This window comes from Ammospiza nelsoni, chromosome 1 (genome assembly GCF_027579445.1).
Source record: "Ammospiza nelsoni isolate bAmmNel1 chromosome 1, bAmmNel1.pri, whole genome shotgun sequence".
Taxonomy (NCBI): Eukaryota; Metazoa; Chordata; class Aves; order Passeriformes; family Passerellidae; genus Ammospiza; species Ammospiza nelsoni.
The window spans coordinates 59,525,118-59,629,614 of NC_080633.1; the positions used below are offsets into that span (position 1 = coordinate 59,525,118).

At 40.5% G+C, this 104,497-nt stretch overlaps 2 protein-coding genes across 10 annotated transcripts; one reads left to right on the top strand and one right to left on the bottom strand.

The window, feature by feature from the left end:
• The first annotated feature begins 5,341 nt into the window (after positions 1-5,341).
• On the top strand, positions 5,342-56,392 carry RECK (reversion inducing cysteine rich protein with kazal motifs). Of its 8 annotated transcripts, none has more exons than XR_009418648.1 (21): positions 5,342-5,520; positions 7,729-7,787; positions 11,743-11,817; positions 14,478-14,514; positions 21,577-21,662; positions 23,316-23,363; positions 32,893-32,926; positions 33,762-33,959; positions 34,374-34,641; positions 36,070-36,249; positions 37,177-37,389; positions 38,146-38,282; positions 38,751-38,891; positions 43,613-43,801; positions 47,241-47,363; positions 47,813-47,984; positions 50,036-50,228; positions 51,315-51,585; positions 52,834-53,679; positions 54,052-54,207; positions 55,148-55,228. XR_009418648.1 is itself a non-coding variant. In XM_059474743.1 (21 exons), the coding sequence occupies exons 1-21, from the start codon at positions 5,442-5,444 to the stop codon at positions 55,364-55,366; spliced, it is 2,952 nt and encodes a 983-aa protein (XP_059330726.1). In that variant the 5' UTR covers positions 5,342-5,441; the 3' UTR covers positions 55,367-56,392. The 8 variants fall into 8 exon arrangements, 5 of the variants coding, with proteins under 5 accessions (XP_059330726.1, XP_059330734.1, XP_059330743.1 ...); XR_009418650.1 differs by having other exon boundaries at positions 52,834-53,352; positions 55,148-55,174; XM_059474743.1 differs by having other exon boundaries at positions 52,834-52,907; positions 55,148-56,392.
• A 12,240-nt stretch (positions 56,393-68,632) lies between these two features.
• ADNP2 (ADNP homeobox 2) lies at positions 68,633-88,664 on the bottom strand. 2 transcript variants are annotated; one of them, XM_059481577.1, is made up of 5 exons: positions 88,525-88,664; positions 82,922-83,075; positions 81,070-81,189; positions 77,293-77,382; positions 68,633-74,011 (listed from the first exon to the last, which is right to left on the bottom strand). In XM_059481577.1, the coding sequence occupies exons 3-5, from the start codon at positions 81,175-81,177 to the stop codon at positions 71,042-71,044; spliced, it is 3,168 nt and encodes a 1,055-aa protein (XP_059337560.1). In that variant the 5' UTR covers positions 81,178-81,189; positions 82,922-83,075; positions 88,525-88,664; the 3' UTR covers positions 68,633-71,041. The 2 variants fall into 2 exon arrangements, with proteins under 2 accessions (XP_059337560.1, XP_059337553.1); XM_059481570.1 differs by having other exon boundaries at positions 82,918-83,075.
• Between the last annotated feature and the right edge of the window lie 15,833 nt (positions 88,665-104,497).

A 104,497-nucleotide genomic window follows, 5' to 3' on the forward strand; every position in this document is an offset into this window, starting at 1 on the left:
AGGCTCTTTGGATTCTTTAAAATATTTCACTGTAGGTGCAGGTTATGATGTAATTTTGAACTCAATTCCATAGTACAGAAAAACATAAAAATAACCTTTGGAAAACATTCCAGAAGCAATTTGGTCCTTAAACACCATATGGAGAAGTAACTAATCCTATACACAACTAGATGATTCAGTGGGATAATCCACAAAAGAATTTCCAGATGGCATTCTCAGTGCTCTTCAACACATCCTTTTCTATCTCCAGCCCATGCTTATGAAATGCTGGCAGATGCATTGCTGCTACAGAAGCCTGAGTTGAAAAGCAAAATGAATATCCATTTTATCTGTATCCAAAGACACAGATGACACATGGATGTGTCATCACCAGCTAAATGCTGTTATTTGTCCCCTTGGATGGTGAGCCAAGGCCAGCAAGAAGATAGAATTTCAACTGGCATAAGAACAACCCATCTCTGCTATGGTACAGGTGTGCCAGGCTTGAGTTTAGATTCAAATTTAGATAATTAGGATGGCTGAAGGATTTGACTGGACTGAACATGATTCCATTTGAAACACTCTTTTCCCACATTTCAAAACTCCAGGATCTGCCAGTGTAATCTCCCTCATTTCCAACTTCTCAAACTGAAAATCAGCTTCTTTTTTTTTTTTCTCTCAATCTCTCAATGTTATTCTAGAAATAATTTTGAAATTACCTGTCCAATTAGAGGGTCTTTTACATGAAGGTACTCCAGACACTTTCTAGCAACCCTGGCCCTCATGCAGCGGTCTGGAAGGCAGCAAATTAATACAGATCCATTAATACATATTTCATTACAAAGAGTACACAGCACAGAGACTGCAGAGCATACAAAGCGGAGAGAGAGATAAAAGCATCTGACCAAATAGCAGACATGTATCTTAGTGATTTCTTTGGGCATTATTTTTAACATCACCTTCTTTAGCATGGAAGGACATAGTAATTACACTTCACTGATGAAGTTCTTCTCTGTCAAAGAGAATGAATGGTCTTGATGCTCCCACCAGTGCACAACCTGGTTTTAAATTATCCATTTCATAAGTTCTGTTACCAAGAAGTGTAGTTTACTTCACTCAGCATTCTCATTTGAAGAGAAGCAGGTAGGGCTCTAACCCGGTAACTGATTTCAGGTTAAAATTTAGACTGACAAGTAACTTTAGTTTCAGGTGGTTTGCTCTGCTGAGAAAAGTTATGCAACATGAAGCATAGCCAGGTTTCTTATAGTACCTTTATGCACATCAGAACTGTCTCTGAGCAAACGAGATCCATTTCAAATTCCTTTCTGAAACAATAGAATAGTTTCTCAACTTGCGCTCACTGATGATGACACAATCTTATTTACTTCTTTATTACCTTCACAGAAATTTGAATTAATTATATCTTCTTCAATTATTTAATCACTTTCAGTTGACTATCCCTCCAGACTTGATGTATGCAACATTAATTATTTGCCTATGGCAAGATTTTATGAACTCTAATATGCACCACATGTTCAGCTTGCTCAAAATTAATTGCAGACATTGTATTTGGCATTAATGTACATCTTTAACTGGTTTTAATTTCACATCTGTGTTGTTTTATATACAGCATTCTTTATCAGCATAAATTCACACTGCTTCTGATGTGTGTAATAGCAGCCATCAAACCCACCTTTTATATTAACATTTTCCCTATTAATATAAATCTAGTTTTCAAACATTAAAAAAAAAAGTAATTTGAAAATAATCTTCTTATTCATATTAGTTATTTGGAAAGTCAGGTGGAAAATGCTGGCTGAGATCTAACAGAGAAAATGTAAAATCGCTAAGCTTTGCCTGAACAAGAAGGTTTGCCTGTTTAAGAAAAAAATCTCTTCGAAAGAGGCTTTGTTGTGGAAATGCGTGCTTAGGCCGAAGAAACAGCCAGCAGCCTGACTTACTAGCTCGCAGCTTGTTCGGGACAGCCCAGGAGTGCTCCCACGTTCCTCTCGGCCTGCCCGGAGACACAGCCGAGGCCTCTGCAAAGCCCTGCCTTGGCCGCAGCCTGGCGGCGAAACCCAACCAGCCCCAGCACAGGAAAACGGTTCGACTCTCGCTAGGAAGCTGGCACTGCCTTATCATGCAGGTATCTAGCTGTTGATACACAGATTAGGCAAATTAATGCTAATTAGGGTAAGTTCGCCAGTGCTGTAAGCACCTTTCCAATTGCAAGGTGTAGACACGCTGAGAACTGCCGCAAAGCAACGCGGCACATCTCAAACGAGACACGAGGTGTGTTCAAACACAGCACACTCCCTTCGCTCCGCGAAGGGCTCTGCCCAAACACACGGACATTCGCCGCACGACAATTTGGATTTAAGAAAAATGTGGCATCATTTTACTTTCTGAGGGGATCCTGATCATGTCAGAGCTTTTTCAGTAGCATGTGGTTTGGGACCAGTAACTCAGACAGTGACTATCAGAATCTTCACCTATTGCTGAGGAAGACTTCAACATAAACTATGGAGCAACATTCAGTAATTTTTAGATAAGAAGGCAGGACCAAATGCTACTCAGCACAAAATATAATGAACTAATTTTTCAAGGTAATACTAAAAGTGTAGCTGACTGAGCAGACATTATTATATTCTAGGCAACTGGAAATACAGAATACAGAATAAAGTATTCCTTTTCCCTTAGCAGTTGACAGGAGCAGCAAAAAACAAGATAACACTTGAAAAACACTTGAAAAAATCTGGTGGTAAGATTTCTGTCTTACCACCAGACTTTAAAATTATGCTGTCAGCATACTTGTAGCAAACTGCTTTACACTGAGGCATTTAATTATTTCAAGCCCCAGAATGCCACTTCTCATTCTTAAATACTGGGTAGGACTCAATTCCAAAGGGATGCTGCTTTGAAAAGGCCAATGCACATGGTTTAAGTGAAAAACAGTACCCTGCAGATTCAGCATCCAAACTCTCACGGACAAAAGTCTTTGCTTTATAGAACAATTAGTTTAAACTTCATACCACCCTTCCAGAAAGCCAAATTTTAGAAGCTTATATTAATTCAAAGTTCAGTTTGCTGCTCCAAAGTGAAGGAAATACTTTCAGTGGTCTCAAATATTTAATCTGGAACTGAAGAGATGACTTGGAGTGACAATGAACGACCTTTGAATTGTCAGACCCACCCGCATCTTCTCCCTGCCTGTTTGCCTGGGGGACAAATTACTGCTGCTAATGCTTTGGCACATAATGGCACTCAGGATGCACAGCAGTTCGCCCTCATCCAGAATCAAGCCAGATTAAACCATTTAGCATTACTGGGAAGAACGCATCTAAACTGTTCAGGCCCCCGGTATTTTCAGAGACTCTAAACCAGCCCACAAATTCAACAGTCGTACTTATTTTCCTTTGGGATCTGCCGCCGCCTCGTGGGCTCGCCGTGAATTTTAAGTCCCAAGATAGAAAATCAGCAGAAGTTAACCTTGGATTGCTGGGGGAAAGCCCAGATATTTAATTGACATGTAACCTCACTTACATACCAGCATCATTTCTGTGCTGGCGTGAAAAGATTTTTGTGTAATCAGGTTATAGTTGAGACTTCACTTTCTTAAATTCAGAATTATAGCAATAAAAGACTTCAAATTAAAATACAACTGTTATTTTTTACAGCTTTGGCCAACAAAGAAGTAATACACTTTAATCACTCTATACTGGTGTAGAGAGAGAGGGAGAAAACTTTTTCAACTAATTAGAGTGTTCTCCTGTATTGCATTGGTTTGTTTTTTGGACCATTTATAACTTGATATTAGAAGTAAAGGGTTTCTACAGGTTGTCCAGGCTATATAAGATCATGGAGTCATTAATAGCTTGGCAGCTTGTCTTCAGAGAAGGAGGTCGCTGGGATATTAGATTGGAAAAAGGAAAAGCAGTTTGTAGGACACTGAATTCCATGGATTCTTAAAAATTTTCCTGTTTTACTATTGCCAGAAAATCTGATAGTGGGATGCTAAGGTGCTCATTCAAAAAGCCTGGAGTTGTCAGAAGCTGATCCATTCACCTTGGAATGACCAAGGTAAAGCAGTTGCATGAGCAGTAACTTTAATTCATTTTAACTTAATTGGATAGCTTACATTTCAATTCCCTTTAATTCTTATTTAAAAAAAAAAAAAAAGGTGGGGGGAGTAGCTCAATCTCTACATGGAAAATAAACTGCAGGGGTGGCCCTGCTGTACAGAGGCTTCTTCAGTTACAGACTCTTTAATTGTATGCCCTGTGGACTGAATCTGACACCGATGATGGATTAGCATCACGGGGTAGCCACGACAGCCTCCTCACCTCTGTCCTCCCAGCCCGAGGCCACCCCCCTTCACAGCCCGTGCTTGGGGCCGGTGAGACCACTTCTCCCTCACAGTCACTGGATACACAAAACAATTTCAAGCAGAAAATGTTGCCATAAAGTTGCTTTACCACCATAGAAAGCACAGAACGGTTTAGGTTGGAAAGGACCTTACAGACCGTGCTGTTCCGTACCCTCTGCCACAGGCAGGGACACCTTTCACTGGACCAGGTTGCTCGGAGTGCCATCCAACCCGGTCTCCAACACTGCCAGGGACGGGGCACCCGCAGCTCTTCTGGGCAACCTGTGCCGGTAAAGCACTACCCTCTGAGCAAAGAATTTCTGCCGAATATCTAATCTAAATATCTCCTCTTTCAGTTATAAATTATTCCGCTTTGTTCTGTCACTATTTGCCTGAATAAGAAGTCACTCTCCCTTCTCTTCATAAGCCTCCCTTAAGTACTGTAAGGCTGCAACCAATGCTTTAAAAGTTGTGTCTAGAATTACGCTAATAATTCAAGTACTATATAAAAATAGAAATAAACTAATTCAACCGAGTCTGTGCCCCCTTCTCCTCTCCTTAGTCCTCTTTTCAGACCGAGCCCGAGTCCTCCCTCCGGGCACGGCCCTGCCGCTCCATGGGTCGCGGGGAATGAAGGCTGTGGGATGCCTGTGGCTCTGGCAGCACAGAACGGGCGCCGGCGGTCAGCCCGGTGGCGGGCCGAGGAGGAGGGAGGAAGGGGAGGAGGGGGAGGGGGGGGAGGAGGGGGAGGGGGAGGAGGGGGAGGAGGGGGAGGAGGGGGAGGAGGAGGAGGAGGAGGAGGAGCAGGAGGAGGCGGAGGAGGCGGAGGAGGCGGAGGAGGAGGAGGCGGAGGCGGAGGAAGAGGCCCCAGCGCCGCCCCCGCGCTCGGCTCCCGCTGGAATGTCCGCGGCGGCCGGGCGGGGCGGGGCCTGGCGGGGCGGCTCAGCCAATGGGGGCTGGCGGGAGGGGGCGCTGCCGGCGGCAGATCCCGCCCGTCCCTCCGTCCACCCCTCCCTCTGTCTGTCTGTCTGTCTGTCCGTGCGGCGGCCGGGGGGCGCGGGGCGGGGTGGGGTCGGCGTGGGTTCGAGACCCGACCATGGCGGCGGCGGCCGCTCGGTGGCCCTGGGCCCTGCTGTGCCTGGCGGCGGCCCCGCTGCTGTGCCCCGCGGCGGCCGGTGAGTAGCGACCGCGAGAGAGGGAGTGGGGGAGGTGGCTCCGCCGGTCCCTCTCTACAACATGGCGCAGGGGCGGCGTCGCCCGCGGGGATGCGGCGCCGCGGGACTCTCCCGTCGGGCCGCTGTCGGGGCGGGATGCGGGAGACGGGCAAGTGGGGGGACGCCGCCCCGCACCTGCTTCGCGCCCGGGAAGCGGCAGCGGCGCCGTCGTGGTGCCGGTCTGGGCTGGTGCCTGCTCCGGCTCCCCGGGGAGTGAGCGCGCCTGCCGGAATCCCTGCGGCCGGGAGCGGAGCCAGGGAGGGGCACTTCCACAGCTGCACAGCGGCCGGATCTCCGGTATCCCGCCGGCAGCGTGACGGGCGCAGACCTCCTCGTCTGCCCGCGCGGGTTCCGTGCCTCGGGGCCGCGATGTGCGCCTTCGGTGTCACGCTGCCTGCGGGTGAATTCCCAGGACTGTGGCTTGAAATAGTCCAGATGGGTAAAACCTGACGCCTGGGTTTCCATATGCAGTGTCAGAACAGATTGTGTGTTCCAGGGCTCCCATTCCTTGTTTTCAGTAGAAGAGTAATATCGAACAAGGTCTCGAGTGTTTTAAAAAGTGTGTGCAAGACGTTTAATAAAGAGAAGGATAGCGGTAAAATAGCTCCCCACATTGCAGATGTCTTGGCAATGTGTGCTTGCAGCCCAGAATTCCAGTCATGTCCAGGTTTCCCAGAGGATGGATGCTCTGTTCCTGGATATGTTCCAACCAGGCTGTATGGGGCTCTAAGAAGTCTGGTCTAGTGGAAGGGCTTGGAGCTAGCTGATCTTTAAGGTCTCTTCCAACCCAAGCCATTCTAGAAATCTGTGTGTCTGTAACTTCCTGACAGGACCAAAAAAGAGCGGTGGAAAAAGAAGGCAGCTTAAGATGGATATTGGAAAACACCTTTTAATACATAAATGACATTGTTGTCATAGGAATGGAAACTACAAAACACCTAATACTTTAAAGCAGAAGACCGCAGTCACTAAGGCATTTATGGGCGTTTCATTGTTGGTCTGTAGTTTTGCTTTCCAGTGAGGCTTAGTTCTAGGAGGGAGACAGCAAAAATCTAGTGGAATGAAATAGGACGTACTCTGGCCCAGCTTTCCACTGATAAACCTACTAATATTGCAAGGAATTCATGCCCAAGTTCCTTCTTGATGGTTCAGTCAAAATCTATTTGGTAAAGTGTTGTGAAAAAGACTTTTTTTGTTGTTGTTGTTGTACCGGTGTGATAGATAGTTCAGATGCATCTCAGCAGAAGTCTGTAATCATTAAATAATCCTGTGTGTAAAGATGTGAGTGGAAGTAAAAGTTTTGAAGGACACCTCTGTCCTCTAAAACACTGGTCCAAAAACAGGAAAGTGAGGATGAAAATGGATATTAAGGCACTGTTTAATTCATTTTACGTTTGCTAAGCTTAACTATGAATGAACAAAATATTTGAATGGTAGGGGGTACAAAGCACAGCAGAGTATAATGCTAAAAATGCTGCTTTAATGTTTGGTCTTTCATGACTTCTCAGTGCTTCAGTTGTTTGTTGGGGTTTTTTTAAACTCTTAATGTGTTCATATCTGTGTTTGCTCTATGACTTCCATCCAGTCTTAATCATCCATCTAGTGAAACAATTTGCAGTTTTGTTCCAAGGTTTTTAGAACAGAATTCAATGAACAGCTATGTGAAAAGAGACCCCTGATCTGATTTCCTTCACCACCTGTTCCTGACTGATTCTTGCACTTTTCAGATTCTGTGAGATGATTCATTTTACAAAGGCACATATTCTCTGCAGAGATTTTTGATGGGTTTTTGTTTACTTTTTCATATTTATTCTTTTCTAAGTTTCCCCTGAGTTAATAAATTGAATTGTCTCATGAAGGAATTTGCCATGTGCCAGGCTAGTGCAAGTTAAGTAGCAGAAATATTACTAGAGGCAGAAAGGGAGTGAGATCTCATTTTGATGACAGTGAGTGTTCAGGGGTAACTGTGAAACTTCTTGTAAGGATCTTCATCATTTTCAGAACAAAACTTGTTCATTTTTTGCCTTTTGGGGAGGAACGTTTCCCATGGTCATCTGTGGGACAGGAAATTGTCCTGATAGAGCATCAAGTGTGTATTGTGTTCAGAAGTGATGGTTAAGTATTTCAAATCTTTTAAATATCTTTTTCCCTCTCGCTGCTCTTCCATAGGCTTGTCTTGTTGTTACCATGCGAAGGACAATTTAATGTGCCGTGATGTCTGTGAACAGGTAAGCTTGTTTTAAATTTAACTCCATCAGACTTGAAATTGTGCCTTTAGACAATGATGTAGCAACATTAAGTTTGTAAGGTAATGATCCTCTCTCTGGAGGCTATGTGTGAATTGTGAGATGTAATGGTATCAAAATGAGAACTTGGAAATTTTAGAGCCATAGTCCTCTTTCCTTTTGTAGTGAAAAATGGGTTCTGCTGAAGTTGAGGAGAAATAGGAATACCAACCTGAGGCCACAGTTTGGTCAAGAAGTGATAAGCACATTGGGAAATGAGAGGTCTGAAGGTATTTTACAGAATTTATGAATCTTATGTGTCTCCAAGTTATGGGGAGTTCAAACTGAAGAACAAGATGCTGGTATTATTCTTTCTTCCTTCAGGTTCTTGTTTGTCCACAAAGCATCTCGCTATGATATATGGCTTTGTGAATGTAGCAAAAATCTGCTCACTTACTTTGTTCTTAACACTTTGTTTCATAATGTTTGTTCTGAATTCAAGCCGGAAAAGTATTTTTCCTTAACTTATGTTTAGATTTGTACCTGTGGGTTGTAATTAATACAGCTTTGTGTGTGTGTAGTTACAGTCATTAATCTATGTGAGAATTGTACATCAGTAAAACTTACATCAACGTAGACACAGTTTTTATGTTAAAGTTGTGTTCTTAGATCATACCTGCCCTCTTTTCTTGTTTTCATTGCTTATTTTGGGGCTGTTTGAGTAATAAACCTGGTTATGATGAAATGTATATTTATCTCTGATTGTACTATCAAAACTTTCACTTTAAATTGCACTTTTTCCTCCCTGATATATCTAGAGAATAGAACCAAATCTTCTTTCAGCTTTCATATTGTTAGGCCAAACAAGGAAAAGTCTTACAGTGTCTTTGCATAAGATCGTCTCTCAATTTCTATAATAATTCTTGCAGCCCTTCCAGAATAATTTTATCACTTTTAATACAGGTAAGCAAAACTATACATGGCATTATAAAAAAAAAGTGTGACACTCAGTCTTAAAAATTGTGTTCTAACTTGGATATAAGAGAAAGAGATCCATTCCTGTATATTAAAAAAAAAAAAGGTGAATTTAGTAGCTGCATTGATATGGCATTTGGAATCATCTGCCCATTTCTTTCTTGTGTTTCATTGGTTTGAAGTTTCCAGCTTATCATGTGAATTCCTGTTGGCTCTTCATGAAAGGCCTCCAGCTTTTTACTGTCAAATTCCATCCCAATTCTGCTATACTGGTTCTAATTATTACATGGTTTTCTGTGGGTTTTGTAAGACACTCTGATCTGGCCTCATCTGGATCATCTCTCACCACTCAGATAATCAGCATATTCAGAATCTTAGTAGTGAGACGTCTGGAAAAAGTCTGAAGCAGGACTGGTGCCTCCCAAAGTATGCTCTAAGGATCTGGCTTAACTTCCTCACATCAGGCTAGTGGCATCATTTTCTGTGTGATCCTTTGATGCGGCGCAACTGAAGGAGCTGTCTGCTGTTATTTTACTGGTTCTCATCTTCTGTAACTTAACTATTTTGTGCAGCTGACAGGAGGAAGAAGTTTCATGCCTGTTTTTGGATATGCACTTGCAGATTAGATTTGGGGCCTTAGAGCAGATGAGGAGGAATGATTTGTCGAGGAGCCATCTTGGTTTAACCAGCAGATTGTAAACAATACCACCAGGAGAAACACTTCCTTCTGCAGGGCAAGGAGGTACTCACCTGCACTGGAGACTTTCTGGCTAAGGTGATTTGGTTTTCAGGGACTCAGATCTAGGATGTTGCAGGAATCACAAGGTTTTTTTGACCATCAGACTGTTACCCGTTGTCTGCAAATCTATATGGACACTGGCAATAGTATTGAGGGAGGCCTTGCCTGGGAGCCCAGGGACTGGGGTGGATCCAGGACACCCAGTGGAGTTGCCCTGGATCCTGCCATTTAAGGAAGGAGGCTTGATTAAGGGTAAGGAATTCTACTAACCAGTAAATTGGCTACTGTGAGACTTTTGAAAAAGAGAATGTGGATTACAGGTTTGTTTGTCAACTAACATGGTTCAAACACCTAATTATTTTGCATTACTTATAAGTATTACTCTAATCTTAGCTTTAGTATCATCTCCTTTTCATGATTATTTGATTCAGCATGTCAGATACCATAGCAAGGAATTAGTGGGCCCCTCTTTTTTCAATAGAATTTTTTTCCCTAATCTTATTTCTGCTAAGTTTCATTAGTGATAAGTTTCCTGGCAGCATTCATTGTGTACCATTCCAGAGGACTCTATCCATATCCTTCTCTAAGCATAAGGACTGTCTGTCACTGCTCCCAGGAAAACACCTTAATGTTCCAAGAATCTGATTCAGATAAACAGAGAAGTTATGAACAACCTTTGGTGCAGAAAAGATATGGTATAGAGAGTGTAGAAGCAGGGAGATGTTTTATAAGAAGAATTTATACCTTTTGCCAAGGCAAGTAAGGTTATATAGGAAAAGACAAAGCTCAGGTGGAATTGAGACTCATAGAGAAAGTCAAGGGCAACAAGACATTTTATGGCAGTAGTTAAAGGCTGAAGAAGGAAAAAAAATGTAAGGCTATTGCTGAAGGAGGCGTGTGATTTAATGTCAGTAAATCATTCCTGGCCAACCTGGTTTGGTAATAAGGCTGGATTTCTGAATGAGGGGAAAGGCATGGATGTCATTTGTGTTGTCTGTAGCAAATTTTTAAACATTAATTCCCTCAATGTTTTTGTATCCATTTTAGGATCATATGGGTTTGAGGAATGGACAATTAGATGAGTAAAAAACAGGTTGTAAAACGAGGCTCAGAGATAGAGGTTAGTGCGTCCTACTTTGCTTGTAGGCTAATAAGAAATGGAATACCAAAGAGGTCTGCCCTGGCACCTCTCCTGTTTAACATCTTTGTTAACAGCCTGGTCGAGGCGACTCTCATTGAGTTTTCAGGCCATGTGAAGCTCAAAGGAAGTGTTGATAATCTTAATGGTAGGACTGTCATCCTGAGGGACCTGAACAGATGGGAAGAATAAGCAGATGGACACCATGGTCTAGTCTTGTAGTTTACCCTTCATTGAGCACAAGTCTGAAATAAATGATGTTCTGAGATCCCTTCCAGCCTGAATTATTTTATTATTCTATGACCTCAGAAGAGTCAAAATACTAATGCAGTTATTTTTTGCTCTTGTTTCTGAAACAAATGCTGTTGTTCTCTTGATTTTCTTTCAGTAAGTTTATCATGTTAGAATAGAACAAATTTAGACTAGAACTGTATTGTACTTTTGCTTCTGAAATTCATCTGTTTCAGTTATGTCATTTCCAGTTTCATATCCCACATTAATAAGTCTGTTTCCATTCTTCTTGTTGACCAGTTTCTTGTTTTAATTTATAAATAAAACTTTATTAGGCTGCTAAAGGCATCCTCAGTCTAGCGAGCTTCTCGGGTTTCAGTTTACCTGTGGGTACTATGAATTCCCCTGTTAGTTTTGATTGTCTCTTTAACTAGTCTTGGTTTTGTTCTACCTTTTTCTACAGAAATTATGTTTCAGGGGGTTTTTGAAGTTTAATTGCTTGAGATCATGTAACATGTAGCAGAAGGTTAATTAAGAAAATAGAGTTGTATAGTATTTTGATACGTGCAGCAGAAATCCTCTCGTTAACATTGCCCTTCCACATTCAGTAGAAACTTTTTGATTGAAATATTTGTGGAGGAAATTCTCATTCTCTTCTAAATAGAAAAGATTGTATCTCTATAAAAAGTAAAACATATTTGGAAAACTAGAAATATATAAAAAGAAATCTTAAATTTGAATTCTGTTCATACTAACTGTTAGGCAAAGTTGTCAAAGAGTAGATATTAGACAAACTAAAAACAGTGAAATAAATTGAAAAAAGTATTTAATGTGCAGAACATTCACTGTTTTAAGGTGTGTTTTGTTTCTAACAGATTTTGTCTTCTAAGAGTGACTCCCGTTTGAAGCACTTACTGCAGCGAGCACCTGAGTATTGTCCAGAATCAATGGTAAGGCTTCTTAGAAAAGCTCTTCATATGAGATTTGAACCTCAAAGTAGGATTTTTTTCTGAAGCCATCATAAATTACTTTACTTGCAGTAAGGTAGCATGCATAAGCTATAAAATGCAATGAAAATCTTATCTGTGTTGTAAAAACTTGTGTGATTGTCACTTGGATGTTAATGGTAGTGACTTAAATTAGATCATATGTTCCAACATGCGTATGGCACAAAGCCATGAGGTCTTGGGCAGAGACAAGAAGGCCCTGATAGCTGCACCAAATTGTTAATGGCCTTACCTGAGAAACTGAATGTCTTGGTTTAGAGCAAATTTGGGAGAGAATCTCCAAAGGGGCTTCGGTAGGAAAGCAGATCTAATCGGCCCTTCTCTCTAACCGGTCTGGGAGAAAATACTTCTTTGGAGAAAAGTGGAAAAAACCTGTTTATTATACAACAAAACATAAGCAATACTAAACAATAAAACTCTTTGCTGCTCCAAAAACTTCATCCCCGGGTTGCAGCTCAGCTCACTCAGTCTCTGATCAGTCCCTCTGGTGCTGGGAATGTCTCAGGCCAGGCCCGGCCCGGGTGGGCCACAGGTGCAGCTGTCAGTGCTCTGGTGGGTGTTCGGTCCAGAGCAGGTTTCAAGAGGTCCAAAGAAAAGGGAAAAAACCACAGTCCAGGAAACTTCTTTGCTTCAGCTAGCTAAAACTAACAAAAAGCCAAGGAGAGCTCTGTCTTGCTGTCTGTCCATCCTCAGACAACACAGTCCAGGAGCAGGAATGTGGAGGAGTGAGAGCAGTATCTGGAAAAAATAAGCTGTGTGCTTCTCTCCCCCCTTCACTCTCTGCAACAAGTCTTAAAGGTGCAACAGTTATTATTCAGCATAACAGAACGAGGCAATTGGGGATAAAAGCATCGTATAGTCAACTCAGGACACTGAAGTAATGCTTTTATTGGATAAGTAAGATTACGGTTTCCTGAAAGTTTGTCGTGTCAGTAACGTTCTTTAGTTTAACTAAAAAAAGAGTGTAACCCACTTCCTCTTCTAAGGATGATCTAATCAGGGAATAGATAAGTGTGGTCATTCAGATTGTAAATTTTAGAGTCTTATCTCTTGGCATCCTTTTGCAGTCAGAAAAGCCTACTTTCTTCTGGTAATTTCCGTTACTTCTGAACAGTATCAATACTGTTTGCAGCAAACCTAAAACATGCTCAGCTCAAGTGAGCAATGAGTAAGAGTAGTAAATCTGGGAATAACATTTAATTAGCAACTTCACCAGATTGTGTTCGCTTATAGATCCTTTCCTTCTGTGTGTCAAAGTTCCTTCAGTTTTTTGTTTCTATGGGTCAATAGCTCTAAAGTCTCAGAAGGTTATAGACAGCTCCTAGTATGAGTAAAACCTGTCGTGAAAACCTGTTGAAGTGATGAGTACCATTTGGTTTGGTACTGGTTTTCTTTATCTTTCATTCCCTGATAAGACAAGTAGAATCTTATCTGTATAGTAGAGAAGTGCTTCTGATAAGACAGGATTGGAGATTATCTGAAAGGGGGAAAATGACTCAATGATTTTTATAGCTCCCAATTATCTTTATAAGTGACAAGTCAGTTGTCCAGTGTGGACCTTAAATTAATATCACTGAATGGGTAATATCTAGATAGATGAAATAGTTAACCATTTAACTCAATACTTTATTTGCTGCTCTCACATATCTCCTCTCTTGTTGGACAGGTGTTCTGGTGCCATTTCACTAATGAACAGATGGGTTTTGATTTAATCAGATGGTCAATATTGAGCACTGGTTACAGACATTGTGTTGTATGTGTTCCTTCAAGGAATGTGATATTGCCTGGTATTAATTTAAAAAGTAACTGTCAACACAAGAGAGTTTTTCTTTGAATCATAGATGCATTTAGGTTGGAAAAGATCCTAAAAGTCATTGAGTCCAACCATTAACCTCCTCATGAAATAAAGGAAGTCAACTGAATCAAAGGGATGGAACTTGCAGAAGTAGCAGCTCTTTACCATCTTCATTTGATCTTGCTTTGGCTCTTGTCTAGGTAGAAAACCTCTACAGATACAGAGGAGGACAGTCTTAAATCATTAAATACAGATCCATTGCAACTTTGGAAAGTCATCAGTTCCTGTGATGAGAAATAGATGGATAGATAGATAGATGCATGGATGGATGTGTCACTGTGTGACAATACAGTGTCAGTGTGATTGAAGCACATTTTAAAATTTGTTTTCTGTGTGATTGTGTGTTTAGGGTATTTTTAAGCTGGTGGAAAGGAATGCTAGGACAGTAAGCTTCTCCACAGGTCTTAGTCCTAGACAAATCTTGTTCTTTGTTTAAGTTGCAGTTTAGTTCTGTGAACATTGATGGAGAGAGTTGACTAGCTTGTGTATTTCAAATAACTACATTATGTGATGCACCTGCAAAAATGCTGCTTTTGATTCCATAGTCTGTGCATAGCAGCCCTCTCATGGACGGAAGTGGTACTCAGCTTCTATCAGAGCACTTCTTTAAAATATATTTAAATATAAGAATTCTTCCAATCAGATATTTAAAACCAGTGAAAAAATGCTGAAATTGCTGGTTTGAGTCTGCTATAAACTCTCTTATTCTCTAGACTTGCTTTTGCTTAATTGCATTTTTACTTTTCAGAGAGAAGTGTGGGGTTGTATAAATTCTTCTTTGCCAGGTAAGAAATACCTTTTGACTATTGAATCATGTTGCTTTTTCACCCTCTGTGTGTTTTGATATTGTGTCTGCCACCTGCACCTATTGATTTCATGATAATGTAACTTCCATTATGCATCTAAACTGTGTGTTGTTAAGTTTCCTCTAGTATATAATGAGTTACCTGTGCATTTTATTAATAGTTTTCTTCTCCTAGTTAAAAAATATTTAATATGTTTGTATAATTAAACATGTTCTTCTGTGATAAATCAGGGAAATATCCGCATTTCTTTTTTTTCAAGATTTTTTTGGTTTTTTGATTTTGTGACACCCTAACCTGATCTACAAAGCGGTTGATAATTATGACTTTACTCTAGGTGCAGCATAATTTGACCAAAAACTGAGTAACACAGGGAGATAGTAAGAATTTTGCAAGCAATTTAAGTGCAGGGGCTCAGATTATGAACCAAACTGCTTGGTACATAGGTGGATTTAGAAAGTGTGACAGGTTGAAGCTGGCCAAATATCAGTTCACCTATGAGAAATCATTTATTCATTTTCCTCTGCTGTAGTTAAGCAGAGGCAGGGAAGAAAACTCATGGAGTGAGATAAGGATTAGGAGAAAACACTTTAGGGGCAAAGCAGGCACAAAACTTTCAGAGGTATAAAGAAAAAGAAATTATTAACAGAATTAAAGAGGATAATGAGAACTAAAATAAACCTTTAGAACACCTCTCCTCCCCGCTCCAGCCTTTTTTTCTTCCCACTGACAGTGCAGGGAGACAAAATATGGAATTTTTAGTCAGTTTGCCACTTTTTAAGATCTTTCTTCAGTTCACTTAGTGAAAGGAGTCTCTTCTGCTGTGCCATGGGGTCTTTTCTATAGGACGCAGTTCTCTGTGAACTTTTCCAATGTGGTTTTAATTTTCATGGCTAATAGTCCGCCCAGAACCTGCTTGCAACATAAAGTCCCCCCCCACAGTTTGCAGTCTTCCCACAACTGCTTTTTGGGGCCCATTTAGTTTATGGAGTGCAGTTCTAAAGGATGAGCCATTCTAGAGTATAAAAGCAAGGTCGTCTTCCTCTATCCCTGGAGGCAAGGGCTCTCTCTCTCTCTCTCTCTCTCTGTTCAGGCCTCTCACCAGATCACAGCTTCTCAGCATCCACATGCTTCAGCTTGAGGGCCTTTTCCTCATGGGCTGAGAGTGGGTGCTGCATCCCCCCATGCATTTCATGAATCACAGGGAAACAGTTTCTAGTATTATAGTCCTCATCACAGCTGGCAGAAGAATCTCAGCTCAGACGCTCAGAGCACGATTCCTCCTCTCCCTTTCTTTGTAGTGACCTTACTGCCGCCATGTTGTTCTCCTCACCTTTCTTCTTCTTTTCTTTTTTCCTCACTCGGAGAGAGTTGGGGTTCATAGGTTTGTTTGTTCTCAAGTTCTATCAATTTGAAAAGATTCTGTAGAGTTCTGCAGCGCTGAAAAGTTGATATTGTCCAGGCTTTGCATCGGGGAATTGCTTGCTGTGCTCTCACTGTTGGTCACACATTCCAGGCCCCACAGGTGCTCGTGTCACCGGGATGCTCCTGTGTCACCAGGATGCCCCGGCAGGATCCCAGCAGCCAGAACGGGCCCAGCCTGGCCCTGCCAGGAAGGGGCTCAGCCACAGCACCCACCATCCCTCCAAGGGCAGAAAGAGAGCTTCCCATGGTTTCTTCTTCTTTCTTACATATGTTGTCATAGAGACATTACTGGCCTCTCTAACTGGCTTAGCAGTGTGCCAGTTCTCAGAGCCAGCCAGCCATTGGCTGTGCCTGGCATGGAGGAAGCTGCTAGCTGCTCCTCACAGACAATCACTTCCGTGGCTGACTCTTTCCCTCTTCACCAAAAGTCAATTAATGCTGATCCAGCATAGAAAGTTAAAGCATAAATCACAACATAGGGCTGTAATGTTTAAAGGAGAGATCAAAAATAGATGAAATCAGGCTTAACTAGTCCATTGTATCATGTGTAATTTCTAAAAGACTTTGAAATTACAAAATTAAAATGCTTTGAAATTAAAATGCTATATTTGGAAAAGGGAGAGTGTGTGAAGAGGAGGCTGTAACAGTTTTACAGCATCTGCTCAGACTCCCCCTCTCCCTCCTGTCCCCCCACCAGGCCTTGGAGGCAAGCTGTTGATTCCAGTGCTTGTAAACAAACTTTCTGTCTTATTGGTTAGAAACCTGTGTGCAGTTACCAGGCTTCTGTCCTGTTGGGAGTCACAGAGGCACAGCAGGAAAGCTCCCACAGCAGGTATGCTGTGAGGGACAGGTACAGGAAGATGAGAAGCAGGAGTTGCCCTTTAGGTGAGAGTGTTGACTGGATTGCATGGAGCTCTGCTGGAATGGCTGGTGAGCCAGCTGAGAACAGCCTGTGGGCACTGGAGTGCACTGTACAGAGAGCCTAACACAGGTGATGATGTGGGTATCTGCTGCACACTGCCTCATCAGGCTGAAGTGGCAAATGAGGCCTTCTTTGTGCAGCTGGAAGAAATCTTGTGTTCACATGCCTGGTGTTTATGGGCAGCTTTAATCACCAATACCTTTAGTATCACTTTGGTACCTTTAGAAGAGAAAACACATGAGGGCACAGGCAGTCTACTTGAAAGAATCCCATGGGCCGTGGAACTGGAGAAAAGGAGGGTCCAAGAGAGCTGCTTGACTTTCAAGGATCACCTTATCCAAGCTCCACTTAATGCATGGTGGGATTAGAAAAACGAAAGCCTATCAGGAGTTGATTGTGTTGAATAATGTGCTTGGCAGCCAGAAAGCTCCTTGAGCTATATCAGCAGAAAAGGAAGACTGAGGAAAATAAGAGCCTGCTGCTGAATGAGGCCAGAAACCTGGTGACAAATGACACTTGTGGTTTTCTTTGCCTCAGTCTTTACTGGTAAGATGAACCTGCAGGATTGCCAGGTCCCTGATCAGTCATAAAGTCCAGAGCAAGGAATACTTGTGTTTGATGGAGGAGGATAGAGTTGGGTATTGGGAGGAGATAATGCATACTTTGGAGAAGAAGGGAAGAAAGCAACTTCACTCCTGCCTTTAGAAAGGGCAGGGAGGACCTGAGGAACTCTAGGCTTGGACAGTTTTACCTCAAACCCGGGAAGATAACAGAGCAGATCTTCCTGCAAACAATTTCCAGACACATCGAGAACAAAGACGTGATACTCTATAGTCAGCATGGATATGTGAAGGGTAAACAGTGCTTAACCAACCTGATGACCCTCTATGATGAGATGACTGCCTTTTTAGATGAGGGGAAATCAGTGCATATTATCTATCTCAGCTTCAGTAAGGATTTTGTCACTATTTTTCATGACTTGCTTATAGTCAGACTGATGGAGTGTGTGTTGGATAATTGAGCAGTGGAGGTGAAGTGAAAACTGGCCAAATTGCTGTGTCAGAAGGTTTGATCAGTGTCACAGAGGGAAGCTGTAGGCCCGTATCCTGAAGGTTGATGCTGGGTCTAGTCCTCTTTAACATCTTCATTGATGATGAGGCAGAGTTCACTGTCAGTGTATTCGCCAGTGATGCAAAAGTGAAAGGAGAGGTTGCTAGACCAGATGGTTGTGCTGCCATTCACAGGGATGTTGATTAACCAAAGGTATAGGCAGACAGGAGCCTCATGAAATTACAGAAAAGGAAATGCAAAGTCCTGCACCTGGCAAAGGCCCCATGCTCCACAGCACACAGGAGGCCTGGCCAGCTGAAAAGCAGCTTGGTAGAAAGGTACCTGGGAATCCTGGTGACTAGCAAGTGGAACGTGATCCAGCAATGTGCCCTTGTAACAAAGAAGACCAACGGCAGCCAGACTGCATCAGTGTTGCCAGCAGATGAAGGGTGCTGATCCTTCTGCTCTACTCAGCATTGGTGAGACCATATCAAGGATACTGTGTCCAGTTCTGGGCATTTGGGACAAGGAAACGATGAACACACTAGAGCAAGTTCAGCAAAGGGCCACTGTAAAGTGACTGAGGAGCTGGAACGTATGAGGGCAGGCTGGGAGTTTGTGTTAGGCAAATACATGATGTGTTATGGCTCAGCAATCTATATGGTACAGATTAATAGGATGAATGATCATAACTGTGGGCTCCAGTCAAATGACCATGCACTGGAGGTATATTTTCATCTAGAAATGCACGTAACTACCTTGACAACAAAATTAATTTACGAGTTACTGCATTAAGATTGAAGTTCAGTGTTTCTTGAGAGTGTGACATCAGTTTATTCACAAGCTTGTCTGCTGGTTGGGTATAACCTGGAGAGAGAGCCACTTGCCAAGAAAACATTAACAACAGCTAAGAATTATTAGCCTTCTTAATTTGGTGTGTATTTGTAGCTCGTTTCATTCTTTTATCACCATTAAGTTTAGTTCCAGTATGTTTGAAACCACAGGCCCTGTATTGCAAAAACTGTGGATGCCTGATTACTTTCTGGTGACTGCTCCTTGGTGACACTGCTTCTGAAGCTGTCCAGCAGTATTTACCATGTGTTTCTCCTGGACACAGCTAGTTATTGCAGCAGAAATTTCTGGAAATCTTTTTTCATATTGCACATGATGTTTCTTTGATGTTTTTTTAGATTGCTTATGCCTTACATTATCAGTCCTACTAATAAACATTCTACCAAACATTACTGTTCTGATTGAAAGGAATCCCCACACAGGAATTTATGCAGAAATGACTGATGTGTTATTTTATGCCTAAAGCAGAGTACAGTGAGTGGTTGATTTGGCAATTTACTGTACATATGTAGTAAAACCTAAATTCCAGATTCTTGAACACTGATTGCAAGCTACTGATCTGTGCAGTACAGCGATCTCTTTGACACTGTCAAAAAGGTGCTTAACCTTGCAAAAATGAATTCTGCACCCCAATTGTGGCAGCGAAAGATGAGCTGTACTTGCAGTTGTTAGTGACCTTCACAGCTGCTTTGGACTGGTGTGAATTGGAAAGCTGAGGCAATGCTCTGAATAGATGTCAAGAGGATTTCGAGTCCTCTTGAGAAAAGACCTGTGGATCATTGGCCTGCAGAGGGTCTGAACCATTCAGATGGTCAAACTGACAGAATACAGGCTACAACCAGAAGCGGTAGTGCGCCTTTGCCCCTCTACTCCCTCCACTTGCTGAGCAATGCTGCTACCTTATTTGTGTCAGGCATTTAGCTTTTAATTTGTATTTTAGTAACTGTTATATGTATTTTAATTTCTACAAGGAATGTGTTAATTTTGCTTCGCACAGATTTTGCTCCTCCTTTATAAATTTGCCATTAGCACATTTTCTTAATTTACTCATTGGAATGTCATGAAAGACAGATGCTGGCAAGACTTTGTATGCCACCTGTGTTTGTAAAGATGATCAAGTGTGTTTAAAAGGCAGTTTTCTTCATTATAAGTATCAGTTGGCCATTGTTTTCCATTAATTGCAATTATTTTTTATTACTTTTTCCAACACATTTTTTCCAAGTGTTTTCATAGCATTTAAATTTTTTACACCTAGCTCTTTCACTTCCCCTTTTTAAAACTGGACATCCCATGTGGCTCTTCTAAATAGGCACTTCCACTGGGCTTAACAGCATTTTTTAAATTAGGTTGTTGATGCTTCTGCTTTTTGATTTCTACATAAAGAATATAATTTATGTCTGTAATAAAGTACTGCTTTATTTTTTAAATATTCGTAACAAAAATGAGTGGTTCATTTGAGTTAAATAATTCTACCTCCTGTCCTAAGATAAAGAATGTAACAAGTCCATCACAGCTGCTGGGCAGCTGCATACATGAAACCTTCCCTTTATTTCTTTAAGCTTACATGAGAAATAGATATAAAAATGCATTCTTTTGTGTTATTTCTGGTGTTTAGAAAACATTGGAAAATCTGTATTTATTATTAAATTAAGAGGATGAGACAACTTATGGCAACAATTTGCTTCTTACCATATTTCTATGTAACCTTGTGGTAAGAAATTATGATCATGCGAAGACTGAAATAAATGGATGAACCATGTTGCTGGGGAGATAAATGACAGAGGAAATGTTGTGGATTAGCCCCAGCAGGCTGCTCATTACCACCCCAGTGTTTGCTCATTCTCCCATCAGTGGGAGAGAGGGGAGAATCAGAGGGCAGCAGTGAGGAAACTGCCTTTATCCCATGGGTTGGGATAAAGGCAGTTTCCAATTTAAAAATGGAAGGAAAAACAAGAAAAGGAGGAAAAAACCCAAACCCAAGAAAAACAAGTGAAGCAAAAGAAAATAGTTGCTTACCACCAACCAACTGATACCCAGCCAGTCCCCAAGCAGGGGTGGCCCCTACCATCCTCAACCCCCAGCTTTTATGGCTAAGCATGGTGCCATGAGGCATAACAGTCCATAACTGTTAGCTGGAGTCAGCTGTCCTGGCAGTGTCCCCTCCCAACCCCTTGTGCACTGTCAGCTTATTTGTGAGTCCCTATGAAAAACAGAAAAGGCCAGGGTGCTGCCTGCATTTGCAGTAGCTAAAACATCCCGGTGTTATCAACGCTGTTTTAGTCAGAAGTGCAAAACATAGCCCCTTGCCAGCTCAGCTGAAGAGATTTAACTCCATCCAGACCAAAAACACCACAGGAAGTTTGGAGAAAGAACACGGAATGTTTTCTGCATTGGCGAAGTTGGTAGAGATGTGCTGTTGAAACAAACAGCAGGGTGTATCTGTAAGAGATGATGCTGTAATGAGATTTTTTTCCTGATATTTTTTGTTGGTTTATATTTCAGATTAGATAGGCTATCAAAATCTAACGTTTCCATTGAACGTATAATGCAGTTAACATAAAGCGTCTTTATCCTCAGTGTGTGGAAGTTACTTCATTAATTGCTGGTTTCAACATTTATGAAAACGCAGACTTGTGGTTTTTGCTCAAAGTTGGTTTGGAATTCCAATAAAATGTAATTTGTACATAGGCTTCTTGAATGAGAACATGATTATCAAATCTGAAAAGTAGAGGGAAGGAAAATGATGGCATAGTTTCTCTTTCTACTCTAATAAGTCTGCTATCTTATTTCCCAAGGAGTTTTGAAGAAGTCTGATGGGTGGGTTGGTTTAGGCTGCTGTGAGCTGGCTATTGCTGTGGAGTGTCGGCAAGCGTGTAAGCAGGTAAGGCTTTCACCCTACTGACTGAATCCAGGCTGGTTCTGCAGCTCTCTTTGCTTGTGCTAAGCTTAATCCTGACCTCTTGTCACAGTTTCTACACAAAAGTTGTTATTTTAAAATAACATTGACCAAAAGGCAGCACGTGGCTGCTCCTAAGCTCTTTTTTTTGGTAGTGTCATGTTTAGTGATACAACATTGTGGTTACAGCCCTAAACAGATTTTTGTGCCTCTTCAAAGAGGTTTTTGTTTATATGGAAGAAAAGGGGGCTTTTAGGTGTTAATAGAGCCAGTGCTTTTGTCAAATGACAGTTTTAAGCATCATTTGTAAATTTAGCAATGACCTCTTTATTAAAAATCTGTGAAGCATTTAGTGACTTTTTTCTCCTAAATATGTGTTTGTGGCTTTAAAAACATCTTCAAAATCTAGAAGCATATTTGTGTTTATCATCATCCTTGTAATTCATTTGTGGAGCACAGGTGTACTTAATATTCATATTTGTGAAGGTTGCCTGTGTAGTCTTAATCTTGACCAAGCAGCCTACGGCAAACTGTTGTCATAACAAAAAAATTCTACTTTCACCCAAAAGCACAGGGTTTAAACTATGTGGCAAGAGATGAGCAGTGAGTACAGAGTAGTGTGGGAAAAAGATGAGTGAGTAAACAAGCTGGATACTTTTGATGTTCAGAAAATAAGATGTGTGTTTATTCTCAAATGCATTTTTAAGCCATGTTTTCAAATATGTCCTAATGCTTAAGTGTCTCCAGACCTGATAAAGACATTTCTGTTTATTCCAGTCTTATTAAATTCTATTAATTTAATCTTATGATTGTTACATCATTTCTCATTATTCTCTAAATAAGATGTTGTACTGTTTGATTGCAGACTGTTGTTTCAGAATCTTAGCTGTATTTTGTACTTTGATTAAAACATTTCTGTTTTTTTTTTTAATTTATACTAAAATCTTTATACCTGCCAAATATTAGGAATAATGATAAATATTTGGATTTTAATTTTGATCCTTGAAACTTGAGGGGATTTTGGAGTCATTTTGAAGGTGTTGATATAATAGGTCCAAGGACAGACTTTACCCAAGTGTTTTAAATTACTGGAGTGGGAAGTAACATGTTAGTAGTTACCATAGTTTGGAATATCTGTCATATGAAAAGGGAGCACAAGATTTTGTATAGAACAAAGGGATCTGTAGTTTGCAGGGAGAATCTCTGCTACTCAGTTTGACAATAGGAACCATAGAAATGAACACACATGAGAGAGGAGAGTTGAAAGTGATACAGAAGTGATAAATCAGCAGGGAAAATGGGGAGATCTTTATGCTCAAGCACTTCCATTTCTTAAATGCTTCCTGTATTCTGCAATTTGGCAAACCTTTCACAAAACCTAAGTTGCTTTGTGTGCTTTCAACTAACTTGGTGCAGAAATATGAGGGTTTGGGTTTTCATTAAATGTCATATTAACAAGTCATGGTGTCTGCTTTTTTTCTTAAAGCTTTACATGGATTCTTTAGGTTCTTAAAGGAACATTTTAATAGATCATTAATCCATTGTTATTGCAGTTAATTTAAAAGTAGAACAGTCTTTATTTTGCAACATGATTTTATCATTTTCTACTACAAATGGAGAAATTTATCTGTCTTTCAGGCTTCTGCAAAAAATGATGTTTTAAAGGTCTGCAGGAAGGAATACGAGGTATGTTTTTATGTGTCTGAATATATCTGAAAAAACATCAACTTTTATATCAATCATTTTATAAGTCCTGTCAAAACATCTTGTAGAAGAGGGAAAGTTCAGTCTTTTTAGAGCTGTGTGTCTGAGTGTGCTCATTTTCATATGAACGTAAATTATCTCTCTACAGTTTTTATAAAAGTATAGTCACAATCTGTAAAAACGTTTTGGATTTTTTAGTCTTGCATATACCTTAATTTAAATGAAAAAGTCACAACTGTCAAATTGGATTCCCAATTCCCAATTCCCAACTTATAGGAGTTTTGATCCAAGTCAGCATTCGTTGTGATTATTCAATCTGTCAGAAACCTTTCAGCTTTGACAGTGAGAGTCCGCTTAAAAGTGACCTAATGAAATAAACTCAAGAAAGAACACCCTTAAATATCCTATCTGAATATAAATAATTTCAAGCATATAATTTTTTGTAACATCAGTGAAACCATTGATGCTTGCAGTTATTTTTACTGTTCTGCTCATAAAATTAATCATCAGGATATCTTCAGAAATCTGCCTTTACCTATGTTCTTTTTCACACACTGTGTGGAAATGCTATTCTGCAAGGACTGCTTTTCTTTTGATACTCATCTTAATTAAAAGCCAGATTCCTCCCACCCCCTTTTCATCTAATTTCTTCCTTCAGCCCTAAGTTAGGTAGTCTTGCATCAGTTCTGCTCATAATCAACAGTTTGGGATATCAAACAATATTCCATTCTTTTGATTTGGGCAGAAGTGGAGCTGTTTTCCTGTTTTTTTTCCAGCAAGTATTGAATTACTTTTTTGAAATTTATTTTCCTGTTTGTCTTTTACCTAAACAATCTACAGAGTATTTTCCTAGACTCTTTACTGTGGAAGTTAGTGTGGGTTGAAAGCTTGTTCTCTTAAAAATGTGTTTTCATTTTAAGTAGTTCTGTCTCCTTTCATGCTATGATATGCTATACTGTCAACATCTGCAAGCTTCTCCTCTATTATGCTGGTCTGTTTCCTTCTTTTTTTCTGGATTTCTGCATTGCTGTAGGAGGTTGGCCAGTATGGGTTGAAGGAGAACGAAAGAGGAAAGGTAAGAGAATAAAGAATGACTTTATGGTCATAGTCATCTTATTTACTTTTCCAGTTTTTATCTGGAATTTTGAAAACTGGGCTTCTCACTCTTAATCAGGAGTGATGTGATCTTGCTGTTATTGTACAGAAAACCTTAATGCTTGCTATCTGTGCAAGACTTAAAGAGAAGGAGAGGGAGAAAAATCATAGTAGAAGGTATCAGTCTTCTGATGAGGGAAGAAGGAAAGAACTTTTTTAACGAGGACTAGGTGTAGTAGATACAAATAGTGTCAGGGACAGAAATTAAGTATCTGATGTGCTAGATCTTCAGTTATGATAGAATTTTTCATATGTATACAGGCTTACAGGTGCTCATGGAAAATAATACTTAAAATATCCTTAGGAGGCTTATTGGTTGAATTAAATTCAAGAAAGTTATGTCTAAGATTGAAGATTCCAAATACAACTTTTGGAGGAACCTGCAGTTCCCCACACCCTGTCATTATTTCTCTTTAAAAAAAACCCCCAAAACTCTGTTCTTGCCGCTCTGGTGTGTGAGTCCTGCTCCCTCTGTAGTGTCTGAGTAGCTTCTGTGTCCTGTACTGTACTTTGCATTCTGTGGAGTTGGCTGGGGAAGCACTGAACTGGGGAAGGAATGGCTACTTCAATCTGAAAGAGGTGACATGAGGTCACAAATAGCATGTGAATCACATAAATACCATGTCATACATACAGTGCTTGGTTTTGCATTTAAGAATTCATACTTAGGTAAAAATGAGGATCCAATTAGAAAAGTAGTTTGCAGTATGGATCATAGCGCTTGGTAATCAGCTCTCAGGTCTGTTGCTGAGGCATGTAATAAAGTACATGATGTAAAAGTAAAAACTATATGAATGAAGGATGTAAAATATAATTCCCTATTTTGTAAACACTCTCATAGCTTACCAGTCTTCTTAACTTACTTAGCTTACCCACATAAGGATTTCCCAGAGAATTTTCACAAGCTGCTTAGAATAGTCTGAACTGTGCATAGTACACTTCTGTATTCTTTTGAGATTAGAGAGGCAGCTTTGTGACTTACCCTTCAGCCTCCCACTAAGTTAATGAGGGTCAAGAAGGAGGTAAATCTTCATGGGTAGGGCAGAGGGTTCAGAGCAGTGAAAAAAGCCAAACCATGCAGAAGGTGTCACCAAGTGGAGACTCAGGTCATGCAGTAGCAGAATCACTTCAGCACTGATGTGCCAGCTTTCACAAGATTAATCAAAGATGCTTTTTCTGCTGATCATATATTTCTGCATTACTTTTACTGTAAATATTTATGTTTATTTTAATATGGAGATTTTACACGTTTTAGAAAAGTATTTTGTTGGAATAAAGTCTTCATTTTTTATCAGTTCTTTGAAGATGGCATGTCCTGTAACAATTTTTATTTTCAAGTAGCACTACATACAGAAATGAATAAATTATGCACACCTTGCCCAGTATCTTTGAGTGTTACCAAAAGGTATTTTATTTGCCTTCTTCTGAAGGTTTTATTCTAATAGTAGTTTTTTCCATCTTCTGCTTCTCAGATACTCCTGTTGTCGTCTTCATTTTTCCTCTAGTTCTGTGCACTTCAGTTCTTTTATCTTTCACTACTTCTTCCAGCTTTCTGCTGTCCTGTTCATCTTCCTCTAAAAAGAAGGTAGGTAATAGTCAAAGGAAGAAGAAGAAAGAAGTGGAGATGGTATGAATTGTATGTAGGATTTTCTGATTTTTGAATTTTTAAAACTTTTGTGTAAAGTGAGGGTTCATTTTTTAAAAGACCACATGGAATACATGCTTGGAGGAGCAGCTTATAATAGTTCATTAATCTTAAAATAATCTGTAAAGGCTTTATTACTATGTTTAAGATTCCTTTTCTTTCTTCTGTGCATGGAAAGAGTAGCAACGAAGTTTCCATTAGATTACAGCTCTTGAGTCTGTGCACTGCATATTGTGAGATCACCTCTCTGAATATTAAGAACTCCAGTTTTTACTTCATGTGTTCCAAATAAGACATATAAACTTCTCTAGTTAGTGAGAGCTTTACTGCAGCTGAGCACTATTAGCGTCTCCCAAGCAGTTGAAATGCAACTGAAAATGTCACCACTTATTTAGCCTATGCTCTTAAAACTACTTTTGATGCACAGTGGTGAACACTTGGTGTTCCTGGGTGGTTTAAAGGTAGTTTTGCTATCACAGATTTGAACACTCTAGCCTAATCTCACTTTGCAGCTTTTAAACATAGCAACTTAAAATGCAGTGCCTGCAGCTTCAAGTGGTGTAATGGGGATTCTGGAAAGTATTCACTCTGCTATGGTATTGATTTGTTTTTTTCCTTCTAGGGTCTTATGATCCAGCTTTTTGTTGAGATTTTAGTGAATGCTGACTATTAATTACTTCTGCTGAAAAATGCAGTCATCAGTTTTTAGCTCTTATCTAATTGTTTGTGTGGATTACTCCGAGACAACAGATGATAACTCAAGGAACTGTTTAGGACATTGTTTAGCTAAAGGTTCCTAAACAGTTTTAATGAACTCTTAAGTCACAGGACTGTGTGTGGCCTCTGGAAGTACAGCTTAATGAATTCAGGATGGACTCTGACCGTACACTACACATCGTAGATGATGTTATTGTCATCTGCTGGTGCTTTTTGTCTCTATTCTCTGCTGTTCAAAGAAGGTTGATAGAACACTCAATGATCTTGCCAAAATTTGAGTTCCAGTAAATTTTATACTACCTCACTGTGCAAGTGTTTTCAATTCTTTACTGGTTTACATAATAGAGGAAAATCTTGACCTTACTTGTTATTACTGCAAGTTTTTAAAGTTTTTAACAGGTGTTCACCATCATTTGACACTTCAGCTGATTCTACTAAACCTTAGTATGTTGTAACCTTCTGACTTTTATCTTCTCTCAATAAATTGCAAGATTAAATGAAGTCAAGGAGCGATCAAGAGGGTTTTCTTTTCTCTGCTTAACTGCACAGAGTTAAGCATTTTACTATTGTATTTGTTAACTGTAGGTAATACTTATAAATTAAGATGGCCTTAATTAGGTAAGATCTAGATTCAAATATTTGTCATAGTTAGGTTGCCCAGGACAATAGTACTGAAGTTATTTTTCTGCCAAAGTTAGTAGAATATAGATCCCATGATAATTTTTAGAGAGGAAAGTACTTTTTTTGTGGGTTTTTTTGCAAAATACTCCGAATTTCTGTTGTGAAAACAACAGCTTCACTCTTGCTTTTCATTCAAGACACAAGAGGCAGCCATTTAGAAAGAATGTGCTTATAATGTGAAAGCATGCTTCACAATGCAGAGGACTTCTTCCTTCAGCAAAATGTTCTGCTCTGTTTGTGTTGGGGTGTGTGCATTTTGGGGTTTTGAGCCGTTACCTGCAGCTGATGAGCTCCAAAAAGAGCGAAACCAGTTAGGTCCTGCAGTACTGGCTAAAATCTTCCTTCAGGGGAAAGTCTGGTGGGGAAGACTGAAAAATGTTCGCTGCTGCATAAACCTCAACACCTTTTCCAATTTCCATATCACCAAAAAGAAATCTTTGAGAGCCTTTACTTGAAGGTGTGCGTGGTTGTGGTGCTGGTGTCTGCCTGCCACTTTTCACTCCTTCTGCTTGTAGTCTCACGGGCTTTAATCACCAGGCTTGGAAACACCTGGCTTTAAAAAAAAGAGAAGTCTGAAAGATGGGACTTGTGCACAAGTAAAACAAATCATTGTATTTGTGGTTTAGAAATTTTGATATTGCCATCTTTGTTTGCTTAATTTAGTATTCAACACAAGTTAAAAATTGAGTATCAGACTGTGTGTGTACACAGTATTGCCTTTGTACCATCATTTTCCCAAATCCTGATGACTTAGTCATTCCTTTAAAGAGAACATACTTTTCTCCTCCTTTGGTTTCTGTGTTGATTGGCTGGTTTGGTTTTGTTTCTCCTTACCTATATCTGTCTTTTACCTTTTGCTTTATTTTCTGTGTCTTTCTTCATTGCCAATTCACTCAGAGATTCCAAAGAAACCTTGAGTGGGCAGAAAAGCTGGTGATCTTAGATATGAGTGCTAATTAAGTAGAGATGGATATGAACCTTGTGTTCTGAAAAGAAGCTGCAGTTAGTAATTCAAATCAGACTGACTGTCTAATGCTCTTAACAACTTTATTTATGTACACATGATTAGACACTAATTTTGAAATTTTTTTAAAGATTATCTCATATCTATGTAGCTGTACCCCTCACATGTTTTGAGGGGTATATCGTACATATAAACTGAACATTACCCAGACCTACCCAAAAAACAAAGTCAGCACCCTTAACTAGCATTCTAGTGGTGGCTACAGACACAATTTTGTGAAATATGGTGAATTGCTGTCACAACTCAGTCCAGCTGAATTTCTTCCCCTGCCTTACTCAGCTGCCATTTTTCCACACATATTCCCTCCCCTTCCTTGCCTTACTCTGCGTCTGGCAGGTCCTTCTAAAAGATGATATCTAAAAAATGCTTCTTCTATTGTGTTCTAACATAGTATCATACCTGTTGATATCACTGACTTAAATCCCAGCGGATGAGAAAAATGAGTTTTCATAGGGATTAGTGAGAAAGATCAGGTCATCACAAGGTGGTGGTGTAAAGGCATACACAAGACTATACAGCTGGGAACAGGGACAAGGTGGAAAAGGGAAGCCAGACCACTTCCTCTTAGCAGAAATGTGAGGATTATTACAGTGATTCAGCAGTCTGTGGAAATGTATTTTCAAAATACAGAAAGTATTAGGTTAGGATTTCCTGCATGTATAAAATTGGTGAAATCATAAAATTTGTGAAATCACTGTGAGAAGATAATTTTGTCTCAATTTGAGGCCTTTAGAGGAGGAATATTAGTAAATATTGTAATCTTCTCAACATTCTCCTTTCTTTGTGTCCTCTGAGCAGGGCAAGTGACACTATTATTCATTAACTGCTTTAGAATCACTTTTTTGTATCATTCGACTTCTAAATAACATGACAATTTTTATCTGAGGTTATTGCAGCATTAGAGTATGATTCTAAGTTTGTTTGTGCTAACAGTATGATCAAGTACTCGCTATAATCATTGCAGACAGACTTTAGACTTTCCAGCCGCCTGTGCTGTCCCAGTGCCTTAAATAATAAAGTTACAGTGTTCATTCTGCCTGGCTGGTTTGTGTGCCACTATGGGAATCCATAAAATCAGAGGATTTTGGGAAAGCTGCAAAAGGCAGGCCTCAGAGACAGCAGAACTGTGATTACAGCTAAGCAGTAGCCATAAGATTTGTTAGCAGAAAAATTATATAAGAAGTAGAAAAGTAAAGACAAATAGAACAATGATCAGTCTATTAGCACTTGGATAGAATAACTCCCTAAGCTGCAGAAAAGTATATCTAGCAAGATATTAGGAAGTTCTAAGCTTCTAATGGAGCTCTGTGCATTGTGTTTTAAGGCTTACAAGCAGGTCTTTTATTTGAAATAAGCAAGCATTGTTTTAACCAAAGCTACGTGTGCTTATAGTCCTTGGACAGAACTACTGCCAATATGCTTTTGCTTTGTGTGATTGGTCAAAAAACTTTTAAAGTAAGTTGTAACATTAAGTTCTTTGTCTGCTGTCTGGGTTGTGAGCTGCTGGCATTTTCCCATTGTCATAACCATGTAATGAGACTGATGCTGGAAAATACAACAGCTCCAGATGTGTTCCTTAGCAGTCCCGTCCTGTTTGTGATTTGTACAGAGACCCCTGGCCAGTGATATGCCACCTTCCAGTGCTCCATGCAGGGTAGCTCTGGAGAAGTCAAATTTCAGCAGCTTCTGAGGAGAGTCAGTTTAGGGGCAGTGTTGTTGTATGTGGCAGGTCCCATGGAAACTGTGTGGCCACATCAAAAATGGGCTTTTCTGGTAGTCTTTGCTTGGCATCTACAGTGAAGGATGTATGGTGCTACAAAAATGGCATTACTGTTTAGGCAGCAGTATAAATCTGCTCTTTACAGATGTAGGATGGTGACCCCACCTCTGTGTTCTTTCTCCATTAATTCTCTTGTCCCTCATCTTTGTTGCACAGATGGATGTGTAACAGGATTTGGTTTGTCTGTAGGAAAGAAGGAAACATCTAAAGTTAATCAGATGAAAATGTGCTGCTGGGATGAAGAATGTTGCTGTAAATTCATTGGAATCTGAGAAAAACAATGCAGTATCCATGCTCTTGGGAGAAAAGATCTAAAATACTGTAGGGGATGTTTTTGGCATAGAAAAAAAATGTCTGAATTGCTACTTTATGAAATCTAGGGCTTTGTTTTATGTAAGGCAGATTTTTGAATTTTTGTGTGAGGTGTACCAATAGATCTGTGCTTTATTTATGATCACTAGAATTATAAATAGTTGCTGTTTTTGGATAAATGACTTACACTTTCAAGTTAGATATGTGTTTATTCTCTTAGGGCCTTTTGTTGCCACATCTGCCGTGGCTTACCTAAGGTTTAAATTAATTTCTGAGTGCTAAGAGAAGGAATTTGATACTGCTCATTACAGTATTGGGACTGTCCTGTTTAAGATCTTGTGTTCAGAAGAAAGCAAGTAGAAAATACGAATTAAAAACATATTCCTACACACTAAGCAATATCTAAGTCAAAAGGAAAAATAAAATAATTAAGATAATTCTCGACATGTTTGTATTTTCGTCTGTTTACAGCAGTACAGAACTGCACAAAAATAGCCCCAGGATTATTTGGATACCCACTTCTCTGCAATGCAATGAATAACTAGTAACTAAGATAGATGAAGAATGGTGAACTACTGGGCTTGAACTAGGTCTGCATTTTGAGCTCTCTTCCTTGTCCTAGAGGTAGCAGCAAATCTGGTGCTTTCCTGTTTTGAAGCAAGACTTTAATCCCACATGATTTGGGATCAGTCTGATGGTGTTTCTGTTTTCTTCTCTAGATACTCTCTTCTGTGTAAAAAACCAATTTGTTTAATTACAGGGATAGGGGAAATGAAGATCAGGAATTTTATTGAGATGGGGATTATATTTTGTCACTATATTGATCAAGTATTTGATCAGGTTTTATAATTGGTGTTCTGAAAATTGTAGAGGTTAGATATTTCTAAATTCAAATTTCTCTTTTCTCACAATCATATAATTTTAGTCTTTGATAACAAGTAACTGCATTTTGGAATTTCAACCTCATGACTTCATCTTTTCATAGAGTTCCAGACAGCTTATATGCAGTACCTAATTTTTTTAACGGGAAATGTGCTTATTCAGTGTGGGGAAGACTGGGGGTTTTTTGGTAAGAGTTCAGCAGTCATGAGAGAGGGGATTCTGCCCCTCTACTCTGCTCTGGTGAGACCCACCTGGAGTGCTGCATCCAAGGCTGTATCTTCAGCATGGGAAAGATGTGGACTTGTTGGAATTAGTCCAGAGGAGAGCCACAAAGAGAGATGGAGGATGTCTCCTATGAAGACACCCTGAGAGAGCTGGGGTTGTTCAGTCTGGAGAATAGAAGGATCCTGGGAGACCTTATAGCACTTCCTGGTGTCCAAAGCGGGCCTACAAGAAAGCTGGAAATAAACTTTTTGGCAGGGCTTGTTGTGATAGAGCAAGAGTTAATTACTGTAAACTAAAAGAGGGTAGTTTCAAACTAGATACAAAGAATAAGATGTTTTTTATGATGAGGGCAGTGAGGCAGTGGCACAGGTTGCCCAGAGAAGCTGTTGCTGCCCCATCCCTGGAATGCTCAAGGCCAGGTTGGATGGGGCTCTGAGCAGCCTGGTCTAGTGGAAAATGTCCCTGCCTGTGGCAGGGGGTTGTGACTAGATGAGCTTTAAGGTTCCTTCCAACCCAAACCATTCCATGAGTGATCTGCAGATTAGAGACCTCTGAAACAAAGCAGGATGTGTGTGTTTCCCTCCTTCTGACATTTGAGATGTACATCCCCCAGCTGTGCCTTTTGGCTGCAGTTCGAGAGAGTTGGTTGCATGCGGTAGCTTTTGAGGTACATTGTCATGGAGTTATTTTGTTGAGACTTACTATTTGCATGCATCCATCTGCGCAGAATTTTTTTTCTACATGGAATCTTTAAAATTACTGTCCTTAAAAAAAAAAAAACCCTACATTTTGGGACACTCTATTATACCAGTTTACTCTGTTTCTAAGTTAGTCCAGGAAAATGTTCCCATTTACTTGTTTGCTTGAATATTTCTCTGTTTTATTATGACTACACACAGAACTTTGGTGACCCTTGATCTCTTAATTTCCTGGTTTCACTATCCTGTTTGTATAGTGGTTTTGTTTTAATGTAATCTAATTGAAGCAAATAATACCAAAAGTTTATTAGCTCATTATAACAAATGATTGGATACTTAAATATTTATTTGAAGTTTTCTGGCTTGTAACACTGCTTTTGTTTTGATTTCAGAATGCTCTCTTTAGTTGTATTAACAGAAATGAAAGTAAGTATGTAATGAATAGTTTATTTTGTTTTTCTTTTGTATTATTAATTTTTTCTCTAAACTATAAGAGATTATGTAGGTGAACATTTACACAAACATGTGGATTTCAGACCGATATAAGCAAAAGCCACAAGTAAATTGTCTTACTCAAGTAATAAAGGGATTTGGCTATTTATATAATTAATATCCGTTTTTAATTTGAGTATCTGTATTTATCTTTTCTGTCATCTTTTTCTTCTGCTTGTTCATTTGATGTGTGCTAAGTAGCAAAATTAAATGCACAGTTGAAATATTGAAGAACCATGCATTTTGTTGCCTGATATCTGTTTATATAAAATGAAATTGGTGTCTCAGAATTAATTCCAGTAGAAGCTGTTGTCAAGAAATACTGTATGTATTTAACAAAATAGCAAAAATGGGTGAATCACCAGTACCATCTGTCTGGGTTTTTTGAATTATACTACTCTCATATTTGTTTGTTTATTAGTAGCATTTCTCTGATAATTCAAGTATTGGACATGTCTGGTTACCTAAAATAAGAACAAAACAGTTGAAAATGAGATTCAGCTGGCTTGCTCATGTCTTGAGCTTGAGTTCAAGGCAGCTTTAATACTGACTTTTTTCTCCTGCCAGACAAACAAATGTAGTTTGGCTAGTTACAGATATTTCCAGTCATTCTGTAGACAGAGATTTTTCAACAGAGCATAGATTTTGTTCTTTTTTTTTTTTTCCTTTCATTTCCTTGGGCATCCTTGTGTGTCAGACTTGCTCATCTCTTCATTTCCCTGCGTAGGAACCCATAGATTTTCTGTTGTTTGTCTGTTTGCCTCCCCAGTGGGGTCGGTCTGTTGCAGTTACGCAGGTCACCACACAAACTGCCGGGAATATTGCCAAGCAATTTTTCGGACAGACTCCTCTCCTGGTCCGTCCCAAATTAAAGCAGTTGAAAATTACTGTGCATCTATCAGCCCTCAGCTTATACACTGCGTGAATAACTACACACAGTCGTATCCAATGAGAAACCCTACAGACAGTGAGTACAAGGAAATCCTTCTTTACTGAAAGAGCGTTATAGAATATACTGAAAATGTACTTCTTGTACATTTTATATAAAATGCATTATTGTAGAAGTCTATTGTATCAATTGTATTACTATCATTGTATGAATTTATATGATGATAACTTTTGGGTTTAGGTGCAATCATTATATGAATTTATATTATGATAATTTTTGGTTAGGTGCATTAATGATTTTTATTTACTTTACATTTTTACATATTGGCTTTGTAGTTTTTTTCCAGAGTTGATTCTATTTAGGAGAAGCAATGTTATTTGAGATTATTTGGAGGAGGAGGAGGCACCTTACAGCACTTTTATTTCTCAGGGCTGTTACGTTGTCCATCTTTAATGTTGTTTTGTGCTTGACTGTCAACTATTTTGTTAACAGGTTTGTATTGCTGTGATAGAGCAGAAGACTATGCGTGTCAGACTGCTTGTAAAAGAATTCTAATGTCAATGAAAACAGAGCTTGAAATTGTTGATGGACTTATAGAAGGCTGTAAAACCATGCCTCTTCCTCAGGACCCACTTTGGCAATGTTTTCTTGAGAGTTCAAGATCTGTTCATCCTGGAGTCACTGTGCACCCCCCACCTTCAACTGGCCTCGATGGAGCTAAGCTCCATTGCTGTTCTAAAGCAAATTCTTCCACATGTAGGTCAGTATTTCTCTAACCTCGCTTCCAGTTAGGAGTTTGTCTTGTTTCTGGCCTTTGCCTGAATCTTGCTGTGTACATCAAGTAGGAAGTTCTGGAATTTTTAGAAAAAATGCAGGTTCAGGTTACCAGATAGTAATCTGTTGAGTAATGTATTCTGTCCAATACTTTGTATCTCAAAACATACTGTTTTATAAGAGGAATCAACCTTTTCTTACATATCATACTAACTTATTATAGCAGACCCAGTAAGTTAATGAAACTTTTACCATACTTGTGCTCATAAACATTGCAGCCTGTGGTTAAGAGGTCTTAATGAGATGCTAAAGAGAGACAAAAGGACAATCAGCTCCACAAACTCTCAAGTGCCTGCTTGCTTCATGTTAAAACCTTGGCAGTATTCTTTCTAGATGCTCTTCTAGTTTTTGTCTGTGAAAAATAACATAGGTAATTTAGTAATTAAATAAGGGAACTAACTATTCTGACATTTAGAAAACCAAAGGTTTTCAGCAAATTGTTGCATGCTTACAAATTATTGAGGCATTTTTAGTCTAGAGTGGTTTTCTCTCCACTTTAAAAATAGATGGTGATTGCATTTTAAATCCATCAGTGTGTCTGAATAAGTGGCAAACATTTTTGACCTGTTACTTCCTTTTATATCAAAGTTTCCAGTAACAACATCTCATGAATGCAGCAGGATCTTTAACTGATTTAGTAGTAGAGGCCTCGAGTTACATTATTTCTTAGAACATTGTAGTATAGGATAGTTAAGAAAGTATCTTTTAGTTCCTTGCTTTGACAATGAGTTCCAAAATGGATCCTTCTATCAAGTTTTCAATAGGCAGGAGATCTAATAATACAGTGAAGTTCCACATCTTGGGATGGAAACTTTTGTCGTTTCTAGGACATTGCCAGGAACAATGAGAGCTGGGTATTGCTGATACCAGGAAACATCTCAAACGAAAGCAGCAAACAGTATCCTTGTTTCAAACATCAGGGCAAAAGAAGGAATGTATTTTGCTTGACAGTCATTTCTGTAGGAGGAGAAAGTGTGATTTGAAGCTGAAGAATGGAATTAGAAGTTGTTTATTGTGATGTCAACTTGGATTTATTACCAAAGTAGAATCAGCAGGGTTAGTTTTCATCTCAAAGTTGTAAGTTCAGGTTTCCGTTTGTTACATTTTTATTGGATATTGCAGTTCTATATCCTGAAGTCTTTCAGTCTTAGTAGCTTAAAGATGTCCTGACATGCTTGAGCAGAATGGGTTATTGGCTTTGAGCACTACATTTGGGTGCCCTTGGAGTCTTTGTGGGCTCTAGCACAATCCTCTGCAGTGAGCGGAGGCAGTGATGAAGCAAAGAAGTGATGGGCTATATCTGAATGGATGTTCTTTTAATTTTATTTTCTTCATCTCTGTTTTTTGTTTTCAGAGAGCTCTGCACTAAACTTTATAGCACGAGCTGGGGCAATTCACAGAGCTGGCAAGAATTTGATCGCTTTTGTGAGTATAATGCAGTTGAAGTTTCCATGTTGACCTGTTTAGCAGATGTACGAGAACCTTGTCAGCTGGGCTGTAGAAATCTTACTTACTGCACTAATTTTAATAACAGGTAGGAGAGAGACACTGAATGTTTTATAAAGGAATTCCTATCTTTGATTTCAAAAATAAAATGAAATATTTTTAAGACTTATTTTGAGATTGTATGTAGCTTTCTTTCTGCAAGTATGGTTTTAGTTTATTTGAAAATAAATAGTTTTTCTTTAGAATGAACTTTTGGAAATGTATTTAGCAACTCATGTAACAAAACTTACAAGAATAAAAGTTAACCCATGAACTTGTAAAATGTCACAGTGTATTACCTCTATGTATTCCTCTGCCTTACTGCATAGACAAGTAAGTCATGGTCACTGGAATGTTGTGTATTATAAATAAGCTTAAAGTACTTGTTGAATTTACATGTTACTCATTTTCAAAATTCCTTCTTTGCAGAGATATTTCTGTGGGTTTGTAGTCTGTAGGAAAAAAATATTTAAAAGTGGTGTCTAAAGTAATTGCCAGGTTACAGTTAGAGTTTAAAAAAACCCCTAAATTTTCTTAGCTATTAGAGATCTCTGGCTTTTTTTTTTTTTTTTTAATAGTATGTAGTGGTGTGAGTGTTAATAGGAGAATCCTAAGCCTGGCTAAATATAAATCATAAATCAACTTGCATTAGTGAGTCACCAAGAAACATTTACAGACATATTTGGGCTAAGATATTTGCTCTTAGGTCAACTTCAGGTGAGAAATACTAAAGTGATATTTGATCTAAGAGATAGAGGTGAGAAAGAAGTTTCAGCCTTGAGTCTTAAGGACCTTGTCTTCCTTAAAGACAGATTTCAAATTTATTGTGATCTTGCTTAACTGTGGGAGAGATTAACTGCTTGTATACTACAAAAAGCAAGCCATATGAAGGATGTAGAGTTCTTATGGTGGAAAGGGAAAATGTGTGATACTTTTTTTCTTTTATATATGCTATATCTTACCTTCTCCTTTTAAGACCAACAGAACTATTTAGAAGCTGCAATACTCAGTCAGACCAGGGAGCCATGAATGACATGAAGCTATGGGAAAAAGGGAGTATTAAGATGCCTTTCATAAATATTCCTGTGCTTGATATTAAAAAATGCCAACCAGAAATGTGGAAGGCAATTGCCTGCTCCCTGCAGATTAAACCTTGTCACAGCAAATCTAGAGGAAGTATTATCTGCAAGTAAGTACCATGGGGAAAACAAAAGCCATTTTAGAGGTTTTACTAAGGACTTTAATGAAAACTAAAAAGCTGTAGGACTGTGTTTGCTGTGTTAGGAAAACATGGCAAGGTAAACATGGACGGAATATGAAATTACATGGTGGCCATTGCTTGAATCTCCATCACTGTAAATTAAGATATCTGCCTGTTAATGAGATGGATGTGTATGCTTGCATTGTGAAGTGAAAGAAAAAACAGATGTGTTGCAGTTGTTTTTGGCTTTCCGTGGGGTCTTAAACCTTTCCTCTTTTTTGGTTTTGGGATCTACTGATGACTTTCAGCTGACAGAAAGATCTGAAAAAAAAAAAGTGGATTTTTTTTGTTTTAATAAATTTTGAAAGTAGGTGATTGAGTAGAAAAAAGAGCAGTTAATAGTGCATGTAGTTAGGTAGAGTTCAACCCATATTAGAAATTGGTAAATAAAGGAAGTGCTTGGTCTTGGAAGATACATGCATATCATGCCATAGAAAATGAAGATCACCAAGCCCAAAGTCAAAAAGGAGTAGTACAAGCAGTAGTTTCTGTCTTTGTGTCACAGATTTGTTCCTTCCTCCTATGTAAAATGTAGCATATACATATATATGTAAACACTCTGCTGTGAGGCATATTGGGAAAGTTGTGTATTCAGGGAAGGTAATAACATAGAAATCTTTTTCATATAAGCCCTTTTTTCTTCAAGTAGTCTTCATGAAGTTCTGTCTGTTTATTTATCTGTAGATCAGATTGTGTGGAAATATTGAAGAAGTGTGGAGATCATAATAAATTCCCTGAAGGCCACTCAGCTGAGAGTATTTGTGAGCTCTTATCTCCCACCGACGACTTGGAGAACTGTATACCCTTGGATACTTACCTAAGTACTAACATACCTATGCAGCAAAGTTAGAAACCAGGATACTTTGACGGCTTGTCATTACTTTTCTTTTTTTAATAATCTTAATTATTTAAGAAAATTGTATTGAATTTGAGGCATTTTATTTAGTGTATTAGAGAAAATTCAAATTTTCAAATCACCATCGTTCACTGCTTCCAATCCTTCTTGTATTGGGCATATGTGACAAGAAAATTATTGGGCAGACAAGATAAAGGAAATATATTTTGCATGTGGAGGTTCATCTGGGTCATTATTTCCAGGAATGAGGATTAAACTATTAAAATAAGTTAACTATGTGGTCATATCATGCTTCTATATCTATAATTAAAGTTAAAAAAATTCACAGAATTGTCAAAAATATTATTTTACTGGATGTACGAAATGCCATGCTTTGCTGAAGAAACATAAACCTTATTTAAATCAGTGTAGATGATGTGTATTGTATTTTCAGGCCCAAGTTCTTTAGGTAACATTGTGGAAGATGTCACACATCCATGTAATCCAAATCCGTGTGCAGCTAATCAGCTGTGTGAAGTAAATAGAAAAGGATGTCAATCTGGAGAGCTGTGTCTTCCATATTTGTGTGTGCCAGGTAAGGTTTTTGAGGCTTCCCTTTACTGAATTTTGCAGGTAAAGGTGTCACTGAAATGTTGTTGAAGGTTTTGAAGTGCTCTGCTGTGCCATGGTTCAACCCAGCTGACACCTGAGTACCACACACCGCTCACTCACTCCCCCTCTGGCCTGGGCAGGAACAGTTTAGTCACTGAAATAGAGTTAATAATAGTAATTGTGATGGTGCTGATGATGAAAAGGGAGATAACAAAAAGAGAGGGATACAACCCACAGGAACCAAGAGGTGCACAGTGCCACAGCTCCCCTCCCACTGACCCAGCACCCAGCCCTTCCCACCAAAGACGTCTGGACATGCAGCCAGTGGCATTTCTGCTTCTGCTCCCTTCAGTGACACTTGTAATGTGGGTGCACCTCACCAGAACGACACTTACGGTTACTTGGAAACTGATGGTTTAGAACACTGGTGTTGTCTAACCTCAGCACCATGTGTAAATGTGAGCTGACTGGGGAGAGAGCCTCATGCAGGATAAGTTTCAAATTTTCATAACCCTAACTTTGAAATGACAGGGTTGGGTGGTGTCAGTAAGAAAGATCAAACCTACAAAAAGGAAGTGTGAGACTCTGCAATGTCCAACTTCTACAACCCCTTCATTGTCCTGCCCTAGGCACTGGTAGTACTTGCCACAGTTTTCCCCTTTCCTTTAAAGCAGCAGGTGTCAGTGACATGAGGGGTCAGCTGTGGTTCTTGAAGCAGAGCAGAAAGTGTGCCTTTGGTGACCACTAGAACATGTGTGTGACTGAGCAAGTGAGAGCAGCACTGATTTTTACACTGGATTGTGTGGAGCAGCCTCCTTTCTAGAGGAGGTGATGGAGACATTGCCATAGCTGTCTCACATCAGTTCCCTGAGCCTCTGTTCTTCCAGCAGTTCTATGGCTGATCAGCACTTTCCCCAGTGTTCCTAGTTAAAAAAGAAAGCTGGATTTTGCTTCACTCATATATCTGCTCTACTTGAGCTCTTTTAAAAGTGAGGATAGACTTCAGCTCATTATTTGTGTGAGCCTAGGGCCATTGTTTTGGTTGTGCTTCTATGACCCTTACAAATATTTTTGTTTTCCTGGAAAGCTGAGCCTTATTACTATAGAGGTTGTATTGTCTTCACTTGCTGCAAAAGTCATTCAAAGTCATCTGAAAACAAGCTCTGAATACAGAGCTTTCAAAGAGACAATTTGCTTCCACTGAAGGTTGGAAAGTGACTTTTATGTTTTAATTCAGTCTTTTTATTGGCTGAAAGTTTCAAGGGTTTTGTTGCAATTCACCCCTTGTAGGGTTATTTCAATCTATTTATTTTATTATTTGTCCAGGGTTGACGATATGATGCTTTTACCCCCAATCGTCTCGTTCTGTTATGCTGAATAATAAGTTTTGCACCTTTAAGACTTGTTGCAGAGAGTGAAGGAGGGAGAGAAGCGCACAGCTTATTTTTTCCAGACACTGCTCTCACTCCTCCACGTTCCTGCTCCTGGACTGTGTTGTCTGTGGATGGACAGACAGCAAGACAGAGCTCTTGGCTTTTTGTTAGTTTTAGGTAGCTGAGGCAAGGAAGTTTCCTGGACTGTGGTTTTTTCCATTTTCTTCGGACCTCTTGAAACCTGCTCTGGACCGAACACCCACCAGAGCACTGACAGCTGCACCTGTGGCCCACCCGGGCCAGGCCTGGCCTGAGACATTCCCAGCACCAGAGGGACTGATCAGAGACTGAGTGAGCTGAGCTGCAACCCGGGGACGGGGTTTTCTCAGTTTGTCATCTCTTTTGGAGCGGCAAGGGGTTTTATTGGTTAATATTGTTTAATAAACAGTTTTTTTCCTCTTTTCTCCAAGGAAATATTTTCTCCCGGACCAGCTGGGGGGAGGGGCCGATTGAATTTTGCTACTGGAGCCCCTTTGGGGATTCTCTCCCAAATTTGCTCTGAACCAGAACACATACATCTATTGGCACCCAACGTGGGGCTCGAGAAGGTGGAAAAAAGCTCTATTGATTGTGTGTTGGTTGTGCTCGCTCTCTAATGAGTTAAAGCAGTCAGTAGCCATGCTGCTTGAATTTGTAATGTGTCTTGGGGTGGAGGCCTTCATGTGATTCTGGTCTCTAGACCTTTTTGAGGTTTCAATACCTTTCTGGTCACTAGGATTATTGTCCATAACGTGTAATTTTTACGGTAGAGGGGCACAAATTGGAATAGGTGTTGTGCTGGCCTTGGTGATAATGATTTACAGGGCGTTTACAAAGATACTGGCGTCTGTTTACAATATTTATGATTTATGGTTCATTCGTCTACCCTGCATCCCAGTTCCAGTAGTATGTTTTGGGAATTTATTAGTGATTGCACCCAGTTTGTTAGAGGAGCCGGGAATAAGGCTTTCCAGCCTTTCCTTTCCTTCTTCTCCTTTGAATCTGTTATGTCACTTTTTGAGAATGTTCAGTTTCCCCTGAATGTTAGAGACCATCTTTCTGGTATTAAATCTGGTATTAAATCTTCCTCTATATGGTCTGCAGCTTTTCTAGCATGAGGGCTGAGATATCCAGAGGAGTTGGTGAGACCCCTGACCCAGAAGCAGATGCAGGCATGAAAAATCCTGAGTGGTGTGGAGAATGGGAAAATATAGGCCAAACCCTAAAGGAATTTTCTGATCCTGTAGAGTGGGATTTTCCACGGGAATAAATTCAGAACCCAGCTGAGGTGGGGAAATACCTAAAAGAGAAGTGCCATGACAATTCTAAGGAGAAAAGGCTAATTGCAATAAGCTGGGCCCTGGCCTATGCTTATCACATTCTGTTAGATACTGTAGTGCAGCAGACAGAGGCAGGGGGGCACGGAGATAAAGCAGCAGCTACCACAGCCACTCAGGCTGCAGCCAACACCACAGGCTCGAAGCCAGCAGCTAAACCAGATGATGAGCCTAAGCCACTGGCAGTTGCTGCAGGAAAAAAGCACACAAGCAAAACCAATCGGCCAGTGACTGACGATGATGATCCAGGGGAAGGACCCTCAACAGCAACTGATACAAAAGCCAAAGTTAACGCAACTGACACAGCATCAGAAGCCAATATTGAGTCCTATTCCCTGAAGGACCTTCGTGGCCTAAGGAAGGATGACACCCAACAACCTGATGAATCCATAATTAGTTGGCTGGTCCATCTCTGAGATGCTGCAGGTGAGGCTACAATTCTGGATGGCACTGAAGCCAGGCATGTGGGATCCCTGTCGCAGGATCCTGTCATTGACCAAGGAATGATGAGGGGAACTAACCCTCACAGCCTCTGGGTGCGGGTCCTAGGAAGTGTAGCACAAAGATACCTGTGTGCAGACGATCTCTATATGCAGCAAACCCAGTGGAAAACCATAGAACAAGGGATTCAACGCTTGAGGGAAATGGCAGTGGCAGAGATTGTCTTCTCAGATGATGTAAACACTGTAAATGCAGACTTGGTACCATGCACATCTGTGATGTGGAGAAAACTTGAAAGATGTATTTGTCCTGGTTTAGAGCAAATTTGGGAGAGAATCCCCAAAGGGGCTCCAGTAGGAAAGCAAATTCAATCGGCCCCTCCCCCCAACCGGTCCGGGAGAAAATACCTCCTTGGAGAAAAGTGGAAAAAAACTGTTTATTAAACTAGAAAACCTAAACAATATTAACCAATAAAACCCCTTGCTGCTCCAAAAGAGATGACAAACTGAGAAAACCCCGTCCCCGGGTTGCAGCTCAGCTCACTCAGTCTCTGATCAGTCCCTCTGGTGCTGGGAATGTCTCAGGCCAGGCCTGGCCCGGGTGGGCCACAGGTGCAGCTGTCAGTGCTCTGGTGGGTGTTCAGTCCAGAGCAGGTTTCAAGAGGTCCGAAGAAAATGGAAAAAACCACAGTCCAGGAAATTTCTTTGCCTCAGCTACCTAAAAACTAACTAAAGACCAAAAAGAGCTCTTGTTGACAGACAGCTCTGTCTTGCTGTCTGTCCATCCACAGACAACACAGTCCAGGAGCAGGAACGTGGAGGAGTGAGAGCAGTGTCTGGAAAAAATAAGCTGTGCGCTTCTCTCCCTCCTTCACTCTCTGCAACAAGTCTTAAAGGTGCAAAACTTATTATTCAGCATAACAGAACGAGATGATTGGGGGTAAAAGCATCATATAGTCAACCTAGGACATTATTTTTCCTTGCAATTTTTAATTTCTTTTTTGTTTTCCAGTCTTTCTTTTTAAAATCTACTTTTCCTGCTTTTTCTCCCTTTTTCCTCTCCTCACATGTCTTTTAAAAATCTTTCAGTGTTAACTTAAGAGCTACAAGTAGAGAAGAAAGGCACAATAAAATATGTCAGAGACGGCAACTGACTGGGCTTTGCTTGTGAGACCCTTTAATTCAAATTCTGTATTGGAGAGGGTGAAGCATGTGTAGTGTTTTTCACATAACATGTTTCATACTACTACAGAGCTGGAAAATTAAAATACATGAGAATTACTGTAATTTCATGTCTGTTTCTCAAAAGTAACATGGCACTTCACAACTTTGTCTCAAGCAGCTATCTTCTATTTTTGCTGCTTGTTGCCTTGAGGAAATGGGTGAATGTAAGGGCAAGAGTAAGGCTGCTCAAGAACACTATGTTTTTTGCAAGTCAGTGTAGTAATTAATTTCAATAATGGCACTTGCCCACATGTTTACCATTCATGAACTAAAATTTTTCCTTGCATGCAGGCTGCAAACTGGGAGAAGCCTCGGATTTTATTGTCCGCCAAGGTACGCTTATCCAAGTTCCATCCTCAGCTGGTGATGTTGGCTGCTACAAGATTTGTACCTGTGGACACAGTGGCTTGCTGGAGAACTGTATGGAAATGCGTTGTGTTGACCTCCAGAAATCATGCATTGTTGGAGGACAAAGAAAAAGTAAGTAACAGAGAGCAGTGATGCATCCTGCACCTGCTCCTTACCTAAGGAATTTTGAGCTACGTGAGAAGATACAGAGGATCTGAATTCAGAATTTATGAGAAAATACAGAAGCTGATGGTTGCATCCCTGTCTTTCATACTGGGTTAAGTCTTACATATGCTGGAGGGTTCCGTTGTTGAAATCAGTACTGAGCTGTGCCTGTCTCAATCACAGTCCTGTGTGAAGGGTGTTCTCAGTGCACCATTTCTTTTTAGCATGGGATGGTTTCCTTACTAGCTCCAAATGATTGGTAAGGGGTTGTTTTGGCTTTGTTGTGGGCTTTTTTCTTCCTTCCAGTGGCTGGTGGTATCTGGACCCGCAAATTCCCAAGGTTTGTGTTTCCACTCCAGTGGCTGGCACAAAGACCTCTTTCCCTACTTGCTGATTCATTCCCCTTAAGTTTTGTTAGTACTCATGCACATATTCAGAGTAGGAAGCACACATCTTAAAAGTGTAAAAATACAATTGGATAAAAATATAGGATAGGTTGTGGTGATCAAGTATAGGGTTCAGTGGGAAGGGCATACTGTCTAGATACCTGCCTACATTGAACCATTCCCTTTTCCCCTCTTCCCTTTGTTTTCCCATACATCTTCCTGCTTGATTCATCTTAATTAATCTCCTTCATCATCTTGATTCATTTCCTTTTTTTTGGCTCTTCCACTAAACAGCCTCTAATAAGATTTGCACAATCTCAATGTTAAATAAGAATTATAGTTTAAGATATCTATCTATGAGACTAATATATGCCAAAAAATAAACATGTAAGCAAATACATGATGATGATGAAGGTGTATTGAACACTGTGGTTTTTTAAAGTCTTCCTCACCATGGCAGCTCCCTATTTAGAGTTTAAATTGGCATGGGTAACAAGGATTTATTGGGTTCTACCTAATCTGACTGTCAAAGGAGTTCAAGGAGATGTGACAGGTGATGCTTCTTAGAAGATTATATTGATTTATTTTCAGATTTACTCTTCACTTGAGACCTTTAAATGGGTATTTTTGTCATGCAAACTGGCATTATAATCTTGGGAAAAGAAAACAAAGAACTTCTACTAAGGTAGGAGAAAACTTAAGAAAGGTCTTGCATATAAAGTGGAGTCTGTGCTGAGCTGTGACCTGTCTGAATTTGGTGTCTTTGAATCAGCAAGCAAGAGATATTCTGCTAGTGAACAGTTACATATCTCAGCACTGCACATTGTTTAGTGTCTGTAAATCAGCCCTTTAAAATACTGTCAAGACTGTTGTCCAAGCAGAGCTAAAGGAAAGTAAAAATATCTAATAAGTCCAAAATAACTGAGGTTTCTTTTTTACCGTTATATGAGTTATTTTCACACTAAGTAAAACTTAAGAAGCAAGGCACTTGCTGTAGTTTCATTTGTCACAAACATAATTGTCAGATTGGGAAGCAAACCTAAGTCATGAAAGAGCAGGAAATTGGGATATTATTTTCATCACTCAGGAAAGTCTGCCTGCAGTATTCCAGGGAATGGAATGGGGGATTTTGGAATCTCTTTTTTGTTGTTGTTTGTCCAAAGAAGATAAAAGGCAGCCAAACACACTTAAAACTTTTCTTTTGGGTTTTGGATTTTGGTTTTTTTTCAGAGTCAGTACTATTCGATCATGGAAGCAGAACAATGAAAACATCTTAACATTAAACATATATTTGATGGGCAGTTGTAGAAAATATCTTGTGAAAGTGGATACTTTTTAGATACGGTTCTTAACAAATGCAGTTTTTAAATGATGACTGTAACTTTTTATGGACCGTTCTATCCAACTTGCAGTTTTTCAGATTATTTGTGAAAATAATCACAAAGATGTTGGATGCTGTATTTGTATTTTATGGTTTCACAGTGTACAGATCTCACTTGTTCTGGGAACACAATATGTGTAGCTGTAGGTATTCAGTAAGTGCTGTCCATTTAAAAACAAACAAACTGCCACAACCCCAAAACTAAACAGCTTCCTCTTTTGCCATAGTGACTTATGAAGTGTTTGTGATGATTAAGACTCTAGCTATTATGTAATAAAAAATAAAAATTACTAGGTTCCAAATTTGCTAGATGATGCATTGAAAGCAAAGAATTAAATGTTTATGGTCACCATGTAAATATTTTGCAGTAACTACATTTCATTGGTTTATATGTCAGTCATAAAAAGCCAGGGTTTAGACATAACATCTGAACTGTGTTTTTTAAAACCATTCTCTATAAAGAAAACAACTCTGAATGTTTTGAGTGATGCTGGGGTTTTCTGTGTTGTGGGTTGACTCCAGCCAATGAAATGATTACTGATAAGGAGAGGTTGCTGTGTGCACTCTTTGACAGTGAAAGACAATAGCCCTGCACAGTTTTCAGGTGGATCCTAAGTACTGGATCTCTGGTACTCTGAAGAATCACCTGAGATCCTGTGTTTGGCATTACCTTCTAAGCTTTTCTTCCCTACTGGCAAATTCTCTGCTCCTTTGAGTAGTACTGTGATGTAGAGAGCTTTTTGTGCTACAGAGGCTTTCTCTCCCACCCCCTCTTGTTCTGCCCTCATTTGTCTCTGAGCACGTCTTCTGAATTGCTCCAGTGCTGAGGGGTTTCCTTGTGCCTGTGTAATACTTTCTTTAAAATTCTAATTCTCAATCTCAACCCTTTGAAAAGAGATGAGAGGGAATTACCTTATTCTGTAAGGTAATTACTATTATGTTTTCCTCAAGAGCTGTGTACTTTTTGGTAGTCTTTGATAACCAGCTTGGTTATGGATAGATCAGAGTCTGTCATCAACGTGAATTGATTTGATACAAAACACACATCACAGTGAAGGGCAGTCATATGGGCAGTTCAGAAAACCAAACTGGAGTTGCCAAATTGAAGAAAAATCCCCTAAGTTTGCAGTTTGATTCTTAGATTCAGGTGTTAAAATGTTACTGACTTATAAAATACATTCCAATTCAATGAAGGCTGGAATGAAGCATTAGCACTTTTACCTCATGACAAACACATACAAATTGCGCTTTATGTGTGAGACTGAAAGTTTAGGAGGTATATGTAAATTCAATTTAGAAGAATGTGTCTTTACAAAAGCTTTATCTTAAAGAAAACATGAAACTTGCTAGCCAGGATTTATTATTCTTAAAAAAAAAAACCAAACAGAAAACCTAATTTATACAGGCTTTGAAAGGACTAAGTCCTTGCTTCTGTGGTTAACTAATTAATCAAAACCACAACTTTTCCTGTATGTGAATAAAGCAAAACTTGAAATCTATTAAAAAAAAAGATTGAAATTTCAGTGGGAAAATATACTGAAAAGAGAAATTACAGAAGCAATTAATGAGAATGTAATGCATATGAATATGTAGTCTTTGGGTGTATTTGAATTAATTGTATGTATTTATTTATTTGAAGGCCATGGAACGTCCTTTAATATAGATTGCAATGTCTGTTCCTGTTTTGCTGGAAACTTGATTTGTTCCATACGTCAGTGTCTATCTGAGCACAGCTCAGAGGATGAACGTCGGAAGTTTACAGGTAACTTTCCAAACCGTGAAAATTCCAAGTTGAGTATTTTTAGGGCAGGAATTATGAACTAAATTCTTTCTGCAGTATTAATGGAGGGCACCCAATAATTTGTTATTACTATGGTTCTTTAACAATTTTTTTTTCTCATGTCCAACCTGCACTGCAGGAAGAAAAATCAATACTGAGAAATAAACCCTCAAGTAATACCTAAAAATAAGTAGAGACAGAGTGCACTAGGGATGAGAGGTAAGGAGTTTAGGGGAAAAATGGAGAAAGCTGAGTAGAGTGAGCAAAGGGGCAGGACACAAACTTCCCTTCTTGCTGCTTGTGATCCAGCATTGCTAAATTGCAGGTGGGAGAAAGGGGCTGAAGGCAGAGATGCCTCAGTGATTCCTTTTGTATCTTGTGTCATGGAAAATGAGTGTGCACCCAGTCCCTGTTCTGTGTTGCTCCTGCAGGTCTGCCCTGTAACTGTGTGGACCAGTTTGTCCCAGTCTGTGGCCAGAACGGGCGCACATATCCCAGCGCATGCATAGCTCGCTGCGTTGGGCTCCAGGACAACCAGTTTGAGTTTGGATCGTGTATTTCCAAGGATCCTTGCAACCCAAACCCTTGTAATAAAAATCAAAGGTAAAAGCAGAATATGTTTTTCAGTTTTTCTTTGGCTTCGTCCACTCATAAAGCAGATTTACGTGTTCTTTGAACGTGTTGTATATTGTAGCATTCTACTTTGGGCCTAGTCCAATAAAAATAACTGTTTGAAGTAGCTGCTTTTTATTTATCATAGTTAGTAATATTGGACTGTAATAACTTGCAGTGCTTGATTCCAGTTTTGTAGTGCTATGCCAATTAAATTCATTATGCAGATCTCGCTTCAGCAATAAAGGAGATTTCACATACATTTTCAAAAGTGGGAGAATCAGGTTTTGTCAAAATGGCAATAACTGCCATTTTACTTCTTTGTTTCACACCTTCTTTTACTAGTTTACAAAGAAGACCCAGATCTGAATTCAAGACTTGGAGTCACTCTTGCTTATTCAGTCAGTAATCTGTGCTTTTTGTCTCTAAAATAGGAAAATATCAATCACCCTTTTTTTCTTAAACTGAAATCTTGTGAAAACTATGTCTGTACAATCTCTGGTTTTTCAATATCAATAAAGGAAAATCTGCATAGACAAATATATTAAAACAAAAATATGCTTTGTACTAGTGTCAGGCAAAAAAAAAAAATTGACCTTTCTTACAGAGATCAAAGTCTGTGGCTCACAATATTGGTCTCTGTCTTCAATTTTCCCAGTGTTGTGCAATATTGCAGTCTCCTTTGAATTAGTGCTTTTTTCTTTTTTGAAAGAAAACCATCAAAATAAGTTGTGTAATATTGTGCTTTCATGAAAACTGATTGTAGCAATTTTAGGGTTTTTTCCTTTTTCTGCACTTAAAATGCCATGATGGAGAAAAACACTGAGAAAACGCTGTTGTTTTGTAGCTGTTACAGCCATAATGGCATGCAAAATTGGAATTTCAAAGCTGCATTGTGGATAAACATTTTTTACTTTTTATGTTTGAAATTTGTAGAGTACATAGAGGCTTTCCATTTTTTCAAAATACCATTATACTTAGAACCTCAAATTGTAGTTTCAGTAAAGGACTGTACACAATACATTTTTCTGGGTCAGTTTGATAATGTAGCTCAAACTGAACATGCTCATCTGAAGGTGCTCCTGATGCACTTGGAATGTGTTTAGAATCTTACACTCCACTTGTGAAGTGTTTAAATCTCAGAATTTCCAAGCATTCCCTAGTACCAAAGGCGTGTCTGTAATGCATGGGAGTGCAGCACTCAGAGAAATAAGGAGTTATTGTGCATTATTCAGTGGTGGCAGCACTGCTGTGATTTATGGAAGGTGGGAGTTGTCCAGAGAGCCATGAGAGCTTTCATCAGCCTGCTCAGCAGGCTGCATTGGCTGGCATTCCTCTAGCAGAGGGATGCCTTGCAGGGCCTATGCCAAATGCTTTGCAGCTAAGATCATGGAAGGTACATGTTTAATACAAAGGGGAAAGAAATTGTGCTGGTTTTCGGTCTTTACTTGTCTGTGAAGGCTGCAGAGGAATGGATGCCAAGAAGGTGTAAATAGGAGATTTTTCTGTTTGTTTGCAGTCATCCTCTAGGTGGGATGCTGTACAGTATCCCAAACCTCCAAAGCTAGAATCCAATTAGATAGTTGTAATTGAAACCATACAATCTTGTAGGTCTTGTTTTCACCCTTTTCTCAGAGAAGGGTGAGTCTAGACCTCTGCAACGCTGTTTCCATGTTTTCTGTAGCCTAGCTGTTCTTAAATATTCATTTACAAAATGAAGTAAGGGAGTAGGTAAGAAGTTTATCCACGCCTTTCTCAATAATGCATTGAAAAATGCCTGGTAAAAGATAAATGTTAGTGGAAACTGCAGTTGTGTTGACATACATTGAGTAAGCATGGTGTGAAACTTCCAGTTTTGTGATGAGACTTGGAAAGGGCTAATCAGAGCGTTCTACTGCTTGTATTTCCTGCAGCTCTGCTGAACCACGGGTAGTTCTAAAGCACTGGAGAAAATTTCACTGAAAATAGTTTCCCTCAATTTTTGAGAATTAAAAACAAAATAATCCCATGACATGACATCAAATTATTATGACTTTCTGCAGGTGCATACCAAAGAAACAAGTGTGCTTGACCAGTTTTGAGAAGTTTGAATGCAGCCAGCATGAATGTGTGCCAAGGCAGTTAAATTGTGACCAGACGCGGGATCCTGTTTGTGACACAGACAATGTGGAATACACTAACTTGTGTACTTTGTACCAAAAAGGAAAAACTTTGGCATACCGAGGACCTTGCCAGGTAGGAAGTGGTTCTGGCAATAAGTATCAAATCTTCTTTGTTCCTTGGTGTTCAACTTAACAATTTTTATTTTTATTTTTTTAAATATTGTTTGCTTGTTTGGGTCTTTTTTATGTATTGTTTTTGGGGTTTATAGCCAATAAAAAGTAGTAAAACTTATTTTTAACTAGTATAAAAATAATGTCACAGTCTTCAGAATTTTGTCAAGTGTTTCTCTGCTTTAGTTAACAGTTGTCTCAAAACCAATCAAAAGCTCTACTTATGCTTTCTTGGGGGTAATACTCTTGATATAAATATCTTCCTATATATATTGTTAAAGCTTGCACGCTAAGGTGTGTTTGCAGTAATCAGTGCAGTTCCTTGGTCACTTAAATGCTTCTTACCAATTTTAACTCGTTGAAATATAAAATAATGCCCAGTCATACAAAGTCTTTAGCTTTTTGTGTGATTGTGCCCCATGTTTACCAAGTTCTTTGCTCAGGATCTATTTACATACTAGGCAGTCTGTAATAATTTCCTAGTTAGTCTGCATTGGATTAGTCTTCATATTAATGCTTGAGAAGGATTAAAATTAGGTTTAGGTTTTGCATCCCACCGCTCTCTACAGTGGTGTTAGACAAGATGGTTCTGTCACCTTACAATAACATATACACAGATATAAGTAATATAGGTAAATAAGTGATATATAAAAATATACAAGAATGTGTTAGAAACACATGTGCATGCCCACTAAATTTTAAGCACACAAAGCCACACTAAGATGAATTAATAAATTACTAATGAGTTGTTTAATTATTAGTAGAATAATTTAAGTTATAGTGAAATTATAATTATTTGAATTTATTTCATAGGTTAATTTAAATATGGTCATTTTATTTAAATATTGCACAGAACAAATGTTTTTAGTTTCTAAATATGTTTTATTGTGCATTTCTCAGACTCTGTCACCTTCTTGAAGTACTTACCTTTTCATTTATGGCCCATTCATAAACTGGCAGGTTACTTCCTATGGATTTCCTACCTTTGCAAAGGTTTGACATTATTAGCAGTGAGTTCCTATTAACTTTGCCTTTCCCGGTGTTGAAGCGCCTCGGCAGTTGGTGCGGCGGGGCCGAGCTGTGGCTGCAGGCCTGCCGTGTGTTTCAGCCCTTCTGCAGGTCGCCGGAGCCCGTGTGCGGGCACAACGGGGACACGTACGGCAGCGTCTGCGCCGCCTTCGCCGACCGCGTGGCCGTGGACTACCCGGGGCACTGCCAGGCCGTGGGCGCGCTCTCCAACCGCGGCTCCCACTCGGAGTGCGCCTTCGTCAGCTGTCCCCAGCTCTCTGCCGCCGCCTGCAAACCCGTCCTGGCGCCAGGTGGGCCGCTCACCGCAGACAGGGCACAGTTCTCCAGGGCCATGCTTGGAATAAAACGGGCTTTGACGTGTTGTATGAACGTAAGCATAAAGCGATGGCTCTGCTTAGGGCTAGAACCAGCCAGTATCAGGACTCAGATAAGTAAACCTGAATTGGAAAGGCCTTGGCTTTAGGGGGATGCTCCTTCGGTCTCTTAGAGACTGGCAGCTGGGATGAGTGTGGGAGAAACGAATGAGTTCTGTGATATCCAGGGTAGGATGCTTCTAGGAATCTGGTGAGTAATTTTTTGGAAGTGGCAGCACAGATAGCACATTGGAATGCTGAGCTGTCATCAGCATCGGGTTCCCAGAAGGGCAAAGATGGTATTTAGTTAGTTAGGAGACAGAGTAAAATACCATATGTATTCACAGTACTGTGGAAGACAGCAGGAATAGGTTTGCAGTGTGCTGGTTTGAACCAATTTTTTATTGTTTCCACAAGTGCTTCCTTTATGAAGCAATAACTAATCACAGGTAATTCACAGAGCAAGAAAAGCTCTGTTCTTAAAATGAAAGTTTCATTTATTTTCCTCCTTTCTTGCCCCCTTTGAAAAAGGTCTTTGTGCTTTGTAGTCACATTTAGTACTGTAAATGTCACTCTGTGAATGTGAATTACATAGAAGTTGGTGAGTGGATTTAATATGCAGCCATGGATAGAGAGTTGAAATATTATTCCTTTGGTTTCTGACATGATGAGGAAAACCAGTAGGAGAAATATAACATCTGTTAGAAAAGCACTTTTCCTCCCTTGTTATCTAAAGGTTTTACTCTCCAACATGGTGTAAGTGCAGAAATTAATGCTTGCAATGTGCATAAAGCTTCTGTCATGTCCTAGCTATATCAGCTCTTGAAATCCTTCAATTCTGTAGGTGATATGCATGCATCCATACCAAATCTTACGGTACACACAGTGCCTCCAGTTTTTAGCTTACAATAATGAAGGATCTTAAAAGGAGTGAAAGTTCATCGTGTTGCTTCATGCTGATAGTAGTAAAAGTGTGTGGAAAGGGGACAGATTTTGCATTATAAATGTTTTCAGTATTAAAATAATATTAGAAATGTGCAATTCTGCTATCAAATTGAAACACTTACTTTGTTTTGGTAATTTTGCTATTTTCATGCTTCGTTAATATTCAAATTTTGACTCTTGCTTACTTAAAAGTGAAAAGACTACTTGTTTTTATTACTGAGATTTCTTTAATTCACATAGGAGCCTGCTGTCCACTATGTGCTGGAATGCTGAGAATCTTATATGACAAAGACAAGCTGGATAATTTTGCAAGGGTAAACAGTTCAATCATGCCTAATGTTAAATGGTATATGAAAAGTCAAGTTACAGTGCACTTCCTCCGGAAAGGTTAACATGTTATAAAAACCATTATTTTTTAGTTGTTATTTGTGATGGGGTTTTTTTCCTTGTACTGCTTATACTTTCCTTTATTTCTTTATCTGAGTCATAAATTGAATTACAATGCAAAGCAAAACAGAATTAGAGTAGACACAAACAAGCAGACTCAGGTTTGCAGTTTGTAATACTGCAGTTTGCAGTTTTTGACTTGTAATAATGCAGACAAATTATATGGAAACAGCATCTATGACTCTGCTGCTTTCCTGTCAGAGATTTTGTGTTTGTAGGTGCTGTGTATGTGTGTTGACCAATTTTGCTGAATAACCGTGTCTGTTGGGTCATGAAGCATCCTGGAGTGGTGTCCAGTTGTCATCTCTAATGGTACGAGGGACACAGTGGCTACTGCAGCTCCTCAGTTCATACATTACAGCATGTGACCGTGAATTTTTAGTTTCTGATAGAAGCCTTTTTTAGTTGAAGAAATGTATTGGTCTTACTCAAGTAGTTGGTGATAACTACACTCACCTACTAAGCACCCTAATACCTGGATTGTAATGTCTGCCTCTTTTAGTTCAGACAGCTGGTTCATGTGAGAAAAAACTGCTTCGAATACTACAGAGTTCTATAAATCTAGGGCTGCTCTGCCTCTTGTTTTCCAGTGTGGGAGCACAAACCACTGTAACAGATAACCAGTTACATTATTTTGAGGTATGTGATGCACAGACACACAAACCATGAAGATGGACAACACATATCAAAATCACACAATATAAGAAGTAAATCATTTCCCTCTTTCTTTCTTTCCTTCACTTTTTTCTTTTTTTGTTTTTATTTTTAATTCTTTTACATTTTTGGAGGGGTTGGTTTTCAGGTTTTTTTAGAATCAGTGAATCATTTCTTAGAATGATGTTTTAGAAGCATTGAATCCTTTAGGTCTTTTGCTAGCATTTAGAGTAGAGTTTGGAACGGAGTAGTTTAATGGCTGAAACACATTTTCTGGCATGACATAATGTTATAAAACTGAGGAGGAGAATTTTCCATAATATCACTTCATCCACAGAGTTCTTTGTTTTCCTCCAGGTAACAAATAAAAAGCCAATAACGGTACTTGACATACTTGAAAAAATCCGCCTGCATGTGTCAGTGCCACAGTGTGATGTGTTTGGATACTTAAGCATAGAATCTGAAATTGTGATTCTCATCATTCCTGTGGATCAGAACCCCAAACCATTGCAGGTAGATGATGTTGTTATTTTATTTACCCAGCAATTATTTCCTTCACTTTTGTACATGTAGGATGGTGCTTGTTTCTCAGGCAGATATGTTGTGTGTAATTTGATTGCTCATGCCCTGTTATGTCCAACTCAGCTCCAACTTCTGTCGCCTTCTCTAGCAGAAATAGCCCAAAATGTTTCCATGACTTAGGAAATAAAGTCTTGCCAGCCTGGTCAGTTCTCACTCCATCTGCAGCAGGTGCTGTCAGATGCCTGGGGGAAGGAGAACTCCAAAATCAGAGGCCACCACTGCTTACCTCATTGGTGGCACCCATTGCTGAGCTAGACGCTCCTCAACTTTCAAAGCTTTGGACCTCCAGATATTAAGTTTCTCAAGTTTAAACTTCACCAGAGGCAGCTTCCAATGCTTTTAAAGAGACTTATTAAACTAAATTCCTTTCTAGGGTGCAGTAGAAAATGAAGTGGAAAAAATTAATTTCCTAACAGAAATTCATTAATATCATCATGTCAGTGGGGGAGTGGAAACCTGTGGTTTCCCAGGTTCTGTTACTTCCATTCTTTTCTCCCTTTCCCATAAACGAAATCAGTTATCTCTCATTTGGAAGGAAAATCCCAGGAAGGAGAAAATCTGGGTTTTTCCACCATTGCAGACTTCAAGGACGTAAGTTGGTCAATAAGGAAGGAAGTCCTCAGTTTTAGAGGCACTTTCTTTAGTGATAATTCACTGTGGGCTTTTTTGCATCAACATTCAAAACATATCAACCCACACTAACTCGTATCTAGCTTCCTTCCTTTTCTACTGCTCAGGGCTTGATGAGACCTCTGATCTGTTTTCCAAGTACTCCCCAGAGTTATGTAAATCTTATGTGCTGATGGGAATATTTTTGCATAGGCATTTTACATGGTAAAAAGAGAAATAATAACTTTTTTTTCCCCTCTAGATTGAAGCCTGCAATAAAGAGGCAGAAAAGATCGAGTCTCTGATCAATTCGGACAGCCCAACATTAGCGTCACACGTGCCACTGTCAGCTCTAATTGCATCTCAAGTACAAGTTTCATTTAGCATTTCTTCTGCTTCTGCTCAAGTGGTGCCTGCTCTGCACTCCCTGTTCATAAGTCTTCTATTCACCTTGGCATCAGCACTGAGATACTGCTTGTAACTGCTTGGGAAATATGCACCAGCACTGGGACATTTGTATTGTGAAGGACTTTTGGAGTTGTTGATCACTGAACGAGAAAAGAAAAAACGTGCAAGATTTGATGGACTTAACATTTTTCAATGAAGGACTAAAAGTATTTGAATCATGTGAAAAGATTATTCTCTTACTCATAACTAGTCAGATGACTGTTTCAGCACAATTAGATTGTTTTCCATGGATCTTGGAAACAACATAAATATGCCCTGGAAGGTTCTGACATTATGGATTTATGATTTTGAGGAGAAGGGATATTATAGGGTTTTTTCAGCCATTAACTAAACAGTGTTTTGAGTTTACTGAAGAATGCTAACTTTATATTATTCAGATGCATATCAGTGACAAAGAAAGCATGCACCTATTTTAAACATCATTTTTGGAAGAAACAGATTGCTGCTACTTAATTACCCTACCAAAAATTTAAGAGTTTATTCTCATGTAAATATGCTTTCATATTTTATTATGAAGAAAGCTAACTAGGCCTGGGCCTATTTCAGTATACATCTTTCCTTGGACTAGTGAGGACTTGCAGGACTTTGGGCTCACTGCTTGTAAAATGACAATCAAGCTCTATGCTAGTACCTGACTTCAGTGAAGAGATGTGTTCTTTTTATAGTTTTGTACATTTCAGAATCTCATATTGGATGCAAAATATAAAGAATCCCAGTATCTATATTTAAGTGCCATTTAAAATATTGCAGTATTTGCATGTTATCTAATGAAATTTATACTTTAAATGTTTATACAAACAGTACGTTTTATTATTTACTGTATTTTATGCACCTGACTTTACATGAAGTATTTTATATCAGTATTATGATAGCCAAGTTTTGAAGTATATACAGAAAAACTTATTTTTGCCAAAATGCTGAACTTTGAAAGAAAGCACTGAAAACTTTTTTGAACATATATGTTGTAGCATGTTTGTAGCAATTATTTTCTGCTAAATCTTTTAAATGCAAAAGCATTAAAGCTTTTTATTTTAATAAACACTTGTGTCTTGTGTCCTTGTGTAGAATGCACGTAATTTTATGGATTCAGCAAGACTGCATAGATTTCCTTTTCTCTCTCAAAATAAGCACTTAAAACTAACTGCACTTACATACATGCATGACTCACACAGAAAATGTTCCCAAATAGATGTCAAGAGGGTCTCAAGGATGAACGTGTTCTTGCCAAATACCTTGAGGAAGACTCATGCAAATAATCATCCAAGTCTTGAAACAAAAAACTTGAGTATGTTGATAATCCATCTGTTTCTGAAATTTGTTATGTGTATTCCTTAGACTTGGACAGAGAAATAGAATGGATGCATTTTTGAAAAGCTTTTTGAACTGAAATGGCTCAGATGATAGCCCCAGAAACTTCAAACAATTCAGATTGTTTGTTTTTTTCCAAATCATTAGCAAATATCTCTTCAATATGTAGTTTCTTAGCTTGACTAGCATTTAGCTGAAGCAAATCTGATGCCTACTAAAAAGTAATTATAAATGTCTTAAGAGAAAAAATTATATATACACACATATACATGTGCATTTATATATATATGCATGCACCACACTGGAAAACTTAGTAAAGAGCTTTAAAAGCGCACTCTTGGTGGAATAGTATATACAGTAACTTTTATACACCTGTGAAGATTTTCTTTTATGAGAAATTATAACAAAAAAGTTGCCTTAATTGTGCGATGAATCTAGGAGAAGCAGAATTTAAGCCCAGAGATTGTGATTCTTTAATTTATGTCAGTGTCCATTGCTTGCTAGAAAAGAGTGAAGCTTTTGAGAAGTTAAATATGTACAGAACCAATGAGGTTTCACAGAATCCTAAATTCAGAAGCAGAAGTCCAGCATTCAGACTGTACAAGGTTTATCTTCTTTTTTCTGGATGAACAAAAGCACTTAAGTATTTCCTAGGTTTTCTCAAGACCTTTGACTACCTCAAAAGAATGAAGAAATTGTTTACTTGTGGGTTTTGAATTCAGTTGAAGTGGGATAAAAAATAGAAGAAACCAAGCCCAGTCTTAATTGCAACCCAGGAAATTTGAACCTGAGAAGGACAAATCTGGTGCAGGTTTCAGAGGAGTTTTCCATAAAGGTGCTAACAATCTTTGTCACCATCTGTGTGGAAATCTGGGTTCACTTAAAAGGAATGGAGACAGCACAAGGGCACTTCAAAGCAGCACAAGCCTGTTTGTTGCTTTTATAACAGAACCCAGATGAAACATTTACAAAACATTATTTGCTTCTCTGCTGAAAACCAGCAATGGCAATAACTGGCTCCAGAGAGATGTCACTGTCCTCTCTCAGTTTGCTTAGTTTGGTTCTTCCCAGCAGGGTGGTACAGAAGCGGAGATGCCAGAGGTGCCACTTCGTACAGCCCCAGGGACAAACACCACAGCAAGTAAAAGCAAGAGACTTCTGGCTGAGTTCTGAGTCCAGCAGGAGCTGGCATCTGAATTTTGGAGGTGAGGAACAGTCACTTCTGAGCAGGCACAAAATCACACCTGAAACTGCAGTGTCACTTTGTCACTCCACAGCCCTGCTCCTCTCCCTTGCTCTGCTTTTGTGGTGCTTTACCCACTGTCATCGCTTGGAGATTTGCACGTGTGTCTCTCAGTTCAAAGGCTGTTATTTATACATCTCTACTGAGTTCATGACACTTCTCCAGCTCTTCCTTTTACACATAACAAAGGACATTTCAAAACTTTTCCCCACCATCTCTAGTCCTAGGAAGCTCTGGGAGTGTTTACATGAGCAAATACAAATACATGAATGCTCTGTGAGACTGCAGCCTAAGTGTTTCATATTTGAAGTCTAGACTGTAAGGTAACCCTATAGTCAAGTGAATCCCAAAAAGTAACAGTTAGGGGGGAAAAAAGATGTCTCTGCCAGGGTTGTGCAAGACCTGACTGCAACCTTCTGCAAGTTCTTTGAAGTGGTGCTTGCCTACAGTGAGACAGTGGCTCCAGCTGTTCCCTGTGGAGCAGTAATGAAGGTGACAACTGCAGGTAACTCTGTCACCTCCTAAGAGTGGCTGCACCTACCACGGCTAAGGCACCCTGCCTCCCATAGAGGCACTCAGTCACTGCTTGTTCCGTGCTCTCTCCCAGTCTTCTCTGGGCTGCAGTCTTCTGCTGAGCCCACTGCGTAGGCCAAAGAGTATCTTAGTGCATAAACAAACAAAATCTCTGTGAGAAAAATGTTTCCAAGCCCTAGCAGGTTGGTTTGTCTCAAGTTATCACAACAACAGTCAAAAGGATATGCTGCTGTACATCAGCTTTTGTTAATTAACACCATGAAACTGCATGTTTCAGTTATATTTGAAGCTACAGTTGTATACAAATTCAATGCTACCAACATTTGCATTATGGTAGGCAAATTGTGTACAACCAATATTGAAAGCAAACTTGCTTACTCTGAAAACTGGGGAAACATCAATTAATTTAATTTCATTTCTTAATTTAATGGACTTTGTACATGCATTTCTTAATGGAAAAAAAATGGGAGCATTTCATCTCAATATAAGACTTTTTTTACAGTGATAATAACAAATCCCTGGAATAAACTCCCCAGGGACATGGTGGAGTCCCTTCAACTGGAAGTTTTCAAGATATAACTAGACATGGTACTAAATGAACCAAAATGTTTGACCAGATGATCTTCTAAGGCAACAGTAAAATATCTAAGTAAAAGTTCTTGTAAAAGGATTTTTTTTTTGCCTTTCAGTTCCTAGGACATAAAGGAAAATAAAAAATAAAGGACAGCCTTCCCTGAAGATGCAATAGTTCCTGAGATAGTGCAGTAATCCTACCATTACTTAGATAAAGAAAGGCTATTAACCTTAAATTTTTCATTATATTATCATATATATGAAAATAATTCTGATTATATGTGTATATATATAACATATCTGTGAACCTATAAGTGACTTTCAAACTTGTATTAACAGATTAGTAGTGTTAACAGAGTTAATTAGATCACAGTCCTTTCTTAAAACAGAATAAGTCTATTCTTCCCCCCAGAGTATTTTCTGATTTGCCTTCCTTAAAACTGGATTCTTCTTCATTTGGCCATGTCCAGTAAGGAGAGTAACCTGAGCCAAAGGGTGTTGATGGCTCTGTAATTCTGACACTCCTTCATAATTCCATAGCTTCTTGCTGTAAAGAGCCATCCCTGTGTTTTTGCAAATGCCTTCTCTGGTGCTTGGCAAGGTTTCTCACTTTGCTTCTTTGTGCTAAGTTCTCAGCATGAGCTGCAATATATACAAAGGTCTTCAATCTGTTTTATTCAGTTCTGACTCCTCCTCTAAGCCAGCATTCTTCTGCAGCACTGAAGAGTCCTAGGGGGTTAAATGATTCAATCAGTGGGTTATGATATACAGCAGAACAGAAGTTCTTACCAGTGCTAATGTGGCACTGGTTGTGGTTTCAAATTAAAGCCTGCTCTTCAGCTTGGTGTTCTGCAATTCTGCACTGTTTGCTGACTGTAGAAGTGGATGGGTTGTTACTGCTGTTTGCTGTATAAATTTACTTTTTAGCCACATTTTAAGCTGCAGCAGCAGGAGCAACATTCAGTAAATATAAATAAAGATATAGTCAGATGCACATATATGCTTGTATACACACCAATATACACATATATATGCATATTTATATCACAGTGCTCTGTATCAGGGTCCATGCCAGCCTCTTCAGGAAGAGCACATTTGGCCATTGCAGAGAATTTAGCAATTTATTTTGGTAAAGAACCAAAATATGAGAGGTTAATACTTTTAAGTTTGAATTTCAAGTACAAATGCAGGCTCACACTGACTTATTGCCTAATTTATACACGATGTTGTCTGGCTATAGGCACACAAAAAGGCTAAAAAGATAACTTTGGATGGTTTGATTCTCAGGTGCATTCAGCTGCAGCAGTTCATTTTCCTCTGAGTTCCATCTGGTGTTTTCACTCTGGTCCCTGCTGCTCAGAGCAGTAAGAGCAGCTTCCAAGAACCAGTGGAATTGCTGGCACCAGTCAGGAGCAGCCCCCGACCGCTGCATCACGTTCAGGGCCTCTGGCATAACAAAGTTTAAATATTTGCAGCCATTACTTCCATGCAGCAACTGAGCTGCTGTCAGCAAGGCTGTGGCTGTGTTGTCATTAGCAGGTTGTGCACCTTGCTTCTTTAACAGGCTTCAAGTGGCAATGGAAACTCTGGAGCAGCCTCTTGTGGCTGCAGTACTTTCTGAAGTGCTGCTCATATCCATAATGCAGGATTTACTGCCTGCCTGCAACACAGCTTTAAGGCCTCACTCAAGGCCCAGATGAGTCAAAGGAGATGTGAGAAATGCAAATACACATTTCTAAAGTAGAAAAAATTAAATCTATCTTATTTTCCCTTCTGGCTTTAGGCTTCAACAGGAGAAACTGTACAGGCAGAAAGAGTCAAGAGAACGAAACCATGTAACAGAATGCTTATCATAGATACTTATCATTGCAGAAAAGAGACGGAAACTATTATTTCCATCCATACGTGATGCAGTAAGAATGTGCCATCACAAACAACCTCAGCACAGACTTCCCCCCCTGCTCTGGGAGCTGGCCCAGCCGGGCAGTGCTGGTCAGTGTCCACAGCTTAGGAACAGAGCAAGCGTTGCTGTGGCCTGCGGAGGGGAGCTGAGTTACCCATGCCCCAGGTCAGTCAGTTGTGATGGTAAAGCAGCTAACACAGTCCAGATTATAACAACAGTGATACGTGGAACTGAGATGCATTTCATTATTCTGAGAAGGATTTTTTAGTCAAGTTTAAGCACACTCAAAAATATGCAAAGGCTTGATTACAATCCGGTAACAGCATCTGTTATGTTCATGTGGAGAAGTTTGTCTTGGCAACTGATTAAAAAACTCCAGAGGCAAACATGGGTGTGAGCAAGGGCCAGAGCCTCAGAAATACTCTTTGAACTTTTCACATCATTGCTGCTGCAATCAAGGGCATGTGCAGTACAGAAACACAGACTGTTAACCATTACTGTGGCCCTTCTTGCTCTGATGTGTGATGATCCATCACACCTGGGTGTTCATTTTGTTACGTGCTCAGAAGCAGCACAATGACACTCAACAAGTAAATAAATAGCAAATACACACAATTATAAGCACATCACTGTTAACATCACTGCACCACACTCTGCAATAAAAAAAATTTCAGTCCTTGTCCTCAGTCCCAAGTTTCCCAAACTGAGTAGTTCACCCGAGTTTCCTGTGTACAGCAGTGCTGTCCATCAGCCATGAACTGTTCCAGGTGAAGATAAATGCATTGGCATTGTGAATGTAGCAACTGTGCCATCCTATGACGCTCTGATTTTTAACAGCAGAGAAGCTTCCTACCAGAACACAGAAGGAACATTTATTCACAGTAAATGGGCGTGCAGCTGCTGCTGATCTTTAATACATTTTTACTGCCCCCTGCAGCAGACTTTTAACTACTTTGTTAGCGGCAGATGCCTTTCCCAAGGCCTCGTTCATTATCTTGAAGTGTTAGGAAAGGCAGCCCCTGCTGGCAGGATAAGAGGCAGTGGACACAAATGAGAAACCTCAAACTTCCCCTGAACATCACTTTTACTATGAGATTGGTTAAAACAGCATTGGGCACAGGTTGCCCAGAGAAGACAAAAGTATTTTCCACCCTTGAAGATAGTCAACACATGGGACACAGCCCTGGGCTCTAGGTGGCTCCGCTTCTTCCCACATCAGCAATGCTGCAATTCTGTAATAAAGCTCTGAGGAGCTGAAAAGCACCACCACACATGCTGTCTTGCTGGTCTCCTCACTTACCTTGCATTTTTAAAATGTGGTCATTTCCAGTGCTTGGATTTGAATTCCATGACATATTTTCTCTCTGCAAGTTAATTCTAGATCAACAGTTCCATTGCAGCATCACATAATAACAGAATGACAGAACACCAGGCTGGAATAAACCTCAGGCATCATCTGGTGCAATCTTACTTGGCAAAAGCACACTGTAATGATGGCCCAGTTCAGCTCAACCTTAAAAGTGTCCAGTATTGGGGATTGCACAACTTCCTTCCCTGGAGAAATTATTCAAATGCCTGTTTGTTCTCATTGGAAAAAAACCCCAAACTTCTTGCATCTACTCATAATAAATATGAAATAACTGTGAAATGTTTTCCTTTGCATCCAACCCACCTGCAGCCATCCCACAGCACTGGGCTACCCACCAGGCAGGTACTTGACACCCTTGAAAAAAACCAGCACTCACTGAGCAAGAGGGTTGAATTTGTCCAGTCCTTCCCAATCAGGATAAATGTGGTTACTAAACATCCAGCAGTCTCCTGGCTTGAATGATAGCTCTGTGCTTTGCTTGGCCAATCCAACCCACATTTAAGTGATAACAGTTCTGTTTCTGGAAAGAATCAAGTGAGTTGAAAATGCATTCCCTACATTACTACTTATTCTTGAAGAGTACATATCTTCTCTCATATATTACAGCTTTTTCTAGGTTGTGGAATGAAAGGTCTTGCCCAAAACATACAGGTTAACAGAAGACTCACAGCCATAACCCAAACGCTTCTTTGAATGTTTAACACTCAGGTTACTTGTCTGGAGTTTAGGACTAGTATTACAGTTTCAGATCTCTTTTTTGAAGTTTGCATTTAATTATGGCTCCAAAATGCAAATCTTTTAACACAGAAATCCTCTGCTCTTCAAAACATGTATGAATTTCACAGGTTCAAAATCACTGCTGTGATAGCTGCAGAAATGCACAAGATTTTTCATAGATTGTATTACTCTGATGATTTTTTTACAAGGCAGATCTAGTATGCACTAAGCAAGCTAGAAATGCCTCTGTGGGCAGGAAGTATATGAGGTGTTGGGCTCAGGTCTGTAATTGCTGACAGCAACACACCAAAGTTTCTGAGAAGGAATTCAACTTTCCTGAAATTCAATACAGAAAAAGCAAACTACAGAGTGGGAAACATTTGTTTTGACAGACTCAGGAGGACATCATGCTCTTGTGGTTTTAAAATAAACCTTCAACCCTAAGATTAAAAATCTAAACGCTGTGGTCAGGGTTGTGCTCCCCACAGAAATCCCGTAGGTGGCATCACAGCACACGGGGAATTACATTTCAACTGCTTTTGGTTCAGATGGAATGCAGCCACCTTGGGATTTTTATTTCTCAATTGTTTTTGTTTAAAGCTAACACTTTCCTGCAACTTCAGTTCTATTTTCTGTGCCACTTCCATCTCAAGAAGAGCCAATCTGCACAGGCTTAAGTCTCTCTTGCTTTATGTAAATTTATTACCTCCTGCAGATGCCTACCATAACCTACTCAGGGCTGCTCCAAGAATATAGTTCTCAGTTGAGAAGCACATCTGACATCAAGGACATGGATGTATTAAATTGTTGGCATGGAAATGAGTCAAATCCACAACCATAATTTTTGTCGCCAGCAATCCAAAGAGTTCATATAACTGGGTACTTCAGGGATTAATCAGACACAGGCACAAACCCAGACACACTCTCAAGGCTTCAGTGCTTGTTAACAAAGAAGTGAGTATTTTGAAGATTTTTTTTTTTAAACCCTGATAGTTCAAAGAACTCTCATGCAGACCTGAAATTATAATAAGTTACAGTAAATTCAGCATTATTGTCTTAATTCAGAAGAGGAGGGAAAAGCAAGTGATTGCATTAATATCTGAACAACAATCAGTAGACGTCAGCACCATTTTAAATCTGGCATTGGGGGCCACCACAAGGGGAGGACCGGGAAAACCAGTGAGGAGTCCAGGACAAGAACTGTATCCTGCCCCAGTTCACCACATGTCCACCCTGTCCCCAGCAATGACCGTCAGGGCACAGTGCCCCGCTCTCCAATGAGACCCACATTGGTTTGTCCATGTGTGACACCTGGGCACAACGTATATTAGCTCCTGTCAAAAAGGAAAAGGAGGTAAATTGAGGCAGGGGTGCCTCTGGGCTGAGCCTTGACTGGATGCCTGACACTGATGCTCTGCTTGTCCCTTGCAGCTGACTTACTATACAAAGCAGAATAAGAAAACAGCGTACTTTTATTTAGCAGTATGGATGAAAGGAGGAAAATCCAAACAAACAAACAAACAAACAAACAAACAAACAAAAATAAAGGAAAAACCAAGTAATTCCCTCTTGCAGGATTTATCACCCTTCTCAGGACTTCTCACCAACATAGTATTTCCAAGCACAACTTATCCCTCTGCCTTTGGCTGGGTCTGCTTATAGGGTTTGTGAATTCCTTTGTCTAAAGCGACCTGTTCAGATTTTTTGCCATCCTATATCCTTAAAAATTCACCCACAGAGAGGGAACAGGGAACTGGCCCCAACAGCTAAACATCTTCTAATAGTAATGTCACTGTATTTAAAGGTTGTAAGGCTTCAGATTTGCCAAAGAGTAATCCATGTTTCTCAGCAAGATACAAATACTCCAGCAAAAACACAAGCAGATCTAACAACGCTCAACCAGAGTAGTACAAAGCAAAAGTTTTATGCAAGTAACAAAACTGCCAGTTAATTTCTCCTCCACCTAATCCAAAAGTAGACAGAGAAGATACAAAAGTTGCAGATTTTTCAAGGTTTTTCAAGGTTTTTAAGGGTATTTCAAGGTTTTTGCCAAGATTTTTGGGTATTTCTATAGCAGTTGACCTCACTGCCCCAGAGGAACATGTGCCTCAGGCCAACAGAAACAGTAGGAAGCAGCCACTCAGAGAAAATACCTTTTTTTTTCCCTATTAATGTATCATTTTGCTAAGCTCTGTTTCCCCAAGTGCCTTGCATGATTAAGAGGTCTTTAATGCTGCTGTTGTTGTTCTGGTTCCCTCCTCCTGTCCAAAATGAAAGCATTCAGAATACTATGTGCATTTTTTTGAATATCTGTATTATTTTTAAAATATTATATTTTATAAATAGTTGACATTTTTCTTCTTAGTTGAACAATTTTTATTAGAAAGCCTCCAGTCCAAGCTTTCCAATTCATCTGTTAAAGAACAAAAACGGCGCCCGAAGAATCTAGTGGCAGAAGTGTCATTTGTGGGATGGACTTTGCTCTGTCCAAGCCTCCCAGGGCCTGCCAGCCCCAGCGCCTTTGGTGCAGCAGCACCAGTTTGGTCTCAGGCTCTTAAGGGCCCTGGAGGTTCCCCCATCCCCACTCCCACAGTACCCCAGCATCCAGGGACCCCAGGTCCGCTTCAAACTCCTCACTCGTGCAGGGATGTGGTCAAAGCTGTGTTCAGCAAAACCCAGGCTTTACAAAGAAACTGCAGATTGGGAGGGACGGCCACTGCACTCACAGGGAGGTGTTTTGGGAATTCACCTACAGCAGCCTTCCTTGGTGCAGTGTTTAACAGGGAGCTGCTGCCTCTCAGCTTCCAAATGCCATTCCACGCCCTGACCCAGCAGGAGTGCCACCCTTGACGGCTGGGCTTGCGGTGTGCGCCCAGGACACACATTTTTGCAGAACTTGGCAGGTTCCTACAGAGACTGCCCAGCCCTGGACTATGCCGGTGGGTGGCAGCCCCTTTGTACCTGAAGCAGCCATCTCACAAACCTCCCCTCAGCTGAAGTTCAACCCAAAAATGTCTTCCTGCCCCAATCACACTTGATCCTTCTCAATGTCACAGCCCTGCACCCAGCTGGCTCTGCAGGATTCCACACTGAACGTGGTCACACGTCACCCTCCCCCTGTGCCAAGGCTACCTCTGGCCTTGAGCAGCAGTGGGCTGGGTGGATCTATGCTGGCTGACCTTCATCCATGTGCTCTATAAATCATGATGCTGTTGCAGGAAGTCCCAGCACCCAAGTTCTTCACATACAATACTGGTTCTTCTCTGCACCAGCGCTGTCTAGCAGCTTTTCCTCCATTAACAAGTTGGGTTAATACTTGCACTTTTCACAGCATTAATAAAATAGTAAGATCAGTCCAGACAGCTACCTTAAAATGAACTCATACTCCAAAATGCAGAGGATCAACAAAATGATCTGAGGGATGCAGCACCTCTTCTACAAGGCAAGGGTGAGAGAATTGTTCAGATTATAAGTTCAAATTGACACCGACTCTGGTAATACAATTAATCAGATCCTTCTCCAGAAATGCCCAAGCCTGATGGTTTTCAATGACACACACACTATCAGCTGTCCCATCCTTGGCTTACTTGGTGCAGCTCAATCCACGCCCCACCTGCTAGTCTCAGCCTTCAAGGATGACAGGAACTGCTCTCACTCCCTCTTCATGGACAAGCAGATAAAATAAAATGATACCTGCAAAGATTCTTAAGACTTCTACTCCCCCTCATTCTATTACAAGCTGCTCTGAAACAGGCTGCCAGGTAACACCATGATGAACAGCAGTTGATGTGGACTTTAAAGGGTGGGCACACGGCCCACATGCTCCCGGTTATCTGCAGAACAACACGCTCCTCAAGCACACCACAGACACCCCCTTGCACTCAGTGCCTTAAAACAGGCAAGTGCAGAGCAAAAAGAACAATGTCACACGTGTTTTGAGATCTGGTACCCAAGTAAGAAAAGAAATGGTCACAGCTGCAGGCTGCTTGTCAGATCTGAAGAGCCAGAATGAGATACTGAATGAGAAAGCAGGCCCTAAAGTGAGGTGTTAAATGCAGCACCACAAAGTCTTCCTTCATCCATGAAAATTCAATTTGTCTTTTTCACATTGCAGAGGAGTTAAAGGTCTCCTGATTTTTAAAAAAAGCAATGAACATTTTCATTTTCTTAAGGTTTTGGGGTTGGGGGTGTTTCTTTTGGGTTGGGGGGTTCATAGTTTGGTTTTTATTTGGTTTTGGGGTGGTTTTTTTGGTCTTTTGCAGGGGGAGCATCCTCCTTGCTATTAGATTGCAACTTTCTTATTTCATGTATCTGTACTTTCCTTCTTAATATCAAGTATTTTCTCACAAAAAGGTGTCCACAATCAAGTTTTCAAGTTTGAGAAATATGTTTGAAAATGGCACAGCCAGCTGCAATAGAATTATAGCTTTATAGATAATTTTGTTGAGAATTGCAAACCCAAAAATTATATTCATCAGCTACCTGAATAAGCATCTGAGGTTTTCTGAATTTTAAACACTGAAGGGAAAAAGTGTGATGTGATTGTGAAGGTAGGTAACATTCCACAGAGGAATACAGTACTGAAAACCCACCACAAAGGTGTTTTGGTTATTGGTCCCTTCCAAAATGTCAGCTTACCAAACAGTATTCACTTAACTCCCAGCACATGAGCATATGCAGAAGAAACATGACTAATAATAATAATAATAGTCCTTCCTACTGCACATATTCAAGTAATAAGTTATCACACTACTTCACAAGCACAAAACTCAAGGCACCACAACAAACTATTATTGCTCAAACACGAACACCTCTCCAGACCAATGTATTTCAGAAGCAGGATAGATGTAGATCTGGGGCTTTTTCAGTCCCATAGGAAACAAGTACTTGCAACAATCATCCTACAAGCCAACCAGCATTCTGCCCAGAAGGCTTCTTCACAGTGGACCAGAGCTCCCTTCACATTTTTCAAGGACTTGTATTCATACAGCCTGCTGCAGAGGGCAGCTCCACTGTTTTCCCATTCCCATATCCCAGCAATATGAGGCTCTGTCCTTAGAGAAGTGCCAGAGAGGCAACTACCACACCAGCCATGTGGAGGCCAAGGCCAGGGCAGCAGCGTGTTTCCTGACTCTCTATCCCAACGACTTCACCAGAGAGAAGCCCACAGCAAAAAGCCTGATTTAGTTAAAGCCTGATTTTTAACTTGGCTGTTTTCAGGAAAACCAAGGAGCTTGGTTTTTCTTGGTTTTTCAAGCTCCTTGGTTTTCCTGAAAACCACAACCATACTGTGTTCTCAGTCACCACTTTCACATTTCAAAATTAATCTGGTTTTTATTTCTACAGTACCCACTTAAAAGAGCACAAGGATTTAGTGATAGCAAATTAGTACCAAGATTTAGGAGCATCAGTCTCTAGAAAAAAATGCAGCTACCAATATTTGAGATAATACACAATTACTATAATGCACTAAGATCTACCTGAAGCATCTAGATCCAAGTTCTACATCTTACTTTCCTCTTGTCTCTTTCAACAGCCATTTTGCACCAAAAAAATGTTCACATAAAGTTCTCTGAATGTATTAAAAGAGGGGAGAGGATGGATAGGCAATCATTTGCACACACACCTAAGAGAAAGTTAAAAATATGGTTTATTTGAAACAGTGAAACCAAAATCCAATAAATAAACCGTTTAATATCAACACTGGACACTATGTAGGAAAACTGGTAAGACTGGATTGGTCCCTTTTGCCCCAAGCATGGATGAACCATGAAATGACTTCCCAGCTCCCCACAGCCACGCTGCTCTCTCTACAATCTTTCCCCATTCATGGCAAGCCTTCCCCAGATGCACACTGCCAAATTCCCATCCTGGAGTCTCACCAGAAGCAGCAGAACCACCATAAAGATGACAGGGCTCACAGGGCAGAGGCTATAGGAGCGAGAGTAAGTGTCTACATTTCAGGACTTCCAGAGAGCATTCCTCTTCCTCACTCACAGCCCTCTGAACAGGTTTCATGAACTGTGTGCTATGGCCAAGTATATTTAATTTTTTAATTTTTAATGAGCTATTATGAGGCTATAAGAACACAGTTTCTTAATCATTTTTTGGGGTGGCGTGCAACTGATCCTATAAATATTATTTATGTTTGTTTAACACTGCTATTAAATCACTAGGTTTTTCCAAATAGCAGTAACTGTGTTACATACACATTAAAACTCTTTGATGCAATAAATATGAAAATATTATGATTTTATCCAAAATAGAACTCCAAACAGCTTATAAAGCCTCAGGCAGGAAGTCATGAAATTCTGCTAAACGTGTCATGCCCTTTCAGAGACAGCAATAATACATTTTGCATCTGCTTTAACAAGTTCCTACAGCACAGGGCAAAAGTCTACTGACTACCTTAAAAATAGAAATCGGCTTGGGCATATCACCCTTTCCTTCTAACACTGGCACAAGTGAACTTTGTTTTTTTTCTTCTGAGAAAGGAGGGTGGGGAGAGGGGGGTGAAGAGGAGGAAATAAAACCAATGCGTCTTACAGGTTATTTATTATGAAACTGGCTGTTGGTACTGGAGGCACTCTTAGACAAGCCAGATGAAAACAAGCATAACCAGAAAGGACAGCACTCAAGGCCTCGATGTGGCCACCAGTTTGTGCTTCAACTCAAGTGAACCTTCCCAACAGCTCTTCTGTAATCTGCAACAGAGATGTCAGTCCATACTGCAGGTAAGTCTCTTTGGGTTTATACCACTGTGATGCTCTCTACAGGCCAACAAGAACCAGTTACTACACGAATATCATGGGCTCGAGTACTCAACAATTTAAAGTCTTGATGCTACCAATTCATCCAGCTTCAGTTTGTACCATTTCTGACCCAAGGGACTTCAAGTCAGGGATCTAATTTGCAGGGGAGTAGGCTCTGCTCAGTTACTACTGCATAAAACAGCAGTTTAAAAGGTCAGATTTTTCACCATATTTGGGTGATATTTGGATAGGGCTTCTACACTTAAGTGACATGCACAGGAGGCCATATACTCTGTGTATCAAAGTAATTTGACACTCTCCAAAGCAGCTCTGTTTTTTGAAAAAGAAAATAAAATAAATACTGCTTTGAACAACAGGTAAACAACCAGGCTTCAACACCAAATAAAAAGGATAAACAAACACCTCTGGTTAGCAAGATCTACTTAACAGATAACACAATCATTTCAACTCAGTTCACTGTAACACTCTAATGGGCACCCAAAAGCCCCTTATGTTAATACTCAGCAGGAACCACAGATCACCAGATTTAACTGGCACAGGTATTGTGACCGAGGAAAAAAATCACAATGCCATGTATTTCACACCTACCAGCACTCCGGGAATTTGAAAGGGCAATGGATGTAATGGCTGCAATCACTGCTTCAGTAGATAAACCAGAAACAGGTTAAAAATATCAGGACTTAAAAATACAAATAATCAAATTAATCTTTTTCACATAGTTTACCTTGTTATTTTAACCCACATTACACATTTTATTACTTAGAAAAGACGACACTGCATAAAAATAAAATAAAATAAAATTTGGTTTTAACAAGGACGAGGGTTTTTACATGACAGTATAAAAAATGCAATAGGAGCCTGAAGGGGAAGAAAAAGAAACGGAAGCGGAACCAAACTCCCCCCAAAAAAACCCTACAAAACAAACAAACAGAACAAAAACCAAAACAAAATAAAAAAGAAACAAAAAACAACCAAAAAAACCCCCAAAACCAAACAAGAAAAAAAAAAAAAAAAAAAATCCCCACAACACTACCCCCAGGAAAGGGAAAAAGCTAAAACAAATTCCAGATGTTTAAGTCTGAAGGTTTTAGCTTTTAAAATACACAACTACGTGTGCCTTTCACAATAACAGTCACAAGTGAACGATACTTTTTGTATTACTGCACCCTTCAACAGGCCAGTCTGCAAGTTAAAACAAACAATACAATAAACTGCTAAATTATAAGTATGCAATTATGGATTGCTTTTAGCTATTATAAAAAGCTGGGTTACATATCCAATGGTCCATCTTTTAAATTCAAACTGTGCTTCATGTTTTTCAGTTCAGACATACTGAAACCCAGCAGCACAGATGGTTTGTGATGTTTTATTGCCTTTAAGCATGTATTTCTCATTTTTCCAAAGAATGATGCAACATCAATTTTCCACGCGTATAGCAGCAAGGAAAGTAATTCCACCTCTTTTTTAGAGGGATATGGCCTCTTGTGAAAGTAGTCTGACAAAAACTGTTTCTGTGCCTCATATGAATTGTGATCATACTGATTGGGATCTACTGCTAGAAAGCGGAGATCCTCACTAGAAGGAAGTTTTCTCAACTCAGTCCTAATCTTTTGTCGTTTAAAAGGCACTACCCCTGAATTTACTTCATTCTCTGCAGACAGAGCTATGCCAGTACTTAAGCTCAGAGGCTGCTGTTCCTTATTCCTTTGGTCTTCTGCAACAAAGCAGGAATCTGACTGCTTTCTTTTCAGTACCACAGAAAGATGCTTCTCACCATTCACAAACAGCAGCTCTTTCCTCTCAGTACGCTCAAGCTGCATCTTCAGGCTCGAGTTGCTGTCTTTGGGAGCACTTCTACAACGGAGCAAATGTACAGCAATAGCTGTCAGAGTCATATTTCCAGTGTACACACCACAACAGTGGATGCACTTGAAAGCAGGAGACTTTAAAATCGTGTGCACAGTCGGCATTATATGATGCCTCTCTTTCAAATGCTTTTCATAGGTTTCTCTACCAGCAAACGTACCTAAGCAAAAGGGACAGGTGAACATTTTTCTGGTGCATCTCCTGTTCACTTGTGCTGTCTGAGGTTTCACTTTGATGTAAACAGGGACAAGAACTGTTGAATATATTCCAACAAGCACTGCCAAATGTACTTCTCTTTCACCCATGTCTTCATCTGGTAGCACTGTGTTGAAATCAAAATGTGGGAACACAAGGCCACCCTGAGCATCGTTACCTAGCTGAATTCCTCTGTTGCTGTAACTCGCATGCAACTCCTTTCTCCCATTGTGTGCAGTTTTGTTATGCTCCACGAGGCTTTTTAAGTCATAGAAAGTACCTGTGCAAAACAAGCAAGATAAGCCATGCATGAAGATATGCTTCATGAGCTCCTCCTCACAGAGAAAACACTTACAAGCGTAACACCGGATTGCCTTTTCTGTCATCCTCAGAAATGATGCACAAGCTGCAAGTTTGTGAGGTTCTGGGGCTTCCACTTTTACTTCAAGTGGTTTGTGGGCCACCTCCATGTGCACCTCGTAGACATTTGAGGGGAAAAGCTCATTGCAAACAGGGCAGGTCTTCCACTGTTTGGCCTGTCTGACAGCCTGGCTTGTTTCAGGAGCAGGCGGGGAGGCCTGCAAGGATACATTGTCAGAGGTCAGAACCACAGGAGGAGAGGGAGCATTGGCTGGCGACTGGGACAGCTGAGCCACTGACCCCGTCTGCACGAGCTGGATGGGCACCTGCGGAGGTGTCACGGTCGCTACTCCACCACCAGGAGGTACAGGCAAAGTAACAGAGACGGGGGCCAGCGTGAAAGTAGGTATCCCATTAACCTGCTTGCCAGTGGGGATCAACTGCCTCAGTATAGAGCCCGCAGTCAAAAAAGCCGTGCTTTGAGAAACCGGAGGCTGAACAGGCTGATTTACTGGGATAAGCGCTGGCGCGACAGGTTGATTAAGCTGAAGGAACCCAGGTCCAACAGGCTGTCTGACAGGAACCACCCCAGGGGCAAGAGGCTGGTTAAGCTGGAGAAGACCCGACCCAACTGTCTGCGTCACAGGAAGGACCCTGGGATCCACGGGTCTGTTCATGTTCCCAAGTGACTGGGTAACAGACAGAACTCCTGGAGCAACTGGCTGATTCACAGGGAGGACTCCTGGTGCAACTGGTTGATTCACAGGGCCGACAGGTTGAGTAGCAGGGAGTGTTCCAGCTGGAACCAGACTGTTTACAGTCCCAATTGTTTGATTAACAGTAAAGAGCCCAGGCCTGACGGGCTGATTAAGAGGAAGAACTGCAGGGGCCACAGCTCTATTTATGTTCCCAACAGAATGATTAAGACGGAGCCCATGAGAAACAAGGACAGCCTGCGAAGGTGACGGCTGAATACCCAGGTTGTTCTGAGCCATGGGAGGATTGCTGGGCACAAGAGCGACCTGTGAGGATGGAGCAGCAGGAGCACAGGCAGTATTTGGGAGGCTGCCAGAGGCACTTGGGATAGTCACTGGTCCAACTGTGTTCTGAACTGCTTGGGTGTGCACCATGCTCTGGTTTTGATTATTCTGTGGAAATGCAACCTGGATGCACGCTGGTGCTGTCACAGAACCTGCTGGGACAACAAGAGGCCCTGCAGATGGGGCAGCTGCTGCTACACCTGGGACAGGCTTTGGAGCAATATGCATTTGTTTCACAAGTCCAGGTTTCCTAATGTGTTCCGAAATCAGAGATCGAAGTTTGTTCTCCAGGTCTCTGTGTGTTTCAGCTGTCAAGACATGGTACATTAAAGAATCTGGGCTGTTCGCAGGAGCATTGCATTTTTTACAGTAGAACTCAACTGAATTCGGTGTACTTTCATCACATTTCTCGCCAAAATATGCACTTAGTAAGTTTTCAAAATGGTTCATCAGCACATGTTTCTTCATATTGTAATACAAGGTGTCTGTGAATTGACATTTTAGACACGTGAAGTTTATGATGTCACTCCTAAACTGTTTCATGCCATCCAAAATGCTGACTGTATAGTTCTGTATTCGTTTATTAAACGAATGAAACATCCAGTAGTGTTCTCCCACTACTCTGGGCCGAGAAGAAAATGCACATTTTGGGCAAGAAACCACCATCTCTTGGTCCATTTCATCCTCATGGTAACGATGCAAGTGATTCTTGAAAGAAGTAAGCAATTTGGATGAGAACTTGCATAAGCCACAGCAGTACGGCTTTGTTCTGTATCTCTGCAAAACAAAGAAAAACATCCACTTAGAAACTGTCAGTTCCTATGCCACTGTTACCTGTTTAAATCTGCACTATCAGCTGTCAGAAATGCCTTCACTGCATGTACAGCATGTATCTTCTCAGTTTCTTCTGGTTTTTAAAAGCAGATTTAAAGATTACATACTTAAGGGGAGAAACATTTGTGCACCTTTTTTGTTGCATTATAATTTACTAAGAAGCCTTACATGAGTTTACTTCTACCCTAGTTCACAAGAAGTAATTCTGAAGCCTGTCTGTTTTTAAATACAGGAATCACAGAACAAGACAGAAATATATACTATGTACAGAAGTTAAGCCTTAGGAATTAGGAATACCACCCCTGTTGACACCTTTAAAGCTTTGTTTAGTTCAGGGCCAGCTCCTATCTACTGGACAAAAAGACAAAAAGCAGAACAGGAAAGGATTTTTTTCTGTATTTCAACAGCCTGTTCTTTGCTGAAAACTCTCCAGACCTTCCCAACAAGGCCATAAACAAAGATTTTTTAAAGAACATTCTTTTGGAGCCAAAATAATAATAGGAAGTAGTAAAACCTCCTGTTATGATACAACAGCGATGTATTAACTCATACATACTGAGCATCATAGAATTTTTTTGTGAAATTTCCTCAAAAACACTCAGTATAGAGCACACACACTCCTCTCAGAAAAGTATTTTAACTGCTTAAGAACACATCTATCTTGCACTAACCAGTGATTTGCTCCCTCAGTTATATGTCACATGACAGCACTGCTTTTCATATTCACATGAGCATCATTTGTTCTTTCTGAAAAACTGGTAGCCCCACCAATCATTTTTTCTGATCAACTTCCTAACCCTGGCTCCTGCCAAAAACTACAGAATCAGTCACAGCAACACACATGTGACAAATCTGCACACTCAACAATCTAGTGGAATCTGTCTGCTCCCTCAGACATGTTTTTCACCTCACTAATTTCTGCCTTCACGAAACAGAACCCAAAGAGAACAAGCTGTTCTGCCACTACAGCATCCAGCCCAGTTAGATCACAACACGTGCAGGTATTTTTTTTGCCATGTCATAAACCATGCAGGTTACAGTCAGCCTTCTACAGACAATAGACAGCCATCTCCTAGCAGTACCAGGAGTATCCATGCTGGGTGTCCCCCAGCCAGGGAATAATGTGCTCTGACTCCATGATTCAGAAGGCTGAACAAATGCTTTATTAAGTTATATTATATCACATTCTACTACTACACTAATACTATACTAAAGAAAAACCCATGACCCTTTCCAGACAGTCACAACACAGCTTTGACCCAAGTGATCAATCAGTCCAAACAACCATCACCAGAGTCCAATTAACAAATCCATTTCAGTAAACAATCTCCATAACACAATCTACATGGGCCAAACAACAGGAGCAGCAACTAGAGATAAGAATTGTTTTCCTTCTCCTTCTTTCTCTGAGCTTTCTCAATGCCTTGCCCAGGAAAAATCCTGGGAGAGAGAATTATGTCTCTCTCTGTTCAGAGAATGTGAATACCACACTAGGAGAGTCTCCTGATGATAACCAATTCAAAAGACTCAGTCAGACAATGCCACTGGCTGGCTAAGGCTGCTGAAGAAGCACACTGCTAAGCTATCACTGTAATTATCTTCTATATATATCTTCTATATATACTCTTTAGGTGCCTAATCTTAGCTGCTAGTAAACAGCAACAAAGCAAATTAGCAGATGCATCGATCTTGAAGTATCCTGTCTAGAGAAAGGCCACTGACACTAATGAACTAATGAAGCACACAGAACATTACTAGAAGATACACCTCATTATTTCTGAAGGAGTAAAATGACAAAGAAAAAATTCCAAACAATTCTCTTTCAGCCGAACAGAAGCAGATGGAAGTATGCTGCTTTGATATTCTCTGTATGAAACAGAGCTCTTCCACACAAACACTTCACAAACCATTCCGCCAGCATGTTCTCCTTGCATGCTTTCTCCGCTTTTTCTGTTCACCCATCTGCTTTTTCAGGTTCACCACAACCTACCAATGTCATACCAGTTTTATACAAAGCTTGACAAAATAAGAATTACAAGCCACTTAAGAAAAACAAAGCATCTTGGAGATTGACCAACCTTCAACTGTATAAATGGAATCCAAAAGAAGGCTTATTAGAGACACTGCAGTAAACTCAATTAACCCTCCTTTAAAGAACCTACCCAAGAACACAGTAGTACTTTCTGTTGTGTGGTCTCACATTCCCCACAACCTAGAATCATGCAGAAAGACAGAACATCCTTCAAAAACCAAAGTTCTGCCAGAACTGTTAATGTCTCCCTAAAAATAGTACAAATGGTGGAAACCACCAACTTGCACTTACACACACATCTTCTCCAGCCTACTGAGGCAACAATTACAGGAGGCAACAATTTATTTTCCCCTTATGGCAACAACTTTGGAAAAGAACATCCTGAAAGACCAGCTTCTTTTCTCCCAAATCTAGGCAGCATGATATATGAATTATATACATTAATAAACCAAAATTGTTTAAAGAAAATGGATAAGAACAAGGCTAGTATCCAAAAGACACAGTTTGGAACACAACCTGTTCTGCAGCAATGTGTTATCAATTCCACACTGAATTTCAATGATAGGTCTTCCATAACAAGGCCATGAGGGGCCTCAAGACTCTTCAGCAAGACTGACAAGTCTATGTTGTTTTCTGGACACACTCAACTGCTCTAGACACAGCATCTCAGAAACTTGCTACTACATACAATTATAAAATTGTTCACCTCAACCCTGCCTTTCTTGTGGAGTCTAGCTATACAGAGCTAAAAGCTGTTTCACATACACGAATCTAACTGGAGTTTTCCACTGCCACCCCAGACCAAGCCATTAATAATAATTTCATCTTAATCCACTTGCATCTATGTAATCACATTTTCACCCTTCCAATGAAACAGGAGTCATGTTGTACATGCTAAGACTACACATTGTTAGGCTAAAAAGGCAAAAGATTTCTGTGACATCTTAAACACTGATGTTCAGGGTTGTATCCTTAAAGACTGAAAATGGTAACTGAAGTCCTCATAACCATCTCTATTACAGGGAAAAAACAAAGACGAAATGTAAGATTATTCCCTGACTAATAGCACTTAGAAAACAAATATTAAACCTATTTTGTCCATAAAAAAGCTGCATTCCAATTTCTGAAAATTGTCAAATCAGCAACTCCACACAACACATTTATCCAGAATTTGTGTCAGGAACATACATACCTTCCTTTTGCCCACAGGTTCCCAAGGAGAGACATCACTCCATGAAGTGTTACAAAAGTAGTTTTCACCTGCATCAAAACTTTTAAGATTCTAAAAGTAAAATAAAAACAAGAAATGAAAATGAGGCATTTGCAGTTCTGAATATAAAGAAATTCTCAATAGGAAATAAGGAAAAATAAAAAAGAAAAACCCACACAAATAGAGGATGACTTGGAAGTCTCTAAACGCCATTCAAAGAAATTACGTCTTTGACCACCTTTGATTTCTTTTACCTCAAATATTTGTTCATGTGACTGCCTAATAACAAAGTAGGAATTCTGAACATTTCATAGTAACTGAAAATAATATTGGGAGTGAAAATATTTACACTTGAATTCCACTGCTTCCAGCCAAGTTCACAGTGAACACTCAAAGTATTTTTCCTCTCTACCTTCCTCTTCCTTTATTGGTAATATTTCACGGCTTACTTCATTGCTTTATTAACTTACCACTACAGTTTACTCTGCAACAGGTTTTAGTATTAAATCTGCATAACATTGTTACACTTCAAACTTGGAAAAACAAAAGACATTCACAAAAGCTGAATTCCAAGAGCTGCTTTCCCCGAAGCTACAAAAGCCAAATATTACTGTGTCTACAACAACTGTGGCAGGGAAAGCAACTGTCCTTAGAGCCTTCTTTAATTAATCCCATCAGAGCAGTTCACATCCCTCAAGCCAATGCCAGCTACTATCCTAAAAATAATAAGTTCATCTCCAGATTTCTGAGACGCACACATATTTAAACACAAACTTAATGGGAGAAAAAAAAAAACAAGACCAAAACAAAAAAGAAACCTCCAAAAAACTCAAGCTAGATTCCAATTTACTAGGCATTTCTGAAGACCCTAACCTAGATTCAACAGCACACCCAGAATGCCCTGGATGGAACACAGGCTACAAATCCAGTCGTTACCCATAGAGAACTTGCATCTCTTCTCCCCTCACATTCTTTCTTTTCACAAATCCCTCTTCACTCAAAACTCCGCAGGTACTTAGAGAAGGCACGATTTCCACTTCTTCACCAACCCCCACTCAACAGCAGAGGTAGATAACAAATAACATTTAAGATGAGATGACCTTACAAAAGGAGTGGAATTCATAAACCTAATAGTTTGTGTTACGTGAAATTTAGCAGCAACACAGAATACAGTCAGCAACAAGGAGCAACAAAGCTCCAACAATCAAAAAAACCCCACGGAATCCTACTTAAGGCAGGCTCTGTCTGCACTAGGCTCTTGTCCATTTGCAGCATGCAAATATGAGCATTCCTACGTGTTCAGCAGATTAGAGTAAGCCAGAACACCATGCCAATGATAATTTGATTTTAACTTCATTATTCAAGAATTTAGAAAAATGCAGCAGCTGAGTTTGCAATATGCTACCTTTTAAAGTGTCAAGTATGCTCAAAGAGAAACCAGAAAAGCTCAGGGCAACAATAAACAAATTCCCTGCAATCTAATCAATCCTAGACACTGAATGAGTCATGTATTTGCCCCTCAACCAACCAACCAACCAAAAAAAACCCCAAAAAAACAACCAGCCAAAAACACAACAACAAACAAAAAAAAAAACTCAGAAAAACCAACTGAACAAACAAAAAAAATACAAACCACAAAAAACCCAGGAACCTTAGAAAGAACCCTTGCATGCAACAAGAGAAAACTCAGAATTTTAGTGAACTATTTTTGATAGAGAAAATGAAGACTTGAGACTTACTAAAACTTCTTCAGCTGAACACACTGCAGTGAATCACACACTGCTAAAAAAAATTTTCTTAAAGTTTATGGCTTATCTGAAACATGTTCTGTTTTTGGTTTGAGTGAGAGGCTCCTACACTTAAACCCCAGATTCCAACAAGCCAAACACAGGAAATACGACTAGAGAATTTTGCTGAAATGGCTATTTCCTACAGAGGAATATCTGCTAATAAAAATAACCATTCTTATCAATAGAACTCGTCAGTGGGGCAAATGGCTGCTCTGAACACTTGCTTTAAACAAAAATCCACTAATTAGTTATGACCATTCCACATTTCTCACTTCCAGGAGGGGACGAAAAAAGGAGAAGGGAAAGGTAACAAGAAAGGAACAAAGCCCTCTGAGAAGCCTGACTAATCCTTATGCATAAGAGGTATTCTTAAGTTGAAGAGAAAAACATTTTAAAAATAAGAACTGTTCTCCCCTCTGCATTAAAACTATCATGGTTTTCTTTAACAAAACAATAAAAAGCTGACAGTTTAAATGAAGACACAATCACAGAACAGAATCATGGAATGGGTTTGGGTTGGAAAGTGCCACTCTTGCACTGAGAATGACACAAGAACAGGTGAGAGGCATTATTGTAGAAAGAGCAAACAAGGCTAATTAATTATCATACTATATTATTCTATACTATATTACATGACATCTAAAAAACTGAAACAAGTACTCAACAGCACAGAATCTTGTGACTGTCTGCTGACCAACAGTCTGCACATGTACTTGGCCCTGATAGGCCAAGGAAGCAAAGCACCATCACTTTGGGTAAACAATCTCCACATTGCATTCTCCTTTGGGATAACACAGGTGCAGTGAATAGATAAGAATTGTTTGATCGTTCTTTTCTCTGCTTCTCTCACTGCTCTCTCAGGTTCAGAGAATTTGAATCCCACAGGAAAGGACCCTATAGATCATCTAGTTCCAGCCCCCCCATCACGGGCAAGGATGCCACTCACTAAACCAGGTTGCCCAGGGCCACATCCAACCTGGCCTTAAACACTGCCAGGGATGGGGCATCCACAGCTCCTCTGGGCAACCTATGCCAGTGCCTCAGCACCCTCTGAATAAAGAATTTCTTCCTAACCTCTAATCTAAACCTACACTTGTTCAGTTTAAAACATTGCTGCCCCTCATCCATTGCTGCCCCAAGAGTTTCAGAAAGAAACCACCACAAAAGACACAACAGCACCCTTACAGAGTGTTATACCTACTTTAGTACTGCCATACAGAAGCAACCAACCTCTTATCAACACTAAGGCATGAACCTACTCAACAGTCAAAAAAGCCTGTGCACCAGCTCACTGAAATACACTATGGTTAAGAAATTGAGTTACATTGCTGTGTTTGCACCTTTTCTGGCACTGGGCTGCCAATCTGATGGCGTGCACTCTGCCTGACTGATGCACAAAATTTTCTTCTCCAAGTGGCAACAGTGGTACCAGGTTTATCTTAATCACCCCAGTACACCTGCATATACTTTTTAAGATACAGAACCAAACTACAACTCAATGATATCATTTTGGTATTTTTAACCAGACACAAAGTTTAAAAGCTTATCCATTTTCAGAAATGCAGATGATTTGTATGTCTCTTCAGAAGCTTATCCTTGATATGTGATGGGATGTCTTTGAGGGGACTCAAGTCCTCATCTGCTTGAAATCTTAAAAGAATTGGAATTGCATTGCACACAAATAAAAATTCATTAGTCTATGGTATTTTTTCCTAAAGCTGTACTGTTTCTTTTTGTTGAAACATTAATAACAGAATATGAGGCACCATCTATGACACATCTTGCTAAGAAATACACACTCCTGCAGTGCTAAGCACACCGAATTCCTGCCCTGGGTATGAACAATCAGTAATAAGTAACCCCAAATGTAAGGACTCCCCCGAAAAATCTACCATTTATATACCAGAAGGTGAAATATTTGTCAGGAGTTTACATTTCAGATTTATTTACATTCTTTCAAATACTTTACCTTCAACAATTCCCTGCAGCTGTCAAGCCCAAGATCCACAAGAATGTCCTTCACCTTTTTTCGAGCCTTCCTTACATTATCAAGGTTTTGAACAGGAATTTGAAACATTTTGCACTTTTCCTGGAAAAAAAAAAAAAAAACAACACAATAACCAAAAAATAAAGAAAAAAAGAAAAAAAAAAAAAAAAAGGAAAAATAATAAGGCATGGAAAAACAGACTAAATACTTCAACACAGGTACTTGCATTCAAGTGTGTTAAAATACGAACTAAAATCTGAAAAGTCAGAGAATAGAAATATTTAGGAAAATATGTCTACGATCATTGAGTTCAAACATTAACCCACCACAGTCATTACCCATGCCTCTCATCACTACACCTATGTGTCTTTCAAATACCTCCAGGAATGGAACTGAACTACTTCCCTTGCCAGCCCATTCTAGTGCTTGGCAACGCTTTTTCTGAAGAAGTTTTTCCTAATATCCAATTTAAACCTTCCCTAGTGCAACTTGGCTCTTTTCCTATCTCTTGTTACTTGTGGGAAGAGACTGACCCCCACCTGGCTACAGCTTCCTTTCAGCTGGAGAGTGACAAGGTCACCTCTGAGCCTCCTTTGCTCCAGGCTAAACACCCCCAGCTGCCTTAGCCACTCCTCACTGGACTTGTGCTCCAGACCCTTCCCCACACTCACTGCCCTTCTCTGAACTCACTCCTGCTCCTCAATGTCTTTCCTGTACTGAGGAGCAGAAAACTAGACACAGCACCTGAGGTGAGGCCTCACCAGTGCCAAGTACAGGGTTGGTCACTGCCCCAGTCCTGCTGATATGGGCCAGGATGCCCTTTCTTAAATATGAAAACCCAAAATCCTTAAGCCAAGAAAGTGGGGTCACTAGCATTTCCCAAGTAGAAAAGCTGACTGATTTTAAAGGAAACCGAATGTAAGGGGGGGGAGGGAATTTTTATATTTCTTCTATCTACAGAAAATTCCAAATTTTTCTTTCAGATCTCCTTGTATCTACATGGCAGGAACATAGTTTTGTAGGGTTTTCGTAAAAGAACATGAACACCAGAATTTTATTAAGTTCTATTCAGAAAATTTCGACCATATCACTTAAGCAGAAATTCCACACCTTTCACCTTAAATGTTAGCATTAAGATGAGAAATCTTTTTCATATTTTTGTTTGTTGTCAACCATGTACATGCTTAAAATATGAATGCTAGTAAATCTAGATTTCCTGCAAAAGCTTCTACTTTTGTAAACTTGTAAGGTATCTCCACAGGCTCAGCTGTAGAAGTAAAAAAAAAAGCTCAGCCTTTGTCAACTCCTTCTTACATTACAGCAAGATGCAACTTAGACTGAACTTTAAGAAACTACAATGGACACAGAATGCAAAACCTAACCCTAAGCTTGCACTGAAAAAGGTCACTGGAAGCTTCTTCAGTAGTTGGTGCTTAAATAGCTGACAAGAGGATCCAGGAGCATTTGCATCCTAGTTCTTACTGCTAAACAATTCATCCATCTAGGACATGGCTGAACAGGAAAAAGAAAAAAAAATAGAAATAGAGGAAATCTCCAAACAGTCCTTCAGCACATACAGTCTCAAATGTCTTGAAAAGCTGTACTTTTACCAAAAAAAGCAAGCTCTCTGCCAACATGAAAGCGCTACTCTGAAGACGACTTTCATGCAAATAGTTGCAAAATCCCCTACACATAAGACACCAGCTACAAGCTAAGCCTCAAAAAATCCCCAAAACCATATAAAAAATGTTCCAGTCTGTATGTAACCACCCCAAACCTCAATTTATGTACAAAACATATAATTGAACGATTAAAATTCAACAAACTCACATACTATTCTTCGCTTCTTCTCCCCTGAAAGGAAAGGTGTGTATAGAGAAATGGAGAGGGAACCCCATTTGACAGATGCTAGTCTTGTTTTCTAATGTTTTTTATCACCAAGTCCAGAAGACATGCTGATACCATTGGGGTAGGTGTATCACAGGAACCTATAGAGAAAAGAATAAATCAGAGTAACTGGTCAGGCATTCTCTCAAAACGCAATGAACAAAAATTTGACATAAAATACTCTTTTTAAAGTGAAGTCCCCAGGAATTTGCAGAGTCCCTAGTTAAAGCTTGAAAACCAGTCCCTCTATGACAGCAGGTTATGCACACCAAGCCCACAATCCAGTGGGGATAACAACAGAGCTACTGGACACCACCCTGCCCAGGGCTGATCAGCCAGAGGAAATGTGGTTCAATACATCAGGCTCCAGTGGAAACAGTTTCCCCATCTCAGTCTTCCAACTCATACACTGATGCTACTGAAGAAGGTGATGCAGGCATTTGTTGAGGCATGTCTAGCTCACAAATAAGAAACAGTCAATAGGGGTGTAGTACACAACATCCACGTACCTCAAGAGTTCTTAACCAGCAATCATTCTGAAATTATTAATGCAGAAGAAAGTGAAATAAAATTATTAGTTATCCTTAAATTATTAATCCATGAGAAAGAAAAAATACACCAAAACCTCCACCATAACAGAAAAAACTTGAATATAAATTATGTTCCAGTTTTCAAACAGCTGGTCTTCAATCCAAAGGCCACCATGTGCAATCATGTGCAATGTTATTCAGTAGGTACTTGAACAACGTTCCTGGAAGTAAGGATCTTAAAGGATCTCACACCAGAATCACAGAATGGCATGGGCTGGAATGGATCTTAAAGATCATTTAGCTCCAGACCCACTCCCATGGTCAGGGACACCTTCCCCTAGACCAAGCTGCTCAAAGTCCCATCCAACCTGGCCTAGAACATTTCCAGGGATGGGGCATCCACAGCTGCTCTGGAAAACTTCTGCCAGTGCCTAACCATGCTCACAGTTTGGAATTTCTTCCTAATATTCAACCTAAATCTACCGTCCTCTTGGAGCCTCTCTATCCATTAGATCAGCACTGCCCCACCATAAAGATCACAGAAGATCAACCTTCTAAGCTTATTTCCTCAAGTCCTCAGTTTAATTCCTTTATTACTATGCAGTTTATTATCCACATTTTCATACTAACAATTTTTTTCTTATATTTTGGACATTCCTCAGGCTTTAGTTTGCACTTTGGTTCCATGAATTTGTTGGTCCACATTCCATTCTTAATAAGCAAATTCAACACAAAAGGACTACAGTTAAACTGAACGAGGGTTACCAAGAGTCTTTATCATTTCACTGCACTGCCTGTCTAAAAGACAAAAATTTATTCTTCACAGCTTTTAATTGTTTCCAAAAAACCTGATAATCCACTGAGTTTTCAGACTACTGTCACTTCTTAAACAGAACCAAGGCAAGTTTTTAGCAAAATAAAGGAATAATTGTAGCAGCTGATGTCTCAAATTCTGTTCAAAGGCTATCCAACTCCTGCTCTATCCAACTCTTGCTCAGGCCTTTTAGCCATCAAGCTATTCCTATTTGTTGCTTTTTTAGATAATATCTCCATAATGATAACAGTGTAGCTTTATTCAACACTATGGGTTTGTTTCATTTCTGCATTTGTTACCATAGATTGTAACACCCAACTAACTACATTTGACTTTTCAAAGATCACAAATGCAACTCTTCCCCCTTCCAGCACTATTGCAGTATTTTAAGTCTAGCCTAAAAGAAAAAGTAACAGTCTGTACAGTATCTTGGTAGACATAGACACCAGTTTTCAAAGTAACTACCTTCTACTATCATTTCTCTGCATTACAAAAAAAAGGGAAAAACACTAACACTGCACCTCTTCAAAATGAGAAGTCATCACAAAATGCCGAGTTCCTACTCATTTTACTTCTTAGAACCATTCTCATTCGGCTTTGGAAGGAACGTTGAGAGGACACCCAGTCCAGCTTCCTATAAGCAGGCTCAACCATTAATTGCAGCCAGGGCACTCTGCTTTGGCAGCCTCTCTGGGCAACCTCCTCCAGTGACAGACTGTGCTCACTTACAGAGCTTTACTCCTTACATGAAATCTGCACCACTTTTGCTTGTGTTCCTACAGGAAGTAGGCATTTGCAAGCCAATGAAAATGGAGTTGGTATGGAGCTGGCAAAAAGGAAGATACACATATGTGCTTTCAATGGGCATGCAAATGCTTCCAGCAAAATCCAGTCAACTAAATAATGAGCCATTTCTAGAGTTTTCAGGAAAAGAGGAATGTCAGAAGATCCACATAGAAAACAGCCATAATGTAACCCTTTTAAACACCAGAAAATCTGTACAGAAGCAAGATCTCCAGATGTGTTCCTAAGTGGTTGGCCTTCACTTGCCTGTTGCTCAAAGAACTGCTTTGAGCAGGAAATTATGAAAGACTAATGGAACTTTGTCCTCTCATAGTATCTGCCTTGGAAATTGAATAACTCTTAAGTTTTTGTAACTTTTATCTATAACTGTCGTTAGTAACTGAGAAAGAGATTTTTGAAATCTCTCTGGTCTTTTTAAAAGGTTTGTCTCTTTTATAGGACCTCTATAAAAATATCCAGGTTTGGAACATTTGGGTTGGAGTATTTTGGAAGGTTTGTTTACCAACTTGTATTTCAGCAGTCATCAGAACTGACAAGCACCAACAAAAAATTACATTGCAGCCAGAATACTGCTAGTAAAGTCCAGGGTAAGGAAGTAAAAAGGGCCTTTGCACGGTATCCAGAGATGTTTCATTCAGCTGCTTGGTGGGATCTTCAGGGTGCAAGGCACACTCATGAGGGGAGCGCTGGTTTCTCCTCTCCCCAGAGCTGGGGCTGAAGCATGCCCTCAGGCAGCACAAAGATGACGGCCGGGAACAGGGACAGAGTGCCTGAGGGACACAGAAGGAGCCAAAGGTGTCCCAACAGCCCCTGAGGGAAGCTTCTTGTGTCTCCCCAACCCAGGCAATGCCTCCCAGCTCCCCAAAAATTATTTCCATTACAGTAAACTCATTAGAAGTTGACAATTCATATTAGTTCAGAAAACAATAAAAACTACTTCATTCCTGAAAGCAGAATGAAAGTATGTGATCTGTTTTCAAGAACCCAGGGAACAAGAACGCTGGACGGCAGAGAGCAGCTGGGAGGAGAGGCGCACTAAGACACTGCCTACAAGAATGAGAGTTTGGCTCGGCCGTACCAGATTTTACCCTCATCAATTTTCTTTTGTTTCTGGTAAGCTTACATATCCTCTGAGAGGTCACACCTGGGTATCTGCTCAACCACACATTACATGGTCAGTTTCATTTCCTGGACTCTTATCTCTGCCTTCTGAAAGAGACCTAACAGGATTTACAAGTACATCAGCACCACCAAAGCTTATCCAACCTATGGAGGGAGAGGGGAGAAAGCTTCCTAAGGAAAAAGTTGACTAAATAGAATGAATGGTATTCTTGTTCATTGTTTAAATAATTTGTAATTTAAAATATCTTCTAATAAAATGCACAAAGAGCAGTTCTGGTCACCAAAGTAATTTCTCTTTATCTTCTTACATTCAGATTTCTATCCAAGGGCAACCTAATAGAAATCTGAGATAAGAAAAAAAATTAACTCTTCTTTGTCCAGCTGTATCAGAAACCTCTGGGCATTTCAAATCATAGGTCTCTTAAGAGACACAGTAATTCTGGTCTTTTCAGGCTATAAATCACACGCCTGTTGAAAAGGTCACCTTGCCCAACACGAAGACAACCATCATTCAACAGCTGCTAACACACAATGAAGAGGAGTAAGATATGTGACAGCATAGATTGAGATGCAGCACAACAACCTGCATCCTACCTAACACATCAAAGCAAATTTAGATCACTAGCTACAGCTACTGTGGTTTAAATAACTATTGTGGTGGTTCACTAACACACAACCAAATCCCTGCTATTCAAGACTGTGAGAAGAGGCTAAGGGACACTACCATGAAGGGACACTACCATTCAGACTCATGGAGCCTACCTAAAGCACTAATTCACACAATACTTGACTCCCTTGGAAGTCCCTTCTGGGCACTGACCAGAACCTGAACCCAGCAGGATCCAAGCTCATCCTAGGTAACAGAAGCATCTGCATGGAGCCCACTCAAATCCTGCAGGATTTGTCAGCCCCACGTGAATGTGAGCAGAAGAGTCACACCCTGAGTGCAGCTATTCCAGGAGGAACTACCACTGCATTTGTGCTGCACTTGGTGTGACCCCAAGACTTTGCACTTTACAAATGCACACAACAGTCCACAGCACAGACAATCCAAAACCTTAACAAGTCAGAAAGGGGACAGAACTGAAATCACCCCCAGGGCTGTGCAACAGACTTCAGAAGAAGGACTAAAGTGTTTAAAAACAAACCAGCTCCACCAGCACTCAGTAAGACTTAGCCCAAATCCAGGAAGTCCCAATGGAAAAACATAAGGTGTAACAAAACTTTGTTTCTAAAGATCTGCTGCAATTTGTGCGGAATGTTGTTTTTCACAAAACCTCCATGAAACAAACCACAGAAATTATTACAGCTTATCATATACGCTATACCTTATAATAAACCTTATTACAGGTTATCATATTCTCTATTTCTTACCCAGTTCCTAAATATTGTGCTAAAGAAACTCCATTTTTTAATCAAAATTAAAGAGAAAGTTTATTAAAAGGAGCACTAGGATTTCTAGAATATAGATTCAATACCCCAGGAGTCTTTTTAAGTGTTTCATTGTAGCTCTTTAAAACCGCTTTTAACAAACACACATTTTTGGTTGACAGAAAACTGTTAAGGACAACAAACAATTCCTCCCAAGTAACTAACCCATCAAAACTTTATCTGCTGAAAGTGAGTTGTTCATAACTTTAACAGTCCAGGTCTCTGAACCGCTGCAGGAGTTACACACATATCTTATATTCCGTTCACAAACCAGGACAACTGGAACTCCCCATTACCTGCTCTCGACCACAAAGCAAGCCCATTCAAATGGTTTTCACGGCTTGCATTGTGTGGATTGTGTTTGTTTACACGATTCATAAACTTTCTTTCTAAATGTATGTATTGCTGTGGCGTGAGGCACCACAGGGATATTCGACGTAATTTTGGGTCCCATTAACTGGTTCCATTAGCCGGTGATGAAGTGCTGGTTCCGTACGCATTGCACTCCTGTTTCCCCTACAGTTTGCCACAAACTGCTTCAAACCAAAACAATTCATTAAAAGCAATTAAAGTTATTCATCCAGACTTCAAAGCAAGCTATTAAGCTGGGTCCTTAGACACTCCATCGCTGAAGTGCGACCTAGAATTAAACACCCAACACGCAGGACGCGCGGCGATACCGAGCTGCTCCCAGCCCGCGGCAGCGGGATAACATCCCCGCGTACAGCGCCTCGCCCGCCCCGTCCCTCCCTGCGCGATCGGGGAAGCCGCTCCAAGCCCGCAGCGCCCGCCGAGCCGAAACCGCGCAGCCACCGGGGCGTCCACCGCCCTCCGCCCCGCCCCACGTACCCGGCCGGACTGAAGGGGGAGCCCCCGCCGCTGCTGCTCCTCCTCCTGGCTCTCGCTCCCGCTCCTCCTCCTCCTGCGGCCGCCGCCGCCCGCCGCGGACCCGCACCGCCGCCACCCGCCGCTCACGGCTGCGGCTCTGCCCCTGGCGCTGCCGCCGGCGCTGCTCGGTGCCACCGCTCCCGCAGCCCCGCCTCCCGGCCCTGCGCCGCCGCCGCCGCGCTCAGTGCGCGCCCCGGGGGCGCGGCGCCATGGCCGGGGCTCCGCGCGCGCCTCGCCCCGCGCCCGCCTCCCTCAGCGGCCGCCGCCCGCGCGCCACCGGCGCCGCATCGACCGCCAGAAAGAGAAAATGGCGCTCGATCTAGCCGAGGAAGTGACGTCCAGGCTCATTTGCATGGCAGGCAGCCGGCCAATGGGGAGAGACTCAATCAGCGCTCCCATTGGTTCTCCAGATAGGGTGGGCGGGGCTAGAGGCGGGACCTCAGGTGGGGCGGGGCCCAGCCTAGAGCTCACCTGCGCCCCTTCACGCCTCTAGGGAGCAGAACTGAGCGCTCTCGCGAGAGCCGTGACGTCACTCCGGGGAGGAGCCTGATGACACCCGCCCATCACACGAGGTTGCCACGTGACCACCCAGCACTGGGCCGCATGAGGTGTTGGGTGGAGCGTCATTTGCATCTGCTGCATCCTGGAAGCCCCGCCCACCCCGCTGGCCACTGGGGCGAGGCGAGGCCTGGCGGGAAGGCTCCCCATTGGCTGCGCTCCTGGGGGCGGGGCTCACACACCTTGGTGCCATGGTGGGGCTGGGCCGGGTGTGACCCGTGGGCCTGGGCCAGAAGGGACACAGGGCAGGACCGGGGCACAGGACCCCTCTGGTGATGCCATCCGGGAGTGTGGCATTGCCACACCCATGGCGCTGGAAGGCTCTGAGGTGTGATGGAAGACACCTTGCTGCAAGCTCTGTCTACCAGCCGTCTCCGTGTCTGCTAACGTAGTTCTTGCTCTTCCTTGATGACAGATGGTTTCTGATGGACACAAGATGCAAACAGAGCCAATCCCCTGTGCGGGCAGGCAACAGCCGTGCCACAAGGACCAAGACAAGCGGCCACAGCAGTAGGGTGGATGGCTCTCCACCGCCAAGACCCCTGATGTGGCCCTGCCACCAGAGCCGGCAGGAGGCCAGTCATGGCAAGAGACCCTATATGACTATGCTGGATCCCATCCTTGGCACATGGGGACTTTCTCCCTGCATCCCTACCATCTTCCTGGCACAGCTCAGTCACAACCACAAGGTTGACCTGACTTTGCTCAGGCTATTCCCAAAGGCTTCACAAACTATTGACTTCAACTAGAGATTGCCTAGGTACTCACCATGTGAGAGACACGCATCCATGGAAGCCAAGGGGGATTTTGCCACAGACCTGGGCAGCTGTTCAATTTCACTGTTGCTCTACCCACAGCTCACACACAGGTCAATGCGTTGGCCAGTGCTCCCAACACCTCTGAAGGCCACAGCAGCAAACTGACTAGTGTCTTCTCAAAAAGTAATACAAATCAAACATTCACTTTGGCAGAAAAGTATTATTCTTTTTTTTCAGCAGTGGCTACAAAAGTTATTTACCTTTGCAGTCAACAGTCCAATAAGTACATTGAAATGCAATTAGTTCTTTTTCTTTTTCTGTTAGTAAATTCCTTAGCTATGTACTTTCAGCACTTTCAGTGTGTACATAGTGAGGTTGGAGGTAAAAGCATTTACTGTAAAAAAGGGGCAGCCATCCATGAAAGATAAATGATCCATAATAGATACAGGACCACAATATAAAAAATTGTCACTACACAGTGCAAGGAGGGATATGTCCCACTGAGTTTAAATGTAGCATTTAAAATAAAGGTATTCATTTCTGTCTAATAATTCATAAAGTAAAATAATTGAACGTGGCTCTACCAGTATGGAATGGCCCAATGGCTCCCACATAATCAGCAACATTAGACTTCCATTGCTACAGACCCAATAATTGCAAAGTGTTTCAAACACTTTGTTTGAATGTGTTAAAGAGATTAAGCACAAGGTTAAGAGAAAACATTTGTGAAAGAGTCTCTCACGGCTGAACATTCCAGCCAAACTGTGGGATATGTCCACATTTTCACAGAACCCCAGGACAGCTGAGGTGGGAAAGGACCTCAGGAAGCGATCTGATCCAACCCCACATTCCTAAGCCACCTGGAGACAGTTGCCCAGGATCATGTCCAGATGACTTTTGAGATAGAAACCACCAAAAGTGATTTCTATCAGGTGGTAAAAACAGGAGCTACTTTATAAAGGGGGCAAATTAAATGTACCCACGTAATAACTTTAGTTGTAAATCTGTTATCTATTTATCCCCTGCTACCAAAATCCTCCAGTGTGCTCAGCAAAACTGGGTGATGTTTAAATCATGGCACTCATTCACTTGGGAAAGGAAGTTATATTTTCACATTGCAGGGCTGGCATTCAACTGTGGACATTGGAAGTAGGCTCATCAGCCACCAGCACGTGCTTAAGACTTTCCAAAGTGAAACCTGTGACCAGGCTTCAAATTCCTTCCCTAGTAAAAAGACAAGCAAACCAAAAAAAAAACCCCAAAAAAATCCACAACAAACCAAGAACGACAGAAACATGCAAAATCAATTGAAGAAGATTTGGAAGAATAAAAATGGATCAGGTTAAGAGGGACGAACAATGTTTGTATTCACTTTTCCTGAAAGTCAACAACAATTTCACCATATAAAAATAAATGGGCTTGGGGACAACAGAGTGAAGTCAGAAACACACAATGTGAAGAAGAGTAAAAAAGTTTTTTTAATCAGGTTTTCTTAGATAAAAGTAATAGCTTCAATCAATCAAATCTGATGGCTTATTCATTTTCTTTAGGAATGTATTTGAAGATTAGTACTTCTCCAACTAGGGACATCAAGAAACTTGGCAAATGTAAGTTAGCTGTGGTATGAGAGTTAAATATTTGTCTAGATGCCTTAACAGGTTACATGTAACAGTAACACATTAAGTAAAATTTTTGCTTATACTGTTGGGCAGTTCAGGTCTGGAGGAAGTGACAAGAGCAAGAGAGTGCTTTGGCAGGTCACAGTGACTTGAGTGTCTTAGCCCTGTCCTCTCCTTCCTGTGCACTTAATTCAGAGTTTCAGCTCTTCCCATTAGCTGTCTCCAAGCAGTACAGGGGCGGCAAAGAGCACCCACCTGCAGGTGTACAGCCAACAGCTGGGTTGGTATAAAGGACTCCTCAGAGCCTATAGGAGAGTCAGGAGAATTAACTTCCATAGCTGCCTTCCAGGTCCCAGTGTAAGATCCCAAACCAGTACTGACCCAGATGACTCTTTTGAGGAAGTGCAAGAGGATGGAGAGGAGTTCTGTCTTTTTACAGGGATTTGCAGCCAATATTTTTTCCCTTCAACTCTCCAGTACATATTCTGCATCAGCTTACATTAAAGTCCTCTTGCTTTTGAAGATGAAGCTGCAGCACATACCAGTCTCAGTGATCATATGTAACACTGACTGATGAACATGTTCATTGCTTTATTCTAGATGTTTAAGGGTTAGTGTAATTTATACTTTACACTCTTTCTTCCCAACAAACAGAAGTTGCAAGGTCTCTTTTTGCAGACTCTGTATGTTTAATTTGCCAGAAAAAGGTTTTTCCTTGCTTGTTGTAGTGTGGCCATGATTCTAGAGAAACAGAAAACCTTGGAAGAGATTCCAAAGGAATCATGTGCCAAGCCTACCATTTCAACCCCACTCTTCTGCTCCCTGCAGGAGACCTTCTCAAATTCCACTGAGGTATAGAAGGACTTTTACTGAATGTCATAGCTTTTCAAACTAGTTTTCATTATGAAAGGAGGAGCTTCTCCTCTAGGAGAAGAAAAGGAGACCAAGAAGCAAAGCACAAAGAAAAGACAAAGAACAATGCCAAGGAAGCAGAAGTCATGCAAAAAGTAACCATATTCAATAAGTTGTATTAGTTCAATATTCATATTATATGAGAAAAATATAAAAACTCACAGAGAAAAATTTATCTCAAATGCTTGTGATTCTGGCTGAAGCAATACCACTTTTTTTACTAAACAAAACAATGTTTATCAAGATGGCTTTACCTACAAAAAATTTGACTTAAAATTACTGTTAAACTATGTGATTATTTGACTAAAAGAAAGATGAATCTTAAAAATCCAGATTATGTTATAGAAAGGATCTAATTATTCAGACAAGCTGAGAAGGAAAGATAACTAGAAAAGAATGAAGAATCTGCCCAAGTCCATCCACTAATTAGGATCTTTGACATTAATTGACACTCAAAATTATTCTAATTAATTTTTAGTATTTCTGAATTTCAAAGATCATTGGGAATTTTTCAGTTTCAATTACATTGAAGCATTTTAGCCAAATTTGAAAAGAGCATGTCTAGAAAGATTATATATCTCTGATTAAAAACAAAATCATAACATCTGCACAGTAATGCAGAAAATCTATTCCTCAGTAGATGCAAATATTCTACTGTAAGAATTCCATTGGAAAATACAATTCAGTCTACTTTCCATAATTTCACAAGAAAATCTTAGAAAAAAAGACTCACAATGCTTTTGCCAACACTTTGCACATACAATTCTGATATTTTCTTTTCAGATGTTCTCTATTTTTAGAAGAGGAATTTAAAAACAGAACAAAGGCTTTTGTTTTATCTTAACAAAATATTAGGTACTGCCAATCTTTGTCTTTTTAATGCTAAACATCCCTTCAAGTTTAATCCAATTTTCCCTAGGTTGTTCTGGAAGTACAGAGGTGTATGTCTACCAACACCAAAGGCAGATTACTAACTCTGTAGGAGTGCACATTTGGTTCAGACAGTAGGGCTAATAAGGATGATTAAATCCACTGGAATGTCATTGTTTCTACATTATTTTGGACTTTATCAAGCCAGAGAAGATACCAAAAGAGTAAGGTGTATTTTTGTCACTTCTATTTTCTCCTTGTTCAAGTTTTACCAGGAAATAACTTTCCTATAGCATTAGATGTCCCATGTAACTCGTGTGATAAATAAGTACTTTTACATGCAGATAGTTATTCATTACTCAGCCTTTCCCTTGTGTTCCCCATCAGGCAGGCATTCTGAGAAAGCTATAAACCAGGATCATATAGCTTCTTTCTGAATTATGTACACATTACATATCAAGTCTTTTTCTTTATTCAGAAATACTGTTTATCAAATTCTGAGAACAAAGGTAACTCATGTATGTATTCATTCATATAACCACAGTATTCAGATTGTAGTCTTTAAGGACAGGCAACAATGGGTTAGCCCATCTTGGCTCAGCTTCCTGTGCTGGGCATTTGATGGGAGATGACTTACAAGATAAACCAATTGATGTTTAACAGAGCTACAGACTAACCTATAAAAGAATAATTACTGGCTTGTCATCACTAGATTTAACATTAAGTGGAGGGTTTTAATTACCCAACCTAGCAAATAACACACCTTGTTCTTGGCCAGGTGTAAAATCAATGTATTTCAGCTAATTCTGAGAAGGGCTGACTTTGCACACTTCCTGTGCAAGGGTTTTGGAGTTCTTAAAAATAAATTAAAGCCTCTTTTTTCCAGCCAGTATGATGCACACATACTTGAAAGAATTAGGTGAATATTTAAAAGTTTGACTTGTGCTATTCACACATAAAGGAATTTTCCTATTCATTTGAAAGGTAACAGCTTTAAGTCCAAAATAATGAACACTTTCATTAAATATGCTGTCCATGGTCACTCTCAAAAAATTCTAAGTTCCTTTTAAAAGACACAATAATCTCATTTAATGTATCTGGGATTGAAAATCCTTTGGCCATTGCATAAGAGAACAGACACATTTAAAATTAGAGTGCTGTAGCTGTATAACACCCTGAACAATCCCTTACCTTGTATGGATTCAGAGGTTTACTGAAATATTGCTGGGAACAAACCAAACCAAACCCAACCAAACCCCCAGAGATAAAGGTTATCTTAAAAATACTGTTAAGTCATTGCAATCCCTCTAGACAGCCTGGCTGGTGCCCACCATGGATGACTGGCAGACTTGCTCTTGGAAATTAGATTCTTCAGCTGGGTAGGTGAAAAAATGGTTGTGCAGCCTCTCCCAAAGCTGACATGTAAATCCAAGTCACAATATCTAAAAAGCTGAAGAGATTATTCCATTTTACAACCTTTTAGATGCCTTGTCTTGACACATTCCTAATGTGGACAGAACGGTTTACCTTATATGTTGTGAAAGATGAAGTTTATTTTGAGTACGAGAGGTACACATGTCAGCTGGTAGGACAGCAAGGAGATTACTTCTTGATGTCTGGGTTTGGCTAAAAATATGTGGGTTGGAAAAGGAATTGATCGATTTCATCAGTATCTCAAAGCAAATTCTGAATAATTTAACCACATAAAAACTTTTTTTCTTAAAATTTACGGTTTTGCTTGAAAAGAAGATCGATGAAGAGGCCAATTTAGATGATATTCCAAGACTGCCTTATCGAGATAAGGATTTTCATTTTATTTCACCATGACAGTTTGCCTCACAGTGGTTTGACTAGAGACATCCAGATGAAGGCTGCTGGAATCTCAGGAAAATTGTGAAGGTTGCAGACAGCAGCAGATTCACAGCTGACAAAAAAGTGTTCAAGAAAGTGAGGAAAATGTGTGGGTTTTGTGAAATTTGCCTTAACACAGCTGAACAGATTCAATTGGGTTCACCGCCAGCAAGGGAGGAATAGCATGGTAATGATTAGGAAGCATTACTTCAAAACACAGCACCTAGGGGTGATTGTGAAGAGCCCAGCTCTGTTCCTGTTTTTAAAACCAGGAAGCGTTTGAAGCTACTAACATGAAAGTCCTCCAGACATATCATTTGTTCAGCCTCCTCACAGTTCTCTGGAATGCTCATCCTACATAGCTGCCTAGGGACTTCTCCTTTAAAGTAGCTATGCTTCACATCTATGAGAAGATCCTGTATCCATTCCTAAGATTAATACAACTATCAAAGTCCTGTTTTCAAGCAGGTACCAAAACTGCCAGTCAAGCTCCACCTAAATACACAAAAATAATGCCTTCTTGTGTGTCAGGCAAGATATTTTTGTAGGAAAGGCAGACACCAAAGCCCTGGTGAAAACTCTTCTGTACCGTAGTGGATATTTCTCATTCCTCAGGTTCAAGTAGGAGAAATTCCATCTGAAGTAAAGGCAAACAAAAACTGAAGCAGTTAAGTAGGGGCATGGAGTGCCTATGGAATAAGAAGAAATCTAGCAAGGCAAGACAACAGCTGAGAGGGCTGTCATCACTTTCAAGTTAGCAAGGATGAAGTCCAAAGAAGGAAAAAAGCTACTGAAGTGCAAGGAAAATTATGTTTAACAACACAAACCAATTCAATACTTCTTTCCAAAAGGAAAACCTTGCCATCAACAGTATAGTAGCAAATGTCCCTTGGTGTATTGGGAAGAATGGTGAGGAAACTATGCATGCTTTCTATGCCTCTGCAAAGTTCACACAGAGGAAACTAAAACCCTATCTTTGACCTCTCGTGTCACCACAATGAGATATGCCCTTATTTACATAGTCTGAATGTACACATCCATTTTGGCACCAACAAAGAAAATTACAAGCCTAGTACATTCCTTCCTCTTTCAAGGCTCAAAATACTAAATCTGAAAGGAAGATGAGACTTACCAGGCATTTGTATAAGTTCTGAATATTTCCCCATGAATGGAGGTGCACAAATAACTTTCAGAAAGATTTAAGTCACCAAGGAGATTTGAAAGTTTTACCCTATGGATGGATCCCATATAAACACAGCCAACTAGGCAGCTTAGTTTCAGTGGGAAAAGGGGATGTGAGGGTGGTAGCAACAATGGGAACAATGGGCTGTTTTACAGTTTGGAAATTTGCCTGACTGTACTTTGGGCATGGATCCAAATGTTCTCGGTCTGAAAATAACCAGCCTTTCCACCACACCTCCTCCCCCTTGTTTTTCAAAGCCTGTGTTATGTGGTCTCTTGGCACTGTTCATTCCAGCCAATGGAATACATTTGGCTACATTTTGGCTTTTGAGCCAAAAGTGTAGTGATGGCTCCAGGCTGAGGGAGAACGAGGCTTGGGAATCTGCTGGGAGATGTGACCAGTGTGTACATTGAAGAGACAGGTCTTGCTTGCCCACTCAGGGAATTGCCAGTTGCTAGCATTGAGATCAGGAAGGATCCAGAGCAGACTGGCATTAGTCTATAGGATTTTTTGCCTTCCCCTGCAGCATCAAGCATGACCACTGTTCAGGGCTCTCCAGTCCCTTTCTTCCAGGCTGCTCATGCAGCTCAAAGATGGCCTCTTGTGCCCTGCAGCTGAAGGGGGAAGGCTTTTTCCCCCCATGGTGGGCTAGCAAGTGTCTCTAGCAGATTTTTTTTCCTTTGTCAGCAGCACTGAACACGGTCCCTTGCCAGGGCTCCTCCAGGCCCTCCTGCCTGCCGCCCTTGCACTTCCCAGACACTTCTGGTGTCCTGGCTCTCTCTGACTCTTCTGCCCGCTGCAGGCTTGGAGCAAGAGTGAGCTCTGCTCTTCACATAGCTCCATTTTCCAAGGGGTTCTTGCTTTTGGTGAAAACGGCCTTGGAAGCCTTCCTTCCTTGCTTGGAAGGGTTTCTGGCTTGCTGCCCAATCCAGAGTCTTGGATGCCAAATGGCTTACTGCCATTTTCAGCTCTTCCAGAGGACAATACAAGTGTGGGGCAGGCACAAAAGCACATTCCATTCATCCTTGGCCAAGAAGCACAGTGGACCATATTTTGGAAGGCAAAAAGTGTGTTTGTCTTCAATTTGCGTCCAAATTTGGATAATATCCCATAGTACCACACACCTCTTTGCTTTATTCTTCTGCATGTGGTCAGTACCAATCCTCATTCTTCTCATTCCTCAGTCTTCAGGAAACAGGGACTGCTTGACCTGTAGTCCTGCTGTTGCTCTTTGTGCCTCTGTAGCTTTTCTTTGCTAGACTGCAGAGCTATTTTTTCAATTTAAAGTGAAGAATGCACCAGCCTGGCTATGTGTGCATTGTGTTAATGCTTGCAAGCATCAGCTATGAAACAGATTCCAAAAAATAAAATAAAATTACATAACAAAAATTCAGATATAAAAATAAAATACCATTCCCTTTGTAATCTTTCAGATTTGTGTCCTTGAACATGTTTTTGAAGATGAAAAAGCCTTGGTATTTCAGGAAAACAACAGTCTCATCGTTGTTTGACTCATGGTGAGCATAGGGAATAGAATAGAATAGAATAGAATAGAATAGAATAGAATAGAATAGAATAGAATAGAGCAGGACAGAATAGTTCTGCTCTGTTATGCCCAGAGTTTTGTGTGCCAAGCTATGACCCACACCTGAGTGTTCTATCCAGGAAAGCAGCTCTCTGCAGTGTCAGACACCTACAGCATCACTCAGGCTGAGCTGGAACATGCCGCTGGAGCCCTGGGCAGGAGTGGGGGGTGGAGAGGGGAGGGCAGCCTATAAGCACAGCCAGAGCCCTGGCAGAAGATCTGCACTGACCATGTGCTCTCCTGTAGACATTGATGGTTGGCCACTTTGGAGACTTTGGAGAGTTTCTCAGATGGAACACTGTTGTTCTCTGTGTCTTGTGTTTGAACAGGTTTTTCCAAGAGAAATGACTCAGATATTTCTACAGCTGGGTACAAGGAGAAAAAGAAAATCCACAGGGAAATAAACATGTATTGCTCACATCAAACAATTTGTAACCATTAGTCTGAAGCACCTCCTGATCCTGACTGAGGGATTGATCTCAAAGCCTAGATCATTGATCTAAGTGTCAGAGATGTGGGGGTTTGCCATCCTGTGGAAGCCCAGCTAAACTGGATAAACACAAAAGACTTTCAAAAAAATACAGTTTTCATGTGCTTTTTGCAAATGTGTTCGGGTGATCAAATGCTCTTGAAGTGATCCACAGCTTTCACCCCCATGAAAAGGTGCACACCTCCTTCCTACAAAGTGACAGACCCAATGCCCAGGCTGGGACACAACTGCCTATTCCATCCCCTCTTCTAGTGTAGGGCTGGGAAGAAATGTCATTAAAGATACCCTGAGCATCTAGTGGTAAGGAAAGGAGGAGGAAGCAACAAGAGCCAAATCAAATCAAATCAAATTGGACAAAACTGAATTGAATCAAATAGCTGAGTTGTAAGGGATGATCATTGAGTCCAGCTGCCTGACTACTTCAGGGCTGACCAAAATAAAAAGCATGGTATTAAGGGCCTTGTCCAAATGTCTTTAAACACTCATGGGCTTGAGAAATTGACCACATCTCTCAGGAGCCTATTCCAGGGTTTGCTCACCTTCTGGATTAAGAAATGCTTCCTCATGTCAAGTCTGAACCTCTTCTGAGGGGCACAGCTTTGAGCCATTCCCACATGACCTGGCACTGGGTGCCAGGGAAAAGAGGGACCTTTTCTCCTTCCTTGACTCAGAAAGCTGTACAGACCAGCTGTTGAAGTGAGGGGGAGAACGACCATCCTATAATGCATCGAACTCCAACTTTATTGATCGATCAGTCACTTTAAATAACAGTGTTAATTAACTTCATGCATATTCCAAAATACAGCTTTATGATAGGCTAACAGAGAAAACTCTAACCACTCCTTTTGTTTTACAATACCGTTGATTGTTTACATCAAACAAAATCAGTGTTCTCACTGTGATACGAACGGTTCCCAAAACTTCCATAACTGTTCCCAGGGTGCCATCTTTTCCCAGAGAGGATGTTACCTTTGTTATGGGAAGACTGCCTGAGAACTTTATTGCTTATACAAGGATGCCTGAGAGAGACTAATTGTTTATAGAAGTCAGGCTGGAAGCTGCTTTGAAACTGCTTCACAGCTACCTGCTACTCCTCTCTCAGCTGCATGGCTTCGTGGCCTTTTTCTTTAAGCCATGCTTGAACTAAACTCCCGACATTTCCCCCGTCTTTTTCTTTAAAAGAAAGGAGGTTAGTTTGCCACATTTTCTCTATCATCCTACTAACCATTTTTTGGATACAGCTACAGAAACAAGGTAATATAAGCAAAAGCAATAAGAGTACTCCTAATATCCCTATAGCATATGTTATAAGGTTTCTTAGCCATGGTCCCAATCCTAAACTTTTAAGGCACTCATCAATACCCAATCCTTCTTCTTCCTTAAGGCTGTTAAGCCCTAGCTGTAGCTCTTTCGACTTAGCATGAATAGATACAGAATGATTAGACAGGTTCATGCAACACATTCCTTCAAACTCTTCACACCCGTGGCCTTGAGCTAATAATAAGAAATCTATAGCAGCTCTATTTTGTAGAACAGCGTGATTAACACTTTGTACATCTGAAGTTAACATATCTAATATCTGTGAAGTTTTATTTAGTTCACCCTTAGCCCAGCACCCTATTTGTTTTGCTAGAGTCAATGCTTTGCTTGCAGCACCCCAGGGTAGGAAAGCTGAAACCATCACTTGTTTAAATTTACTCCAGAACCATGGATCTCCTATTTGACTACAGTCTAAATTATGTAAGCTACGCTTTTGCCTGCTTACCTGATGACTTAATTGCATCAGCACAGATATATTAGGGTGAAATAGTGATAACTTGCCTAAATAACAAGGTCCACCCTGAGGTTGAGCAGGTATACCATTCCAGGCTCTATCTCCACAAATTAGAAATATTCCTGTAGGTAATTTCTTAGGTGTCATGATGCTAGAGCCTTTACAATGGCTGTAGAGTTGTTTAGACACTATGTTTGGCTTTAGAGCTGAATCCAGAGTAGCCCATGTTTGTTTATATGGATTCATCTTTTGAAGATTAGAGTAATCAAAGCTAAACCATCCACCGTTGGAAGTGCTGGTCATGCTAGCATTTGCACTTCCAAAAAGCTCTAACTCCTCAGGTGGAGAATGCAAAGGAGTATTAAGTGATTGAATTAACAGACATTGTTGGTAGCCATCACTCTGACTGGCAGTATACCCTTTCTGTGCAGGCAATTTAATATTTACCATATTGTGCATACATAAAGCACGATTATTAATAAGACTGCAGAATTCTTGAGGAGACGATACTGGCAATGCTGAGACAAAGCGACGACTGATTAATCTGTCTAGCAAGTGTTATTCATACATTATCTCTAGGTTGATTAAACTGTATTACCCTTAATTCTTCAGCTACTACTACACCTAGCAATATAACAAAAGTAAACCTCATTTTTCTGTTTTTACTTTGACCTTTTTTTTCTTATCAGTTTTTAACCTTTAACCCTTTTCAAAATACACTGTACCTCCCACCGATAATAAGCCAAGATTTTCTGCTCATGTGTCTCATAAAGATCTAAAGCTGAGGCAGTGTTGAGTCCTGTTGCATTCCGTAGAGCCCACTCCCAATTATGTACCCAGTTATGTCTATGATTACAGGTATCACACCATAAACGAAAAAGTGACAACTGATCCACCCAAAAGGTCTCATCACAACCTCCACAACACAGTGCAACCCAAGCAGAACAATGTGGGCTGTGACATTCAAGGCAGTTCTCTTTTGCCGGTCCTTTTATATGGAAAGATGATAATGATTCAATAATGTCAATCAGTTCCCCGGTCGTCCGGCAACAGCGTTTTATCCCAAAGGGTTAAAACCACCCTCAGCTGAGCCACAATGTCCGGCCTTATCAGGCATTGCACGGTAGGTGGTAATTGGACTAAGAAAAGAAAGCTGTTAGCTGTTTTCATTCATATGAACCTGGAGAGGAGGTGAATGGTAAGTCTGAAAACGATCCTTTCTGTCCTTTTTGTCCTTGAGATTTTCACATCCACCTCTTCCCTGGGTTTCTCAAAAATGTTCAAAATCAGTTTTATAGTCTGTAATCCTTTAGTCATTTGGCTGAAATGGCATCAGCTGGGCGATTCTCAGTCCTTTGTTGATTTGGAGTGGTGAGAAAGTAGTATGCACTTGAAGCACTTAAAATACTTAACTTAGCAGACTTATTTTCAAATTAATAGAACTTAACGGGCTTCAAAATTCTATGGGCTAACTGTGCTACACTCTTTGCAACATAAGAATAGGCAATTCTAATAACTAAATAGTATTTTCAGCTAGCAAGGTTTCTTTGATGTTCACAACAACACTTTGAACACAAGTCATAAAACAAACACCTATTGTAAAAGCATAAATCTATCTAACATCACTTAAACTTAATAGCACTTATACTTAAAATACTTAAACTTAAAATATTTAAACTTAATAGAACTTAACATTACTTAAACTTATCTTTACTTAAACTTAATAGAATTTTAAATCAACAGAACTTACATGTAAAATCTCTTAATTCTAACAAAACTATAACAAAATCTAACTGATTTTAGACTTATTTGTAAATAATGTAAGATCAAACTTAACAGAATCTAACTTATCTTAAACCTAATATGATTTAACCTTAACAGACCTCGAAACTTAACAGCAAATAAACTTAACAAACTTAACCTTAATAGTATTTAGCATTTAATTTAACTTAAACTACTTAATAACAGATAAAACTTACTATAGACATAAAATATAGCATTTACTATAACTTACTTACAGGCCCGATTCTAAAATATTAAGCTAAAATAACTTTGTTCACGTGTTTGCTATAGCATTTCTATATCAAAAAGCACACTCACAACATCTCACTCATACAATCAGTCTAACATATCTTAACATTTTTAAACTTTTCAAAATATAATTCTAGAGTCTGATGTTCCACTGACTGAGCCATCCGGGCTTCTGATGTTAAAGTCTCTGCCAATACAGGTGATTTCAAGACAGCAACCAATGCCGAGCCAAACCGGCCGAAATTTGACCCATGCATACAGTACGCTGATTCCTGTTTCACAGTCTCTGCCAGGAAAAACTAAAGTTCCTTTAACTTTCCTTGTTTACCATCACTTGTTTCTTAATTTCAACAGGGATCTTTTCCTTTTGTTGACAAAAGTTACATCCATTAGGCTGTTAGGTCTTAAACTGAAGCTTTTGCCGGCTGTGGGGGGAGGGAGAAACGCTCCCGCTGCAAAAAGCGCTCCAGTCCCGCGGTGCGTGTGTCGGAGCGGGCGAAACCTCCCCCCTGCGCTGGGCTCTTTGTTTACTCGCCGGCAGGCTGACTCCGCTGCAGGCACCGCTGCACCCGTGGCTGCTCCCGCGGCGGCTTCGCTCTCTCCCCGCGGCGGCTTCGTGTGGTGTCGGGTTGGAGACAGAAGAAGGTGCCGATGCTGCAGCGATGACTTCTGTTGGTGCCTGGTCGTCCGAGCGGCATTTTTGGCCCATATTATTTGATTTGCAAATGCAGCTGACGCTTGGTGAGGTGCAAGAGCAGCTAATACCTGACTCTGAGAGGACTTTGCCTGTTCTTGCAAGCCTATTCCTGACGTTGATTTCTGTTTGATCGCATCTACCACAAAAGCCTGCTGTCCCGTAGATATGAGGGCCATCTTCTCTAATGCCTCTTCTATAGTCCAATTAGTACCTAGGGTGTTAAGTACTCTCCTATTAGTAGAATTACAATTTCGGAGAGCACACTCCCTGAGCAATACTCCCCTAAGATATTTTGGCACCTCAGCTCTTTCAATTTCTGCAGCAACCTTGTCAATAAAAGAGCTAAATGATTCCTCTCTGCCTTGCTTGATTCCTATATATACAGGTCTCTCTTCTGGTTCCTTTACCCTTTCCATCGCGAGTCTGACTAACCTTATTGCCTCCCGGCACTTCTCTTGACCTATTAAGGCTTGTGCCTCAGGACGAAAGAAAGGTCCCAGACCCATAAGCTCACTAACAGTGACGCCATGGAGGGGGTCACCCTGCTGCCTTTGTACTGCCACGCACTCGCTAACGAGCGCTTGCCAATGAGCATTAAAAAGCAATTGCTGATGTTGGGTAAAGATTAATTTAACTATGCCACGACAATCATTAATAAGAAGAATACTGGTGTCAAAAATATAGTCGAGCATTTGCTTGGCTGGTTCGCTTTTAAAGCCAAACTGGCTAACAGTAGCTCGCAACTGAGATAACATCTTCCAATCTAAAGCACTAATTGTCGCTTGCATACCTCCGCCAGCCTGGGGGGTGAAAATAACCGGACAAGCCAGTTCGCTCGCTAAGCTTATCAACTCCTGGTCTCCCTTCTCCATTGCATCTTTGGCAAGAGCTGCCCACGCATCCCGTCTTTCCCGTGCAATCATCACCGCTCGATCGTTTTCCAACCCAGGGCTCTGATTACTTTTCGGGAACGGGACACACGTTTGTGGCCCTGGCTGCTGCGATGCAAGCAATACGGGAGACTCAGAAGTGCTATGCGTAGCCTGCGGCGAAGCGGGCAATAAAGCACCCTGCGGAGCACCCTGCGGAGCTTGGCTCGTCAGGGGGGGCTGGCTCGTTAAAGGAGGCGGTAGAAGCGGCGCAGAGGGTAGTAAAGCGCCCTGCGGAGCTGGGCTCGGAGCCCGGCATGTAGCCGGACTCACAGGCCGGCTCGGAACCTGGCTCAGAGCCTGGCTTGAAACCTGGCTCGGAACCTGGCCCGGAACCTGGCTCGCTGCCGAGGGAGGAGGCGAGGTCGGTAATGAAACCGTCCTCATTGCAGGGCCGAGAGGAGTCCCCGACTCTTTATCAAACTCCCTCTCTTGATCGTATTCTTTATTACGATCGTGAGCGGCAGTAGCCTGATAGGCAGCCCTCTTTTCCGCCTGAAACTGCAACAGTTCGTTGTTAATAACCCGCCATAATTTACCCATTTTCCTAGCAGTTTTATCATCGTCTAACGTAGCCTGCCATAATATATCACCAAATTTACGCCACTCCGACAACTCGTGAACCGTGTGGGGATTCACAAAGACTCCCCTTTCCAGACCATAAGCCAAAAGACCTT

Bases quoted from the DNA above. Each gene is read 5' to 3' on its own strand.
- ADNP2 (XM_059481577.1), bottom strand. From the start codon at position 81,177: ATGTTTCAAATTCCTGTTCAAAACCTTGATAATGTAAGGAAGGCTCGA. The intron at 77,383-81,069 runs GTAAAGTATTTG...TTTTACTTTTAG, and splicing joins GCTGCAGGGAATTGTTGAAG to AATCTTAAAAGTTTTGATGC. The intron at 74,012-77,292 runs GTATGTATGTTC...TTTGTTTTGCAG, and splicing joins AACCTGTGGGCAAAAGGAAG to AGATACAGAACAAAGCCGTA.
- RECK (XM_059474743.1), top strand. From the start codon at position 5,442: ATGGCGGCGGCGGCCGCTCGGTGGCCCTGGGCCCTGCTGTGCCTGGCG. The intron at 7,788-11,742 runs GTAAGCTTGTTT...TGTTTCTAACAG, and splicing joins GCCGTGATGTCTGTGAACAG to ATTTTGTCTTCTAAGAGTGA. The intron at 37,390-38,145 runs GTAAGTACCATG...ATTTATCTGTAG, and splicing joins AGAGGAAGTATTATCTGCAA to ATCAGATTGTGTGGAAATAT.